This window comes from Onychomys torridus, chromosome 10, assembly GCF_903995425.1.
Source record: "Onychomys torridus chromosome 10, mOncTor1.1, whole genome shotgun sequence".
Lineage (NCBI taxonomy): Eukaryota > Metazoa > Chordata > Mammalia > Rodentia > Cricetidae > Onychomys > Onychomys torridus.
Window position 1 is genome coordinate 82776495 of NC_050452.1, and position 132354 is coordinate 82908848.

The window sequence follows — 132354 nt, forward strand, 5'->3', positions numbered from 1 at the left end:
CAAGTTCCAGACACCTCAGTTGCCTCCAACTCGAATCAGAGCTCTCCCTGCATTCTCCAGGTCTACATCAAGTTCTAGAAAAGGTTCCTAAGTAGACATTCCTGTGATTGATTGGAGATCCCATTTGTCTGGTTCCTTTTCCTGGGTACATTGCTGTACAATGTCTAACCACATTTCCATGTGTTTGTTGAGTGTTTTAGCTATCTGAGTGGGCATGTACGGCTCTCTATTATTCCCCCAAGTCTGGAAATGGAAGTCTACATGATGTGCTGTAAATAAAAGCCTCTGGTTTTAGATTTTAATATAGCTAAATTCTCTAAGTTTTGTCATTGCTTCTTTGGGTTTCATATTTTTAATGTTTATTTTGTAGTTTTCATTTCATGCTGTTTGCTGGTTACTTTGGTGACTCATCTAGATTTTATACTCCTTTAAAACCCACTATTGCCTTTTTCTGTCCTAAAATGCCTCGCTTATCTCGCTTCTATTCATCTTAAAATCCTCTGGGTAGAATTAGACCATTTTTAATACTACGGCATTGAATCACAATGATACTTTCGTGATCTCCTCTTAAGAAATTTCCCACAAGAGAGGTTGACTTTTGTTGATCTTAAGAGAATCCACCTAGAGTCATGAGAGGCCTTTCATAATATCTAGCACAATCTCCTAATTCTACTCATAAGGATATTGCGGGCCATGAAAGTTCAGTAATTTACCTCAAATTATCCAGCAGCTGCTTGGTAGGATTAGGAGCTACATTTTTCCACCTGAGTTTGTTTTTGTTTTTGGTTTTTTACCGGCTTATTTTGCTTCATGTTGACCCCCTCATCAGAAATAGCATTTTTAAAAATCATCTCTCCTTGTAGGCGTCTGCAGGGATGGAGAACACCAGGAGAGCATGGCCCACTGAATCAACAAAGCAGGGCTCACCGGGGCTCCCAGAGACTGAAGTGGCAAGCACAGAGTCTGCGTGGGTCTGCACCAGGTCCTCTGTGTGTATGTTGTGGCTGTCAGCCTGGTGGTTTTGTGGGACTCCTAACTGTGGAAACAGGTGTGTCTGACTCTTTGTCCGCTCTTGGGACTCCTTCCCTCCTAGTGAGTTGCCTTGTCCAGGTGTGAAGGCTTTTGCCTCGTCTTACTGTGTTTTCTTTTGTCCTGTTCAGTTGTTGGCTCTTGGAGGCCTGCTCTTTTCTATGGGGGACGGAGGGAAAGTGAATTGGGGGCAAGGGGAGGTGGAGGCGGGTGGGAAGAGTGGAGGGAGGGGACACTGTGGTCAGGATGTATTGTATGTATGTGTGTGTATATATACACACATATATAATCATCTTTCCAATTTATTTGCTTAATAAGATTAAGGACGACTGCAATCCAGCCATGGTGGCACACACCTGCAAGATCTATACCAAAGAGCTGAAGCTTGAGGATTGTGACCTGAAGGCCAGGGTAGAGCACACAAAGAGACTGAGCTTCAAACATAAATTGCCTTCTCTAATACTTTTCATCCTTTGCAAATTTTTTTATTGATGCTAAAACTTCTTTTTTTTCTGTTTCATAAATCAGTCAAAGCCTGATACCAGCTAAATTTTAGTACTCCCCCTGCTGGATAGAAAAATAAGTACAGGGAGTGGAAAAAAAAAATGGACCGGAAGAATTCTGCTGGATGCTTAGGCAGCAAAGAAGAAAGCGAAAGAGAAATTGGGGAGCCACGAGTGGCCACTCACAACTGTGTCCCAGTGTGTGGGAGCCTGAGGCTGAAAGATTGCCACAGTTTGAGGTCAGCCTGGAATACCCAGTGAGACTCTATTACAGAAAAGATAAAACTAAATAAAGAAAACTAAATAAAAGTGGGGTGACCAGGAAGAACACAGAATATATGTAGGTACACTATGGAAATCACCATTTATGTAAGACCAAAAACTTTGCTGTTCTTCTACATCAGGTATTGGACTCTGAGAAAATAATAAATACATACATACATACATACATACATACATACATACTTACGTACCTGGGTCTCAGGGAGCATCATGGTAGAAGGGGCAGAAGAATGTAAGATGGGGAGGGTTTATGACATTCTGCACAGCTACTGCACACGTGAGCTAATGGCAGCTATGGCTGCTTGAATAAACCTTTTAAAAGTTCCAGCACACCACATGAACTCAGAGACTGCGGTAGCACACAGAAGACCTGCACAGGATCCAGCCAGGTGTGTCCCAGCACTGAGACAGGGAAGAGGACACGGGGTCCCACCCCAACCCAGAAGCTCTCTGCAGTTGATAACTAGCAAAGGGAAAATCAGTCTTCTCCAACGGAGCGTCACTGAGTATCAACCAGGCTCCAGGGCAGGCCCCATGCCTAGGAGTAGTTAGCCAGCACAAAATTAACTCTGGTATTTTTATGGAGTTTTTGTAGGGTGTGTGTGTGTGTGTGTGTGTGTGTGTGTGTTTTGTTGGTCTTTTGCTTATTTCGATTTTTGTTTCTGTAGGGGGTTTTGTTACTGTTTTTCTTTTTGTTTCATGGCCTTTGGTTTGTTGGTTTGTTTTGTTTTGAAAGAGAGAGAAAGAACACTAAGTTGGGTGGGAGTTGGGAAGGACCTGGGATGAGTAGATAAGTAGAAAAATATGATCAAAATACATTGTTTGAAAAAAATTTCAAAAAACTTTCCAGCACAGACCTGGGAGGGGTTCAGAAGCTCACCCCGGCTGAGGAGCTATTGGCAGGGGAGGGCTGCTGCTGGGGTGGGAGGGGTGGGGGCTCACTTTTCTTGGAAGGGGTGTCCACTGACAGGTTACCCATGCCCCCCGGAAGCCCCTATGCTCTGGTACACATATGGGCAGCACTAACTGGACCCTGGGTTAGAGGAGGAGGAGGAGGAAGAGGAGGGGAAGGAGGAGGGAGAGGAGGGGGAGGAGGAGGAGGAAAAGGAGGATGAGGAGGAGGAAAAGGAGGGGGAGGAGGAGGGGGAGGAGGAGGAGGGGGGAAGGGGGGGGGGGGAGGAGGAAGAAAAGAAGGATGAGGAGGAGGAAAAGGAGGGGGAGGAGGAGGGGGAGGAGGAGGAGGGGAAGGAGGAAGAGGAGGAGGAAAAGGAGGGGGAGGAGGAGGGGGAGGAGGAGGAGGGGGGAAGGGGGGAGGGGGAGGAGGAAGAAAAGAAGGATGAGGAGGAGGAAAAGGAGGGGGAGGAGGAGGGGGGAGGGGGAGAAGGGGGAGGGGGAGGAGGAGGGGAAGGAGGAGGAGGGGGAGGGGAGGAGGAGGAGGAGGGGAGGGGGGGGGGAGGAGGAGGGGGAGGAGGAGTCACAAAGCTGAAAGAGAAATATATAAATAAACTGGGGAAAGAGACAGAAGCAACTGGAGGGGTGGGGAAGGGATAGGCATTATTAAGACACATTGTATAGATCTATGAGATCTATTTTCAAAGAATAAATAAAAATTCCTTGTGATAAGGTCAGTAGTGGAGCTCTTACCCAGCTGGGTTTGATCACAGCGCTGGTAGAAGGAAAAGAGGGAGGCAGGGAAAAGAGACGTTAGACCACGATCAGACATACTACACGCAGGGCCTTTCAGAAGCTGGAGCCTAGAATGTGGTTTAATGTTGCAGCATCCTGCAGACCAATTTACCAAGAAAGGGAGGTCCGAGCTGCCGAAGGCCACTCACAGAGTTAGTAACACCTTCACGAACAGAACAGCCCCTCAGACTCGGGACCTTGCCTGTCCTGATGCCTCCTACCTCGCATACTGGTTCACTTGGCTCCTGGGGGGGGGGGGGCGTTAGCATGGGTGAACGTGCTCGAAGGTGTGTGTTTTTCCTTAATCCTCAATGTAGACAGCTTTAGCCATTTTCAAATCACACTAAGAAAAGTTCCTCAAGAACTGAAAATGTACTGCCTTCGGTTTGGTAAATAATTTGTTTCAAAACATCAGCACCAGGCAGGGATACTAAAGGTGTCCCACATACAAATTCTTGAACACCTTGGAGGTAATGTCCCTGTTAACAAGATATAAAAGTGGCACTTACTAGTTTACAAGGTCATATGGAAAAGAATAAATACTTGATTAAGCTTCCCAGAATTACTTATCGACTGCCTTTTCCTCTTCTCCTTATAATTACATGGTATGGCAAATGAATCAAGTGCTACACATCCATTTATTGTCCTCTGTCCCCGATTTACTTAGCTCACCCTGAAAGCAAAGACACAGCCCCTGATTTTGTCTGGTTACTATCTACCTCGACTTTACGAGTTAGGGTGGAGAAAGAACGTTTTTAGAATTACAGATGCTATCACGTGACACTGAGCACAGCTTGCAGCCAGTCGCTGGGCTAAACACTTCTATTTCATCTTGGGCAATTGTCACACCAGTGCTATGAGCTTGGTACTATTATTATTATTATTATTATTATTATTATTATTATTATTATTATCATTATCATTATTATTACTCTATTTATGTAATGAGGAAACTGAGATGTGGGGAGGGAAATAATCTGCTCAGCCTTGCAACCTGCCTCACCCTTGCAGCACAGCACGATTTAAACCACGCCATTCTCAGATGTTTTCAGCCGCAACTGAAGTGCTGCTCTTCTGTAGAAAAACTCATGTCAGGGTCTTTAGACCGTAGGAAGTCTCTAGAGAGTTTTTCAAAGACCAAGATGGGTTCTTATCTACAAACAACAGGAAACAAATAATGTAGTCCAGTCGATAGCAGACAGCGTTTAATTTAGTTTAGTTAGTTGTGTTTTATTTTCTGAATATTGGTTACCATTTATACCTTCATATGTGAGTGGGTGGGTGTGAGTGTGTGTGTGTGTGTGTGGGTGTGTGGGTGTGTGTGGGTGTGTGTGTGTGTGTGTGTGTAGGCCAGAGATTGACCTCAGGTGGCCTTCTTGATTGCAGTCTATGTTATTTTTTGAGGCAGAGCCTGGAGTTTCCTGATTTGGCCAAGCCTGCTAGCCAATGAACTCCAGGGATCTGCCTGTCTCTGCCCTACAGCGCTGTGGTTACAGACCCATGCTGACTCACATGGTTTCTCTGTGGGTGCCGATGAGCCAAACTCAGATCCTTGTGTGGTGAACGCTTGGCAGAATGAGCCATCTCTCCAGTCCCTCACATGTTTTTCACAGGCAAAGAGCAGTGGTGGTGTTTAGAAGAACCACGGATTGTGGGAGAGATGGCCCACTGCTTGATGTGCATGAAGAGAAAGAAACCTGAGTTTGAATCCTCAATGCCTATGTGAAAAGCTGGGCATGGCTGTATGGGCCTGTGGCCCCAGAATTACAGTCCAGAACCAGGACGATCCTAGGAACTTTGTGGCCAGCCAGCCTAGCCTAAGTGGCAAGGTTTAGGTTCAATGAGAAACAGGTGGGAAGCAATGAGAACGACACCAGCTATCCTCCTCTGGCCTCCAAATGTATGTGCACATATGTGTGTTGTATCAGGCACACACATACACACATGTGACATACACTACACACTATCTATGTGGCAAAAAAAAAAGTACATGCATCTTAAAATTTGTAAAACTTTCTTTAGGTTATTTTTAAAAAGTAATTTTATTGGGAATTTTAATGCTTTTATTTATTTTACCTAAAATTACTTAGTACATGTACTAATTACAATATATGACAGTGTCTAACACTTACGAGAACTAGCTCATAGTGTTATTGAGTATCACTCCAGTAAGTACAGTATTTAGATGTCTGAAGGCATAGGTTCTAAGCCTTGACCCCCCATGAAGGAGTGGGGGCCTTGGATAAGCCACCGACCTATAACACGGATGGAGATGACAAAATGACGTGATGTTTAGAGAAGACAATCGACACAGAGGGCCTCGGAGCTCGAGGGCCAAGTTGTAAGGGTAAGGGGATGGTGGACGGTGGATCCTCTGTGGGGACTGTACATCAAGGCCCTTCTTGGGATTTTTCTTTTTACCACTGGTAACAGAATATTCAGTAGTGGACTGAAGAGATGGCTCCATGTTTCTCTGTGCTTGCTGCTCTCATGGAAGGTCCCCATTACCTAACACCCACCTGGAATTCACGGTCATTCTCTCTCTCTCTCCACACACACACACACACACACACACACACACACACACACACACACACACTAAAAAAATTAAAATCTTTAAATTCAGTAAATACTGAGAAAAAACCCCACAGGAAATTTGCTTTGGAGTTACATTAACAAGACACATGACCCTGTTCATCCATGTTGAAGCAAAGTCAGTGTAAAAACTAGGAAAGTACAATTGTCTTAGTATTGGGGGTTAGGAATCAAAGAAACCTCTATTAGACTTTGAATCTATCACCGAGACATTTGTAAATCTTGTCTGAGCTACTTCATCTGTTTCCTCGGGTATTAAGGTTGAAAAATGACACCTATTTTCAGAGTCAAAGGGAAGGGATACAAATGTAAGTAGAGTTCAAATAATGCCTTAACAGAGTAGGAACGAAGTAACTTCAGGGAGAAACTCTCAAATACGGAAGGCACGGTTCTTTGAGCAATTGATGACGCAAAACCCGGCTCACAATGACAGAGTCATCCCGGTGAACATTCACGGAGATGTTTTAGAAATTAACTGCAGATGGCAATGCCGGCATGCTGCCTCGCACCCACCTCCCCAGCTGGGAGGCAGAGGGAGGAGGATTAGCAGTTCAAGCTGTCTTTGGCTGCATAGCAGAGTCAAGGCCAGCCTGGCCTACATGGGACCTGGTCTCAAAACAAAACAAAAAACCAAAAACACTTTTATGGTAGGAACATTTCACTGATGAAGAAAATACAATGCAGCCAGACTCTGTGTTTTAACTGTGAACCTAGGACAGTATCTGTGACTTCCAGAATTATATCCCAAAGAGGCATTTTAATTCAGTCCACTTCTCCCCAACTGCTATCAAATGTGGACTGCAATGGCATTGTCTCTTTTTTCATCTGGGAACTCATCTTTGCTGGGACTTGGTCTTGTGTCTTTGTTCTTTTTTAGCAAAGTAAGACGGTCTGCCTCCAGGTTTAATATAACTGAATGGACTTGTGGCTATCAAGTAAGCACATTAAAAATATACCCACGGCCTTCTGGGAATATCCCACACTGGTCATTAAGTAGTCATCCTGCAGCTCACGGTGTCCAGAAATAGCACTTTGTATCTTATTACCTGAAGGGGTTGAAGCAGAGCTATAGATCAGAACACAGTTCTGAGTTGGAGGTGGGAGGTTCCTGTAGTTTTGAATAACTTAAAACTCCCTCCAACAAAGCTAACCAGGATCAAAGTTTCGACGCAGCGGCTTTGACTATCCAGTGAATTGCCCCAGTTGGGCCGGCTTGATTACTTTTCTGTGGCTTGATTGTTTCTCCCTATCACCTTGTGCCATTAACAGAGAAATTAATCTTTGAAGCCCCAATGGCTCAGCGTTTTCAATTATTCATCTCAGCTGAGGAATTTTTTTTTAAAGAAAAGCTCAGTGTTCTCAGTTACGATAAGCCTTGCCCGCAGACACCGATACCCACCGGAGCTGCCACCCCCAAGAAGCATCTTTTGCACAGAAAATTTTTCTGAGGATTAAAAAAAAAAAATCTCTTTTACTGCTTATTTCCTGTCTTAAGGTTCAAACTCCTAAGCAGGCTAGAGCATAAAAACTGCTTACTAAGCATCTTGGAATTCTTCCCCTCAAAGAGGTTTTCAGAAGGGCAAGGGGAGGAACAGGGGGGAAGCGTGAAAGGGTGATAGCACGGTCCTCATTCTGCTCATGCGAGACTGGTGCCGGCCAAGCTCCATCCTTCCTCAACTGCAAAGGTGCTCCGTCCTCGGGCACAGAGTGTCGCAGTGGGCTGTCTTCCCATAGACTTTCAGAATGTACCTTTGTTTTTAATTGGCGTTTGTTTATGAGGCCCAGTATAGCATTTCAACACATGAACGTATGTAATAATCAGATGAAGGTAATTGGGGTATTTGTTAGTCAGTTAACCATTTCTTTGTTCTGGAGAGAGTGTGATTTTGGAAAGTTCGTTATTGTCAGCCATAGTTATTCTACTATGCTACAGAACACTAGAAGTGATCCTCCTCTCCAGTCTGCCCCCACCCCGTGACCATCCTTCCTCAACACCCTTCCCATGTTGCATCTGTTCAATCACCTTTCCTTAAAGCAAATGCAATGCAAGAGGTTATTCTATTGTACCGTTTAGGGAGCAACAGTACGAAAATCTATGCCTGTTCAGTACAGACACAAACCTCTTTAAAAATATTTAACCTGTTGGTTGAATCTGTGTATGTGGAAGCCACGGATGCAGATGTGCTCTACTGCCTTGATAGTCCCACTAGCCCTGAGACCTCAGCTACTCTATTCCAACACTCAGCCCTAAATTTTTACCTGATTAGACCTTAGGAATACACTTAGATGTTCAAGCTGGAAAGCAAGACCCGAGAAAACGTTATCCCTGCTAATTCCTTCCCAGGACCAGTTTGAACCTTGTTTTATTGAATAATTCCTTCTGCTAATTATCATGTTACCTTGATGAGAAGACAAGGTCCTATTATCTCATTGGTTGTTATTAACATATCTTATCAAACGTATCAACGTGTAAGTAAAGCTTTGTTGTTGGCATTACTGATGTAACTCCAGGAGCATCAATCACTTTCTGTTGCTTTCGGTTGGGGAGCTGTATCTTTCTCCTTCACTACACTGTATTTGCAATTTTCAATTTTTTTAAAAATAAAGATTCATTTGTTTTTAAATTACATGCATGAATGTCTGTGTCCCACATGCACACATGGTACCCATGGAGGTCAGAAGAGAGCATCGGATCCCTGGAGTTGGAGACTGTTCCAGAGTATCTTTAGGTGTTCAGTTGTGAGTCCCTGTGTGAATGCTGGGAATTAAACCAGGGTTCTCTGCAAGATCAGCAAGTGTGCTAGCGGCTGAGCAATCTCTCTGGCCCCTGCAGTCCTCCTTTATGGACACGGAGATTAGAAATTCTCTTGTGTTGTTTATTAATTCAAGACAAATGTGGCTCTTAAATAGTGTGATGCTAAAATGAGACCCTTCAAAAACAACCAACAGTCTAGTTTTATTTTTTTAAAGATTTGTTTATTTATTATGTATACAGTGTTCTGTCAGCACATATGCCTGCAGGCCAGAAGAGGGCACCAGATCTCACTACAGAGAGTTGTGAGCCACCATGTGGTTGCTGGGAACTGAACTCAGGACCTCTGTAAGAGCAACCAATGCTCCTAACCTCTGAGCCATCTCTTCAGCCCCAGTCTAGTTTTTAAACACCTCTAATTTGGTGATGATTATAGATTGATGGCATAGAATCTTCAGAATATATTAAAGAAAAGGCTCTGCTAGCCAATATGCAAAACTTCTCATTAAAAAGTCCTATTTCTACAACCCTGTCCTGTTTCTCTCAGGCTGCAATAATGTGAACATAATCTTCTAGTTATAATTCATTTGAGTAGTGAGTACAGTGCAAAGAAATTCAATCTCCAGAGATCTGTGTCTCAATTCCAGGTCGAGGAAGACAGGAGGAGCCGGGAGTGCTTTCTCTACCCCATGGCACAGCTTGATGCTAGCATTCCTAATTTTTATAAGGCCGCTTCTCCTTCAGGGCCACAGGAAATGGCAGCGATCCACACAGGCGCTCCCTAACTCTCCTCTCTGGAGCATCCATGTCACATTGCTTCCTATTCTATCACCCCAGTTCTCTCATGCAGAGCATTCATCACGACAGGTAGGTATTTTAAGATGTTTATTGACTGTCGAAATCTATTAGAGTGCAAGCTCCTGAGAGCAAGTCAATTGACACCTTCTCCATTTCCATGTCTCCTGGGCCATTTCTACGAGGATTAAAGGAGTTCATATTTGCATGCTATTGGACTGAAGAAAAAAGAAAAAAGTGGAAATGCCCTGCTTCCTGCTCACTTCCTTTGATCTGCATCACTGTATAAATGCCATATTTTATTCCACAACTTTCTTCTTCCAAAATAAACCTGTTTCCTTCTTCCAAAAGCTTGTTTGCTTGCTGTTTGGGGCTTTTCGTTTTTATTTTTATTTCTGTGAGTGTGTGCACAGGTTTGTGTGTGGGTGTATGTGCATGTAGAAGTCAGACATGACATCAACATCAGGTGTCTTTCTCAGTTTCTCTTCATTCTGATTGTCTAGACAGGGTCTCTCACTGACCCTAGAGGTCGCAGATTTGATTTGGCTGCTCTCTGTTTCCCCAGGACCAGAATTCCACGTCCAAGCAGCTGCCACCCTCAGCTTCTCTCTTTCCTCCCACTACCTCCTCTCCATTTTAATGTCAGTTCTGGGGCTCCACCTCAGGCACTCATGTTTGTGTGACAGGCATATCACGAAGGGCACCATCTCCCCATCCATGTTTTAAGTATGTGGGTTGTTTCCCCTGAATTATTGACAATTAGTACCTGCTCATTTGGGGAAGAAAGCTAAGCTACACAAAAATAAAATTGGAGCCTGGTGCTATAGCCCAGTGGTAGAGCACTTGCCTACCATATATGATGCTCCAGGTTCAATCCCTACCATTTGCTCATGGACACACACCAACTTAGATGGGGTAGGGGTGAAGTGCTCTCCTTTCCTCACATGTTTGAGGCGCTAGGCTTGATTCTTATTATTGAAAAAAAAAATGAAAGGGAAAATTACGTGGTGTGGTTAGTCACTCTGGTTTGCACAACATGGAGGAGTATCCAGAAAATGGGATTTTGAGAGCCAAACCCAGAAAAGCCCAGGGTGAATTGTTTCCCCTACATTCCATCTTTCACACTATACTTACCATGAACAATTTATTCTCTTCCAGTATTTTATGTATCATACATAGGTGAGATTTTTTTTTATCACATAGACAATTTATTTTTAATTTTTGAAATTTGTATTTAAATTATTTTATTTTATGTTTGTGTGCCTGAGTAGATGTATGTGTACCACATATGTACCGGTGCCCACAGGGGCCAGAAGAGGGGACTGGATCCCCTGAAACTGGAGTTACAGATGGTTATGAACTGCCTGATGTGGGTCCTAGGAACCCAAACCCAGGTCCCCTACATGAGCAAGAAGTGCTCATAACCACTGGGCCACTCCATCCTCAGGAACTGGAGTTACTAATGATTGTAAACCTCTATGTGGGTGCTAGGAACCCAACCTGGGTCCTCTGGAAGCACCGACAGTGTTCTTAACTGCTGAGCCATCTCTCTAGCCCCAAATAGTCTCAATAAGTAGACAACTTAAAATTCAGTCCTTTCTGATTTTATTCCATGAGAATTTTCCAACATCACGAAAATATTGCTTCCCATCATTTTAAAAGTTGCTTTATATTCTATATTATACTTGAGAAATAATGAAATACAAGATTTAAGGCCCTATACCCCAGAGCAGCCTGCAGGTTCAAGTTCCACTTTACTACAGGGACTTTCTTTTCTGTGCCTTCGCTCCTTCTCTAGTATACAAATCAAGAAATAATGCTGTATATGTAAATAAATTTGTTTTAAAGACACGTATTACACAGAATTATTGTGACAATTAACTGAAACATACTTGATTATTAGCACTGTCCATTGATTTTTCTTGATAGATGACCAAGATGTATGATAGAATATCTATAATCTATCTAGATTCTTGACAGAAGGCGCTTCATCTATCTCTCCTTTATCTTCCAGGGACACTGCTACTAAATAAAACTTAGTATTCTCCCTACCTTTCAGGAAGACCCAACCAATACAAAGATTTTGCTGATTTGACAGGGCGGGGGGGGGGGTCATCTCAACATTTTAATTATAGTTCTTTGAGTACAGATGAGGTTAAACATTGATTTCATGTTTTCATTAGTGTCTGAAATAGCCTCCCTTAACTAATGTTCTTTGAACATTTTCCTACAGGGGTATTAGTGTTTTTCTTGTCCATTTGTATCAGCTCTTTATATAGAAAAGCTAACACCCATAGGGCTTAGCTGGTTTTCCATGTTCAGAAGGTCTACCCTGCTGCACAGGCAGATGATGATGAAACACAATTTCATCTCTACTCTGATGCCAAGGGGACCCACTCTCTTCCAGAGACCAGTCACTTACAGTCTTTGTTAAAAGTTTATACATAGTCCTTTGGAATAAATATTCACATATCATAAGCTGGAAATCTAAATTGATTTTTTTTCTCTTACCACATCTCTCCAGACCATTTAGCAGGCAATCTTAACCTCTCTGATTGATTTCTCATGTTTTCCAATATCATCCATTAACATTTTATAGGTGCTGGATTCTCTTCCTGTTCTATGAGTTTGTCTTTTTGCTGTACTTTGTACTTGCTAAATGACTGTAGTTTTATTATCTGTTTTAATCTCTGCTATGTTGAGTCTCAATCAATAAACTTTCTAGCCTTCTGCACTTTTTCCAAAATGCAGTTATGGCCCTTTAGATTGTGCCTACACGGGGTCACTTTAAATTTCTCTTACCGTCCAAAGACTGGAAATTCATTCTTGTTGAGGCGAGTGGAGATAATAATACAGAGAATCTCATAAAGTCTCTCATAAAGGGAAAAAGCTAATTTGTAAAGCAGAGCTGCTTGAAACACCATACAAATATAAATAGAATGGCCTCTGTAGCCTGCACAAGAGCCTGCCAGCTTCATCTTATTTTGTGGTGCAGAGCAACCTAAGGGTCTGTGATGAAGGATGTAACAGTAGCATTTCATAGCCTAGCAGTGGTGTATTCCTTATGGCAATATGAAGCAATATTTTGTGGTGAATTGTGTGGCCAGAGGCCCTATCTGTTCTCAGGGGGAGATGGTGGCCATATGGACAGAAAAGGGCATGGGAAAAGAATCATGAACAAGACTTGCCTGGTGACCTCTGCTGCCTCTGAGCCCATCTTTTCAATAACTCTGGCCAGAGTGAGTTCTGGAGGGTGGGGAGGGAAGGGTGGGAATGACAGAGTGAGTGATAGATAGCCAGTCAGCAGTGCTAGAATATTCCTACTTGGTCATCCCCAGAGTAAATCCTGCTAAGGGAGGAAAGAGGTTCAGGGGCTTGAAAGGACTTCAGACTCCTTCCTAACAACGCCCTCCACAGTGATCGGCAACTGTGCAGATGTGTGTTAGTTCCCCACAGTTTCACCCAGGGTGTAACTAAGGTTTTGTGCTGTTAATCAGTACCTGCTGCAGCTGGGGCTTTCTTCACAGCTGTCATAAGAGGGAATAAATCACCCCCCTTCTCTTTTTTTTTTTTTTTTTGTTACTGTTGGTTTTGTGTCTTTGAAACGAACTTAAAATAAGTATATATCTTCAACTCACTGAGATGGACAGCTAGGAAAAGGGGAAATGGTCAAACTCAACAAGAACGGGAATAAACACAGCTGAAGCTGGTATATATGAAATAGACTCTCCAGACTCTGTCTATTGGGGTTCTCCAGGAAAAACAGAACATTGCGGGCATATTAGATGAGATTTAACAGGACAACTGGCTCACACAAGTATGTAGCCAATAAACCATCCACGAGAAAGAATCAGGACAGCTGGTGTAGCACAGTCCATGTCTGAGGACCAGAGGAGAGAGCAGGGTAACTCCCTAAGTCCCAAGGCCAAATGGCCAGAACCCCACTGTCTGAGGCCAGGAAGATGAATATCCAGCTCAAAAAACAAGCTAGATGTGCTATCGTGTAACCAGCCCAGCTGAAATGAACGTCGTCTAGAGAGGCGTTTGTGCCTTTCCATCCGACTATTTGCCTGCCAACACGGCACACCTGCATGAGAATTTTCCTCTCAGAATCCCATGATGGGATAAGGAATGGCGCCGTCCAGAGGGGACCTTTTCTCCCCAAAGAGCTTTTACACAGTTCTCATGCCAAAGCACCTTACAGAGTGAGACTGAAGCCTAGATAATGCTGGGTTAGGGCAGGGGGACCACACCTTCACCTGAACCGCTAGATGTGCACATGCATCCCAGGTCCTTTACCATCTTACCGGCACTCCCGGGCCCCAAGACAAACTTAGGTGAGTCTCTGGATGTTGTTGTTGTTGTTGTTGCTCTTCTCTAAGTGGCTGCGTTGACTAAATCTCCATTTTCTCCTTTCCACTATTTGGGCTCTCCTAGTTAGAGTCAGTAACTGAACCTGGCTTTGGGGCTCACGCCAAACTCGGTAGCAATGACTCCAGCTTTGCATTCTGCTTAGGCCCTCGGCAGAGTGGCTGGTGCTCAGTCACGGGTGATCTTCTTTACTGTTTACCATTCCAAATGCCAGCTTCTTCCTGGGATCCCCAGAAATGATGTCTTAGGTGTAAGCTCTCCAGGCATCCCTTAGCTCAGTGAAGTCAGCATAGTAATGAGCCGCCACCACACTGTGGGCTTTCCTTTAGCCAGGAATTCTGTCCCAGCCACAGTTTGAAAAGACAACTGTGGAGACAATCCTTCTGGGATGACAAACGCTGCCCGGTTCTGGTTGGGGGGGCAGGGGGTGTCTTCTATCTCCATAGATGGTAAGTGTCAGCAGGCTGTCAGAGGCTGAGCTACAAAGCCAGTTTCCAGAACAGCCCATACAATGCAACAGCTAAACTCCAGACCATCAGATAAAGTATGTGAAGTCTTTTGTGGGGATGGTGTGGTCCTGCCTACTCTCACCCACCATTGTCTGGGCTTTTCTGTGAGGAGGTCTGACAAGTTGTTAGAACTCTGTGGAATCTTTTCCTGGGAGAAGAAGTCCTCTCTGGATGGTGCCCTTTCCTTCTCACAGAGTGACATTTTTAGGATATCAGAAGACTAGTGCAGGGAGGGGGTTGGGCATTTAGTTCAATGATAGAGTGCTTGTAGCAAGTGCAAGGCCCTAGGTTTGGTCCTCAGCTCCGACGGTAAAAACAGAAAAAAAGACAAAAACTCCATCTCTGGCAGGGCGATGGTGGCGCACGCCTTTAATCCCAGGACTTGGGAGGCAGAGGTAGGTGGATCTCTGTGAGTTCAAGGCCAGCCTGGGCTACAGAGTAAGGTCCAGGAAAGGCTCCAAAACTACACAGAGAAACCCTGTCTCAAAAAACAAAAACAAAAACCAAACAAACAAACAAAACAAAAACAAACAAACAAAAACCTAGTGCAGGGATAAGAGGACAGCCCATTTGGTGATGTGCTTTTTTGTAAGCGTGAGGACTAGAGTACAACTCCACAGAACCTTAGTTTTTAAAAACGCTGGGGTCAGTGCCATGTTGTCTCCCACAGATCATTGTGGTTTACCAGCCAGCTAGTCTAGTTCCAGGTCAGCAAGAGATTCTGTCTCAAAAGAACAAAGTAAATGATGACAGAGGAGGAGCGGTACCCAAGGCTGTCTTCTGTTCTCCATGTGCACACACATTGCTACACACACACACACACACACACCACACATACATACATACATACACAAAACCTGCTTCAATTCTTAGAAGTAATAAGACATCATCTCACATTCAGACTAGATAATAAAATCCAGGACCAAGATTATAAACATTGCTTGGAACAGGAAAGGCACAGAAGTCCCAGGTAAAAACTTTATTTTTGAGAAATTAAGTCATGACATTTCAGAAGACATAAATTAGCATATTAATTCAACACATGGATGCTGTCATCACACAGGCCTAGATCTGAATTTGCTTCCTTAAAGCTCTGAGATAAGGGATCTCTTCATCTGTAAAGGGGATGCTGGTATCCCTTACCTCACAAGCTTGTCACAGACATTACATGACATGGGCATGGTCCACTGTAAGTGTTCTGTAAATGGCAGCTCTTCTTCTTACTGTTGTTATTTCTTAATAACAACCAGGCATTAGAAGAAGCCAGTAAAGGCTCCCTTCTAATTGGGTCACACTTAAGGACTAGCAGAACACATGAATTCCTCTCCTGTGTTCACTGATACTTAGTAAAGGGGGGAGTGCGATCGCCCATAGCAAGTCTGCTTCACTCAGAAGTGTCCTCTAGATTTTCTGGAAACCTCTCATATTCAACTCAAATCGTTTCTTCTTGAGCACCTCATGTGAAGACAATGCCATGCCTTCCTTAGTGACCTTTTACAGGCATCACCCTTGACAAAGTTACAGCTGGGCTCTCTGCCCCCTTCTCATGCTCATACACCCAACCCAAGCCCAGGGCTAATTTTCTCTACTACCGTCAACTCTGCAAGAAATACATGTACTATTTAGATTACAGTTTACTGTAAGAAATCCAGCAATCCTAAATCCTAGAGAGAGACATTCAGATCTGTTTCACATACATCAAAGAACTGCTATGTACCAAGAACAACGGCAGAGCTGAGCATCTAACTCATGATAATGGATCACACATGGGCAAAAATCAGACACCGAAGGATGATGTGTTTGTGACAGTGTGGCCAGGACCTGAGCACAAGAAAGGTTTTGACAAAGAGCGTGATTTGTTTGAGAGGTCAGTGTCTAGACCGATCAGATTGCTCTGACAAAATATCTGAGAAGTAAGAAGTTCATCAGGCTATTCCTCATAGTTTGAGAGGCTAAGAAGTCCAGGATCTAGATGCCAGAGATGAGGTATCTGGTAAGAATACTCTCTCTCGCTTCCATGGTTGTGCCTTCTTGATGTCTATTGATGAAGGAAGAAGCCCCAGTCCAGAGTGATAAGAGAGTATGTACATGCCTGTAAGAACTGGAGACATGCAGGGAATACACCTAAGGAAACAAACGGTCTGGAAAGCGCAGGAGGGGCTGAGAGAGCAAAGGAAGTAACAGTGCACAGTGGCGCTGAGCTACAGTATTGCAGACAGAGGACAGAACTGTGAGTTCAGGTAAGCCCATGTCGCCAACTCTCTTGAAGAATTCTTTGTATGTATGTATGTATGTATGTATGTATGTATGTATGTATGTATGTGTGTGGTGTGTGTGGTATGTGTGTGTTGTGTGTGTGTGTGTATGGTGTGTGTGTGTGTGTGTGTGTGTGTGCGCGTGTGTGTGAATGTCCACTGTCTTCTTCATCACTTGCCTTTGAGACAAGTTTTCAAGGAAGCCCTCAGAATCTGCCTGTCTCCACCACCCTAGTGCTGGGATTATGGACATTAAAGCTGTTTGGATACTGGGGACTAGAAGTGAGGTTCTATGTTTGCACAGCAAGTGCCTTACTCACTGAGTCATCCCTCAGCCCTCTGTTCTGTTTTTATTTAACAGAAAGTAAATATACATGCTTGTGAAGTACGATGTGATAAATGGTCATACTGTATAGTGATTAAACCAGGATAATTAGCATGTCCATCACGTCATACATTCATCATTTCTTTGTATAAAAACATCTTCAAAGTCTTTTGGTTATTTTTTCTTAAAAATATTTGATTTATTCAATTTTCTTTGTTTTTAAGTATTTTGAAACATACACTATATTCCTGCTAACTATAGTCACTCTGCAGAGTAATAGAACATCAAAACTTATCTCTAGCATTTCGCTGTATTTGTACCTATTAGCCATTCTGAGTCTCCACCTGCCCCCACTTCTTCCCATGGTCTCTGGTAACCATTCTTACACTCACTAATTGTAGTAGTTTGAATGAGAAACGTAGCACACAATTTTAATCCTAGCAATCAGGAATCAGAGACAGGTAGACCTTTGTGAGTTCAAGACCAGCCTGGTCTACATAGTGAGATCCAGGCCAATCAGAACTAGATAGTGAGACCCTGTCTCAAAAAAGAAAAAGGAAAGAAAACCTTAAAGATTGCATTGTACCAACACACACATAGACACACACACACACACACGCACACACACACACACACATACACACACACACACCAAAATAAATGGGTTCATTAAGTTTATGTACAAAAATGACTAACATTTTCTTTTTTAATAATGAATTATATCCCCCTCCAAATCAAGAAAAAATTCTATTTACAATAACTACCTAGGAATAAGTTTAAGGAGGTGAAAGATCTCTACATCAATTGCTATAAAACATGGGTGAGAGAAAGTAAAGATATACAAATAAACAGAAATATCAGAGAGATGTCTCTGTACTTGTGTATTGGCCAAACTATTATTTTAATTTTTATGAAGTTAAAATAATAATGTGCTTATTGCTTTTCAAATGTTAAATACAATCTTTTTTTTTTTTTTCCCCCAAAACAGGGTTTCTCTGTGTAGCTTTGCACCTTTCCTGGAACTCGATTTGGAGACCAGGCTGGCCTTGAAGTCACAGCGATCCACCTGCCTCTGCCTCCCAAGTGGTGGGATTAAAGGTGTGTGCCTCCACCGCCCAGCATTAAATACAATCTTTAAACAATACATGAAAGCATGTCTTTTGGTTATAGAACAGACAATAAATGTTATCAATTTTGACAATGCAAATGTGAAACTGGAGGTATTAGAAGTTTGTAAATGGGAAGGAATGGAGATGGACTGAATAGAAAAATAAAGGCATTGAGATTCTCACCTTATAAGATGGGCAATCAAGGATGATGTCTCTGATTAATGAAACAAAAACTGAAGGTGTGATAATTGATTTTAAGTTTATTAGTAAAGTGGTAGACAGTGAGTCAGTATCTCACTTCTCACTTACTATAGGAGAAAGTCTAGGTCGTGTCTAAAAGTGACAAGTAAAATAATAATAGAAGGAGAAGAAAGGCCCAGACTGCATTAGGCATGGTTGATTTCAGAGAACCATGAGAAGAAGAGATGGGAAAGGAATATCACTCCTAGTCATGTGCCCATATTACTCGGATAACCAGTCTACACAGGTAAGTAGGATAATTGAGAGAAAATGGGCAGACTGGACTCCTTTTTAAAGAACAGTCAGACGATACACGTTCTAGAAGGGTAATGCATCAAGGTGATTGGAAAGAGAAGAAGTCATAGAAGGGATATTAAAGCTGCCAGACTTTGGGCCCTCCTGACAAATCATGGCTTTATTCCTACCTTAGTGTAAGACTTGACGTTGTTAGAGGATTTTGAAGAAGATATTATAATGAGTTCTCTCTTTCAGTTAGAAAATACCTACAACAGAATAAGAAAAGCAAGACAAGGTACTGCTTCCAAAAGTGTTTCATAAATTGTAACTGTGACTATTAACTGTAAAGTATAACACAAGACTCTATAAAAATCATTCTAATCAAAACTCATAAAAATACATGCACCAAAAACCTTATGAGACACTTCACACCTACCAAGATGGCTATGCTTTTAAAAACAAAAACAGACTTTGGCAAGGATGGAGAAACCGGAGCCCGCAGTTACTGGTGAGAATATAAAATGGCAGTCCACTTCAAAAAACAGACATCTCTTTCATTGCTCTCCCACTCTGTCCCTGTTCTGTTCCCTTATGTTCTCACCCCCCCCCCCCTACCCTCTCTCCCCACCCCCCAGTTTACTCAGGAAATCTCATCCATTTCCCCTTCCCAGAGTGATCCGTGCATCCCTCTCAAGCAAATTTCATTGTATTGTATGGAAAACTTCATAAATAGGAGATGAGGGAACATAGAAAGAAAAGAAAGCCAGAAGAGGCCTGTTTTTCCTTAAACTAGAAAGGCTATTATTAAAAGGGACCTGGAATGTAAAACATCCCAACTTGGCACATGGAACACTTTCTCCTCCCAAGTTCATTACACTTCTTTCTCTGTCTCCGAGCTAAGGGGCTCGAAGGCACAGCTCCTGGACATTTCCCAATTAGATCTGGATTTGTACCTATGAGAATTCCTCCATCTTCATCATCTTTGGGTTACATGCAGTTCTCGGAGCTGACTGCTTATCACTGGGACGATAAACAAGTTCCATTTATTCTAATATATCAAATATTTTAGAATAAATAATTCCTGTCTTAGGAAATTTTTTGGAAGGTAAGGTCATGTAGGTCGAAGTGATTATACGTTTGAATAAGCATCCATCTACATAGAACGGTTAAGCTTTTAGAGAATAGCCATAAATCTATCCAGCTTTGGAAGACTCTAATCGCTCTGTCCCTTTGTCCCATCTCTAGTTTCTTCAAAAATTGTGCTAGGAAAGGTTAAAGTCATAGGCAATGACAGGCCTAAATTTAAAATCAAACTTTTGTAATTCCAAGTTCAACATTTTTCTTAATATTTCCACAGTTACCTTACAGGATTTTGGATTCTTTCTTGGGATGAATAAATTCACCCCATGTAACATTTGCCTTTCAAAGGGAAGGAGGGAGGGAGGGAGAGGAGGGGAGGGCAGGGGAGGGGAAAGGGAGGGGAGGGGAGGAGAGGGGAGGGAAGGAGAGGGGAGGGGAGGGGAGGGAAGGGAAGGGGAGGGAAGGGGAGGGGAGGGAAGGGAAGGAGGGAAAGGTAGGGAAGGGGAGGGGAAGGGAAGGGGAGGGAGGGAAGGGGAGGGAGGAAGGGGAGGGAGGAAGGGGAGGGGAGGAGAGGGGAGGGAGGGAGGGAAGGAGAGGGGAGGGAAAGGTAGGGAAGGGTAGGGAAGGGGAGGGAAGGGGAGGGGAAGGAAAGGTAGGGAAGGGGAGGGGAGGGGAGGGGAGGGGAAAGGGAGGGGAGGGGAGGAAGGAAAAATGCTCTTCATTGGCAAAAAAGAGGAAGTCTGTTTCTTCCCAGCTGAGAAAGGAAACTCCTGTTAGCCAAGGAGGAAATGCAGCCCATGTTAGCACTACCAGGGAATAAGTGCTCTAACTGTGTAGCTAGGCTCCTGGACAGGGACTGATATGGGACTTTTTGTAAGCGATTTATTTTGGTCTTTTATTTAAAGCATCCTTTATTTTTAAACCATTTGATTAAAAGCCAAATTACAAGCTTAGCAAATTTTGCACTTGGCAATTTTAATATTCCAAAAATGTCCTTACATTCCCATCACTAACTTCAGAAATGAAATCAACCCCTCTTCAGGACACTGGACAAAGGCAGGTCATCCAGAAGCAAATTAAGACTTGCAAATATATCAAAACTGATCCCCACCATGTTCTGAAAAAGCAAACCTTCTCTTCACACTGGCTCTGCCAAGGTTCTCTTCCTGCTCTCCTTGGTCCACTTACTTTTTATTTTCAAAGATTTTGAGTTTCTGGTTTGGTTGTCTTCTAGAAAATCAAAATTAGTCAACCATAGAATATTCCCACGGAATATTTCTAATTCTTCTGTTCTGCCTAGCCATTGCTGGTTTACATGAATTATACTGTGAGGCCAGTGAAATGGAAGGAGGAGGAGAATGAGCAAGAAGAGAGAGCTGACAAGTTGGCAAACACGAGCTTTGACAGGAGTTGAGCTTACTAAAGGAATCTGTGAAGGGGTAGAAGGAAGGACGGAGACATCGCGTTAAAGGCGAACTTGGCAACTGAGTAAGAAACTCTATGTTCAAAAGCTGAGCACGTGGGGAGTGTGGCTTGACCACCCCCAGACTGTTGGCGTCTAGAAACAAGAATGAAAGATGGCCTCTATCATGAATCATGCCCTCCACAACTCTTTTCTGAGATAAGGATTATGACATCCTCGTGTAGTGGGTAGCTGTTCTAGCTATGGCCATGAAGGGCCACCCCTAGAGAGGCAGCAGGTGACTGCTATACCTGCCTATGACCTTGAAGTACATACCCCTGGGGCATGGCCGCTCAGGACCCTTAAGACCTGGGATGCACATACGTGGCTCTCTCTTCATTCCCTGGTGGTTTGGATGCCAGTACTGACCAGGCAGAGCTTGGACCAGGCAGAAGATCAGCTCGGCTTTCCTGGATCCTACAATAAATCTCCTGTGCTGAAGTGAGTTACCCCCTAACAAATTCCCTTGCTCATTAAATAGACTCTGTGGATTTCTCGCTTTATCTTCATATTTAGAATCACCTTTACCAGGCATGAATATGTCCTATTGAGCTGACTCTACCACTGAATGCAAGGGTTGAGGAAATTAGTTAGCTTACCTGTCCATTCCGCCCCTTGGTCACAATTGCTGGTTCAGGTTGACCAGCCCCGGTGATCCTGTGATCTGAACCTCCTTTGGTTGAACTCCTGGAGGAGGACACTGTAGCCGCCCATGGAACAGCTTATAGAGTCTTAGGATGGAGCCATCTTTTGGAGAGTAGCTGAGTACAGTGGGATTCTCAGGTCTGCCAGCAAAACCTACTCTAAATGAAATTTCTGCAGTTTTCTTTCATGACCAAGGAATTCCCCATCTCTGATTAAAAAAAACAAACAAACAAAGAATTTAGATTGTGTATTCCATCACTGACACCAGAAAGAGTCCAAACTGACACACATTTCATTTCGATGAATGCTTTTGTGTCAGCTATAAAATATGAATGTAGTCATACTCTCAGCCTCTTCTATTGAGAGAAAACTTGCAGGTTCTGTTGAACTAGACCTCACTGATAGATATCTAGGACAAATGGGAGCAATAATGTACTTTGTAGACTATGAGACTCTGCAACATCCCCGTCCTGCTTGAGAACATTATTGCAATCCGAAGCCCTTCATATGCACGTCACTGACCAGCAGTGGGGCCACAAGTGTTTCCACCAATCTGAGGTCAGCAGTGCCCACACTGCACACGTAGAGAGCCCTTTATTTATGTGAGCAATCAGAATTTAGTAATTAAACTGAGTCCTAGAGGGGTTTCACTTTATATGCAACGTGAATCAATTTAGAAGTGAGTTACCAGTCATTGGGGACTGATAATAAAATAATAAGGTGATTTAAAAAACACGGAATGGAAAAACAGAAAACTTGCTGTAGGCTGTGAGAAAAGCACAATATTCCATTGGCTTCATGTCCTGGCTTTGTGTTTTAACACCACCACCCTCCCCGTCCCCACTATGCAGGGAGTTGAATGATCCAGGACCTCACATGTGTCACTAACTTCGATCACTAATGCCCCAGATTAAGTCTTGATCACTTTAAAGACAACAGTGATGGAGGGGAAAGGAAGTGAGCATTTATTTCTCAGCATCTGTTAATGGAGCAGCCACAAGGCTTTCTGCAGCACCTACATGACTTAAACTGAGCTGGGCTCAGAGAATGAGGGCGTTTGTTAACTCACAGGACTACAAAGGCTAGAGGGAAAGCTTCAGGGTAAGTTGACTCAAAGGTTTGTAATATAGCCAGGGCCATTGCTTCTGTTCAATTACTATTATTGTTATTATTATTATTATTGTTATTAGTCTGGTTATTTTGCCTGCATGTATGTCTGTACACCACATGCATGCCCAGTGTCCACAGAAAACAGAAAAGGGCATCAGGTTCCCTGGAAATGGAGTTACAGACTGTTATGAGTTGCCATGTGGGTGCTGGGAATCGAACCCAAGTTCTCTTGAAGAACAGTCCATGCTCTCAACCTCTGAGCATTTCTCCAGCCCTCTGCTATTGTTGCATTTTTGTTATTGTCATTTTATTTTGCGTTTGTTTCATCCCCCAGTTTCTTCAGTGTTCGTCTCTTGTATTGGCTAACTCTTCTCCGAGTCAGTAGCGAAGTGGAAAGACTAAATGTATTCTCATTTACATCAGGGGCAAGATGGGTTTCTCTTCTTTTCAACTATAAAACCAAATTAAGTTCTGCACTGACTAGACTTACCCATTTCTTCAAAAATAAAAATTTAAACTTACCGTGGCCAAAAAGATCACATGCAATGCTAATTTCTGGCTGGAATAAACAGCCCACGCCTGATTCAACAGCATGGTGAGGTCTAGACTAACGAGAATTCACTTCCTGAGCTGGTGTGAAACACATGATCCTTCATCCCCAGAGCTCCTACCCAAAGTCAGGGCAAAATGGCTGGTGGGAGAGAAGCCGTCGACTTTTCATTACTGTGTGCTAGGCCGGAACTGAATTGCAAGCTGAGAAGGCTGTGCAGAGCGCCCTGGGGCCAAACTGTAGGAGTTTTCGGTGAAAATGGACTTTTTCCTCTAAGTACATTTGGAGAAAGTTATGCAGAGCCACCTCATGTGAGAGCCGTAATCCTGAAGCCTGGCATAACTCCACAGTAATTTTCCCACAGGAATAAATGGAAACCAGGGAGAGATGAATTCTCTTAGTATACAAATCTATTACCATTATTGCCTAATTTTATTTTAATGTTTGCTTTATAGTTTCTCGAGATTATTTCTTATTCCATAGCATGCTTCCTCCCGAATGACTAGCACAATGTTAAGGTATTTGACCTCATTTTAGCATGTGTAATTGCTATTCCAAACACACTGAATTTGGGCCTCTTTTCTTAGCACTATCCTTTGGACCGCCTTCAAATGCACGCTAACAGGATGACTATCGGATGGTAAGAATATTTCAAATCCTAACAGTGAATGTAAAAGCGAAAGAGTCACAATTACAGTCTCTATATAAGGCACTTTGGGAGCCCTGGTCACATCCCCCAAGTTCATTTCTAACCACTAGTGTTGATCACGGTCTCTGTCGCCGGCTCTCAGCCCACTCGTCAAACCTTTATGACTCCCTGAGACGCACAGACATTAGGGTATATTTTGGGGGGCTATTTGGTCTTTGACCGTGGCTCCTGACCAAAACAAAACAAAAGGCACACAAAAAAGCTCTTGATCTCTGGGAATGCCCTGAGTAACCAGAGTGGTTTTTGTTCCAGCAAGGTGATTTTTGGTGACCCCCTAAGTGGAGGCCATTCACCAGAAGGACCATGGCTAGAAGCTTGGAATTTTATCCTCACCTCTTATCCTTTGGAGAGGTGGGGGAGGAGCTGGATATTGAATTAATAATCCATCATGCCTATGTGATCGGTCCTCATAAAATGTGGATTAAGATTCACAGAGTCTGACAGCTCCAGGGGAGGTGGGCACAGCAGAGAGAATGTGAAAGATCCCTGCTTGCCTGCCTGGCCCCTCACCACACACAACTCCTCAACCTGGGATTCCTAAACTGTACTGTGCACAGTAGGCTGTTCACCAAGTGAACTGTTCGGAGTTCTGAGAGGCAGGCAAACAAATGACAGACCCTTGGTGTGTGTGTGTAGGGGGGCGTTGCAAAAGCTGAATTACAGGTGGCCAGCTGCTCAGAAGCACAATGACAACCTGGCCTTGTGATTGCATGGGATGGGAGTCTTCTGAGACTGTCCCATTACCAGAGGGAACTAGTCCCACCCAGGAAAGAACCGAACTGTGAGACACCTGGCTGGTGCCTGCAGAGAATCCAGCAAATCTTTGCAGTAGGAAGCTCCTGGATGTATGAAAACAGGAAGTGGTGGAAGTATGACAGCTGAGATAAAAGCACTGTGATTAGATATAGATATAGATATATACATATATGTCATTGAGTGCCATCTCAGCTCAAACAGCACTCTAATTTTTGTGTTTCTGTCTGGGTTTTCTTTGAAATATTATGCTCACCTGACAAGCAAAGCCAGGAAATGTAGTAGTTGCTCAACAAATACTTGGATGAATGAATGAATACTAGTGTATTATAGCTAAAGGTTTTCTGGTTCTGTTCAGCTCCTGCAGCCCTGTGGCCAGCTGCTTAGGCCCAAATAAACACACAGAGACTCATACTACTTACAAACAGTATGGCCATGGCAGGCTTCTTGCTATCTGTTCTTATATCTTAAATTAGCCCATTTCCATTAATCTATAAGTTGTCACATGGCCTGTGGCTTACCAGTACTTTACATCTCACGGCAGCAGGCTGGCAGTGTCTCTTGACTCAGCTCCCAGAGTTCTCCTCTCTCCTTGACCCGCCTACTCTATACTTCCTGCCTGGCTACTGGCCAATCAGCGTTTTATTTATCAATTAATCAGAGCAATGCATTCACAGCATCCCTAGTACTTCCCCTTTTCTTTTTTTTTTTTTTAAGGGAAGGTTAACTTTAACATTGTAAAATTCCACACAACAGAACAATTATCAAGCAAGAATTACAGTTATAATATCTAGTCTATTTGTATTTGGCAAAATTAAAGAATATATCCTATCTTTCCTATATTTGCGAGTCTAAGGTTTCATATCTAACTTATCTTTTATCATAACTAAGGAAATTATAACTATTTAGTCTTCAACTACATCAAAGACCTCAGAAGGATATAATATTACCTGAGAAATGAGAGAAGGATGAAAGCAACTTTCAGGAGTCTTGCAAGAGTAGACAGAGACAGCTGGTAGCCTGGACAGTCACCTAATGTTCCTTTGTAAAGTTTGGGCATTTGTCTTCAGCCCACAGGGCTAGAGTCTCTTGGTCACTTCTCTCAGTGTCCTGTAGAATGTCTGGCAGTTTCCTCTGTGAAGCAGGACCCTGAAGGACCATTTTGTCAAGCAAAGTTCAGTGGTCACCTTCCTATGGGTCCTGCATGTCCAGTCGATCAAGCAGTCCAGGCAAAAACAATTTCTTGCCCAAATGGCTATTTTTTCCATGAAGAAGATAAACTCCATATACAATGTCTTTAATGCCCATCCTCCTCTCTGAAGTAAATTGGTGCTGCCAGGAGCAGACATGTCTCACTGTCCAGAAAGTCTAAATTTTTTGAAACATTTTAAATGCCATATTCTGTAGGTCTTGGAAGTGTTTGAAGATTACCTAACTAATTGAATTATATCTATGTATACCTAGAAAACTTAACATGACTATAAATTTGACTATCATAGAAGACTAATTAATCTGTATTTCTTAATTATCTATTACAATCTAAATGAGTTACATAGGGTTGAGGATTTAGCTCAGTGGTAGAGCGCTTGCCTAGCAAGTGCAAGGCCCTGGGTTCGATCCTCAGCTCAAAAAATGAAAAAGAAAAAAGAAATTAAAAAAAGAGTTACATAAACATAATATCTCAAACAAGAGTAGAAATATATATACAGTATAACAAAATTAACTTTAAATGTATATCAATAAACTAAAATCTATACCAATATAAAACATTTTAAGCCGGGCAGTGGTGGTGCACACCTGTAATCCCAGCACTCAGGAGGCAGAGGCAGGCGGATCTCTGTGAGTTTGAGGCCAGCCTGGTCTACCAAGCGAGATCCAGGAAAGGCACAAAGCTACACAGAGAAACCCTGTCTCTAAAAACCAAAAAAAACAAAAAAAAAAAAAAAAAACAAAAAAAAAAACTAACCAAACAAACAAAAAATTTTAAACAAGTTGCTCTTTAAAAATAGGCTCCATAATCCACCCTTTTATCCTATCATATCTATATCCTATATTTCCATATCACATCCCCCTTTCTTCTTTAGAAAGTGATTGCATTTATAGTGTATCATTGTGGGAGTCCAGCTCCCAAGTTTTGAAGGGTTCTTAGGTGGAGGAGGGAGGGAGGAGGAAATATCAGATAGAAAGAGAGACCTAGATGATAAGAAGAAAGACAGGAGCACAGGACAGTTTCAGTAGGGCCTGAGTCAATACCCAACAGCCTTGTCCTTCACTGAAAAAGGCATTTGGAACATGCCAAGGGAGAGGCAAAAGACCTCCCCGTTGCAAGATCAAGGCACAATGTAGAGCCAAGTGCAGACCCTTCCAAACACCTGGTAACCATGCCCCTGGTCAAATCATCCCATTATGCAGCCCTGCTGGGTAAAGCAAGCCCAGATTCTCTGACCCTACGTTCTCACTAGGAAGCCTCTCAGGCTCTCCACATATCATTTCATTAAACTCCCCTGTCAGAACATGAACTCCCCAGGCCTTTGCTATGTAGTAAGTGGCAAAGTTGTTTGGAACTGCTGGGTGGGGGTTGATCAGCACAACCTGAATTTCTTGGGAACTGACAATACTGCCCAGGTGATGAAAAGACTCAACATAAATGTCCAATCTGAGAGCTACTGCCCACATATAGACATTGAACACTTGGAATGTAGCTGGTGTGAGCCACTAAACAGAAACTTATTTTAGCTAATTTGCAGTTACATATAAAGAAGCAGGTTTGTCCAGTAACTGCCATAGAGGACAGCAAACTGGCAGTTGCCTCCACAAAAGTCCTTATTCTTTGCCACATTCAGCAGAAGTAGCTATTTAGTAACAAATTGCAGATGTACAAAATTATGTCTGCCTGGGAAGGTGGGGCTTAGAACAGTGGTTCTCAACCTGTGGGTCACCACCTTTGTTGGGGTGTATCAGATAGCCTGTGTATCAGATAGATATTTACATTATGATTCATAACAATAACAGAATTGCAGTTATGAAATAGCAGCAAAAATAATTTTATAGTTGGGGGTCAGCACAACATGAGGGACTGTATTAAAGGAACACAGCATGAGGAAGGTTGAGAACCACTGGCTTAGGACAACACCACGTCAGGCACTGTACAAAGTCTTGGTTGCATTTGATTTGTTTTATTTATCATTTGATTTGTTTTATTTATCAGAGTTAAGACTGGGAACAACAGGCAGGTGAAACCAAAAAGTTATTCCTAGTGTGGTTTCCTTGGTGTGCGTTTTTGATGTGCTCTAAGCACATATTTTTACTGCTGGATTTCTTTGGGTTGGCTTAGGAGAGCAGGGGAGGCTGTGACTGAAAATGCTTGGGACAGTTTCTAATCCAGCCTTTTCGAGTTCATTTACATCTAAATAAGGCCCAACCTGCTGCTTTAGAAAACTGTTAGTGTCTAGGAAAGCATCTTTAAATCCTTTATTATTTGAAAATGTCCCTTCAGTAAGAAGGAAAAGGAACAGGCATTTCACGTGGCTGTCGATGTTTAGGTTGCAAAGATGGAGCCTCAGGTTTCACGTCACTAAAATTAAACACACTCTGCCTGCATACACCTTGCTCCGGATGGTTTAGCAAATAGGTCAAAGGCACACAGATGCCAGGGTTCTCAGCTCTCTCACCGACTCAGACTCCGACCTCAGGAAGGCTGAGATAGATTTCAACGCAGGCTCCTGAATGTGCAATCAGTATGAAGTGGGTGTTCCGGGCTCTGTGCCTCCTCTTGAGATTCTCACAGCATCCGTGGAACAAGTTGGAATTCAGCCACAAACCATGTTGACAAGTTCCCGGGGCTTCCCAGGGACCACTTTCTGATATCACCACCTGAGAATCACCCTTGTCTCCCCCACACTTCCTTCTCCTTGCTCTGCTCTTGCAGGGCCCTTGTTTCTCATAGACCTAACCAATTAATTGATAGCAAGCATGCCTCTAGTATTCCTTCAGGTCTTAAGAGGGTAAGTAAATGCAGGTGGGGAAGTCTCCCACACAGGATCATTACTTAAGTCTGAAAAAAGCAGCCAAGCACACTGATGATGTTCATCAATTGAAACAGATTTGATGTCACAAAACTGACATTAACCCAAGGACACATATATACCTTACCTGCCAGACCCGAGTACTCATTTTAGTGCATTCCACATACCTTAGAGTGAGACCCGGCCAGATCTGTTTATCAAGTTCACCTCTGGATGAAGTCTGCTGTCTGTTCCAAGATTCCAGGCTTGTTGTCAGAGCTCTTGGGAGTCCTAGGGAGCCAGTGTGGCCAATAGCATCAGGGAAAGTGTCATCTTTGTAGAATCCAAGAATCTTATGGAAGCCAAGAACAAAATGGTACCTATGACCAGTTTTTCACAGGCACATCTTTAAGAGTTAAATTTCATGACTACAGCTTTTTTTTTTTTTTTTTTTTAGCTGAGGATCGAACCCAGAACCCAGGGCCTTGAGCTTGCTAGGCAAGTGCTCTACCACTGAGCTAAATCCCCAATCATGACTACAGCTTTTATGCTATGGGAAATGAGTTGCTGCAGGAGGGTTCCAAGCAGACGAACAAAGTGGACTTAGTGTGGGAGTCTGCCAGAGTCCAGCTCCAACCTGCTCCCTCCTATTGAAGGGTTCTTGGAGGGTGGAGAGAGGAATGAGAAAATGAAAGATAAAATGAGACAATAAGATGGAGACACAGGATAGCTTCAGGGGGGGCCTGGGTCAACACCCGGTCACCCAGAGCTTTATTCAAAAGCTTGGCTTTTTATAATATGCCAAGGGGAGAGGCAAAAGACCTCCCCCTTGCTAGATCAAAGCACACCATACAGCCAAGCATAGACCCTTCCAAACACCTGGTAACCACGCCCCTGGCCAAATCATCCTATTATGCAGCTCTGCTGGGTAAAGCAAGCTCAGATTCTCTGACCCTGAGTAAGGTCTCACTAAGCCTCAGTGGGCCACCACAACTTAGTTTTAAAGTTTCTCTGGGGGCTGGAGAGATGGCTTAGTTGGTAAAATACAGACAGTACAAGCATGAGGACCTGCATCACATCTCCAGTACCCATACGGAAAAGCTAGGCAAGCAGCGAGTGTCGGCAATGCCAGCGCCAGGGGAGCACAGGAAGCAGGGTCTCTGAGGTTTGCTGGCTAGCCATGATCACCAAATCAGCAAGCCCCAGGCCAACGAGAGACCTGACCTCAAAAAACCAAAGGCTTCTGAGATGGGACACCCCACATTGTTCTTCTCTCTTCACTCCCACACATGCACATATACATACACAAACACACACAAAATAAATAAATAAATAGGACCTGGTTTCTGGGCTTGAGTCTCTGAGTATTACTCACCGCTGTATTTCCATCATTGTGTGTGTGCCTGAAAGTAAACTTTATTCTTCGCTGCCTCCATAGCTGTGCCTCCATCCCAGCTTCCACACCCTCCCTCCATCAGCTGGCTCCACCTGCTGACCGAGCATCTCTCTTCTTGACTCCTCTGCTCCAAGGGTCAGAGCCAAGCACTACTGACTCCTTACGACGTTCAAGATAATTCATCTTTATCTTGTCGTCTGATGACGTTAGCTTGTCGTCATTCCTCAGTCCTGAGCTCTGGATTTGTTCAACGTGACATGAAATTGCCACTGCTTTCTGAGGGCCGAGGTGGCTCAAATCCACTCCTTTCCCCCCCTGGTGGCTTGACATCTATCACTCCTCCTTCTCACACGGACATTCACTTTCTCCTAAGGATGTTCCCACAGTTTTCTGCATGTGAATCTCTCTGTCTTTTGGCTGTCTGTTATAAAAAGTCGTTGAGCTAGTTTATTGTTATTTAACTCTTCATATGATGACAGACAACCTGGAAGATACAGATAAGTTGAAATAGGATAAGTATTTGCAAGCATCTATGACCCACTAACCAAACAAACACATTTTCTAAAAGTATGCATATAAACATATAGTTTTATAAAATTTAAAAATGCATAAACATTTTTATTCTGCTTTTTAACCTTATATTACATAATGTGTATTTCCTAATCTTATTAAGTAAATGTGATTGCAGAAGATTCCACTGTAGTTGTGTCATTATTTAATCAGCCTCTTATGTAAGAATATTGGCTGCTCCCAGGTTTATGGTATTACAATCACATTATAATAAGTGATTCATACTCAGATAACTGACTATATTTCTGGCAATTTCATTCTGTTAAATTCTTGGAAGTGGACTTGCTGAATCAAAGGATAAAAATATATTAAAGGTGGGATAAGACTCTAAATGAAAAATTTAAATCCCAGGAGTAGAGAGACGCAATAGGATTGTCAGGACCCTCATGATCCCCTAACCAAGGGCATAAATCAAGTTGAGGAAGGGCCTAGAAACCTAGAAAACAGTAAGGCCTTCAATCGGTTCAACTAATTTCTAAAGAGGCCTGCCCCTGCCAGAGCATGTTAATCAGCATTGATGGAGTAGCTTCAGCTACTGGGGCAGCAGATGGAGAAACGCACCTGGCCTCCCACGGTTACTGGCTCTCTCCTTTAAAATGAGCAACAGACGTCGCAAAAATGTAATCATGTTCAACCTGCCTCCGTCCAAGCAGTGAGGCAGCCATGGACCTTTGTTCTGATTCCTAATTAAAATTTAAGGTTTTACTAACTCTGAAGAGCAGCCATTGAATAGGCATGAGAAATTTGTAAAACATTAGTGCTATATAGATCCTAGAGTGGGGGTGGCAGCAGATAGCTCAGGCACACGCACCGTCAGCAAAACTGGGATTTTATGCAGACACATCACAGAGAGAACCAGAGGGAGATTTTTTTCTTTGAATTTTCTATAATAATCACCTCTGTGTGATTACTCTCCTACCATTGCACATTTATCCTGGGCATATACCTATGATGTAAGTCAAAATACCTGTTATTTTTCAGAGATGGCAAAGTGGACAGACGATTTCCTTTGTCTTAAGGACAATTCATCTGTGCACAATTCATTTCCTTTAACTTTATTTGAACGCTTCCTATGAACTAAACATCATGCTTTAGTGATTTGCAAAGGGAATAAAGACAGGACCACTGACCTCAAGGGAAGGCAGTCTATACAAGGAAGGCTACGCTAATGTGTCGAAGCACACTTAGAGCATAATAAAGTCAGCAGTAATTCTGAGAGGAAGTGAGCTCCACAAAGCCTTGGAGTCAACGATTGTGAAGCAAGCAGTACAAATGACGACGTAATCTCTTATCTGGGAAAAGTCCGTGAATGGAGATCTAATTCAAAGATTCCTTCTCTCTGTTGAACCCAGCAATCAGACACATCCACCCCCAAACCAAAGCTTGTAAAGATGAGGAAGCCCTCTTCAGATCCCTTTCCAGTGAAATAATTACTCTTTGTAAAAACTCACAGTAAGCATCAATTTCCATGTAATTAACATCAGTGTCTCTGTTTGCATAATAGGCGAATGCTATATCACACAGGACACCGATCCAAGAAAGACAGATTTAAATGAGCAGATCTGTCTGCGACTGTAGCTGCCTTAGGGAAACAATAACACTCTGCAGTCGGTGATAGACTAGAGGGCTTGGGAGTTATTTAGACAATTTTCCTCCCTCTTTTTTTCCTGGTGTTGCTGGACACATGCCCACTTGCTGTTTACTAACACGTGGGCCTGTAAAGCAGCAGAAACACGGGAAGGGCACACACCCAACTCAAATTCTGTAATAGTTCTGACGAAAGGGTCTGTTAGGAGACAGCGCTGAAGTACAGAATGGTATGATGCTTAGAAATGTTCCTTGCCATGCTACTTTCATCTGAAGAATGCTAATTAGATATTGTTCACGTTAAATATTCATAAGCTTCCAAAAATGTAAATGTCTAATCACTACTCATCTGTAAGCAGCTTGTCTTATATTTTCATAGGGGGTCCAGACAGTCTGGGGCCCATTGCAGCTTTAGGGACATGAATGGATGTCCCTGTCACCAAACATGCTCATGTTATAACTTTCACCCAGCTGCTACGTAACTGCTGAAGCAAATCTATGGATGAGAAATAAATGCGGAAGCCAGAGACACTGGCCCTTTACGGCACTCGATCATTCTGACTTTGATTCTATTTATCAGGAAGTGAGTGTTAAGGAATGAATCATGTCCATTAAATAGATGCTAGCAGGATCAATAGCCGCTCTGCATCGTACTCTTCTTGACCGCTGCCAAGGCTGGCATCTAAGGCAGACGCGCAACCGGCAGCACTCCCACCACTGAGCAGCAGTTCCGGCTGCATCATCTACTTGAAATTGTAGATCAGTTTTTACTCATCCTCCTTTCTGATGCCACCTCTGGTTGAAGAAATGAGGCTCGGCAACGTGGGATCGCCTAGACATCTGAGGCAGCTGCCACTGCTGGTGTGAGATGTTCATTTTTAAGCAGACACTTGATTCCTTCAAGGAAATGGTTCTTACGGTGCTTAATCAAAGAGTGAGTTACTGTGGTTTACTCACTGATTGCCAGGAGGTAATGCCTGGTGATTCAAGGGCTCATCTCCAACTCTTGGAGCTGTTCACTGCACGCTGATGATGAGAGGTCCATCCAAGAAGACAAAACTCTCACCTCAGCATTATCTTGTAAAGTCAAATCCGAGCATGTGCCTCCAGCTCCCACTTCATTGGCTCTGCAATCTTGGAAGAAGGAAAGGGGATGTACATCTCTTTCTCTGACATTGCTGAACTCTGATTTTATAATAAATCTATGTTGTCATATCGTTTAGAATGCAGGAAAACACACAAAGATAAAACACTCCCCAAATCAGGAGGGAGGGCATGGAGAAAAATCTCAAAATAACTGCTTAGGGAAACTTTAGCTTTCCCTGATTGAACGAACAGCTGTTCCCATTTCTGGGCTGCCTTGGTGGCTTCTACCCACCTAAGACTTTTTTTGGTCTCCCTTAGAGCTGAGTAGGGCGTTCCTAACTGCTACCTTGCTCCCTTTAATGCCTTGCTACTGAATCAGACAAGTAAGTGAATCTGCATTAAAGTTTTATAACTAATCCCAACCAACAGTAATTCTAGTAGGAGACTGAGGGATAGCACTGTGATGGAGCTGGCGCTGGCCTGGCACGTGTGAGGCCATGGGTGTCATCCCTCCATGCACAGAAGGTAACGTGTACAGCCCGAGCCAGTCCCAGGCTGCTCTCGACTTGCCTGTGCAGTGACTCTTGCCTTCTCTCTCCCCTATTCCTCCCACTCGGTGGGGTGTATTGTAGCCTCAGATCTTTGGACTGTGTAGTTCTCAAACAGATGTCAATCTCTTCCTTTTGCACATCTGCCATTCCCTTTATCAGGAAGGAAGAAGTCCTTCTGATTAGGCTTAACCTTCTATGAAGCTAGCCCAGTATCTATATTATCCACCCATGACTATTTCCATAAAAAAAAATCAATTTCTCTGGAGGCAAAGACAGGGTTTGCCTTCCTCACTTGATGCTTAGGAGTATCTGACTTAATAGGTCCCTACTATTTGTTCAACCAGAACAACTGAGTTAGAGACCTGTGGGTCCCTGGGACTCGATGGCCAGCTGACCTAGCCTATTTTGCTAAGCTCCAACCCAGTGAAAGACTCTGTTTCAGAAAACAAAGTGAATGGCTCCTCAGTAATGGCACCAAAGGTTGTTCTTTGGCCTCCATGCACACATGCACTGCACATATGTGGTCATCCACACACAGAACAATTAAGCACTTGAGTGGACACACTCTGAAAAATGTTTGTCATCTGTATTTGCCAGCCTTTCATTGCTGTGATGGCTAATGGTAGTGGTCAGTTTGACAAGCTCTAGACTCCCATACAAGCCAAGACACCAAGCACACCTGTGAGGAATTGTCTTGATTAACTTGTTAACTAAGGTGAGAAGACTCACCCTAAGCATGGGGGGCACCATTCCCTGGACCAGGATTCTGAACCGCCTAGAAAGGAGAACACAAGCTGAGGATCAGCCTTCCTTGCTCTCTCTAACTATAAACAAAATGTGGCCAGCGACTTCAATGTCCTTATACCTTGACTTCTCCGCCATGATGGGGCTGTACCCTCAAACTGTGAGCCAAAATCCATCTTCTTCCCTTAAGTCGCTTTCATTGTTGTTTTTTACATGTATGTTGTCGTTGGCAGGGGTGGGGAGGGTGGGGTGGATTTGAAGGAATGCCATGGAGTAGGTGTGGTCATCCAAGGACAGCTCCCAGGAGTCAGTTCTCTTTCCACCCTGTGAGTCCTAGGAGATCAAGCTGAGGTCACCAGAGTCAGCGGCAAGAGTCTTCACTCACGGGGCCATCTTGCTAGCCTTTGCTAGGTATTTTGTTTTAACTTTTTTTTTTTTTTAGATTTATTTCATTTTCATGTGTTTAAGTGTTTCACTTGCATGTATGACTGTGTGCCATGTGTATACCTGGTGTCTACAGAGGTCAGAAAAAGGCATTGAATCCCCTGGTGCTGGAGTTATAAACAGTGAGTAAGCCACCACGTGGGTGCTGGGAATTGAACCTAAGTCCTTTTCAAGAACAATAGGTGCTCTTAATGGCTGAGTCATCTCTCCAGCCCACTGCTGGGCATTTCTTTATGGGAGCAATAGGAGAGTATGGCAGAGTTCCTGAAATAAACCATTTAAAAGGAAAAGACTCTGGGTTCATGAGTTGAGAGGTTTCAGTCCATGGTCACTTGGGCCTTTGGTCCCATGAAGAGTGCTGGAATAGAACCACCCAGCTTATCACCTCCAGGAAGCAGACACAAGACATAGGAAGAGTCAGGGAACAGGATACAATGACCAACAGTACAACCCTAGTGATCTATGTCCTTCAACTACACAACTACATGCCATCTCTTTGCCCTACTGCTGTTGTGGAATACTATTTGAAGTTGTTTATGCTGTGGAACATTTGTTAAATGATGCAAAGATGTGTTGCATTCTTTATGTTGCATTTGTTTAACTCTGAAGCCTGTCTAAAACACCTGCTTGGTCTAATAAAGAGCTGAATGGCCAATAGCCAAGCAGGAGAAATGATAGGTGGGGCTGGCAGGCAGAGAGAATAAATAGGAGGAGAAATCTGGGAAGAGAAGATCAAGGAGCAAGAATGAGAGGACATCAGGGGCCAGCCACCCAGCTACACAGCAAGCAAGCCATGGAGTAAGAAGCAAAGAAAGGTATACAGAAACAAAAAATAAAATCCCAGAGGCAAAAGTAGAAGGGATAATTTAAGAAAAACTGGCAAGAAACAAGCCAAGCTAAGGCCAGGTATCCATAAGAAAGAATAAGATTCCGTGTGATTTATTTGGGAGCTGTGTGGCAGGCCCCACAAAGAGTAAAAAGAGAAAGAGAGAAAAAAACCCAACAACAACCACCAACTACATAGCCATCCCAACCATGCTTTCAAAGTATGCACTTGTGGGCAGACTCCTCCACTGATGAAGGCATAGCCCTCTGGATCCAATCACTTCTCCAAACCCTCACTTCTGAACATCGCTGCATTGGGAACCAAGCCTTCAATGCCTGAGCCTTCAGCAGAAACTTCACATTCAAACCATAATACAATCCTGTAGTGGAACAAAAGGTCCAGTAGATTTCTATCGAATGCCTGGCTGGTATGGCTGATTTATCAAGAAATTACTTTGTCATTTCTGCCAAGTAGATGTATTTCCACACCTGGCTTATTCTATGCAAGCTTAAGCATATTTTTGGTCACTTTAATTCTTTCTAGAAGCTGGCACACTTAGACTAATATAAATACCTGATCCCCCCCCCCTCCCCGAAGTGACTTACTATCAGCAATGAAGAAGAGCTCTAAGTTCCTGACAAAGACAAAATCTACATTTGAATGTTAGGTAACTTGAGTTAATAAAAGATTATCTCACAGAAACAAAGTTCAAAGGAAAAATCATCTTCTAAGGCATCCATTAAAATTGAGAACTGGCACAAAGGAGGTTTTTCCCTTATAACATGCTTATTCAGTTGAAAAATGTGCAAAGCACCATAATTGACTTATGGCTCCTTTGGTGTGTTGACTTAGAAAATGAGCTGGGTGATAACACACCTTAGAAGAGGTGGCAGATGGCATAAGAATTTTCCTTACTTAGCAACTAATATGTTATCCAGGGTAGGGACTGTCTGGAGTTCCATGCTAATATACCGTGTTTGAACATTTAACGACAGGAAGCCAGGCACCGACAGGCTTGCCTGTAAGCCAGGTTTTAAAAAAATGGCAAGCCCGATCTAAACGAAGCAGTTCTAACTTACATGCTCTTTTTCCTCTTTTAAGGTATCTTGAAGTGGTATGATTTTAAAATCAGAAACATGCCAGCAATTTGCATTTATGCTATTTATTTTATAGATGTTAAATTAAGTAGGCCTTACATTTCTTTGACAACTTCTGACCTAATGGAGAGGAACATGTGGAAGCAGGAAAGGCCACTGGGAACACCACGCATCTGGTTCTGTGACTCGCTGGCCGGTTTAGCGCTAACAGATGCCTAACAGCACACAGGTTCTATTAGTAAGTAAACACAAATTTGCTTAGCTCACCAACACAAAACATGAATCACACACTATCATCTCCTTGGAAGCAGGGGCTCTTTTAAAGTTGTGAATCATCCTTCAGTCATTTTTATTTAAACTGAAATCCTGGGAATTCAAAATGAACAGTTTTGCATGTGATCTTCCTCGAGACACCACGAGAAGTTCTGGTCTTGTGTGTTCCACCATGCTTTGCTGGACTTTGTCCAAACAGCTTCCAGAGTTGCTGCCCACCACGATCAGCCAATGTTCCTGTCCACGGTCTCTCTCAGGACAGAGTCCCCACAGTGCCACTCTTGGGTAGCTTTCCGAGGTTTTGGGGAGTTGGGTTAGGCAGAGCTCTCCTCTGAACAATACATACTTCCCATTGGACTGCTTCTCTAGTTCTTCACAAGCAAGACTCAGAATTGTTTGTGAAGATTTCAGGTGAAGAACAACAGAAGCATGAGAACTTTTCCAGTTTCCATTTTGACAGCAGCCCTGTGATGTTCGGCTCCCACGGATGAGCTCCAGGGAGGTGCTGGCCTTGAGCTGCTTCTGTTAATCTTGACACTTGCTGAAGCCAAAGCCAGGTGCTTGGTGCTTACACACAGGCTTACCCCACAAAAGAGCCAACTATTCTGGTGGCCAAAGGATAAAGATTGGAAGCAGTAGCTTTTACCTTTGGGGTTCACAGATACATCTTTAATACCCAGAGGATTAGCTGGGACATAGAAATCATTCAGTGAGTCTTGTGAAAGCACTTTGACTACTATAAGGACTCGATGTATTATAAGCAAGATGTCACTGTTACCTCACCCAAGGCAGCCAACTAAGACAGAATGTAAGTGATTTGCGTTAAAACCAGATTTAGAGGCAAATCTCTTGACATTATTTGATCATATGAGGGCACATACTATATGCCAGAGATGACACTGGATGAAAGACATAAAGTGCTGAAAATATACATGGATATTCGATCACAGTCCAAGAACGGAGCCGTGAGAGAAAACCCCAAAACAAGGCAAGAGTCTTGTGACCTCAGTTTCTTCAAAAACACAGAATTGTTCTTGGAATGTGTTTGTACGCTCCTCCCAGGTGTAGCCGTTAAGAGTGAGCTAACTTCAGATGATTCACCTGTTCGTATGCCTCTATGGAAAGACATGTTTTTGCCGTGTGATTGAATACTTTTCTCAGGTGACTCTTCTTAACCCCCACAGTATAAATTGTCTGATGCTCTGGCTATTGCATGAGGCTTTACTCCACCTCAGTTCTAGGCCCCACTCTCCCAGGCTCATACCACCAACTAGAGCAGTAAACGTGGCAGCTGAACATGAGATATACATGTTAGACAAATGAACACGTGAATAAATAAAAAGAGTAATAAAATGGACAAAATTAGAAGAGCATCAGATGAGAAAAACATGAAACAAAACAGGAGTGACAGCCCTAGATGAGACCATCTCTGTCACACTCTCTCCTCCCAAGAACCAGCGGTCATAGGGAAGTGAGGGCAGAAAGATGGTAAAGACCCAAGTGGTGGGTAACTGCAAGGAAACCGTGTCTTCTGGACACAGCAGGGCAGCTGCACACGTGAATTCACAATAGTCGTGGCAGCATATACAAGGCCTGCACACACTAAGGCCAGACAATGTTCCAGAGGACGGTGGGCATGGGTCCCACCCCTAACAAGAGCTCCTGGAGGCTTCTGGGAAAGGGAGAGTTGTGGAGGCCCACAGAGGTTTCCTAGTGAGACCTTACTCAGGGTCAGAGAATCTGAGCTTGCTTTACCCAGGAGGGCTGCATAATGGGATGATTTGGCCATGGGCGTGGTTACCAGGTGTTTGGAAAGGGTCTGCACTTGGCTGTATGGTGTGCTTTGATCTAGCAAGGGGGAGGTCTTTTGCCTCTTCCCTTGGCATGTTATAAAAGCCCTTTTGCATAAAGCTCTGGGCGGGGCTGGGTATTGACCCAGGGCCCTCCCAAAGCTATTCTTGCCTCTATCTTTCTTATCATCTCCTTCTACCTAATATTTCCTCATTCCTCTCTCATACACCCAAGAACACTTCGAAAGGTGGGACCAGGTTGGAGCTGGACTCTGGCAGACTCCCACAGAGAGTCAGTAACCATCCCTTCAGTGAAGGCTATATGTACAAGAGTATACAGGTGGCAAAACTGTACTTGATGGTTAAAAAAAAAAAAAAGGACACAAACTTGAGAGGAAATTGAGATGGATCTGGAAGGAATGGGGGAGAGATTAATATGACCAAAATAAATTATATGAAATTCTCAAAAAAACTAATAAAAACAGAAGAAATAATATATATGAACATGCATCCCAAGAGCTGAGAGTTCCCTAGTTATATCTAATGTGCAAACCAATTTTTATTTTTAAAAAAATCCACTCACATGACATATGTTTTTAGAGAATATTCTCTTATTGTTATATGTCACTATTCCCAACTGTCATTAAATTATGAGAAACTTAACAAAAATCATCATTTGAATCAAGCATCCAAAACACATCTGTTCTAAGTAAAATTGGGTAAACAATAAACAGCATTGACTACTATCTTTATCAGTATAGTCTCACAACCAGGAACCCAGTATTTATAACCTCAGTACTAAAACTGAGACATAAGTCTCAGAACCTGCCTTCAAACAACACATGGTGGTACTAGGCATGCTGGTACACAAGTGTAACCCAGTCTGAGGTTAGCCTGAGCTATGTAGAGAAAGCCTGTCTCCAACAGTTAGATATGGTACACACACACACACACACACACACACAAATGTACTGTGTGTGTGTGGCATATATATGTAACTAGCTTTACACAATGCCTTACTTTTAGTGTGTACTCAGTGGATTTTTGGTGTGGTGAATTTTTTTTTTTCTTTCTGGAGCTAAAGACCAAACCCAGGGCCTTGCGCTTGCTAGGCAAGCGCTCTACCACTGAGCTAAATCCTCAACCTTGGTGTGGTGAATTTTATTTTTTTAGAATATTGAAGGTTATGACTATGATATATGTAAACATTGTTTTCCCAAAGCAACACACATTTGTTAAATGATTAGTTTTCTCATTTAAAATAGATTATTTTTTGAAGCTATAGAAACATAATAAAAGCTATGATTTATCATTTTTTAAATTCTGAATTAATTCATAAGACAACAAGTTTACCTCTTTTAATAGTTGATTAATGGTTTTAAGTCTATGCAGAATTGCTTTCTACCTTGCAGACAATATTGGGGAAAAAATAAGAGTTAAAAACAAATATTCTCTTTTCCAATCAGCCGGAAGAAAGAGAATATTGCATTTTAGATTTTAAAACAGTGTTGGTGAATGTGCTCTTTGAGTGTGATGTGGCAGACAGCTAGGATTTCTAAGGTCAGATATTTCGAATCAATAGTTCTTTAAAACTTAAAAATAAAAAAAAAAAGCTAAAGGTAGAAGAAATGAGGACTTGGAAGATGGTTCCATGGATAACTCAACTGTCACACTAGCATGAGGACCAGAGTTCAGATTTCCAGCACTCATATAAAAAGCCATGTGGACATGATGGCCTACCCACTATCCCAGTGCTCAGGAGGTGGAGCTGGGATCCACCAGGCAAGATGACTAGCTGGACTAATGGAATCAGCGAGCTCCAGGTTCAGTGAGTCCCTGCCTCAGTGAATAAAGTGGAGAATGGAAGAAGAAGACACTTGCCATCAACCTCTGGCCACCACACACACATTCAATCATGTGCGCACGTGCACGCACGTGCGCGCGCGCACACAGACACACACTCACACACACACACATAGACCCATATACATGCATGTACACACACATACACACAGAATTAAGGAGAAAAAAACTATATTCACACAACAAGAGGAAGAGAGGTAGAAACATGATTTAAACATGTTGGAAAAGTATGTGATGGTGTTTTAAGGGGTTAGGCTTCACACAGTTTAATTCATTATCTAATTTACTGTCTAACTTCATTTCTCCTAGAATCCTTTTCAATTTTATGTTTTTAAACATCTCTCTCTGTCTCTCTGTCTCTGTCTCTCTCTCTCTCTCCCCCCCCCCCGTGTGTGTGTGTGTGTGTGTGTGTGTGTGTGTGTGTGTGTGTGTAGGTCAGAGGGGGCTGGTTCTCTCCTTCTGCCATACAGGTTCTGTAGCAGGCGTTTTCTTTTGAGCCACCAACCAGCTCCCAAATCATGCCATCGAGTTCTTATTGGTTATGCATGCTCAGCTTTTATCTGAGCTCTTATTTTAATCTGTTTCTCTTCGTCTACATTTTGCCTTGGGGCTTTTTGCTATTATTTTTTTCTGTATGTTTTACTTTCCTACTGTCTCCATGCCTGGCTGGTGGCTGCCTGGCTCCTTCCCCCTTCTTCTCTTCTCTTTCTTCTCTCCTGAGCCTAGATTTCTCCTCCTATTTATTCCCTCTGCCCGCCAGCCCTGCCTGTCCCTCTCTTGCCTGGCCATTGACTGTTCAGCTCTTTTTTAAACCAATCAGGTGCCTTAGGGAAGAAAGGTGAAACAGCAACACATCTACACATAATTAAGCAAATACAGCAGAAACAAATGTAACATTATCTTTACATTGTTAACAAAGGCAGAAGAAACAAATGTAACACTTCTTTACATCACTAACAAAGGCAGAAGAAACATATGTAACAGACCTTCACATAGTTAAAGTAACATTCCACAGCATAGGCAAATGTATCACATCTTTATATAGTTAAGTATTCCACAACAAGTTTCCGTGGATTGAATTTAAGTCATCAGGGTTGGTGGGAAGTACCCTTTCTGCTGAATCATCTTGGCAGTCCCAAAATCATTAATTTTATAAGAAAAAAAGTTTATGGGACTACATTTGTACCTCAGTCTACAGTTTAGTGTATATGAATTCCTGGGTTTTATCCCCAAAGGGGGAAAAATGTGTCCACTTGAAGAATACAAGAATTTATACAACCTTTATATGTATTCCTAAAAGTCACAGCACTGTGTAAATCCTCTCAATAAAAAATGAAAGAGAACTATGGGGTAAGTGTGTGTGTGTGGAGGGGAGTAGTACTAATTTCATTGATACATTAAAAATGTATTTCCTTATATTACCGGATGAAAGGGTGACATATTTAGACAGTTAGAACAGGCCTCTAACACTCTGGCCAGTAACAGCAGAACACACATGCTACATGGAACATTATTTAGGACAATTCACGTGGTTGCCAAACCTCAAGCAAATAAATTGAAAGAACTAAAATCATACAAAGTATATTCTCCAGCTGCCACAGGTAAGTGGATTATAAGCCATTAGCTTAAATTTCAAATTTTAACACAAATTAAATGATGGGCCATTAAATAAATAATGAACCAAAGAAATCAAAAGGGAAATTGGGAAACACTTTGAGATGAGCGAAAATGACAAGTTAGTGAGCTCTCCCCTTAGACACAGGCTGCCAAAGCTCACCCAATAATCAAAAACCAACCAGGAAAAAAAAAAGCTTAGGCCCAAATGGGTTTTATACAAAATGTAACCAAAAACTTAGAAAAAATTAATTATAATTCTTGGTCAGCGCTTCTAAAATCAGACTCAGTTCCCTAACTCAGCCTATGAGGTCACTAGTGGCCAAACACCAAAATTTCACAAAAATATATTAAGAATAAAAATTATATCCACAACAAAATATTAACAGACTGAATTAACCCACGTGTAAAAAAAAAAAAATAGGTTATGCAATGTAACTATGTGGAATTTATCCTAGAAATACAAGGTTGGTTTAACATTTAAAAATTAATGAGTGAGTTTCATAGTCTATATCATCACAAGAGGTTCAGAATGAACAATTCTTAAAAAATCAAAACCACTTCACAATAAACATGGAAATACACATACTTAACCAACCAAGTTGTGTGTTCCACTCTTGCATGCTTGAGGCTGTCACACCATGCTGGCTGTCGCTGTGGTTCAAAGGCTCATAGTTACGCAGGGTTATTGGTTACTTCCCATCTTTGGAAGCTTGTATGCACCTTCTGGTACCTGAAAGCTAGTCCTCAGAGAGGAGGTGTTCAGGCGAGTATGCATGTAACAACAAATAATGAAAAAAGAGACCACGAGTTTGAAAGAGATCAAGGTTTATGGGAGGGTCTGAAGGAAGGAAAGGGAAAATGATGTAACTATATTATAATCTCAAAAATACATTTAAAAATAATTTTAAAACAAATAAAAAAGACATACAGATTACAAATGGAGAAGTAAAATGGCCTATTAGAGTCAACTTGATCTTGTATATGGAAAATCCTGAGGAACACCCACACCTCTACACACTCCCACACACTCAACTATTAAAGATATATAATAAAGTTTAACCAACTACAGTTCTATACACTATTAATGAATGAAAGCAAATACTCAGATTGACAAACAATCCCATTTCAACTATCAACAAAGCATTCCCAGGGAACTAAGCAAATCCCACCATGTCCCTTCTTCACCCCGTCCCCTTTTCTCACCTCCATCACCCAAGGCAGTATCTCCCTGAAAATGCAAGGTAACTAATCTTTACTCTCTCCCACCCTCCAATTCCAATCCCATTCTTACCCCTGGCTTTGTAGCCAACCACCTGCTTCACTCCTTCCTTCCCCTCTGTCCCCACTCCCAGGGACGAAGCAGATCCTCTCCTGCAGCCTTCCTTCCTCACCCCATAACGTCATCCTACCCCCAACACTGGAGACACTCTCCTGCTGGAAACCTGCTGGTCACGCCCACCGGAGATCACATCCCCTTGGAAAACCCATCTTCCCTCCTTGCTGTGGACCCTCGCAGCCCTCTGCCTATCTACTTCATCCCCATTCCAGTGGGCCAGCTCTCAATACCTAGAAACAAATTCTCCCTAGGACCCTCAGTGGTCACACCTAGCAGGGACTTAAAGTAACCCCTAAAGGCAACCCATAGCCACCACATGCTCCTAAAATCCAGAGAGGGAAGTAGAAACCAAGGAATGGAAGACCCACCCAACAAAGACCTGATCAGATATTAACACTGAGAATTATAGTCATCCAAACCCAAATGCCTAGACACAGAAAGAAAAACACAATCAAGAACAGCCAGGACAATATGTCTTCACTAGAGTTCAGCAACTCTACAACAACAGGCTCTGAGAAATGCAATGTACCTGAAGCAAAAGACACGGACTTTAAAACAGATATTATGAATATGATTAAGGACTTTATAAATTAAATAATAAATTAATAGATAAATAAATCCATTAATGCAATCTGTGAAAACACAAATAGGAACATGAAGAAAACTGTTTAAAAACATAACAATAGAAATAGAATCAATTAAAAAAACACCAAACTGGGGGAAAACTGGACATGAAAATTTAAGGAACTTTAACAAGAACCTCACCAAGAGAATACAAGAGAATACAATCTCAGGTATTGAAATCAAGGTAGAAGAAATGATACACTGGACAAAGAAAATGTTAAATCTAAAAAAAAAAAACCAAAACAAACAAACAAACAAAAAACCAGACACAAAACATCCAGGAAATCTGGTACCACAAAAAGACCAAATCTATGAATAGTAGGGACTAGAGGACAGAGAAGAAAGACAGGTTAAAGGCATAGAAAATATTTTGAACAAAATCATAGAAGAAAATTTCCCTGACCTAAAGAAGGATGTGCCTATCAAGGTACAAGAACTATTACACAGAACACCAAACAGGGTAGACCAGAAAAGAAATACCCCATGACACAATAATCAAAACACTAAATATACAGAACAAAAAAAGACTATTAAAAACTTGAAGGGAAATAGACCAAGTAAAAAAGGCAGGTCTATTATAATAAATCTGATGCTCAATAGATACTTAAAAACCAAAATGATCTTAATGATATCTAACTCTAACAGACCACAGATGCCAGCCAACCCAGACTGCTATACCTAACAAAACTTTGAATCATAGTAGATAAAGAAAGCCATTCCACGCTAAAAACAAAACAAAACAAAACAAAACAAAACAAACAAACAAAAACTTCAAGCAGTATCTGTCTACAAGTCCAGCTCTACAGAAGGTGCTAGAAGGAAAACTTGAACTTGAAGAGGCCAACCACACCCAAGAAAACACAAAGAATAAATAATACCAGATCAGAAAATCAAAAAAGGTAGAGGAACCCACAGAAAATCAAAATAACATCAGCAAGCACTGCTCACTCTCAACATCACTCTCAACATCAATTGTCTCAGTCCCTCAATAAAAAGACAAACTAACAGAATGGATACAAAGAATAGAATCCATCCTCCTGCCGCATCCAAGAAACACACCTTAACTCCAAGGATGGACATCATCTGAGGGTAAAGGGATAGAAAAAAGTATTCCAAGCAAATGGACCCAAGAAACAAGCCAGTGTATCCATTTTAATATCTGACAAAATAGACTTCAAGCCAAAACTAATCTGAAGAGATAGAGAAGGGCACTACAAACTCACCAAAGGAGAAATCCACCCAGAGGACATTGTAATTGCAAACATTTATGCACCAAACACAAGGACACCCAAGTTCATAAAAGCAACACGACTACAGCTAAAATCACATGATGACCCCACACTGCGGTAGTGGGTGACTTCAATACTCCACTCTCCAATAGACAAATCATCCAGACAAAAATAAACAGAGAAATGCTGGGGCTAGCTGATGTCATAAACCAAATGAACCTAACAGACATTTATAGAACTTTTCACCCAAACATAAAAGGATATACCTTCTTCTCAGCAGCTCATGGAACTTTCTCCGAAATTGTCCACATACTTGTACACAAAGCAAGTCTCAACAGATACACGAAAACAGAAATAACACCCTGCATCTTATCTGACCACCATGGATTAAAGCTGTGAATCATTTTAAATGTGATATTATTTTGACTGTTTTAAATTTTAGAGTCACATTTTATTCTGATCAGAATTTTTATCAAGATGTTGAAGTTTTGTTGTTTTGAAACTAGTTTGTCATAACATATTGTGCATAATCACAGTATTTATTTTGTAGGGCTTGTGAATGTGTAGACTTATGTTTACTGCTAAGGGAACAATTATTTATAAAATAATATTAAATCCAGTATTAGCTGCCTATTTCAGACACTTAACACCTGCAGAGATCTGTGTTACATTTACCACACTGAAGTTTTTTTTTAAAGAGTTACCGTCATTGTTGAAAGTCAATGTACTCTTAGGTGGGAATATTAGTGTCCAATAAGGATGTTATTATATTAAGGTGGTGGTAGCGGGAAGATAATCTTGATTCCATTGGGAATCTTAGGTTTTCATAAATTTATTGGGAAAATAGTTTTTCCTGTACTCCTGACGTTCCTTTTTGGTAAACAGTATCTTTCTAAAAGAAAAAGCATGAAGGAGAATTGAGGTGTGTATCCATTTCCTCAGATGACCAGCATTGTATTCGTGAATACTGTGTATCTGGAATGAACAGTATGGAAGCTGTTCAGTTTTCAATCTGAAGTAAAATACTTTCAAGAAAAAAAAAAAAAAAAAGCTGTGAATCATCCACAACAGAAGCTACAGAAAGTTTACAAATTCATGGAAACTGAACAACTTACTACTAAATGAAAACGTGTCAAGAAAGTAAAAACTTCCTACAGCTGAATGAAATGAAAACACAACGTACCCAAACTTGTAAGACATACCAACTGTGGTTTGAAGAGGCAAGTTCATAGCACCTAAGTGCCATAGCACTAGTGCCTACATAAAAAATTGATGAGATCTCGTATTAGTAATTTAACAGCACACCTGAAAGCTCTAGAACAAAAAGAAGAAATAATGCCCAAAAGAGTAGACAGAAAGAAAAGAAAAACCAAACCCAGGACTGAAATCAATAAAATGGGAACAGACAAACAAGCAAAAACAATACAAAGAATCAATGAAACAAAGAGGTGGTTCTTTGAATGAATCAATAAGTTCCTTAGCCAAATCAAAACTAAAAAGTGAAGGGAGAAGACCAAATCAAAGAACCATGGAGAGAATGCCGGGATTTTTTGTGACTTGCTCTGTTGGTTTCCATTCATCAAGACAGCACAATGCGTGCTTTTCAGTATCATAAAAGAGCTGTGGGATGGACTTTGTCAGTTTCCTAACCATTTAACAGACAGAGGCCAAGTCTAGTGCAAGTTAATGCATTATGGGCAAAAGTAACCACTATAATTTTTTTCAATCTAGTTTGAGTTTTTATACACCAAGGTTCACAATTACCTAGTGTTTATAAAATTTATAAAATTCTTTTGTTTTTACATTACCCTATATCTTCACAATAAGTTGAAAAAGAAGATATTATATCACTGTTATGATAGTGCATGCCTGTCATCCTGGCACTCAGCCTCCCTGGGATCAGAAGTTTGAGGTCAGCCTGGGCTTTATGTTGAGACCTTGTTCTAAAAGAAAAGTAAGAATAACATACAATAAATAACAAAATAAGCAATGTACTCTACCACAATAAGCACGGGATTCTTATGGACTCTCCCCGCCTAAAAGAACTAAAGTCTACAAAGGCAAGTGGAGGCTCGTGGTAGCTTACCTAGGAAGGGTGAAGCTGGGACTCAGTCCTCCCTCCATCTTTTCCTCCCTTCCTTTATCCCTCTGGTGGTTTGTCTAGTAATGGCCCCCATAGACTCACATGTTTGAATGCTTGGCCTATAGGGAGTGGCACCCTTAGGTGTGGCCTTGTTGAAGGAAGTGTGTCACTGTGGGGGTGGGCTTTGAGGTCTCATATGCTCAAGTTAAGCCCAGTGTGTCAGACTCCTTCTGCTGCTTATGAATCAAGATGTAGAACTCTCAGCTCCTTTTCCAGCACCATGTCTGCCTGTACACTGCCATGCTTCCCACCATGACAATAATGGACTAAACCCCTGAAACTGTAAGCCAGCCCCAATTAAATGTTTTCCTTTATAAGAATAGCCATTATCCATCCCAATACCTGACTTCAAGCTCTACTTGAAGTAATAAAAACAGCTTGGTACTGGCATAAAAACCGACATGTGGACCAATGGAATCGAATTGAAGACCCTGATATTAATCTGCACATCTATGAACACCTAATTTTTGACAAAGAAGCCAAAACTGTACAATGGAAAAGAAGAAAGCATCTTCAACAAATGGTGCTGGAATAACTGAATGTCAACATGTAGAAGAATGCAAATAGATCCATATCTGTCACTGTGCACAAAACTTAAGTCCAAGTGGATCAAAGACCTCAACATAAATCCAGTTACTCTGAACCTGGTAGAAGAGAAAGTAGGAAGTAGTCTTGAGCACATTGGCACTAGACATCACTTCCTAAATATAACACCAGTAGCACAGACACTGAGAGAAACAATTATTAAATAGGACCTCTTGAAACTGAGAAGCTTTTGTAGGGCAAAGGACATGGTCAACAAGACAAAGCGACAGCCTACAGAATGAGAAAAGATCTTCACCAACCCCACATCTGACAGAGGGCTAATATCCAGAATATATAAAGAACTCAAGAAATTAGACACCAAAATACCTAACAGTCCAATCAAAAAATAGGCTACAGAGCTAAACAGAGAATTCTCAACAGAAGAATCTCAAATGGCCGAAAGACATTTAAGGAATTGCTCAACATCCTTACTCATCAAGGAAATACAAATCAAAATGACTCTGAGATATCATCTTACACCTGTCAGAATGGCTAAGATCAAAAACACTGAAGACAGTTTATGCTGGAGAGGATGCAGAGCAAGGAGAACACTCCTACACTGTTGGGAATGCAAACTTGTACAGCCACTCTGGAAATCAGTATGGAGATTTCTCAGAAATTTGGGAATCAATCTTCCTCAAGACCCAGCTACACCACTCTTGGGCATTTACCCAAGGAATGCTCAATCATACCACAAGGACACATGCTCAACTATGTTCATAGTATCATTATTTGTAATAGCCAGAACCTGGAAACAACCTAGATGCCCTTCAACTGAAGAATGGATAAAGAAAATGTGGTACATATACACAATGGAGTACTACTCAGCAGAGAAAAACAATGACATCATGAGGTTTGCAGGAAAATGGATGGAACTAGAAAATATCATCTTCACTGTGCTTCCTTCCCTATGTTTTGGAATGGTAATGCATATCCTGTGCTATTATGTGTTGGGAGTATGTGATCTGCTCTTTTATTTTAATTTTAATTTTACAAGAGATTACTGCAGTAGGTATTTGCTCTACCCATGACCTTGGGCTAGTTGGCCTGATAGACGCGATGCTTTTTGCCTACCTATGTGATGTCTTAAAAGGGAGGAGGAAGGGGGTCCTGCTGTCTTGAGTGGTGAAGACCAGATCAGGCAATGTGAAGCAACATGTGATCAGTCCCCAGCTTTCTAAGGACTCTGCAACTGGATTTACCTTATCCTGTGTCAATGAGTCTACTTTCCCCATAGAACTCCTTAATAATTATTTTTAGTTTTTATTTTATTTTTTTTGTTTATAGATTTTTCCTTTTTTTTAAATTATATTTGTGTTTTAATTTTACACATCAGCCATGGGTTCCCCTGTCCTCCCCGCTCCCGCCCCAACCCTCACCTTCCCCCCATCCCCTCCCCTCCATTCCCATCTCCTCCAGGGCCAAGACTCCCCTGGGGATTCATTTAAACTTGGTGGATTCAGTACAGGCAGGTCCAGTCGTTCCAGGCTGAGCAAAGTGTTCCTGTGTAAGCCCAAGGTTCCAAACAGCCGGCTCATGCACTAAGGACAGGTACCGGTCCCACTGCCTGGATGCCTCCCAAACAGTCCAAGCCACTCAACTGTCTCACTTATCCAGAAGGCCTGATCCAGCTGGGGGCTCCACAGCCTTTGGTTCACAATTCATGTGCTTCCATTCATCTGGCCTTCCGTCCCCGTGCTTTTTCCAATCCTGGGCTCAACAATTCACGCTCCCACAGTCCCTCCTCCTTCTCAACAACTGGACACACAGAGCTCCACCTGGGGCCTGGCTGAGGATCTCTCCATCCACTTCCATCAGTCACTGGATGAGAGTTCCAGCCCGACCGTCAGGGTGTTTGGCCATCTGATCACCAGACTAGGTCAGATCAGGCTTTCTCTCGACCACTGCCAGCACTCTACAGAGGATGCATCACTGTGGACCTCAGGGGACCTCTCCAGCACTCTGCCCACTCCTGTTCTCATGTGGTCCTCATCCATCATGGTCTACCATTCCTTGTTCTCCCTTTCTGTTCCTGATCCAGCTGGGATCTCCTGCTCCCCCAAGCCTCCCTTCCCACAAACATTGCCCTTCATTTCTCCCACTCTTGTCCAGGTTAGAACTCCTTAATATATATATATTATATATATATATATATATATAATATATATATATTATAGAGAGACCATTGAGGCTCTCATTACAGATTACAGTTAGGAGATTGCATGAATCTCAGAAAATACTTTGAATTTTAGAGACTGTTATCAACTATGGAGACTTTTAAAGTTGGACTCAATGCATTTGTGCATTATGTTATGGTTACAAGCCTATGGGGGACAGGGAGTAGAATGTGGTGGTTTAAATAGGAATGGCCCCCAAAGGGAATGGCACTATTAGGAGGTGTGAGTTTGTTGAAGTAGGTGTGGCCTTGTTGGAGAAAGTGTGTCACTGTGGGGGCGGGCTTTGCTCAAGCTTCACTCACTATAACACTCAGACCACTTCCTGTTGCCTGCAAGATGTACAGCTCTCATCTCCTTCTCTGTGATTGACATATGTGCACCCCAATAAACTTACCTGGAGGTCAGAGAACAGAACAGTCACTATATTAAACATAGGTTTAGGCAGTGGTAGCACACGCTTTTAATCCTAGCATTTCAAGGTCACATTGGAAACAGCCAGGCATAGTGACACACACCTTTAATTCCAGGAAGTGATGGCAGGAAGCAGAAAGTATATAAGGCATGAGGACCAGGAACTAGAGTCCGGTTAAGCTTTGAGTTTTAGCAGCAGTTCCACTGAGACCCATTCAGATGAGGACTCAGAGGCTTCCAATTTGAGGAAACAAGATCAGCTGAGGAATTGACAAGGTGAGGTTAGCTGTGGCTTGTTCTGTCTCTGATCTTTCAGCGTTCATCCCAATATCTGGCTCTAGGTTTATTACTTATAAGACCCTTTAAGATTCGTGTTACACTTCTCCAACACCATGTCTGCCTATACGCCACCATGTCCCTCCGTGATGACAATGGACGGAACCTCTGAAACTGTAAGTGAACCAGCCCAATCAAATATTTTCCTTGATAACAGTTGCCATGGTCATGGCGTCTCTTCACAGCAATAGAAACCCTAGAACAATCACTCTTAGATTTTTATTACCTTTTAGGAACCAATCATCAGCTTTGTTATTTTAGCATGGGGCCCATTTTTTTTTGAAAAAAGTTATTGTTCATTTTTCATTTTGAAAAATGCCATTTTTCAATTACTCATACATTCTGTTAGTTTGAACTTCAACTCACAAGCTATTGTCCATGAAGCATATCATAAGCAATACCCTTCAGAATACCACAGCCCTTTAAAGCCCCCCCTAGCTAGCCCAGAACCCACCAGCATCAGGCTTGTCCTAGAATCTGTACCTTCTCTCCTCCATCAACTTGCTTCCTCTAAATTACTTTGACTCATGAAACTGATGCAAACTTCTGAGAATTTTGCCTAATGTAAAATTTTAAAAATAATTATTAACTAAAAATATGGAAAAGTTAAAAGCAAATTACAGCAGAACTGAAAGTCAGCCAGCTCCTTGGTGTGACTAAGTAATACATTTAAATTATAGCTTCCTAAGAAGGAGTCACCTTTTGGTCAGTCTAATTTGGAGACAACCAACAACAGCCACACTTGAAAAAATTATGAGACTCAGCAAATTACCCTGTACTTTGAAGTACAAGATGAGAAAGTCTTTTAATCTTCTATTACCCTTCTAATCAACAGTACAACTGAGTGGAGCTCTCAGCAAAATGACCCTGTAAATTAACGATCACATGCTAAACTGTCACGCTGTGCTCTATGAATTTGTGAGAAGATGAGTCATTTAAAAAGTAGCATGAAAGATCACTTGACCTCATCGAAATCTGTGGGAAGATGACTAGTTTCTGTGTTGTTGGGTGACGGAGCACCTGGTAACAAGCATAGGTTTGAAGATGCACGCCATCATGGCAGGGGATGCATGGTGGCAAGAGAAGCTTATCTAGCTGTGGTGGGAACATGAGGCAGCTGGTCAAACTGAGTCTGCAGTCAGGAAGCAAAGTCAGAGGAATATTGGTACTCAGATTGGTCTCTACTTGTTGACTTTTTGTTTAGTCCAGGACCCCAGCCTATGCTGTAAGCTTACCCATCCTCAGGGTACATTGTCCCTCGTCAGTTAAGCCTCTCTGGGAACATCCTAGAAGATATACAGAGGAGGGCCTCCTGGATGACTCGAACCCCAGTCAGGCTGACAATGGAGAGTAAAGCCTTGCAGATGCCTGGACCATGCACAGCATGTCAAATGCCTTGCTGCAAATGGGGGAATGACAGCGTGTTAGCCATGAGCTTGCAGTTCCCATTCTAGATTAAAAGCAATAATCTCTGAAATTGCAGCATGTACTGGAAACAAATTTTAAAAGATTATGGATCTAATTTTGTCAAATATTGGAATTTAAATGCAAAGATCCCAGAGTCTTATTTCCCCAAGCAACTTGACAAAGGGTCTTTCAGTCTATAGAATAACCAAAACGAATCTTCCCTCCAGGGAGACAGTGATAGGCTGGAGTGAGAAAGTTTGATGCGTCCCATCTCTCGGTGCTTTCAGTTCCTTAAAGGAACTTTATTCTATGACTCCTATTAAACTCTAGACTATCATTCTACAATTTTAATCAGTGAGGATGATATCCTAAATGCTATTTCTCTCACTAACAGGATTTTAAAGTTCTCTAAAACTTTCTAAACAATGTTACATTCAGCGAAATTGTTAAAATAAAATAAAAAAGAACATTTTAGTGGCAAGTTACCAAGCACTCTCTCCACATAGGGAGCATCTCTTGGAACAACGACTTTGAAATATTGCTGAGCATTATGTTTGGGAAGACTGGCTAATTTATGATTCAACAAATCTACTCTTGGGTATATATTAAAACAGTAATGCATATGTAGTCACCAAAAGAGCTGGAGAATAATGTTAATAAATGTTGGGGCTTGGTTCACCAGTCTGCATGTCCACAGACAGTAGCATGGGTATTTGTGACACAATCCCATGGGACTCTTTATAAAACAAACCATAACTGCATACAACATGGATAAACTTCATAAATATTCAATGAATGAACCCAGTCAATTTCCCAGTCCTATTTTCAGCAAGGTTCAAAACCAGGCAAAATAGAAATCACAAAGTATTAATTTGGGGATAGACTGCACAAAATGAACAAGAGAACTTCTGGGGTGCTGACCTTAGCCTCTTTCTGGATCTGTATGGTAGGCATGTGTCCTTTTTGGGAAAATTCATCAAGCTGTCTACTTACTATTTGATCATATTTTCAAATTTATATTATATATCAATAAGACACTTCATTCCTGGGTAACAGTAACAATGAACAGCCACAGAGTTGGGCTCCAAAGTGTTCTTCACCACCACCATATGCTCATGCTCTTTCTTGTAATTTACTCTAGAACAGTGGCTATATATACTATCAAAGAGACATGACAACTACATTCAGCAAAACAATGTTGGAAAAACCACGTTTGTCCAAGGATTAGTGTCACATGTATGAGGATACACGGCTAGTATTTTGAGTTGAACATAGGTACTGATTTCACTGACTTACAGGAGATATTTAATTGAAAGCACAGGTGGGTTCAAGTTTTGCATTTTTTGCTGATTTTTTAGGAAGTCACTAATATTTGTTTGGGGGAATTTCTTCGGATGTACATTTCTGGTGAGATTATCAATTCTGCTTTCTTCTAGCCAGCAGGTAGGCATGTAAAGTAAATCAGACCAAATGGACACTTTCCTCTTAAATCTTGAGTAGAGACAAGGTCACAACACAGAGCTGATCCACCTTGCCAGCTGCTGTCTGATACTCCACTAGTTTCTGCATCTTAGATCTTGTGAGAGTGTTTGGTTTCTTGGACTTTCCCAGTACCAATCTGACTTTACTTTCTGTGACTCAAGCATCACACCCTTATGACACACCCTCTCTCTGGTGAAGGCAGTCAATGTCTGTTGACCGTAGCTAAAGAGCAACCACAATACAGCATCCCTAGATTCCAAATGAGTTCTGCCAAGCTCTGCTCCCAAAGCCTCACAGAATAAGCTTATTCTCTTTTCCCACTGATACACTTGAAAACTTTTTCAGTAAATAACTCATTTTCTCAAAGCATATCACTACTACATGCCCACTAGAAGGGCTCAAAAAATGGCACATTGAATGATGTGAAGAAAGTATAAGAGTCACATATGTGGCAAGAATGTAAATGATACAACCACACTGGAAGTTTGACAGTTCCCATAATTTATATAACAATACGTTAACTTTTAAAAATGAGCATAATTACCTACTATAATGCCAACTGTAGGTGATAATTATAGCCATTCAATTGTCTTTATGTTCTAGTTATATTTTCCTGCAAGACATTAGAGTTGTACTTATTTCTTTACTTATTTTGTAGTGATGGAGATCAAAATAGGACTTCCACCATGCCAGGCAAGCATTCTACCATTGTGTTATACTCCAGGTCCCTTAATTACTAACATAAAATATGAATCATTTACCATTTTTCATACCACCATAGATTACTCTTTGGCAATATACAAAATACTGTAATTTTCATTTAACACATGGATTCTTCTTGTTTATCAATTTAAAGTGACTGAAGCACTGGGCATGTGGGAAACTTCAGAGCCAAGATGTCTCCTTTAGTCCTCTATACCCAATAATATAATAGTATTGTAACTGGTATTGTAATTAGTAGTGGTAGTGGTGTTTGGGAGGCCAGCTCCCACCTTTTATAGGGTTCCTATGAGGAGGAGAGAGGGATAAGAAACTTTCAGAAAGAAAGATAGCAAAAAGGAGAAATACAGAAACATAGGATAGCTTCAGGAGGACCTGGATCAAAATTCAACAGTCCTTCCTGCCTCTTCAAAAGAGCTTTTTATAACAATGCCATGGGGTGGGGCAAAAGACACCCCCCCCTTGCTAGATCAAAGCACACTGCATAGCCAAGTGTAGACCCTCCCAAACACCTGGTAACCATGCCTTTGGTCAAGTCATCACCTTATGCAGCCCTGCTGGGTAAAGCAAGCTCAGATTCTCTCACTCTGAATAATGTGGGCCTCCAAAAATTCCCCCTTCTTAATAATATAAATTGCAAGTAGGAGTACAGAGCTTAACTCCATGCAGCTCTGAATCAGCTTTTCCACTAAGAGCTTGCAAGTAGCTGGAACAATCACAGCAATCCCTATGGCTGCCACACCCCCCAGTAAAGAAGTAGAGGATGACCAAGATAGAATTTCCATTTTGAATGGGTCTAAGATGTCTATAACAGCCTTAGTTGTGCCAAGCCCCTTTTTAAATCAATAAACTCTTGATGCAACTGCATCAAATAAATCAATAAATTGCTGATGAAACTGCATCAAACTTAAAGACTCACTTAGCCTCACCAAAACATGGTTCATCAATATCAACAGGTTAACATAATTCTAGCATGAACATTACTATATATATTTACAATTTTTACAAACTTACATCCAAAAGCAAATGCTCTATAGAACTATTTACATTTTACAAACTTTAGCAAACATCTAAGAGAGATCTCTTAACAGAACTATTTGCATTTTCTTCCAACAAAACAGAGGGTACATAAATTGTGAGTCACCACAGTTAATAAAGCATATATGCATACACAAAACACAAAGTAAGAGTCTATATGTGTAAGTAAAGTAAAAATTGCAATTGAATCACTCCTGTCCATCCCATTTCTCAAGTCTGAAAAGTTCCAAAAGACAGTTCTAATACCAGTCTGAAAGTTCCAAATACAAAGAAGCTCATAACCAAAATTTTTAGAAGGTCCCCTGAATGCAACAGTTCAGTTCAAACAGCCTCTGAAACTTTGCTTTCAGTTACAGCAGCATTTTATGGCAGTCTTACCCTAGCAAACTCTGCCTCAGGGAGAAGGTTGCATCACTCCGTGACCATAGCTGAGATGCTGCAGAGTCCTCTCAAAAAAGCTCTCTGCACAGTCAGCAAACAGAAGCTGCATGACTTTGGCTGCTGGCTCCATTCAGTGTTTTTTGTTTTTTGTTTTCCTTACAGTCCCAGGCTGTCTGGCCTCCCATCTCTGGGCCTGCCTGCTTAGAGACCCTGGCATCCCGAAACCAAGGGCTCTCTCATGCCTCATGCTGCACAGCAGAATGCTGCCCCACTGCTATGAGCTACGGTTCTCAAGCAGCCCTTCTGGGCCCAGGAGGACACCCAGCCATGGCCAGTTGCAGCTCTGACACCCCCAGCTCTGTTTACATGCACTCACACAGTATTACCCTCCATGTCCAGCTGTTCAATTACAGGGAACATTTGAAATCCTTGCATTTCCTCCTCTCTGCTAACTGCTTCCCTAATACTAGCTTGAAGGGGAGATGCAGGACTAGCAAAAAGGATTTGCCATGTTTCAGGAGGCTTTTGTGCCAGGTGACTTTGCTATTCTGACAGACGACCCCCCAGGTGAGTCTAATTCTGCTTCTACAGAAGGAAGATGAGTACGATTCTGAGGAGAGACCTGAAGAGCCTCCAGTTTTTGAGAAAGAGAAATTCCTAAGTCTCTCAAGCCCTTCAGTTCCTCCCTTGTCTCATACCAAAACTTTTGTTCCTTAAACTCGGCTTCATGGCCAGGAGGGAACTGACCCTGATTGATTATATAAAAATGCCCCCAACTAGCAACAGGTCCGGTGGAGTGGAGGGTTTTGTCTTGCCTATGTCCGACTCGGAAAATTCCCCCTGCTGCTCAGGGCTCAGATCTCAACTGTCCCAAATTAATGCCCATAGGCCAAAAGCTTCCACTGGAATCTTTTCCAGCCCATGTTCTTCATAATATTGTTGCATTTTGACTCCAATTCTCCCCCAGGAGTCTGTGTCCCGAGTCCCATGGTCAGAAAACCAAGGACACAGCTCCTCCACAAACTCCAAGACCTCTGCACTTGCTGCTGATCTACCTTAACTCCGCTAGTTTTCAAACTTTCACAAGCGAATATACAAACATCTGCCTACTATTTCCCTGCCCCATATCAACTTTTCTTTCTCAGAATGCTAAATCTGCAGTGGCTGCTTGTTCCCAGATACTGTTTTCTGTGCCAGATCCGGCACTAGGGAAATTCTCCTCTTACCCTAAATTCCTTCCTATCAAGCCTACGCAATATCCATATACCTAACCCTATATTTTTACCTAATTAAATAGATAGAAATTGAGAGAAAGAAACATAGACAGAGAGAGATACTTGCTATAGCCTAACTTTTATTACTTGCTTCAGCTTAACTTTTAGCCACACTGCTTTATCTATATTCAGTTTTTGCTCCCGAAGAATAAAATACCACCACCTAACATTTTCATAATTCATAACTGGACATGTCCAACCATGTTCCATGGTGCTCCCTACTCTTCCTTATCTCCTCTGCACCCAAGTCCCTAGTTCTGGCATCATCTGTGGGAGGCCAGCTCCCACCTTTGAAAAGTGTTTCTATGAGGAGGAGAGAGGGATAAGAAACTTTCAGAAAGAAAGATAGCAAAAAGGAGAAATACAGAAACATAGGATAGCTTCAGGAGGACCTGGATCAAAATTCAACAGTCCTTCCTGCCTCTTCAAAAGAGCTTTTTATAACAATGCCATGGGGTGGGGCAAAAGACCCCCCCCCCCTTGCTAGATCAAAGCACACTGCATAGCCAAGTGTAGACCCTCCCAAACACCTGGTAACCATGCCTTTGGTCAAGTCATCACCTTATGCAGCCCTGCTGGATAAAGCAAGCTCAGATTCTTGACTCCTGAGTAACATGGGCCTCCGCAGTGGTAGGGCAGATGTCCACATATGGAGTGAGGGGGTCCCTACAGGTGTCACAATAGGCAGGAAAATGAACTGCAAAGATGATAGAGAATGAAAACTCGGTTCACATTGACTTCATCAACCTGAATCAAAACTTCTAGAGTCTGATGCCAGGCAGTTTACTGTAGGCATACTTAAACATAATAAAATTTGGAAAAAAAAGGTATCCAGACAACAGCCATTCCAATACCAGGTACAAAATAAAGCTTATGGTGTGACTACATAGAAGCTCCTTTACAAAGTACAAGTGACCATGAGAGTGGGTTCTGTAGCTTAAGGGCCTAGAATTTATGTGGTTTCTGACTGAGATAACATAGACGTCAATATGCTATAAAGTACATGTGATATCTCTCCTAAGTATTAGTTCTATTAACTGGGAGCTAAAGATAAAGATCTAGGAAGAGAGTCTGGGATAGACATTCTGGGGGATTTGCATGAGGTCTGCCTCTACAGGTAGCAAAAGGTCACAGGTCCTTAACAATATCCACTCCAAGCCTTCTGGGAGGAAAAGAAGTTATTTCCTCCTCTGAGGAAACACTCCTGCATGATTGACATCCCTGGTTTCCCCAGTGATCTGTGGGTGCAAGGACCTTTGTGCCCTCAACAAAGGAATAGGAAAAAAGGAAATATAACAAATTTAAATTGCCTTGGGATTTACAGGACACTAACATCTTTCTTCAAACTTTTCCTTGTTTCTTTATCTATGTGACATTTCAAGTGTTTCTATTTGTAAAATTAGATTGTTCATTTGTCGACCCCCTCTTCTCTGTGTGTGTGTGTGTGTGTGTGTGTGTGTGTCACTGCTGTGTTAGAGGTCAAGTTGGTGGAGTTCTTCTACCTTTGGGGGTTCTGAGGATTGAACAATGGATGCAAGGCTATGTGCACCAAGCGCCTCTGAGCATTTTGTTGGCCCCAAAAGAATTATTTTCTCTAACTTTGAATTGTTTAGATATAGGTAATATTCAAACCCTTTCTATCCTTTATGGGAATAAATTACAACTTTATATCTAAGAAAAATTAAGTGAAATACAATTCTTTTTTTTTTAAACATTGCCATTTACATATCCCCTTTTGTGGCCAATTATGTTTCTATGCCCGGAGTTCTCCAAGTACTAGACTATTCTGTCCACTATTATGTGAAAAAATATATTTATTAAAGAAATATGAATGATCCACAGTGGTTAGATTGAAATACAAAAACAATGGATTTTGAAAAATAAAAACTTATAGTTTGGCTGCTTTTTAAACTTCTTAGGTTAAGTTGTACGATAAATGGGATTTGCCATTAAATATGGAGGTGAGCATGTAAAAATACCTGCAAACCAGGATGCTGAGTTGCCAAATCTGGTTGATGTGCAAGTGGGTGTTCACAGTTTTCTTATTTTGTTTCCTTCACATCTGAAATTTTCTATAATAACAGACTTTCAAACTCAAGGTTACAAAATAGAGGCTGGACAGACTGCCCGTGGTTAAGAAGGCTTCTTGTTCTTTCAAAGAACCCAAGTTTGGTTCCAAGCGCCATGTCAGACAGCTCACAACTACCTGTAACTTCAACTTCAAGGGATCCATTGCTGTCTTCTGGCTCTGTGGGACCCTGTCTGTGCAGTGCACCTGTCCATGCATATCCAGACGCACACTTAGACACTAAGAAAAACTTCTAAGTATCCAGTAGACATCCAAAGAAACCTCTGTAACATGACCCAAACAGAATACAAACAAACCATTTACTCTAAACAAAGCTCCAACTGGTCTACACAGGATTATCTTTACTATTTTATTTGTGGTCAGGTGAGAAATCAATTCAATCTACAACCATCCAGAAGCAATATGAAAGGATATTGTCGCCACCTACTGGAGAGTGAGGTCAACTGCTTGATAGAAAAATTTAAAGTGTCTGGTTTTGTTAACAAGTTACCAAATTTGTCTCTCGTGTATTACATTAGTATGCTAAATAATGTCTTATGACATCACCTTCGACTACATGCCACTTGCTGAGAGGTGTATTGTAAGAGGGTGTTTGTGATCAAGTGATTATCTCTCATGCGTCTGTTTGTCTTATATGACAACTTGCTTGTCCACGGGGTTCCACAGAATTTTAATTATCAGTAGACAGGAATAGACCAGAAAGTTAGAAATGTCTCCCAACTCTAGGTTCAGGGCATGTGTGTTTTTGTTAACTAAATCTTTAAAAATCTTGGGGCTGGAGAGATGGCTGTGGGATCAAGAGCACTCAGTGTGATGGTTCACAACTATTCATAACTCCAGTTCTGGGGGCTTTGACAACCTCTTCTGGCAGGCACATACATGGTGTGCAGACGGAACACCCATAACACATAAAATCAAATAAAGACTAATTTAAAACCTTGATTTATACTACAAATTTTGAGATCATAAATTGGCTAATACAACAGTAACTTTCCACCTGGTACTTTAGTTAGGATCACTTGTATAATTTTAGAACAAACAGATGTTGGTCTGAAAATCAGAATTTCTTTTTATTACAATTAGGGTTGGTAGCATGGTATCCCCTAGTATTCCCAGAGCTGCACCACCTGATGAGAAATGCTAAATTCTGAGGTCAATCTCCTACTGCCAGGTGAAGACCAGTTACCGGGCTTTGCAAGCCTTCTGAGTAATCCGTATGTAAGCCAAAGTCTGGAATTCACCAGTATTTACTGTGAAACTTTCAAATCTTACTTTTTAAAAACCAGTGGTTTGGGGACCTAGAAACCATTTTAATGCCCAGCAGTTGAGGGGATGCTGCAATGAAGAGATTTGAATAAAAGAAATGATTCTTTTCAAACGGCAGATACGCAGGGCTAGAGAGAAGGCTCGGCAGCTAAGAGAGCATTCGCTGAGAGGACCTGGGTTCAGTTCCCAGCACCCACAGGGTGGCTCACAACCATCTGTAACTCCACCTCTGACCAGTGCCTGAGAATCAAGACACTTAAGTACTTTGATTCAATACTTTAAAATTTGAAACTGCAGTAGTGAGTCTGGTCTACATTAGCACATGAAAAGGCAGTGATTTAGCTGGATGGTTGAAACAGTGGCTAAGGAAGGTGCCCTAGAGTCTGGGCACCCGGATCCTGAGTCAGAAAGATCTCCAGTTCAGCACAGGGCTCTTGTTGACTGCTTGTTGATCTCACTCAAGTTTAACTCCTTGTCCATGGAGACTGGGCGTCCCGTTTCCCTGCTATGCCTCTGAGGGGAGCTGGGGGGAGAACACACCCAGTAAAACAGTCACTGTTAGTGTTTTGTCCTGTTGCTGCTGTGTTTGGTAAATGGTCCTAAACTTTAATTTCCCGATGAGGAAAATAGCTTTACAGGGTGTGGTAGTTTTTCCTGGTTATTTGCGCTCCCCAGGCTGCTAAAATACTGGGGACTTGGAAGGTGGGGCAGGTGGATTCCTGGAGCTCACTGGTCAGCCAGTCTAGACAAACTGGGGAACTCCACATTTAGTGTCTAAGAGTCAATGTGCAGAGCTACTGAGGCTTGGATTTCTGGACTCCACACCCACACTGCCGCCACCACCATGCACACAAAGGCTAACAGTTTGTGATACAGCCTGTGGGGAAAGAGGATGCAGCTATTACTGTCCCCGAAGGAATGTTATAAAACTAGAAATTGCTTCTAGACCCAGATTCTACCAAAATACAGAACACTGATGCTAAGGAAGAAAATGTGACAGGACCCAAAACCAGAAAAATATAAACAACAATAAAACTTAAACTAAGGAAATGTGAAAGGATTTTTAAAAACTGACATTTACGTTTGAAATGGTTAAAAAAAAAAGTGTTAAAATTTACTTCTAAATGTACTGATCAAGAAAACACAAGGAACCAAACTAGAAACAACACAGTTTTATAGATTTCTCTGTTGTTTTTCAATCCCCACCCCCCTATAATTTCACAACACAACTCTTAGGTAGCTTCTTTGGTTTCAACTTCTTTGGGCAACAGTGGGTCAGTCTTGAGCAGCAAACCCTCACTGGTTGAACTACGAAGGAAGGCACGTACCACAAACGGACCTAGAACAAAGCAAGATAAGAACCAGCTGTGACTTTCCAACTGCGACCCCATGGATCCCATGCACACATGCTTAGGAAAGCCTGTGGGACTCGAACTCTCCCCTAGAAAGCTCTGCACTGCTATGCTGGACAAACTCACTGCACTAGAGTCGTCCTTGTAAGGACACACTCACTAGTAATTCACTCCTTTTCCTCCAGAAGATGTTTACCCAGTATTTACTTATTGCAACATCAACAGCAAAGGAAGCAGGGTGATGTTTACATCTGATGGAAACACTCTAAACACTTATCTAAAACAGCCAGCACAGATGGTAACTTTGAGTACCAAACAGTTGATAAAATTCTCAAAATTAAAAGACTTTTTCTAAGAACCAAGTTAAGAGGCTTCATCTAAAATGACAAAAAGAGAAAAATAATTTTTAGAGAATGTACTGTCCATTATTCTCTAGCTAGCTCAGAAGATCAAAGTTCCCTATGGAATATAAGAATCTGTATACACATGGTGTCTTTGGCCATATTTTGGTGAAAGAATTAATAAATGGGATATTCAGTCACCAATGTGCTTAATTCTCAAGGTGGCCGAAGTAGCGCAGATGTGTTTTAATTGTCTTGGATACAGAACTAAACGCGTAAACTCCCTGCACGGGAACTGCACGGGCGCAGTCACTGGAGCATGCCGAGCTGTCTTCAGGCACCCACAGTGTGGGCTGTGTTTGGAGGGACACAGCCAATGCCAAAGACCCCAGGAGTAGCTTGTGTTCTGCTGCTACAGCGCCCGAGTTAGTGACCTTCCCCAGGATGTGAGAGTCACCCGTTCACGAGGACTCTCCTGCCACGACAGAAATCCCTACTTGCTGTTAGAAAACAAAGATTAAGAAGGCCAATTGGTTTCAAACTATTTTATAAATGACTTTCTTTCCTATGTAACACCACTGTCATTTTAAAGGAATTCGTTTTCTTTAAACCTTAATACATTTACCAGCAGAAATAATATGCAAATTTACAAAGGTCTGGGGGTATATATTCTTTATTACTGATAAAGAAGTCCCTCTCTAAAACCTTATGATTCATGAATAAAGTAATTAAGAATCCTTTGGAAAAATAAATTTTATTTTATTTATTTAATCCCTGAAGTACTATGGCTATAGTACTTGTATGTTGACTCTTTGAATAGTTTATATTTATACTATATTAATAGTTATAGTAAAGTACCACTCACTGGGGTATAAGGAAGTCTACCCTCACCCAGCTACTCACCCAGATTTAGTGGTCTGTGCCTACAGACTTCATTTATAACTGCTTGAAGATTGGCAGTTAATTGGTCACTTGGCATATCCAACTGAAAGAAACAGATAGATAGATATAACATGCATATAACAACGGGAACGTGAGGAGACACAAGTTTGGGGACTGCATCAGGATGACTCTAGATGGTGTCTTTATGGATTTATCTAATGCAATGGCCTACTGAGACACTCTACTGTAAAGACAAACAGAAAGAGCCCCGTAACTCTTTATACGTCAAGAGTGACTTTACAGAATATATCCTAATGGGCTATTTTTAAGTTTTCCCATTTGAGGTTGGACAATTTCCAAGTAAGTTCTCCAAAGTACACCCCAAATATACCTACTATTCATCCATCCTCAAGGATATTTTTTATTTATGTGGATATGCGGAGATGGGGGGGGTGGCTGCATCTGTGCACATGTGTGGGTAGAAGTCAGGGTCAGTGCTGAGTGTCCTCCTCTACTGCACTTCACCTTACTTTTTGAGACAGGCCTGAAGCTCATTGTTTGACTAGGCTGGCTGGCCACTGAGCTCCAGGGACTGCCTGTCTCTGTCTCCCCAGTGCCGGAGTCATAAACATGTCACACCATGCTTGAGAAGTCTATGTTACATTTCATATCAGCAAAATATACCCATGAACATGTCTGAAAAACCTTGCTCAAGGTCATGAAAATTTGCTCAAGAAAAAAAGCGCGCGCGCGCGCACACACACACACACACACACACACCCTGCTTTCAGGATCTTCAGGGATTTCTGAGAAAGGTGGAGAGAGAAGAAAAACTCCTGAAGAAACAGGACCCCTGGGCCACTGTAAGAGCCATTCATACTGGCTTGAGTTTGTCTATTTTGGAGGACTATGGATTACAGTAGCAAAAAATATCTCTACTTTTTGCAGAGAATGAAAATTAAAAAGCAAAACACAAATAAATGAATTTTAAATAATGCACACTCCTTCTGAAGTGGCCAGTCTCTGTGTTCTAAGTGTGATGTGAGCAACTAGAGACAGACTGTTTATTCAGAGATGTGACATTTACACTACTGTACAGGAATCACTCTCCGAGAGGGCTTGTCTGTTTATAGTTTTTGAGGTGAATCACTAGAAAATAGAAACTTTGACACCCCATTTTGCTAGCTCAATCTATTTTAATTCCAGTCTATAAAGCAAAGTCTCAGAGCTAAAAATTACCACTGACAAAGAACTAAATATTTCACTGTCACAAGACACACATTGCCAATAAACAGTATGTACCTTTATAAGAACAAAAACATACGCAGTTTTCCAGAATAACACTTTCACAAAAAAAACCCTTTTAAGTCAATAAAGAGCCTACAGTATCATACCTGATAAAATGATCTATGTGCACCATTGAGTTTAAAATAATTTTATCTCTATGAAACCTTAGAGGTCAGCTTATTTTTTAATGATTAGAGATTAAATGAGTAGCTATAGGATAAGCGTATTAGGAGACCTAAGTCCTGTAAAGACTGAAATGGTAACATGTCCATCTGAAAAGCTCTCTGATGTACCCTCATGCTTCTCTGATGAACAGATGCTGAGTAGTGTTTCTGTTGTCTAGAGTTATCATTTCATGACATAACCATTATATTATAGTGAGGTGGAAGAAAACTGTACATTCTACAGGAAAAGTTAGAATGACGTAAGTAATCCTTGAAGTACTTTAACATCCCATTGAAAGTATTAAAACCAGTTACTTATTGTCTGATTATTTCATACAATGTTATATTCACTTCTCCACGCCTCCTCTCTCTCCATATATATTATAAATCTGGGTTAGTGAGATGGCTCAGCAGGTAGACACTTATTTGCCAATCTGATGACCTAAGTTCAAATTCAAGACCCACATGGTGGAATAAGAGAACGGACTCCTACAGATAGTGTGCTATGGTGTGTTTGTGCCTACACACACACACACACACACACACACACACACACACACACACACTGCATAAATTAATGTAATAAAGTTTACAGATATTATTGCACCTTAAATAAAAGGAATTATTAAGTGTGATTACATTTTGACTTAAAAGTAGCTCAGCAGTTAAAGCACCAGCTGCTCTTCCAGAGGACCCAGCTTCAATTTCCAGCACACATATGGTGGCATACATCCATCCAGTTCCAGAGGATATGACGCCCTCTTCTGGCCTCCATAAGCACTGCATGCATGTTATACACAGACATACACGGAGGCAAAAAACAGAAACAACAACCAAATACCACATAAATGGAGTAGAAATAAATATTTTTTTAAGTGGTCAGCTTCTGTGACTGTAATGTTCTGATAGAGTTCTGATAACGTTCTATAATCTCCAGATGACTGATCACCTGTAACTGGGAACTGCAGAGGACTGATGCCTTGGATAAGCACTTTTCAACCATCTGACCCCCACACTTCCTCCAAATGCAAGATTCTAAAATGAAATCAAGTGTGGCTTAACAGAGCTTTACTTCCCATGAGCCACAGCAGTATAGACTGGGGAAAGGAAGGATAACTGCATGTCTCTACAGAACATTAAGAAAGCTCTAAGAACAATAATCGATTACATAACTCCATTTAAAGGGAACTTATTTTGGGTTAAGCTCTTAAGCTTCTCCATAGACAGACTCATTCATTTCTCCTAAGAACTCTGAAGCAGATGTTATTATATTACTCATTTACAATTAAAAACTGAGGGGTTGGGGATTTAGCTCAGTGGTAGAGCGCTTGCCTAGCAAGCACAAGACCCTGGGTTCGATTCTCAGCTCAAAAAAACTAAAAATAAAAACTGAGACCCAAAAAACATATCATCTATCCAAGAGCAAGCGTAAGTCAGGTGTGGAGGCACACTACATAGTGCCAGCCCTGGGGAGGCTGAGGCAACAGGATCAGTAACTTGAGGCCAGCCTGCTCCATATAGCAAATTCTACGTCATCCTGGGCTACATAGTGTGATCATGTTCCAAAAACAAAGTAAAACCAAACACCAAAAATGCACACATGTGAGAAGTGGCCCCAAAGTCACACATCTAAGCCTTATGGAATGCAGGTGAGTATGGAGGAAACCCCCTTCATTCCATCACTTGTGATCCTGACAGTTACACTGGGCCAGTGGTTTGAGAAGCAGATGAGTTTGGTGTCAGCCAAGAGGAGGGAAGAGGGAACTATGGGAGGCACCCAAAGGAAAAGAACATGCATTTAAGAGGGAAATTATTAATATTTGTCTCATCAATCCTTTACTGTTTTCCAGTTGTTTTGCTATTATCTCCACACAATTTAGAAAATGTCCATAACCTCCACTCCTTGTCAAGCAGCATGCTGGGAAGAAAGACCAAGAAGATGACTGGGAGACAGTATAGTCACTACGTGCCTCTCTAACAGATGAACAGCACCACAAGCACCAGAGGGGAAGATGTGACTGACGGCTCTTCCCAGCAGAGCTGAGTCTTAAAGGATGAAGAGTTCTGAAGAACAGGTGACAGGTCTGGAGACCAGACGACTGGAGAGGAAAGGGTGTAATGCTGATGGCATGCCCCTGAGCACAGGTGTGCAAATGGGGAGGACTATCACTCAAAAGGAGTTCACTAACACTTAGGGACAGTACCATTCCAAGTCCTCCTTTGTCACCAAGGAGTGACCTGGGTTTCCATGTGTATTTTCTACCTCGAGAATGCCAACTTCAACAAAACTGAACCAAATTACTACGTAGGCTCAACAAAGTAAATCCAGGGGCCAAACTTTTAAAACTGGTCTTCAGGTTATACCTATACTATATATAGGAAATAGAGAATTTGATATTAATAGAGCGGTTTGGGATTAGCTGCAAATAGATTTGCAGACTTCAGGGTTGATCTTACCAACAGTAAGATGTGACTTAATGTTTCGAAGCAGATGAATCACATATCTTATCTGCTTTAGAAAGAATTCTGGTGGAAGTACATAAAAACAGGACTTGGCACTTTCCCTGTAAGCTGTATGGACTCTGCTACAACTGCTTAAGGCTGCTGGGGCAAAACAGAAGTTAAACAATACATAACTGGTGCAGCTGTGTTCCAACAAAATTTTCTTTACAAGGACAGGTGGGGAGCTGGGTTTCACCCAGAGTCAGGCTTGCTGGACCGTGGCACCAGCTGAGAGACATTTAAGAAGTGACTGAGCAAAAGTAACCATTACTTCCTTCCAAAGCAAGAAAGGGTTTTGTTCATGCCATTTTACTTAAAAGAACACAACACTTTTTATCCAATAGACTTTTAGCTTATGATTATTATGTGTCTACTATGCAGATGAGGCAAAATGTTTTGTTTGGCTAAGAATTGCATTGCAATTTAAAAATAACAGGAGGGAAAATTCCTAGGAACAATTTCAACAGCTGTTGTAAATTTTATGCATGCATTTGAAACAAGTTCTTTATGGTTGATGACAGGGCCCAAATCTGGAAACAAAAATAGAAAATGAAGTCTTATATCCTACATAAAAGAAAGATACCAATAGTTAAGGCCACCTACTGTCTTCTCTATCGATTCAAAATAGACAGAAGCCGGGAGTGCAGCAGGAATCTTAAAGGTACTTGTGAATAAAATCAAACCTAAGCCGGGTATTGGGGTGAACACTGGAAGATCAGATAAGCAGAACAAGCCACAGCTACCTCACCTCATCAGTTCCTCCGATGATCCTGTTTCCTCAGACTGGAAGCCTCTCAGTTCTCATCCCAATGGTTCTCAGCTGAACCACTGCTCCAAAGCCTAAAAGCTTAACCAGTCAAATGCTTCTAGTTTCTGGCCATCACGCCTTATATATCTTTCTGCCTTCTACCATCACTCCCTGGGATTAAAGGCATGAGTCACCACATTTGGCTGTATCCTTGAACAGATGGATTTCTGCCTCTGGAATGCTAGGATTAAAGGTGTGTGCTACCACTGCCTATCCTCTATGTTTAATATTGTGGCTGTTCTGTCTCTGACCCCAGATAAGTTTATTAGGGTGCACAATATTTTGGGGAACACAATACACCACACAGAGATGGTAGGCTCCAGACACCTCACATGTGGAGACCAGGGACCCCTGTAAGAAGAAGCTGCTGGCAGACCCTGTGCTATGTGGAGTTCCAACCATTAAGAGATGGCCAGCAGGCACCAACAATCCAGTGATTGTAAACACTCCCAGGTAAGCACAAGCACCCAGCTTCCCCCCTTTACATTCTCTGCCAGAACTGTCTATACCCAGAATACAGAAGAATTAGGCCCCCAAATGGTGCTGGAAGCAAAGATAGCTTCGGCCCATGCACTCCTGGGTCTAGAGCAAGAGAAGGCTGAGAACCAAGTAACCCTCTCTACTTCGGACCACTAACGTCACAAACTGTAACTTGGACAAAAAAAAGTCTTTCTGGCTATGAAACTGGGATCAGAAACTGGGTTAACTGCCCTTTCAACCACGAACAGCCATTGGACCCATGGTATCTGCCTAACATGCTTGTATCCAACAGAGGGGAAGTTGTACTAAGCACAGCTGGAAGCAGTGACTGGGAAAAAAATAGTTCATGTTTTAACTTCAATAAATGTGGCCTTTTTTTAAATAAACAACTATGAATTTATACAGACACAGAATATATTCTGGGTGTATGAGAAATGTAAATTTATGTTCTTAGAAGCAATTTCATAGCAATGAGACATTAGCAGCAATCTAAATGCCCAACAAAAGGAATAAGGTTGAATAAATTATGATACATCTACACAAGAGACTATAAAACGGCTATTAAAATTCTTTGCAAGAATTTTTATGACACAGGAGAGGGCTTAAGACACTGTGTTAAGGATGCCAAACTCAGTATGTAACAAGAATACAGAAACTAAACTCGCACATGCATGGAGCATGGCGGCAGTGCAAAGTGCTCAGGTGTCATCAGCGAAGGCAGGGATTTTGAGATTTCTCTATACAGTCTTAGCGAGGCCAGTCAGGATTTTCCAAACACCTTTTTAGGTACATATATTCCTCCAATAAACAACCTGCTTTTGTTCAGCATTTAAGATTACAAACCCCAGACTGCAGAGGTGGCTCAGCAGTTAAAAGCACCTATCTTTCAGAGCACCCACATGGTGGCTTCCATCCTCTTCTGGCCTCCATACATATCATGTATGGATGCACTGTGCTACACACATGGAGGAACAACATTCATACACATAAAATAAAAATATATAAATATTTTTTTAAATTCCAAGATCAGGTCTGAGGGTGCAGCTCAATGGTAGAGCACTTGCCTAGCAAGTGTGAGGCCCAGATTCAATCCCAGCTCCTCAAAAAGTAGAAAATGAGCCGGGCAGCAGTGGCCACACCTTTAATCCCAGCACTCAGGAGGCAGAGCCAGGAGGATCTCTGTGAGTTCAAGGCCAGCCTGATCTACAGAGTGAGATCCAGGACAGGCACCAAAACTACAGAGAGAAACTCTGTCTCAAACAAACAAACAAACAAACAAAATAATAATAAAAAATAAAAGGTAATAAAATCAGCCCCTTTAAGATTCTGCATAAATTATAAGGTATACTTTACTTATTCATAAAGAAACAAAGTAAAGTAAAAATTATCCTTAATGTTGGTACTAATGGACAAACTCAAATGCCTACCTACCAAACATCAAAACTTGTAACAAGCTATGCTGCTACATTTTCATACTTTCAAAATTATGTATATTTTTGAAGTGAGAGGGAGCAGAGCTGGCCTTCTGGAGAGTACAGCTTTGTGAATTTTAGTAACAACCATACTAATACAGAATATAGAGGTCAAAGTGGAGAAAACCCTTCTTGTAATCCTTAAGAATACCTACCATACACCCCTAACTCCTGACAGCCACTACACTGTCAATACAGGTCTGCATTTTCAAAACTGCCGAACCAATAAAACAGTTTGTAAGTCATCACACAGGGACAAAACGAAACAGTTTGTAAGTCATCGCACAGGGACAAAATAAAACAGTTTGTAAGTCATCACACAGGGACAAAAAAAAAACAGTTTGTAAGTCAGCACACAGGGACAAAATAAAACAGTTTGTAAGTCAGCACACAGGAACTCCCCACGTCTCCTCCCAGCCCTGCAAACCCATGCTGCCGCCTCTGAATCGTTCTCTTCTGGCAGTTCACAAAGGTGGCATGAGACAATGTTTGTCTTTTGGCTACCTTATCTCACCTAGTGTGTCTTCAAGATTCAGATACGAGCATATGCCAGACCCTCCTTTGTTCAGATACTCGGATGCTCTGTTCTCTGCTCTCCGCTGATGGACCCTGGAGTCCTTTGCACCTTTAGGCTACTGTATCAGCATAGGTACACTTATAGTTTGAGTCTGTCTTTCTGTTGTTCTTACCACATATCTAGAGACAGCTGCAGCATACGGTAACTCTGCTTAGCCTTTCAAGGAACTGGTATATCATTGATGGAAACTGAAGCATTTCATATGCCCACTAGCAGTGTGTAAGAGCTCCAGTCTCTCCATTTTCACCAATACTTATTTTACACACACACACACACACACACACACACACACACACACACACACACACACAGAGAGAGAGAGAAAATAGCCATCCTAAATGGTGTGAACTGGTGTCTCCCTGTGATTTTAGCCTGTACTTTCCTGATGGCTTGCTGCTTTGTATGTCTTCATTGTTTTGGGCCATTTAAGTGTCTCCTTTGGAGAGAGATTTTTTTTTTTTTTTGGAGGGGGGACTTTATTATTATTTTTTTTTTTTAATTTTTTTTCACTTTTCTCTATTAAGAAATTTTCTACTCACTCCGTATGCTATCCACAGATTCCCCACTCCTCCCACCTCCCAGCGCTCTTTCCCAAGCCACCCCATATCCCCACATCCCCCAAATCGAGGTCTCCCATGAGGAGTCAGCACACTGAGCCTAGGCTGGTCCAAGCCCCTTCCCACTGCACCAAGGCTGTGCAAGGTGTCACACCACAGGCACCGGGTTCCAGAAGCCTGCCCATAGACCAGGGACAGATCCCGATCCCCCTGCCTGGGTGCTCCCCAAACAGTTCAAGCCAAACAACGGTCTTCCGTATCCAAAAGGCCTAGTCCAGTCCCATGGGGGCTCCGCAGCCACAGTCCACAGTTCATGGGCTTCCACTAGTGTGGCTGGCCAGAGAGATGTATTTGAAGGTTGGTTCACTTTAAAACTGAGTCACTTATGTTTTTATTATTTAGTGGCAAAATTCTCTCTCTGTATATATGACACTGCACACATGGAGGTCGCACTGAGCCGACAGTGTCAAGCTGGAATCTTTATAAAATCCACTTTGTCTTTCTTCCTCTGTTGCCTTCATTTTTGATGACTGTAAGTAACCTTCTGAGATTCATCTGAACATTTATTCCTAGCAACAGTTTATAACTTTGTATTGTTGAATAGGGTCCCATTGTATCAAAGTACCAGAGATGGTTTTAGTCCATCCAAACAGGACATGAGTTTACATTTATAGGCTGAGCATCCCTAGTCACAAAATCTAAAACATGGAGCTCAGGCCATGAATGCAATCAGAAGCACCACCTAAACCAGGCATGGTGATACATTCCTGGAGTCCCAGTACTCCAGAGATGGAGTCAGGAGAAGCAGGAGTCCAAAGCCAATCTCAGATGAAAAGGTGCTTTGAGGCCACTTTGGGCTACACACAAAAGACCCTGCCTCAAAAACAGTAAAATAAAATAAAAATTCTGAAATGCTCCCAAATCTTTTTCCATTTGAGAAAGATGGACACTCATGAGCTGGCATGGACTCATCCTGTGGCCTAGGCTGGTCTTAAGCTCTCAGAGATTCTTTTATTGTACCCTGCCTTCCGAGTGCTGGGATTACAGGTCATACACCATCACACCCAGCTAAAAAATCTGAAATAGAGCACCAAAATGATGCTTTAAATTTTGCAGTTTGGAATGTTCTAGATTTTCAGGTTATGGAAACTCACCTAGTAAAGTCTCCAAATATCCCAAACTTGCTAAAACAAAACAAGTAATGAAGCCACAGAAATAATGCTGGTTGTTAAGTATTTCCGGCAAGGGACACTTGGTCAGCATGTGAGTTTGAGTTAGAGTCTCTTGTCAAATGTTTTATTTCTGTGGGGTTAACCCCAGGCAGAAGAGCTGGGCTGTAGTACTGGTGCATGATTAGCTCTGTAAACCAACTGCACTACGCTGTTTTCCAGAGTGGGGGTCCTCTGCTATGAGCCTAGACTCGAAGTTCTAACCTCTCCACAAGCAGGTGCTGAGTTAATTTTCTGCAGGATGCTTCTTCCTTCCCTTCTGGGGCTCCAATGATAGGAAGCTGCCATCTTTTGTCACTGTCCCATAAGCTCTCCTTTTACTTATTTATTGTTCTTGTGAGGGGCGGTGCCTGCTTTCCAAACTGACTAATTTCTATGACCTATCTTCAAGTTCTCTGACTGTCATCTGCCATCTCCATGTTTGTCTTCAGGAGTTCATGTACAGCCTGTGGGTGCACTCATGTCCCCTGCCTTAAGTCAGGCTCTGCTGAGACCTGGCCTGATCCAAGGGAAGGAGACATGTAAGACACACTGTCAGCTTGGTACTTCTCCTTCAGGGCTCCTCCAAACTGCTACTGTGTCCTCTTCATAGCCCTCAGCCAGGCACACCACACATTGTCCGGCTTTTCTCATAGCTGCATTCAGTGGGAAAGGCAGAATGTATACTACAATTGCACCATCCTAGACTTCTGTGTATGCATCTAGTACTGTAGAGTTGACAAACATTTTCAGTAAAGGGCTGGATCACATTTCACTATTCAGGCTTTCGGTTTTAAAGGTCATATATGAGTATTAGTTTTGAATTTGTTAAAATTTTTAAATTTATTTTATTTTATAAATTATGTGTAAATTGTGTGTTTGTGTGGCTATGTGCATGTGAGTATGGGTGCCCCTGGAGACCAGAGGCATCAGATCTTGGGAGTTGGAGTTACTGGCAGTTTTGAGTACCTAAAGTAGGTGCTGGGATCTTGGGTGAATATAGTGTCTCCTCTGTCTTAGCACCACACCCTTGGAGATCTCTGATCTACTACTGACACATTCCACCTCCTATTGACACGCTCCACCTCCTGTATTTTACATTCTCCAGAACATCATCTTCTATTTATAATCCCCTCATTTATGACACACTGTACTACACAAAAAAAACCATACAAGCAAAAGTTAATTGGCTGGACAGAATGAGGGAAAGAAGAGGATGTGGCCATGAGCCACAAGCCTCTCCTTCACTGAGACATCTGCCAGTATCTAACAAATACTAGTCTTTGTCATCCACTATGTTAATCCATGGACGCAGGCGGTGTAAAGTAAACCTTGTCTAACTGCCCTGCAACTCACTTTCGCTGTTCTACGCCATCACTGTCCTGAGAACTCTCATTCAACACAATATCTAACTACGTTCATGCCCTCCCTCACACTAGTTTATTTTTGTTATATTACACTTCAGCTTTTATCAAATGCCAGGCTGAGAACATTTTTGCCTCAAGACAGCCTACTATTGTATAAACAAGTAGAGTGATACCCATGAATGGACCATGTCTACAACTTCAAACATGTCTTCAACTTTAAAAAGAACACAAAAAATAGCACATCAAAGGTACTACCTCTATACTACACAGTTCAAAGCTCCAAATATATCTGAAATCCAGACAAGACATACTAGTTAAACCAGGGTTGGACACGCTCTGTGTAAACAGATTTCAGTTGTGGGCCCCCTTTCTTCTTTCACAGAAAGCAAGCTTAGGTTTGATTGCCCATAACATTATTGTTTATAATGCTTCAAAATTAGGTATTTATGTGACTGTAAAGGGTTAATGAAGTTGTTTTGCTTCAGTGTTATAATTTAATGTCAGAACTAAACTATTATATAAATAAATGCATTAAAGCATATTCTTCATAATTTAAACCATTTCTAGTAGTTTTTGTAATTTATTCTCAAAATACTCTGAATTTTGTGTTCGAATCATACATCAATAAGTTAATTAAATGTAACTTTTAGCATATAAATACAATGGCATTCATATTTTGGAATAGGTACTTTCTTTTTGTTTTTTGAGGCCAAGTCTCATTCTGTAGCCCTGGCTGTGCAGAAGCTTGTGATTCTCGTCTATTAACCCCTCAAGTGTTCGGACTGCAGGCATGCACCAGCATGGCCAGCTCAGGCAATTCCTTAATAATACTGTTTTCTATTATAGACTTGATTTCATATGCATGTGTATGTATATGCAGGAGCATGTGTACATAGGGGCCCATGTGTGGAGGCCAGAGGTCAGTGTTGGGCGTCTCTTTTAATCATGTTCCACCTTATTTTTGAAACAGTCTCTTACTGAACCTGGAGCTCAACAATTTGGCAAGAGTAGGAAGCCAGAGCCTTAGGATCCCCCAGTCTCCAGCTCCCCAGTGCTAGGATTACAGGCACTATCATCGTACCACTATGTCAGGCTTTTCCATGGGTACTGGGGATCTGAACCCAGGTCATCATGCTTACACAACAAACATTTACCACCTGAGTCATCTCCTAGACCCCTGACTTAGCTTGATCTCACAGAACACTAGCAGGAGTCTGTCTAGTGATCTAAGAACCATGGGAAAAGTACAATAGCTACAGGAATAAACACACATGGTATTATTGTAATCAAAGCTGGTTAAACAGCATGGTACCAAGAGGCAAGATAACTATGAAGTAATACAAACTTTATATTACTTCATATGCACTTCCCCACAAATTTAATTCTTTTTGGTCCTCCTGGCATGCTGTTAGACAATCAAAACACAGGGAACAGTATAGAAAAAAAAAAAAAAAAGTAGGCCGGGAGGTGGTGGCACACGCCTTTAATCCCAGCACTCGGGAGGCAGAGCCAGGCGAGGATCTCTGTGAGTTCGAGACCAGCCTGGGCTACCAAGTGAGTTCCAGGAAAGGAGCAAAGCTACAAAGGGAAACCTTGTCTCGAAAAACAACCACAACAACAACAAAAAAAAAAAAAAAAAAAAAAAAAGGAGAAAGATAATAAGAAAACAAAAATTCAAAAGGTTATTAAAAGTGGAAAAAACTGATCCAGAGGGCCTGGTCCAGTTCCATGGGGGCTCCTCGGCTATTGGGTCATAGTTCATGTGTTTCAACTAGTATGGTTATTTGTCCCTGTGCTTTTTCCAGTCATGGTCTCAACATCTCTCGCTCATACAATCCCTCCCCTCTCACGCTGACTGGACTCCTGGAGCTCTGCCTGGCCTTGGATCCCTGCATCCACTTCCATCAGTCATTGGATGAGAGTTCCAGCACGACAGTCAGGGTGTTTGGCCATCTGATCACCAGACTAGGTCAGCTCGGGCTTTCTCTCAACCATTACCAGTAGTCTACAGTGGATGTATCATTGTGGATTTCTGGGGACCTCTCTAGCACTGTTTGGGAGGCCCCCAGGCAGTGGGACCAGGACCTGTCCTTAGTGCATGAGCTGGCTTTTTGGAGCCTGGGGCCTATGCAGGGACACTTTGCTCAGCCTGGGTGAAGGGAGGAGGGGACTGGACCTGCCTCAACTGAATCTACCAGGCTGAGCTGAATCCCCAGGGGAGTTCTTGACCTGGAGGAGGTGGGAATGGGGGGTGGATTGGGGGGGGGGGGGCAAGAGGAGGGAGGACAGGGGAATCTGTGGCTGATATGTCAAATAATTCTCAGAGTATTAGAGATGAGTAACTATCTCTTTTCTGGAGATGAAAACAGAGTAAAGTTACTATAAATGTTCAAAATACAAAGGCAGCCAGTGTAAAAGTAGTCGGATGCCTTACTATATATACTATTAACATTAAACCAAACTTCTTTTGGTCTCCTCTGAGCCAGAGGATGAGGCCTTACTATCCATCCTGGGAACCAAGACAAGGAACAGGGGTAGAGGGGTAAGGAAGAGGGACCTCTCAGCATTCCATACATATGAGAGATGCACATGAGGGCTATGGTCAGGGTTCATACATTCCATATATATGGGATATGCACATGAGGGCTATGGTCAGGGTTCATACATTCCATATATATGGGATAAGCACATGAGGGCTATGGTCAGGGTTCATACATTCCATACATATGGGATACACACATGAGGGCTATACACATTCCATACATATGGGATACACACATGAGGGCTATGGTCAAGGTTCACACATTCCATATATATGGGATAAGCACATGAGGGCTATGGTCAAGGTTCACACATTCCATACATATGAGAGATGCACATGAGGGCTATGGTCAGGGTTCACACATTCCATACATATGAGAGATGCACATGAGGGCTATGGTCAGGGTTCATACATTCCATACATATGGGATACGCACATGAGGGCTATGGTCAGGGTTCACACATTCCATATATATGGGATAAGCATGTGAGAATTACAATCAGGGTTCATACATACCATCAAGACAGTTTTGTGGTTTTGTTTTGTTTTGTTTTTACCTATTTTACTGATGGATTTACCTCTACTATGTATACACCTGATATACAGTAGTCATGCAATATTCAGCAAATTGATGAATGAGCCATGAATCTCTGAGTCATGACTAACACAACCACTTAGTCAAGAGGAATATACAAATATATATTCAAATGCTCTGCATGCCATCGGAAGTCCACTGTTTTCCCCAAAATGTTTACTAAGGTCAAAAGCCACAATGGATGGGCCCTCCCCCATCAATCACTAATTAAGAAAATGTCCTACAGCAGGATCTCATGGAGGCATTTTCTGAATTGAGGTTCCCTCCTTTCAGATAACTGTAGCTTGTGTCAAGGTGACATAAAACTATCCAGCATAGGACTGGAGAGATGGGCAAGCAACTGGGAGGATTTACTGTCCTCGCAGAGGACTTGAGTTTGGTTCCCACATACTGGGTCATAATTGCCTATAATTCCACTGGAGATCTTCTGGCCCTACAGGTGCTTCCATTCACATGGTGCACATACATGTGCTCAGGCACATGCATAGACACATACAACACTGTTTTTAAAGATTTATTTTATTTTTTTATGTGTATGGATGGATGTGGATGGATGTGCAGGGGCCTAAGAAGGCCAGAAAGGGGCAATCCAGGGAGGTGGAGGCAGGTGCGTGTCACCCTATATGGATGCTGAGAACCAAACTTAAATCCTCTGGAAGAACAGCGTGTCTCTAACCACTGAGCCATTCTCTTCAAGAATGTGACACACATTCTTAAAGTATACAGTTTAGTTTTGATATACATTTACATTCATGGAACCACCACTAGTCAAGATAATTAATTGCTTCCAAAATTCATTATGTGGCTTTGTAATTCCCACTTCCTGCTCCTCCTCACCCATCTGTCCCCAAGACAACCACTAGTCATTTTTTCTACCAAATAAGTTAGCTAACATTTGCTAGAATTTTATATAAATAGAATCATACAATATGAACTCCCCCGTTCCTGCTTCTTTCACTCAGCATACATTAGCATATATGGAGTTTATTTATTGCTTTTGTTTATATGTGTCCTGTCATGGACATTAAAATGTTTCCAATTTAGAGATACTGTAAACACATCTGTTTCAAAATCTCTGTTTAAACATGTTTCCATTTCTCCTGAATACTGGCTGAAGTGGAACAGCAGAGTGAAGTGGTAGGAGCAAGTTCAGCGTTGTCACAAGTCGCCAAATTGCTTGCCAATGAGGCTGCATCACTTAAAAAACGGAATTTCCCCACAAACAGTGTGTAAGTGGTCGGTCCATTATGTCATCACCAACACCTGCTGTGGGTATGGGGGGAGCTTTATCCATCCAGTAGATGTGTAGTGCTTGCTCCTTGTGTTTTAATTCACATTGTTCTGTGACTAAAGATGACGACCATCGGGCTGGAGAGATGGCTCAGAGGTTAAGAGCACTGACTGCTCTTCCAGAGGTCCTGAGTTCAATTCCCAGCAACCACATGGTGGCTCACAACCATCTGTAATGAGATCTGGTGCCCTCTTCTGGCCTGCAGTCATACATGCTGTATACATAATACATAAATAAATCTTTATAAAAAAAATGACGACCATCCTGCCATGTTCATCATCTGCCCTATCTCTTTTAAGTGTTCAAATATTGTTGTTCGAATCTTAGATGGTCTTGTAACAAAAAACCCACAGCCAGATATCAGGGTGAAAGCTGAAAGATCAGAGAAGCAGAACAGCCAGCCACTAGTTCTTACTTCTATGAAATCTTCAGCCTAAAGAAAGTGAGTTCCTATTTCCTCACACCATATATGCCTTTCTCTGCCCAGCCATCACGTCCTGGGATTAAAGGCATGTGCCACCACTGCCTGGCTCTGGTTCCAGTGTGGCCTTAAACTCACGGAGATCTGTCTGAGTGATAGGATTAAGGGTGCGTGCCACCACTGCCTGACCTTTATGTCTAATCTAGTGGCTGGCTCTGTCCTTTGATCCTCAGGCAAGTTTATTAGGGTACACAATATATCACGACAAAATATTCTTCCAATGTAAAGATACTGGGTAGTTTAAAGAGCTTAGGAAGGCTTTTATGTATTCAGGATTTACCAGACATGACTTCAAATATTTTTTACAATCCATAATCAAAAAACATATAAGAGAAGTATGTGAACAACTGATTTTCAATCAATTTAAAACACTTGAAAAAAATACTTTTTCCAAGAAAAGTCACCAAAAACAGTTGGATATTTGTCTGCAATAAATCAACATCCATCCTCATTTCAAAGCACATGCAATATCTATGAAATGATGGGTTTCAGTTCATTAATATACTGAACTAGACTAACTATTAAATGTTAAGCCAATCTTGAATTCCTAAAATAGCTGTTTGGTCACTCCCATAGTTTAAACAGGGTTAGTCCCCTCCAAAACTCATGTAGAAATTTGATTGCCCCTGTGTCAGTGCTGGGCAGTGGGTCCTGTGAAGGTAGGTTAAGAGAGGTAATTGTCTTACAGGGTAAGGGTAGATTCATTCTCCAGACAACATGTTGTTATAAGGCAAGGCACCTTCTCCTGTCTTGCCTCCAGCACAGCTTGTATAGCCTTCCATTCTTCTGCTATGACATGATGTAGCATGAAGTTCTCCCCACATACCAAGACCATACTCTTGGACTTTGCCACCTCCAGAACCATACACTGACAAAAACCTCTACATTTTTTATATCACCTGGTTTTAGGCATTCTGCTACAGTAATAGAAAATGGACATAGGCGGTCAAAATATTTGTTAAATGTGGGTTAAATTTTATGTCTATAATCATAAATGATATTACATTATAGTATTCTTTGTCTAGTTTTGATTTCCAGATACTTCTCCCTGTTTTAGGTAGAAAGGTAAATCATGTCTCTGTTATTCCACCTTAGCCAGAAGTATTCTGCTACCTAGCTATTGTTATTATCACATTTACTACTTCCTAGCCAAAGTAGAACTTAACCATAACTATCATTTTGTATACAGAGAACAGGAAATAAGGAAAAAACAAAGGCCCAGAATGCAACAAAATACAGGTGCTACTGTTACATCAAAAGCATGAAATGAGATTTGAAGCACAACAATATGAGTCTAAAATCACTCCACTAATCTTCCACTGTATCAAAGCATTTCAGCAGTATTTAGCAGATTTTCTTTAAACACATCTATTTTTTTTCTAAGCGTGACAAAAAGCTTCCAAAAGAATCTCACAGTCTAATTCAGGGCCCATATTTTAATCACTATGTTATCTCAAGAAAGAAAAGAAAAGAATGAGACACTATAGTTTCTTACACTTTAGAACTATTAAACTGTTAACTACAGAATATACTGAAAATACATCCTAAGAAGAAAGCAGATTTAATCCAGCTAGGAAGAGGTTTTAAGGCTATTTTATTATCCTCAAAGACAAACAATAACAACAGTGGTAATGGATGCTACCATTTTAAAATTGTACGTTAATAGACATTATTATACTATACAGACAAGGACATTGAAACACAACATTGAGAAACTTGCCTAAGTCTGCCTTACACCCTTACACAGCATGCCAAGTATCAGACACGTCACTGCAGCCCAGAGTCTCTGGAGTTTTGCATCTGGGCTCCTGTTTGTTTGTGTTTGGATTACAACACTATCAACCTTAAGAAACAGGAAGCACTGCCAAGGGCCTTTGGGAACCATGAAATTTCAACATCAGAGTCTAGCAGAGCTCAGGCCACGCAATGAGAGCTGAGCCTTGAAGATAATGTGACAATCGGGACTTACCAATGGCTGCACAGATCTGCTCTGCTTCCTTTCTAAGGCAAGTGTTCCCACTGTAAACAGGTAGAGTGCCTTGTCTAGATAATCTACAGCGGCCGTGGTTCACTTAGCTTGGACTACCAACTATTGGCTAGGATGTGAAATTCCTCCTTAGAGTAAACAAGAGGAGAAAAAGAAAACCTAACAGCTATTCAAATTATGCTAACCCTGTGAGCAAAGTACAGAGTACAGAGCTCACAAGCTAATGTTCAAATAACTATTTATTTCCCTCATTTTAGCTATGAGACCTTGAAAAGGTTTTCAACCTTGTGGCCTTCTGAACTTTCATCTATAAAATGGAGGTGATAGTTTTACCTCTTCTGTGCTTGAGTTCTATCTGACACATGGACAACACAATCCCTGAACCTGAGGCTCAGGAATCATTGCAGAATATGGGGTGAAGGATCGTAAGAGCCAGAGGCACAGGAAGTTTGCTGTGAGACTGTGTCTCCTAGAAATGTCAGAGGAGCTATATACCTGTGAAGTCTCACCAACATGGCTGCCTAAACATGACCTGAAAAAGGATGACATCAATAGACATGCTAGCGTGGAATGGGAAAAGCTCATGAAGCCTTCATACTATACAAAGAACTACAGGCAATTAATGCTAAGGGTGGGAGAAACAGTCTTCCCCAGAGAAGAGCACACCAACTGATTACTCAATAACCAAATAGTCAGCCCTGGAAACATATACATATAAGTAACATCATATGGACTGAGCAGGTTGTACTTATATATTTAGGAATATACATGCACTCATGCATTTGTATGCACTAGTGCATACACATGCATGTACACACACACACACACACACACACACACACACACACACACACACACAGGCCATGAATTTGGAAGAGAGTAGAGAGTTGAAAGTAGTACATGTGCAGGCTTCAGGGAGGAAAAGGAAAGGGAAAATTATGAAATTATATTATAATCTCAAAAAATTGAAAAATTATTAGAAATAAAACTCAATAAGAGGAGGGCAGCGGTGGAGCATGCCTTTAATCCCAGCACTCGGGAGGCAGACCCAGCCTGGTCTACAGAGCAAGATCCAGGACAGGCACCAAAACTACACAGAGAAACCCTGTCTCTAAAGGAAAAAAAAATGAAAACAAACAAACAAACAAACAAACAAACAAAACCTCAACAAGAAGATTTAACAAGCAAAATCATTTAGAATAGCACCAGACACTTGGAAGGCATTAAATTTTGTTATCAATAAAATACTACTATTCCTTTACAGATTCTTCAGTACAAAGAACAGTTGCAAATAACATAATAATAACTCTAATGTTCCAAATGCTTATTTATTTAAAAACACAGCTCTATAACTCTAACACACCTATATTAATGCCCTAAAAATGGTATTTGAGACTGACATCCAGAATGTTCCGTAATTGTGTAAAATACCAGACACAATTAGTTGAAATAAGGCAAATTAATCCATTATGTGGTGTATATATATATATATATTATGTTAAATATATATATGCTCAGCAATATATAAGGATATATAACATTCAAGCCTTATAACTCTGAAAAAACTTAAATGTTAAATGACAAAAAAACTTGTATGTTAGAACAGACAAATTAGGCAAAAAGCAAGTAAATGCCAGTGAGCAGCACATAACACAGGAAGAAGTTCTCTTAAGTTTTTACATTTTGTGTGTGTGTGTGTGTGTGTGTGTGTGTGTGTGTGTGTGTTTGTGTGTATAAACAAACACATGTGAGCATGCATGCATCTGTGCTACAGCGGGCTCTGGAGGAAGACACCCACCCTCAAGTATCATTAAAGACGGTAAGCTCAACTTACAGAATACGGTTCTTTACATGCGTATTTGATGACAGCTCAAAGGCAAGTTGAAATGTCAGGAGTGCTATTTATGGGGCATCTGAACAAAGAGACGCAACTATAACTCACTGTTGCTATTTTGGTGCTGAGAAAATTCGGCCTTTCTTCATCTACCATAATTTCATGTCCAGTTTTAAATAGTTCAAGCATTTTGGGGATGTCACGACCAATGGAATCTGGTTAGAAAAATCAGAAAAATCCAAAATGATTACAGCATCTAAACAATTATTAAAATTAATGACTGAAATAAACATGAGTCCCATGTGAAAAACCAGCAACTAAGCTGTGGCACACAGACACCAGGGTGTTGCTCTGGTCCCCTTTTCTTGGGTGATCTCTTCCCACTGGATGCGGATGAGGCCTGCAACCTTCTTTCAACCAAGAGACAGAATGATGTGCACAAAACCGCATCAGAGAACACTACAATGCCTCTTCTGAAGGAAATTCTCTTTCTTATTGGCTTTGAAGAAGCTACAATGGATGTGCTAACACATGGAGAGGACGCAGAGCAAGGAACTCCAAAATCAGCAAGAATAATGGCGCTGTCAGCCCAGCAGCAGCCTGCAAACAACAGACTTCTGTGCCAACAACCATGGGGTCTGGAGGTCAAGTCTCAGTCCAGCTGGGAAGAACCAACTCCCCAGAACTGACCCTGACCTCTGCACATGCACACAAGCCTGCCCTCTATCATGCACACACAAACACACAAACACAGTTTTAAAAAGTTTTAGTATGAAATGTTAAAGTATACCATATTTTTAAAAAAAAATTTATTGAAAAGTGAGGTAATTTTCACACAATATATTCTGATCAAGGTTTCTTCTTTCTCATCTCTTCCCAGATCCCTCCCACCTCCCCATTCTTCAAACTCCTCCCACCAAAAAAAAAAACAACCAAACAGGCAAATAAAAACAGACGAACAAGGATAAAAACAAATGAACAAACTAACAAACAGACGAAAAAAGAAACTAAGAAATAGCAGAAGAAACACATGCGCGTGCACACACACACACACACACACAAAATTGGAAACCATAACAGACAATCAAAAAAATCAGTAAGTTTAAAAAAGGAAAAAGAGCAGTACGATGGGAAGAAAAATACCTTTGAGTTCATTTTACTGCTGGGCATGGGGCCTGCCCTGAAGTGTGGTTTGTATACCCAGGGAGACTCCCTTGGACAAACTCTTACTTCCTCTGTTAATTGGGGATAGCTTCTTGGCTGGAACTAGAAAGGGATGTGCTTTCCACTATCTCCTCATCTTTGTTCCTTTGTTCCTCTTATACACCTGTTCTTTGTTTTCAACAAGCAAAAATCACGTCTCTTTTATTCCATATTTAGATTTAAGCTATACAATACACCTTTTACACATGCTCTGGAGATTACAATGATCACCTTTTTTAAAATCATAAACTACTTCATGTTAATACACAATACTTATCAGCTAATCTCTTTTCCTCTGCCATCTTATGTTGTGATAACTGTCACGTCTCATTTACTTCCTATGTATCTGTCTTTAAAACAATATTCACTCTACTTCAAATGACCCAAATTAGAGAATCATTCCAGATGCCTTTACACTTCCTATTGAATCGGAAGTTGTTGATTCCACCTCTTCGGACATCCCTCAAGAACCTGTTTCTGTCTTCACTGCTGTTGCCCAAGTGACCTTCCTCTGTTATCTGAACTACTCCAACAGCCTCTGCAGTATTCTGTTTAAGCTTCTATACCTTCACATCCACCCTACGACTTAGATGCCCACAGAGTATTCATTCTAATAAGAAAACCATATCTCGTGATTCTGAATTAGGTTTTCAATGGTTCTCAGCTACAAAGAGGATAAAATCTAATCTCTGTGGAATGGCACAAAAAGACCCCATTGATTGGCCCACTGCCTATCACTGTCTAACCCCATTAACTACCACTATCTGATAACACTCCACATCCACATGACAGAAAGTGGCTTAAAACTTCCTGAATACACTCACTCTTGCTTGCCTTTTTCTTCTATATTAATGAAACCATTTCTTCTGCTTAGAAAATAGTCCACACGTTAGGCATTCACAGTTCATGTCTCAACTGCTATCTTCTTTAATTTGATTCTAGGAAGCAGTTACTTATTCTCATAAGCATGCTCTGTATTTGCCGATACGCACAGCACTGTAACACTTAGCTTTATTCTTCTCTGTCTCTTCTGTCAATAGTGAACCATCAGCTGGACGGCGGTGCCACACCTTGAATCTCAGCATTGTTGAGGCAGAGGCAGGTGGGTCTCTGTGAGTTCAAGGCCAACTTAGTTTACAGAAGCGAGATCTAGGAAAGTCAGCACTACACAAAGAAATGCTGCCTCGAAACCAAACAAACAAACAAATGTAAACTGCCTTTTAGTCTTTCAATTTTCAGAACATGGTTGGCACTCAGTAATTACCCACTTGTATCACAAAGGGATCATAATGGTAGAATTGGCATATGGAAGCATAGTAAGTTCTCCTAAAGCAATTGTGTAAATGACTAGCCACTTTTAGGATTCTTAGGAAGTTGGTCTACGCTCACTATGAACTTTTTTAGATCCAGTTTGTGCTAAGCACTGCTTATATATCAAAAGAAATGACTGGGCATTTGTTGGCATGAAACCCATTTTGTCAATAAGAATCAATGGTCCTCAGTAGCCTGTCGCCTGCACTTCCTTGTTACAGAGTTCGATTAAGGCCCTGACCTCCACTTTCTTTCTGTGCTTTACACTCTTCTATTTTCCTCCTTGCCTTTCTCTCCCTCTAACACTCTCTACTGCTGCCATAATAAGCCCACTTCAGCCTGTCAGTCTAGTGTGTCTGTTTGTCTGTCTGTTTGTTTCGAGACAGGGTTTCTCTGTGTAGTTTTGTGCCTTTCCTGGATCTTGCTCTATAGACCAGGCTGGCCTTGAACTCACAGAAATCCGCCTGGCTCTCCCTCCCAAGTGCTGGGATTAAAGGCGTGCGCCACCACTGCCCGGCTAGTATATCTTTTTTATCCTTTACCAGGAAAACAAAAAAGCAAGGAAGGAAGAGAGGGAGGGAGGGAGGGAGGGAGGGAGGGAGGAAGGAAGGAAGGAAGGAAGGAAGGAAGGAAGGAAGGAAGGAAGGGAGGAAGGAAGGAAGGAAGGAAGCTAGTTACAACTGAACGTGCTCGAGTGTTAGGAGACTGTGCAGATGCAGACTGGCGTTGAGTCTGGGGAGGCGACGCTCTGTGGCTGGAACCGTGAGCACCATCGTGGATAACTGTGAGAGGAGGCTGGAAGGAGACTGGTACTTGGTTAGGAAGTGGAGGCAACCAAGCACTGCAGAACTAATTGGCCAACAGGGCGGCTCAACCAAAGCAAGGCTTGAATGGCAGGGAAGTGCTCTCTATTAGACTAGACAAATCTGGGTGTGGTGAAGTGCTGATGTTCAGCTGGTTTTTCTAATTGCCGAAAGTAAAGCGCCTGGTTCCAAGACATCAAAGACTTTCCCTCCTTGTTAAAAGCCATCACACATCCAGTGGGCACAACCAGGTGCTCAATTAGTATAAACACAATTATATTTAAATGTATAAATTATACTTAACCCATGGTTCAGTGGAGTTATTAACTCTGTAGCTTCTTTCAACTGAATCCTGCATTAAATGGTCATTAGTTGCACAAACATTTGTAGAGTGACTATCCTGAGCCAGATACCATGCTAGGTCACAAGACAATAGAAACAGATAAGATGAAGGTATCTTTCTTCTAATAGCAGAAATTGAACACATACTAAAGAAAAAAAGGAAAAGAAGCTGCTGCTGCTGCTGCTGCTGCTGCTGCTGCTGCTGCTGCTGCTGCTATGTGTGGTAAGTCCTATAAAGAATACAGAGACTCGATAACAAAAACTATAGATAATGGAAAGTTGAGAGGAATGCTTTCCACTGGATGGTCATGGTTGGCCTGTTCAAATGGTATCTGAATAAGAAAGGGGGGCAATAAAGAACCTTGGAGACAGACACAAAAAATAAATCAATCCAAGACCCAAGAAAGTAAAGAAAGAACTCAGTATGTACTTATGTGAGAAACAGCACAGCAGATCCTATGGCTGACATAAAGGAAACAAAGTTAACATCAGGATTATCCATAAGACACTCATGATTAATCTATTATTATAATAGTACTTAATCAGTAATGGATTTTTTTCATATACCAATAGCATTTAAACTAGAATGGGGGGATTGAAAATTGTTTTTGCATTTTTCCTCATATAACCTAAGAGTTCAATTTCAGTAACAGAAGCAATACTTGGAAGCAGAAAATGCTATTTCAAGACCTGAACAGTACTTTAAATTTTCATTAATTTTAGCATTTATGAGTCTTACGTCTGATTCAACCACCTCTGGTGGTTTGGGAAAAAAAAATGGATCCCAAAGGAAATGGCACTATTAGGAGGTGTGGCATTGTTGGAGTAGGTGTGGTCTTGAAAGAGGAAGTATGTCATTGTGAGTCTCATATACACTAAAGCCACACCTAGTGTCTTAGACCACTTCCTATTGCCTGTGAGTCAAGATAAAAGAACTCTCAACTCCTTTTCTAGATCCATGTCTGCCTGCATGCTGCCTTGTTTCCCACCATGATAATGGACTAAACCTCTGAAACTGTAAGCCACCCCCAATTAAATGGGAGCAGCTGTGGTCACCGTGTCTCTTCACAGCAATGAAAACCCTAACTAACACAGAAATTGGTGGGAGGGACTGGGTATTGCTGTGATAGGCCAGTCCATGTTTTTGTTTGGAGAAATTGGGACTTTGGTACTCTGGGCTAGGAAAGCAGTGGAATGCTTTACGCACTGCTTAATGTGCCATAATAACAGGAGCATGGAAGACTGTGGTGCTGATAATGATTTGAACTGTGGGAGGCTGGCTCAAGAGGTTTCAGAGGAAAAGAATTTTTGTATGTTGCCTAGAGATCTTTCTTGTAATATTTTGGGGAAGAAAGTGGCTGCTTTTGCCCTTGTCTAAAGAGTCTGCCTGAGGCTAAAGTGAAGAGATTTGGATTAATTCTATTGATGGAAATCTCAAAACAGCCTAGTACAGGCTCTGCTGTATGGTTATAAGTATTAACTCCAATGAAGATTTGTAATGAAAAGGACCAAGCTGAGCAGGGTAAATATTACAAAATGTAAAATTTGAGGAGAAAAAGCACCAGGAAGTAGAATGAAGCTAAGTCCTGTGTTCAAAGAGATAAACAGATTAAGAAACAGAATAAAGGGAGTGGTGACCTCAGGGCAAGATCCCAAGCCAGCTAAGCTTCCAATTTGTGAAAAGGAATTAAAGAAAAGCTTGGAGCCAGGTATGATGATACACACCTTTAATCCCAGCACTCCAAAGATAGAGGCTGGTAGATTTCTGAGTTTGAGGCCAGCCTGGTCTACAGAGCAAGATCTAGGACAGTCACGCTTAGGCAGTGAAGGAAACCATGGAAAACAGAAAACTAGTCAAGATGTAATTGAATGAGGGGGCCATGTTCCAGCCCCAGCAAGGAGCAGAACTTGGCAGCTTCAGGCACTTGCTTCTGGCTTTAGAGTTAAGGATAGAAGAAAGGGGCTATGGAATAAAGCCACTGAGGCCAGCCATGTGTCAGGCGTGTCCCTGAATGGAGGCCTAGAGAGGCCACTGCACAAAGCTATGAAGTTGAAGCCTGGATTGCCTTGGAGACCCCAAGATGTAGGAGATGTCAGAGCTGTGGGATATCTGCCAAGGAAAGCTGCTAACAGGGAGTGGAACCAGCACAGAGAAAGAAATATGTTGTAGTCAACAAAGGTGAAAGGAATTGAAGATCTGAGAGCACTTAGAGTCAGACATACAGATGCAGAGTTTAGCGTTTTCCTAGCTGGTTTTTAGCCTTGCTTTGGTCCAGTATTTTCTCACTATGCTCCTTTCTCTACATTTTGGAATGGTAATGTATATCCTGTGCCATTACATGTTGGATCTGTTTTTTTTATTTTGATTTTATAGGGGATTACAGTTAAGAAATTGCATGAATATCAGAAGAGACTTTGAACCTTGGACTTTTAAACATGGTTGAGACTGTGATAGACTAAGAGGACTTTTGAAGTTGGACTAAATACATTTTTGCATTATGATATAGCTACAAGCCTTTGGGGGCCAAGTAGTGGAATGTGGTAGTTTGAAATAAAATGGCCCCCAAAGGTAGTGGCACTCTTAGGAGGTGTGGCTTTGTTAAAGGAAGTGTGTCACTGTGGAGGCGGGCTTTGAGATCTCATATATGTTCAAGCCACATGCAGTGTCTCAGACCACTTCTTGTTGCCTGTGAGTCAAGGTGAAAAAACTCACAGCTCCTTCTCCAGCACCACATCTGCCTATATGCTGCCTTGCTTCCTGCTACAATGATAAAAGATTGAACCTCTGAACTGTAAGTGAGCCACCACATTAAATGGTTTCCTTTATAAGACTTGCCATGGTCGTGGTGTCTCTTCACAGCAATAGAAAACCTAAGACAACCTCTTTAAAGGAAGAAGACGGGAGGATCCCTGGAGCTCACTGCCCAGCCAGCCTAACCAGGCTCAGTGAGAGACGGTAGAGAGAGACTGAGGAAAACACCCAACATCAACCTCAGGCTTCCTCATGAATGCATGTGCACCTGAATAGACATAAACACACACACACTAAAGAAAACACGTCTACATTGATAGAGAACTCTTGAAGAGGTGAAGGAGCAATAATTAGCAAAATGAAGCCAAATTTCTTTCAAGCAAATTTTAAATATATTTCATGAAACAAAAAAGAAGTACTTGGAAAACAAGCCAAATGGGAACTTGAAAAAGTAAAACTGCTGAGAGCTATGTGAGAAGTTAAGACAAAGCACGCTGTGAAGTGTGCACATTGGATCTAGCCGAGATGGTCATTCTCAGTCCTGCAAGTGACCGGAGACAATGGGAGCCGTGAGCTCAGTGGCGGCGGCTGGTTCTACTCCAGCTTCAGGACTTCTCATCCACCTCAGCGAGTTCTGTTGGATCTAAAGGGAATCAAGAATTCTGAAACAAGGGTCTGAACAAGCTCTAAAAATGCGTAATACAAGCTTGTCTGTTCTCATGTACATCTGGTGTGTTCTGTTTGAACATTCTGATAGGCTAATCGTTTGTTTTCATGCTTACAGAACACAAATGTTTTACTAGTTCTATTGGGCAGACCCTGCAGGGGTGCAAAGACAATGTTAAGAAAAGGGAACACTATCATTCTTCCAGGTGCCTTGGTAAGCACACAGTTTAGGACACAGACACAGACACACACACACACACAGACACACACGGTCAGTGGAAGGTATGGCTCATTATGAAAGTAGAAATAAAGTAAATCCCACTGAAAAAAATAAAAATCCTAACAGGAACGTTGCTATTTGGAATAAAGAAGTTATTGAAAACCTCTGGAATTAAAAAAGAAAACAAAGCAGCAATGATAATGGAAGAACTTTCTAGACTAAACAACAGCAGCAGTCATGCTCATGACAAGAATCCCGGAAATGGAGCCGTCTAGGGGGTTGTAGGAACAGAGTGGTGGAGTCGGCAGGTGGTGCCTGAGAACCAGCTGAGTGGGACAGCGGCGGCCCAGAGGGCATGGGTGCCGTGACTCTCCCCTTCACCGCCTCCATCAGGGCCGCTGTCTGCAACTAGAGCTAATTAGAAATAAATACTAATTCGGCATTTTTTTAGAGTTTGACTGCAATCTGCTTTTTCCCTCAATAATATTCAGTTTCAGGCCTGACAGGAAAATGTGAGTCTGATTCCATAACAACAAAGACAGCTGCAATGGAAGCTCTGTGAAAAACGCCAAGTCCCTGCCCACCTTAATAAGGTGTGACTTAATGAAGTCTAGGAAAGTAACAAAGCCACATTATACTCAAAGAACTGGAGTCCATTTGAATCATTTTTAGTCAGAGCATGACTAGATATCTTAGTGGCTAATATGTATAAAGAATTTTAGTTAAGATTTTTAAGCTTTACTTGAGTTGAAATTTGAAAAAAGCAATTTACCAAAACAAACTTTAAGATCTTGCTCTATTTACAATACCTTATAGAAAACAATTCTTATCTAAACAAGACATTCAGGACCACCTACAACAAAGGAAATCTGTTCTTGGTGTGCTCATAAATGTGCCCAGTTCATTAATGACACCACATGTCAGGGAAATGCCTCATGTGAAGACCTCAGCACAGCAGACTCTTCCTTTCTCCCCACCAACCACTCCCTTCCTGTCTAGTCACAAAATCCATCTGTAACACTGTACCCTTCACTCTGTTCTCACCGTGCAGAACTTAAACATTACCCGCATTAGCCTCTTGCAATTGCAACCCAACTGTTCCCTCCCTCGAGTTTCAACGCAAACCAGTACCTCTTATGCTACTCTGGAAAAAAGGTCATGTCACATCACACCTTATAACATCTAAATGATTCGTGATGGTAAGAAAATAAGCCCATGCTCGCTAACTCCTAATTCAAAGACTTAGCATCAATCGACCCCCCAACCCCAACATCATTTCCCCATGTCCACTTCCATATCAACGCAGAGGTCCCATCTCTACAGCTGAAAGGCCCTGACAGACACTTCCTGGGGCCAGGCTACACCGTGTAGCCTACTTTAGTTCTGTGGTTATGTATTCTTTCTACTTGAAATATTATTTCTCAACCAATTCATCCAATTCTACTAGTAACAGCTGAAAAGTCACCTCTTCTGTTGGAGGGAGGGAGGAAGGAGAGAGCAGAGGTTTTTGTTGGTTTCCTTGCTTGCTTTGGTTTGATTTTCCTTTTTTAATTGTCTTTTGTGGAGCAAAGCTGTAGGGGTGAGGGGAAGAGGTGGGGGCACTGGAAGGTGGGCGGAATTGGGGTGATGATGTGAAATCCCAAAGAATCAATCAAGAAGTTTAAATAAATAAATAAATAAATAAATAAATAAATAAAGTCACTTCATTCATGATATGTTGCTTTTTACCCCACCTATATTTAAATAACCCCCCCCTGAATAGCCATAGTACCTTAGGAATTCATCAATTCATATCTCTCATTTTATAACACTTATCATATGTCTTAAGAAGGAAGTATTCATAAAGAAAAATTCTACTAAGAGGAATATAAGCCAAACATTCATATATGTGCACTTATGTACATGCTGAATGCTCCAGTGAGTATACTGACAAAGAAGTATAAAAGTCAACAAAATGGTATGATGACAATGTTCTTAGTAGGTATTATGTTCCATTAATGTACAGCTAGGCTATACTCTCAAACAAACAAACAATATTATCAGTAAGTAGGTACTCACGTTATACTGTAACAACAATATTAATGCAAAAGAGGAAAAAATAAAATCTACATACACCAATCTCACATACTAAGCATAATATTTGGTCTACAAACATAATAGCATCTTTGCTTTCTTACAAACAAAATTATAAAGCAAGATGCTGATAACATATTGAAATAACAAAAGTTCTCCCTTACTTCTAGTAGCCTTTGGAAATCTTTTTTTCAGTTTCTTCCTTAATGGGTTAAGTTCAGTCATTATTTCCGGAACAGCTACATAAAAGTCCACAACAACCTCATCATCCAAGATCTGAAAACCAGAGGAAAACAGAAACAGCTCTTTATTACACACAAAAACACTACCTTTTTGGATCTAAGTGATTTCAGCATGATTTGAAAAAGAACTATTATGAATACTTTTCTTCAAAAACAGAACTATATAATAAATACAGTCACCAGTTATGAAAAACATCAGAAACAAAACACCTTGTTATATTTTCAAAATAGCTGCATGTATTTTTAAACACAATTAATGGTTTTAATTCTATGATAAGATTATGCTAAACAAAATGGAGTTATAAGCTAGAACATAACATTGATATGTATATCCAACTCACACAAATCTCCCACAGCAGAATTCTTGTCTACTAAAACTGGAGAGGTAAACATTTTCAGTAGATCACATACAAAAGTAATAACTCCTAGGTGTCAAACTCATTAGCAACCACTAACTCTCTAAATTTAGTGCACCTAAAGAACTAAATCTATCATTTTTTTGCACAAAGAACTGAGTTAGCACCCCCTCATTACCCATAACTAACAACAAAGGGCAAGAGGACAGGGGTAAGTTCATCACAGTTATCAGACTTACCCTATTTTCCACTCTCAGAACAAAAGGATTAGTAGTCAGAGTTTAAAGGATTAGTTGATTAATTCAGGCAGGCACCCAAAATAATTATTGTACCACTATATTATACTCCACTTAAAAATTTAATTGACAATAAAGTTGAACAAAATATTGCCTCTTTAAAAGAAAATATTGCAAGGGTATAAGTATTTCTCCAGCAAAATTTATTTTCACATGAAATCTTACCCATCCAAAGCCTTGGTTATGGTTGACGAATTCAGAAAAATTGAACTCTGATAAAATTAGGCAATATTGTAGGATTTTTATCTTCCTGTTACTAGTATTTTATTTTAAAAATTCTTCAATCTTTAAATAACATTCTATGCTCCTCTTAAAAATGACATATTAAGTGAGAATTTCTCATGTGTCATGAATTCCGCACATATTTCACACATTTAATTCATCCAGTGATCACAGCAATCCTACAAGTCAAACACTAAAACTGACTAAACATTTCAGATGAGGAACCTGGAGCCTCAGTGAGGAGTCAGTGCGTGTCTCCTACGAGAGGCGCCAGCATCCAAACATAGGCAGTGTGGTTCTAGAACCACCATTTCCATCCCCAAGAACAGGAAAACAAAGGCAACTTTGAGATGCTAAGGAATTGTGATGTAGCCGGGCAGTGGTGGTGCACACCTTTAATCCCAGCACTCAGGAGGCAGAGGCAGGCGGATCTCTGTGAGTTTGAGGCCAGCCTGGGCTATAGAGTGAGTTCCAGGAGAGGCTCCAAAGCTACACAGAGAAACCCTGTCTTGGAAAAAAAAAAAAAAAAATGTTGGTAAGGCTTTCATTAACAGGTTCCCTAAAACTACTTCTACAACATGTTCCTTTATTATCTGTGAATGCTATGCTACAATAAACCTTAGGAACACATCTTAGAATAACACAAATCTGTAGATAGAAACTATGCTTTTGCAAATAAGAAAAACCATTACTTTCAAATCTCTCAGCCAAATATATAGTGACATTTCAAAATGAAATGAATTTAATAAATAAATCAAGATCTTAGAAATTATTCAAAGTTCAGTAATTATAGGCTAACTTACAGTTTCTTTTTAAAAAGATTTTATCTTTATTTTTATGAGTATGAATGTTTTGCTTGCACGTATGTCTGTGCACCACGTGCATGCCTGGTGCCCATGGAGACCAGAAAAGGGCATAGGATCCTCTGAAACTGGAGTTCCAGAAGGTTCTGAAGCACATGTAGGAGCTGGGAACTGAACTGGGTCCTCTGCAAGAGCAGCCAGTGCTCCTAACTGCTGAGCCAGCTCTCCAGATAAAAGCTAAGAAAAACAGTGTACTAATTTAGGAATATAGGAATGGGCGCTTAGAGTATTATTACTCAGTCTTAGAACACTTGCCAAGCCTGTTTAAGGTCCTGGGTTCAATTTCCAGTATTGCAATAAGTAAGTAAATAAATGTACAGAAATGTGCTTAGAATCTACAACCATGATATTACTTGAAAAAACTTCTTAACTTACTTCATAACCTGAATGAAGACCTTAAAAATACCATGGGAAGCTTTCAAACATTTGATAGGAAGAAAATTCTAGGTTAAGATAATTTGCCCAAGTAGCACCGTCTCTCTAAAGATACATCCACCTCTAGAGCTCCTACAGGAGAATTATGTATCTATAACATTTATATACCAGAAATCACATTTAGATGTTCGTATTTGGTTCTGTTCCAATGTTTCCTTTACAGCAATAGGGCTGGGCAACACATTCTCCTGCATTGCTTCTTCCTTCAGAAGTGAGAACTTCTGACCACCTGAGAACTGAACTGAAAGAGTGACTATGTCAGGCTGTGACACTCAGGTCAGGCAAGAAGCAGATGAAAGGTGGCACACATGTTTGGATGTCAGTTTTCTGGCTCCAGAGACCAAGTCCTATTCTCAAACTCCCAAGCACCTGCAGCAGTGTATTGACATTTTATCACGTTAGTACTTTTTAAATAATTAAAATGAAATGCCAGACAGGATGAGGTACACACCTGGACTGGGCTTAGAACCTGTGTTAAAGCAAGGTTCATCCCTACTTCCCAGTGAGCTCACTCTGGACATTTCATTGCAGATTTACAAAGGCTCTGGGCCTATCCTCCTGCTGGACTGGCTCAGCAAGTCCAAGCCAGGTCAGGAAGTGTTTACACACAAGCCTAAAGCCAGAGAGGAAGACTCTTCAAAGCAGTCCTGGGGAGAAGCTTCAGCTTCCTGAGGCCCCTTGTGTTCAGTGGAGTTTCTCTCAGTGTCCTTGTGTGTGTGTCCTCACCCTGACAAAAGCCTGCCTTCAGCTGCTGATTCTGTCTGCTCCTGTTTGCTGCACTCAAGGTGTCTCTGCGGCTACCCGGTGCCCTTGAAATGGTTTCCTGCCTTTTAAATCTCTAACTGGCAAAGCAAAAGAACCCAATCAAGACCCCTAGATGGTAACAAAACCACTTCCGTGTGGGAACATAAAGTCAGGGGTAACCTAGCTCTTGTGTTTCCTGGGCCTTGGTCACTCAAATTAGCTCCAGGATAAATCATCTCCAGGGCCCTTTAAAAAAAAGTTAAAACCACCATCAGATTTAGAACAGGAATGGGATGGTATGTGCTCTAAAGAACAAGCCCAGTCAGTCAAGCAAAACATTGGGTTATTTAACATAGGACACCTTTTCAAATCAGTTTTCCTGTCTCTCTACGGTCCACCCCCATCCATAATGCAATTTAATTAACTTATTTAGAAGAAGGACTCCCAGAAAATGTTAAGGAAAACCTTTTGTGATTTTTAGAAATAGCTATATGCTTCTTCCTACCTTTAAAAAATGCTATTCTCTTCAAAAAGGCTCCCCGGGCTATTATTTCTTGAAGGTGGGCTACTTACTCACTCCTTAGCTACCATGCTAAGCCAGCCTTGCCACTTCCCGTGGACTGGGGAGGAGAGGTTCAGAGGAAACACCATACTGTGGAGGTTAAATACCAAGTAAATGACACTGTCGTTCCCAGACAGAACAACACACTTGGTTTTTAAAACACGAATGAGATATTTGTGTGTACTAATAATTGGATTTCATTTTAAATTTCACATTCAAAATCAGAGTAACATTGGCCTGTATATTTTATTCACAAAACTTTCATGCCAACAGTAAAGAATAAACAAATAGATAAATGAGTGAAGTAATCAATGATTAAAAGTTTTGGTGGCTTTTTCTTAGATTTGAAACTAAAGAAAGTACAAAACAAATTTCCTCTTTTTACAAAGCCTACTATTTTGGAGATGATATAATCCTAATGATTATGTGCAAATATAATAAACTAATGGGTAGAGGCTGAGAGATAGCTCAGCACTTAAGAGCACTGGTTGCTGTTCCAGGAGACCTGGGTTCAATTCCCAGCAACCACATGGCAGTTCTTAACTATTTGTACGTATCTCTGGCCCCCAGGGATCCCAGCAAGCACATGATGCACAGAGACGTGCAGACATAAATCCCATACACACAAAACAAATGAATTTCAGGAGACAGACCTATCAGAACAATGTTTACAATCAATGAACATAAACACAATACCTTCTTAACCAGATCCACTCCTCCTGCAAACGCAGCTCCACTCTCTTCCGCTATTTTAATCTCTGAGGCATTCTACCAAAGCACAACAGGTTGAACATCACTTTAAAACAAATTCATTATATTGCCAATAACTATCGGAAATACCAATTCAAATCAAAATTGTTTTTAATTTCTAATTGAAAATGCCATCAATTTTCAATTATTGCATCAGATACACTACATTCTGAAAAACCTTCAGTTTGTATGTCACTGGGGTATTTGACATCATATAAAGAACCTAGCAAGTGTCTGGAGTGGTGGCCCACACCTTTAATCCCAGTACCCAGGAGGCGGAGGCAGGCGGATCTCTGAGTTCGAGGCCAGCCTGGTACAGCCAGGACTGCGTAGAGACCCTGACTCAACAAACAAACAAAAAGAACGTAGCAAGTGGCAGGCCTCTGGTTCTATTAATATATACACCCTTCAGAAGCAAAAACTTAAAATATGGCTAGTTTTACTAACTTACATTTTATAAAACTGATATGAGGAGAAAAAAATTTTTTTTAAAAATTTAAAAAACTAAAATTTAGCCATGAGATTTCAAAAGAAAACTTCCAAGAAAAACAGTGTTTGTGACTTTTCTTCTGTATGTCCCACTTCTCTCTCTGTTTTCTGGGAACATTTCACTGCCTTGGTCACGGCAGCACTGTGACACTCGACAACTCTAGTCCCCACCTACTGGGAAGGCCGCAGATTCCTCCCTCCAAGGAAAATGTAAAGTCTCCATTATGGAAGAACAACTAGGCAAACACATCCGTACACTGTAAACAAATGTCGACAGCCCAGAAGCCGGCCGAGCTGCACTCCACACCTGTCCTGTGCTTGCCTGCCGGCTCTGTGACCACGCTCAGTGGTCACTGCTGTGTGAAACAACCGCGGTGTCCCGGGGCCTTGAGAAGAAGCTGGAGACCATGACACAGCCCACATCTCTCTTTAGGTTCTTTGGAACGCCCCTGCTGTGGTGGGCCCCATTGGCGGCAGGAATTCCATATCCATCTCCTTCTCAAACTAGTGGCACATCCTCAATAAGTCATGCTTGAGCTTCAACGGAATGGTGTGACTACTGAATTTCTCTCTAAGTATAATCCATTACTCCCTTCATTGATAGTAATACTTTCTTAACAATTAAATTATAAGATTATTGACAAAGTTACTTACCCCTGTAAATACAGCAACTCTGTTGATTTCTGAAGCAAAAGGGTAGGGTAAGCTGATAACACTAGCAAAAGGTTCCACCTTTTTCTAAACACACAAAGGGGAAAAATAATTACACAAAGTTCATCTTTCCTATCATCTTCCGGATGCCATAAACAACAAAACTGCTGTGTTTTTCCTTTTCAAAGTGTTTTGGTTGGTTGGTTCACTGGCAGGACAGAGAGGGTCTTTCTGCGGCCTCAGCTTCCCCAGTGCTGGGGACACAGGCATGCACTAACACACTCAACTCCTGTATCAGATCTTCCCCAGTGCTGGGAACACAGGCATGTACTAACACACTCAATTCCTGTATCAGATCTTCCCCAGTGCTGGGAACACAGGCATGCACTAACACACTCAACTCCTGTGTCAGTTCTTCCCCAGTGCTGGGGACACAGGCATGCACCAGCACACTCAACTCCTGTATCAGATCTTCCCCAGTGCTGGGGACACAGGCATGCATTAACACACTCAATTCCTGTGTCAGTTCTTCCCGAGTGCTGGGGACACAGGCATGCACTAACACACTCAACTCCTGTGTCAGTTCTTCCCCAGTGCTGGGGACACAGGCATGCACCAGCACACTCAACTCCTGTGTCAGATTTTCCCCAGTGCTGGGGACACAGGCATGCATTAACACACTCAACTCCTGTGTCAGTTCTTCCCGAGTGCTGGGGACACAGGCATGCACTAACACACTCAACTCCTGTGTCAGTTCTTCCCGAGTGCTGGGGACACAGGCATGCACCAGCACACTCAACTCCTGTGTCAGATCTTCCCCAGTGCTGGGGACACAGGCATGCACCAGCACACTCAACTCCTGTGTCATCAGTTCTTCCCCAGTGCTGGGGACACAGGTATGCACCAGCACACTCAACTCCTGTGTCATCAGATCTTCCCCAGTGCTGGGAACACAGGCATGCACTAACACACTCAACTCCTGTGTCAGATCTTCCCCAGTGCTGGGGACACAGGCATGCATTAACACACTCAACTCCTGTGTCAGATTTTCCCCAGTGCTGGGGACACAGGCATGCATTAACACACTCAACTCCTGTGTCAGTTCTTCCCGAGTGCTGGGGACACAGGCATGCACTAACACACTCACTCCTGTGTCAGATCTTCCCCAGTGCTGGGGACACAGGCATGCACCAGCACACTCAACTCCTGTGTCAGATTTTCCCCAGTGCTGGGGACACAGGCATGCATTAACACACTCAACTCCTGTGTCAGTTCTTCCCGAGTGCTGGGGACACAGGCATGCACTAACACACTCAACTCCTGTGTCAGTTCTTCCCCAGTGCTGGGGACACAGGCATGCACCAGCACACTCAACTCCTGTGTCAGATCTTCCCCAGTGCTGGGGACACAGGCATGCACCAGCACACTCAACTCCTGTGTCATCAGTTCTTCCCCAGTGCTGGGGACACAGGTATGCACCAGCACACTCAACTCCTGTGTCATCAGTTCTTCCCTAGTGCTGGGGACACAGGTATGCACCAGCACACTCAACTCCTGTGTCATCAGTTCTTCCCCAGTGCTGGGGACACAGGTATGCACCAGCACACTCAACTCCTGTGTCATCAGTTCTTCCCCAGTGCTGGGGACACAGGCATGCACCAGCACACTCAACTCCTGTGTCATCAGTTCTTCCCTAGTGCTGGGGACACAGGCATGCACCAGCACACTCAACTCCTGTGTCATCAGTTCTTCCCCAGTGCTGGGGACACAGGCATGCACCAGCACACTCAACTCCTGTGTCATCAGTTCTTCCCCAGTGCTGGGGACACAGGTATGCACCAGCACACTCAACTCCTGTGTCATCAGTTCTTCCCCAGTGCTGGGGACACAGGTATGCACCAGCACACTCAACTCCTGTGTCATCAGTTCTTCCAATCTGCTGGAACTCCTCTCATGCAGCCCAAACTATTCTCTGATTAGAATTTAAAGCTCAAGACATTATCGGGTTTTATTTTAAAAACTAAGAAGAATCTAAATCTCTCTTGCTAGCTCCAGACCTCAGTACATGTGGTTTCTATCTAAATCATTTATCAGTTTCTCAAATATTGGGATATGTATTCTTATCTGTTCCTCTCTAGATATCAAAAAAATCATGGAATAAATGGAAGCCTGGTTTCCATTTCCTGAATGTCAACAGATGTTTGCTACCCTGAATTAAATTTTTAGATGTATTTCTGACTCAAGGAGGATGATGAAAATAGCCCGACATCCTAAACAGAGATAATATCCAACTGACGTGCTCAGTAGTTGACCCTCAATGTACAGCATGGCTGTAGGCAACTGTAAATATAAACCCCACATCTACAACAGAAAGCCGCAGCGGCACGGCTCTTCTCAGTGGCCCTATGTTACCGTCACCTACATCACCATCACTTTCAGATATATTTCGGAAGCGAACTGAAAAGTCCGAAATACACAATGGCATCATTTGAGACACCATACAAGTAGAAATCCCTTAATGAATCTCTTCAGTCATTTTGATGAAGGACCTATCTAGATCTGAGGATCAGATCTCCGAGGGAGATTTCATATGAAACGGGTTCCAGGCCCAACATAGGCTTGGCAGAAGAGAAAAGGGACTGTTCCTCTGATAAAATCGACGAAAAGATTCTATTTTTAGAAAAAAAAATTTTTCAGGTAGCAACAGCCTCCTGGGGAATTTTCAGACCAGAAGGCGTAAAGTTAAATATACTTTATATCAGCCATCCAACCTACTTGTATTGACTGGCACCCCTTTTCTATTAACCTGTGACATGTGACTTCAGTAGTCCCCAGTGCTACACAGATGCCTGACGAGCAGCGTTAACATCAAGGGCAGCAGACTGCTCCCACAATGACAACACTCAAGGCCGGCTCAGGTCCTGGCACTGAGGCAGCCATAAGCCGAAGGCCACATCGCTATTTTCGTCAGTCTGTATGTGGATTCCATACTCAAAGTGATACCTGACGTCCTCCAAGACACTGCTAGGAACCACACTAATAACTAGTTGAGGAAAGGTAATATAAAAACTTTTCAAATGAAGAATTAACACTAAGTAATATACAAAATAAAAATTTTTAACATGGTTGATTTCAAATAAACAACATCTAAGAAATGACCCAAGCCTTGGTTCAGTTCTTTCTTAACTCTTTTTTCTCTATGCCTTTCAGCCAAATAGTCCATATCTGTACCCCAACTTCCTGACAGGACTACAAAATTAAAGTCGCTGGCTGGCCTGCAGGAAGTTTCCGGTGATGCTGACTAAGCTTTTATACCTATCATCATATTTAATCTCGAATGGCGCTATATGAACTGAACATGTTATGCATTTATAATAAAAGTAAGCATGCTGAAATATAAAAAGACAAAACAAGGAATCCATGGAAGGAAGTCCAACTTCCCAGCACAATTTCAACGTATTTTATACCGGGCAAGTAATATATCTTTCATGCTAAAATATAAAGGCCATCAGACTTTCTACAATTATTGTTAAGAAGGAATTTTGAACTTGACTTATAAATTAGCTTACATGAAGTAGCCAGTTTAGTTATGGGCTTTTGGATACATCCTCGGTTGTTCTTTCCACCAACGCTCCCCCTTCACTACCTCCATCTTTGTGTAAACCTTTGCACCCCCAGGACCCCCACTTCAACTTTCAAATCATATGTCCTCTACCCCTACCCAGAATTTTAAAATTTAAAAACATCAATTCATGTATCTACTTTAATAAATGCAAGTCTACGTACCTTTTTCCCCAATGCCATATCTAATGTTAAATCAAGATAAACGCCTTGCTTTGGATTGGTAAAGTCCAGAACCTGAAACTTCTTAAGTAAGTCAACAGCTTTCTCCACCTCATAGATCCGCCTCGGGTACAAGCGTTTTAAATAGACATCATCTTCAGGATCACTTTCCATGTAGGTGTATGACTTTATCTTTTCTATATCATCTGCTTTTTCATCTGACATCTTTTCCTTGTCTTTTCCTTCTTTCTTAATTTTCCTCGTTGGCCTTAAAACAAGATACATGAAGGTCAGTTATATCAGAATGTATTCAAGGAGACCTTTTCTAAAAGGTCGACTTATATGAGACAGAAAGCTACAGAAGACAGTTTAACTCAAGGTACTGACTGCTTCACAGATTCTCTAACTTAACAAATACCAATGAACTTGAACTGTTTAGAATCAGTACATGGTGAAGGAAGCAGTGTTGCTGTTTTCCAAAGGAGCACAGGAATCATACGTGTAAAGAGATACTTTCAACATACTGTGTTAAATATTACAAGGCTCTTGGCAGGGTCTTATGAAGACCCTTAGCCCAACCTAGGAAGTTAGGGAAGAGTTGCAAAAGACATGACCCCACAATCAGTTATGGAGGGATAAAAAAAATAGTCCTCATATACACCCAAAAGAACTTTCCATACATGAACTGGTACACAAATATTCCTAATGGTATTATTCATATCAGCCTCATCTGCTGAATGAGAACATGAAATGTGACATTACACCATGAGGGAAGGCTCCTATTCCTTCTTCAAGTTAGCATACAAAGTGATGAGCTTCGATGTCGTCTCACACAGATATGTCACTCTATTTTCTAGTTAGCCATCACCTTCCTATGCTGCTCTGTCACCCCTCCTTCCCCTCTGCTGGTCCCATCCCTCCTGCTCTTGTGTCACATGCCTTCCATTACCCTCTCTTTAACACACTGATCACATTTTAATTTAACAAAACGAACACATTTTCCTGCAGCTGTCACAACACCTTTTTTATGGCTGAAATCAGTTCCATGGTGGATATGTACCACATTTTGTTTTACCCATTCATCTGTTGATAGACAAGTTGGCTGATGTCACATCTTAGCCATGGTGAGTTAGTGCACCAACAAACACAGACAGGTGTGCATGAGTCTCTACTGTGTTGATTTAAGATCCCTTTGGGTAAATACTGAGGAGCAGTACAGTTGATCCTATGATAGTTTAATTTTCAGTGTTTTGAGGAATCTGCACACTAACTTCCGTAGTGTCTACATCTGTCTCCTTTCCTAGAGCCCTCCAGCATTGGTGACATTTGCTTTCTGACTGGAGTGAGATAGACTCTCAAAGAAGTTTTATATTTTTTATTATATGGTTTGTTTGTTTGTTTGTTTGTTGTTGTTGTTGTTGTAGTATGTGTGTTGGTGTGCATGACACATATATGGAGGTCAGACAACTTCTGGTAGTCGGTTCTTTCTGCCATGTGGACTCCAGGAATTCTGATTTGTCAGACCTCATGACAGGTACCTTTACCCACTGAGCCATCTTGCCAGTCCTCAAAGCAGTTTTAATTTGAACTTCTCAGATGGTTAAGAATGCTGAAAATTTTGTCAAGTATTGGTCATAAATATTTCTTCTGAAAACTGTCTGCTCAATTCATTAGCCCATTTATTGACTGTATAATTTTTGTGTTTTATTTGTTTGAGTTCTTTATAGATTCTAAATATTGATTCCCCTGTCTGATACATAGCTGACAAAGACTTTTGTCCTGTTCTATGGGCTGTCTTTTCATTCTGGTGATTTTTCCCTTTGCAATGTATACAGAAGCTTTTGAATTTCGTGCAAGCCCACTTGTCAGCTCTTGGATTGACTGCCTATGCTGCTGGAGTCCTTTTCAGAAAGTCCTTGTCTACATGCTGAAGAGACTATAATAGAATATTAATCAAGAACAAAAAGAACCAAGGACTTGACTCATGCTACAACATGTATTAACCTGAAAAACATCATACAGACACATTAATAGTGTAGTTTCTTTATTATATAGTGAGAGAAAACAGTCACAAAACAACACAAATTATTCCATTTATACAAAATATCATGAATGGGAGAAGGGGGGTGAGGGAGGTGGACATTAAAGAGAATATCTGGAAGAGTAATGAAAATATTCCAAGTAAAATATTGTGGTAATGCTCACACAACTCTAGGTATATAACAAAAACCTACTGAGCTACATATTTTAAATACCTGAATTGTGCTGTATATGAAATATATCTTAATGAAGCCAAAGGGGGAAAACAGCTTGGCAAAGAACAGAATAAAAAGTATTAAGCCACAAAATAAAGTGGTATGTGACGGGGCCACTGTAAATTCTATGTGGTGACAGTAAAAGTTGACAAATTTTTGTCTGTGAAGGATCAGAAAGTAAATGCTTTAGCTTTATGAGTCATGTAGTCTCCACTGCCATGATTCAACACTGCTACTGCAAAAGCAGCTGTAGAAAATCCATAAATGGATAAGCACAGCTAAGTTCCAATAAAACTTTATTTATAGACACTGGATTTGAATTGCTAATTCTTATGTGTCACAAATACTGAAATACATAAAAATTAGAATGGAGAGAAAATTAGTAAAGTGCCTTTCACATAAACATGGGGACCTGAGCTTAGTCCCCAAAAACACACATTAAAAAACCAGATGTGGTGCATGCAATTCTAATCCCAGTGCTGAGGAGGCAGAGACTAGAATATGCCTGGAGCTCACTGGCTAGCCAGCTTAGCCTAATCAGTTCACTCCGATGAGGGCCCAGTGAGACATTCTGTTTCAAAAAACAAGATGGACGGCTCCTGAGGCATGACACCTGATGATCATCTCTGACCTACACATATGCAAACATGAGCACACACAAATTAAAATAAGTAAAATAAAAATCCCTTTTAGCTTCATCAACTATACAAAAATAGATAGTAAACCAGATCTAGACACAGTTTGCAACTCCAGAACTCAAGGAGTAATACAGAAACCAAAGAGGTAGGTTGGAAACTCCGGATCACAATTTGCCTGTTTTAGAGGCAAAGAGAAGCCAGTGAGGAAGAATGACATGTGAATTTCAAACTGTAGAGCATCCCAGCTGCAACAGAAGAGATGGACCTGAAGGGATGGAGTGCGAAGCAAAAGGGTATGTCCTCTCTTTCTTCTCAAGGATGGCCAAGGCTGAATAAATACTAATAAGGCTGAAAAGACGATAGAATAGAAAAATGTTTGCAAGGTAAATACAGAAGACGAGGAACAGAAAGAACAGTTTGAAACACCTCTTGTGGGTTAGGCTTGAGGAACCAGGTGTGGAAGGAATAGTGTATCATTACCTAAGAGCCGGAGAAAAACCACGAGGCAGTTCTCTGGAGAAGCAGGTAGTCACAGGGATGTGCTCAGTGCCCAACAGTTTAAGTGCCCTTTACTTCTTCTCTTTCTAGCCAACGCCCCAAGGAACAGAATGCATTTCCCAGTCTGCTGATTTAGCAATGTGACTAATTGTGGCTGACAGAATAAAGAAGTGACAGTTTCCCTGCTCTAAGTTTAAGCCAGAAGAGGCTTCCTATGTTTCCACATTAATGTTTTTATTTCTGTCGTTTTTCATAAACACAAGTCCAAGATAGGAGCATGAGAGACACATGGACCAGAGCTGGCCCCACAAAACCCCAGGCTAGATTAGACAGTGTGCTCAGCTGACCTGCAAACATGGCAGCATAGCAAGTCTAGAAGGTCATCAGACTACCCAGCCTGGGTCACTCACCCAGATGTGTGTGCAGTGATGAGTAATTCTGGGGAGGTTTGCTGCATGGCAAAGCTACTGAGTGCTTACAAAATACCTAGGAAATATGTCAAAGAGGAAATGAAGATAAGAGTTTAGAGCTAAGAAAACAAAACTAGAGGTGATATGATTTTCAACATTTATCCAAAGTTTTAAATTAGTAAACCATTATTTTAGAAAGATACCTGTGTTCTATGTAGACAGAATAGTGACCACTGATGTGGCTCATATTTCAAATGCCCCCTGCAGGCTCATGTGTTTGAATAGTGGGTCCCTATCTAGGGGACCCTTTAGGAGGTGGAACCCAGCTGGATTGAGTGGGTCTCCATGGGAGAGGTCTTGATGTGGCTAGCTCAGCCCTGTTTCTTGCTCATCCACCCAGATGTGAACAACCACCTCCCACTCCTCCCACCACACTCAGAGGATGCCCCTACCACCACGCCTCCCTACCAGGCTGCACTGTACCCTCAAACCAGGAGCCAAAGTAAACCTCCCCGCTTAGGTTGCCTTCTGTAACTGAAATGAGAGAAAGAACAAATACACCCCCAGGAGACATCCATGTCATGATACACGTGACAAAGGAGGTTTCGCATGGGACTAGGTTGAAGACCTTAAAAAGGAGAGATTGTCCAAATTATCAACACGAGTCCAATCACATAAACCCTTAAAGTGAGAACTCTCCCAGTTAGATCAGACGGAGCTGGAGCTGACAGAGAAATTCAAGCAGGACTGCATGAAGCCTGCCATGCTTTAGGGTGGAGGGAAAGCATGCAGGGCACGGAATGGGAGGAGTGCCCTGCAGACGGGGGTGATCTGCTTACAGCTCCAGAAAGCACCGCCAACACCTCAGTTAGTCCGCATGCTCCATGTCGGACTCCGAACTAGTGAAGTACAAAACAGAAATCATGGTGTTTCCAGCCCCAAAGTTTGTGGTAATCTGTTATGGTAGTAACAGAAAATAAATAAGTCCTCTTCCACATAAAATATATGTGAAAGAAATAATAAAAATGTTTTAATCTCAAAACCAATCTAACATGAAATTCCATTCTTATTCTTACTTAGCACTCAACAAATCCTATTATCACCACTAATAACAGTATCCTCCCCACTAATAAGCAACTGAACACACTGGCAAACTATGATAATCTTTGTTTGAATGGTGCAGGCATCCTTTCAGACTGCTGACAGCAAGTTTAAGCAAGTACCCAAGTGGAAGGATGTGCCGTGACTCAGTAGCTCTGCTGGTACCTACTAAATTCTGATGCCTCCCCAGTGGGAGAAACTACATTTTAATCTTCTATTTACTAATGAAGTAACAAAGCCAACAACAGACCAGAGAGCCTGTTTAGGAAGAAAGTATTCTATTTAAAATAAACAAAGGTTCTAAACAAAGCCTTCAAATTTACATTAAATAAAATCTTGATTTCACAGCTAAATTTCCAATTATTTAATATGCAAATCATATGAAATCTCCAGAGGATGAAGTGACTTCTTTTTTTGTAATTATAAATATTTGTGAAGCCCCAAAAAGTCTGATAAATGAGATTATGATGGTTAAATACTCATAAAATATTTGAGCTGTTCATTGTAAACATTTTTAGGTTTCAAGTGGGACAGTGCTCTAGGAAAACTAAAGCCTAGTAAGACATCATTACAGTCTAGAACAAACGAGAGTCTTGGGAAACTGGCACTGTAGCATAAGCTTACAATCCCAGCACTTGGGAGGGAGACCTTGAGTTCAAAGCCAACCTAAGCTATACAGCCAGGTGCAGTCCAGCCTAAGCCATACAATATGACCCTTTCTCATTTGTTCTGGGAACAAAGTATTTGGTCACCCAAGGTCCTGATTTCCATCTCTACCACCACGAAAGGGAAGTGGAAGGAAAATGCATTAATAAAAAAAGCAAAACGCAATTAAACAAAATCCTTCAGTAATAGGGTACAAACTAACCTCACAGACCACTGCTTTGTTTCCACAGCCCCCCAAAGCCATCTGTCTCTACTCAAAAGAATCACAGTAAGAAGAACTTCGTTGTGCATGCAGTTAGGTAAGACTATCGAAGCGCTTAAGAGCAGTGACTTTCAGATCCATATAAATCAGGCTGGAAGGGAGGGGAAGGGCAGGGCACCTGGCAGTCTGCATCAAGAGAACAGAATTATCTACAGTTCCCTGGGCAACTAAACCACACAGATTAAAGGAGTAACCAGAGACTGGACTCAGCTAATAACTTTCACCCTGCACATCTGTCCTCCAACAGAAACATGGAAAGAAAAGTAATCAATGGTCAGACCCAATCACACAAGACAAGAAAAAACAGTGCTATTATAAAGTTCACTTCGGGACTTGAAAATCTGTGACCCCAAGAGAGCAATCCAAGTATTTCAAAAGCAAAGAATCTTTTATATTGAAGTGGGTTTTTTTGTTTGTTTGTTTTGTAAAACTAACTTGAACTAAATAATGCTTGAGGCTAATATGAGATAAATGCACCAACATCTCTAATAGTGATTTATTCATCCTTTTCAACTAAATGCAGTTCTGCTCCACTTCAACTGGGAAAGCTGGAAAGAGCACTGGCTTGGAGAACAGAGGCGAGGAAAATTCCCAACTTTTCCTGACCCCACCACAGAGCTGAGGACACAGCCGACCATGCAGGCAGCCCAGCAGCCTCAACTCCAAGGAGAATCAGTCCCTCCACACTCTTACCATGTCTCTCCAGAGAAAGGAAAGCAGGTAAGAAGACAAACCTGAGAGGCTAGTGTGGCCATGTAACTCCTCAGGAACAAAGGAATTCATACTTTCATGGCCTTTTCCACACACCTCCATGGATGCTCCCAGGGAAGAGTGCAGCAGGCTGGAGACCAGAGAGCCTCCCGAGGGGGTGCAGGCTGGGGGAAGAGGCCTGGGCAAACACCCACTGCCTCTGGTAGCAGGGAAGAAAACTCACAAAACTTCCTCCTAGAGTTCTAGAGCCAAGGCAGGAAACAATACAGGGCTCAGTCTACTGTCTACCCAGACGGGCTGGAACTTCCCCCACAGCCTGCTGCAGGTACGGACACAGGGGGAAAGGAGGGTGTGCTCAAAGGCCTCTCTCCAAAGCGCGGCCTCAGTGGGCCTCCCGAATCCTAAATCGGAAGGAATCAGCCGGCAGAGACTGCCATTTCCACCCTTTCCAGCCAGGCCAGCACTGACTGACAGGCCACAGCCACTGCTGGGGAGGACAGGCCCTGTGAGCTGCAGCTGCACAGTGGGAAACAGAACCAAGAACACCACCAAGAACAACCCAGCAACCACCCCCACGCCGAGCACGAAGTAACGGTACAGAGATTTTGGCTGGTGGTAACCATGGAGACCACAAAACCAAAGCCTAGCTCAGCCCTTGACCACACTGGCTCAACACAACACATTCAAAGACACGCATGCTTGTGTGTACAGTCCATTTGCTTCAGCCTTGACTCTTCTACGCAGGACAGTCAGCGCTGGCCTCAGACGGAGCAGAGCAGGGACAAGGAAGAGAAGCAGCAGCACCGTGCCTCAGGTCGCGCCTCTGAAGTCAATCACTAAAAACAAAGATCCCAACTACCATCTCGAACACAATCAAGTCACTCATCAACCTTAGGACAGGTTTTCCTATCTTTCTAAAGTGGGCATATTTCTTATGTTATGCTTTTTAGGGCAATGAAAAGCATCAAACTGTACTAGAGTAAAAATTGGGGATGACATAAATATGAATTTTCTAGAGGATAAACAAAAGTGTTTTAAATGTTCTTAAAGTGATAAGCTAATAAATACCTGCACATAGCAGAAATAAAAAGACAAACAGCCCACTAGAAGAATAGACAAATGATGTACATGAGAAATTCCCTAAAGATTCGCAAAAACTGATACCTCCTAAAGTGGGAAAGTGGACACTCTCCATTCACCGCTGGGTAGGACATAAACTGGTACAACCTGAACTCCTCCAGCTTCTCACAACAAAATCAGAATCCAGGCACACTCACACCCAAAGGACGGTGCAGGGACACAGCTCAGTGACAGAGACGGTGCCTAGCTTGTGTAAGGCCCTAGATTTCATGCCTAGCACCAAAAGGAAGGGCTGTTGCTGTTGCTCCTTGCCTGTACACCCCAAAAGCCTCCTTCCTAACTAATTTCTGCCAGCTCTGCAGGCATCCATATTAAGCCCTTACTATCAGACTGCATTTACGTTCACGTCATTTACCTCCATGCCCTGGCACCACGGACACACCTTTTTCCTAATGCTCCTGCAAAACTAACCTCCAGGACTCAGCTCAAATACTTGTCGCCCTACCCTCCCTCAGGCAGAACTTCACTTCCAGCAGCAATCCTAGCATACCTGCGCCATTCCTACAGTATGATAGCCATAATTAAAGGGAAGTTATAGCACAGATCTATGCTAATTTACGATATAGTAGAGTCCAACTCATTGATAACAAAACCTGAGAACAAAAATTTACTCAGTAAAATCAAAAAGAAGAAATGGCTCTGAATCATGTTAAAAACCACAATTCTATTGATTACCTATGAAACTAGAGAAGATAGAGAGTTGGCTACGCTAAATATAAAGAAATACGTTCTAATAATACTTGCTAGCAAGGTTACAAATGGACAGCTGTTTCTTTCTTTTTTTCCTTTTTCCTTTTGGCAGTGGAGAAGGAATCCAGGGCCTTCTACATGCTCCGCAAGTACTCTATCACTGAACCAATACAAACAAGGTAATTTTGGATTATCCATCAAAATTGAAAATATATCCATCTTCTAACCAAAGAATTTTACTTCTCAGAGCTTACACTTCAAATACCTCCATTATACATAAGATACATGAATTTTACATAGTTATTCAGTATAGGGTCACTTATATTAATGAAATATTAGAAAGTTAAATTACATAAATTATAGTAGATTTATACATCTAAATATTATATAGTTAAAATAACTAGGTAGCATCATATTAATCTATTCCCACAACGTAAGATGCTCGCTCCATGCACCACCACTTATACAAACAACAAGAAGTACATAGTTAAAAATGCATATACCAAGCCGGGCAGTGGTGGCACACGCCTGTAATCCTAGCACTCGAGAGGCAGAGGCAGGTGGATCTCTGTGAGTTCGAGGCCATTCTGGTCTACAGAGCGAGTTCCAGGACAGCCTCCAAAGCTACAGAGAAACCCTGTCTCGAGAAAAAAAAAAAAAAAAAAAAATGCATATACCGTTATCACTCAATGGCTAAACACAAGGGCAGAAAAGCTACCTACTTTTCACTATCTAAACCTTATGCATCTTTAATTGCTTATCAGGAACTAACTCATTTAAAGTAACTCCTTTAAAGACAAAAGGCCATGTTTTATGTTACTGTCGGTTTATTTTAAACCACTCCAGGGCAGAACAACAAGACAGGTGCCTGCTCATAGTCACATCAACATCTTGTGTAGTGCCCTAGCATAGACACTACTTTGGCTAAGTTTATAAAAGTAAGATTATGTTAAACAACTGGAAATTTACAAATTTCTCTAAAATTTCCTACACTTCAGTTTTCATTTTGGAAATCACATAATCTAAGGTTTGTACCCTACCAAATTCATTGAAAAGGAAGATTCTGTAGCTTGAACTGTATTTGACAGACCCTACTACCCTCCAAAGCCACTGGTTCGACTTTGAGGCTGGTCATGACAGAAACAGTTCTGAAGTTAGACAGTAAGTCCCCCTCCAACACACCCACGCTGCCAAGCTCTGGGCTGGGCTGCTCTAAACTAGTTCTGGGTTATGTTGCTCATGAGTACTGAAATTCAGATTCCTAGCATCCACATAAAATTCAATCTTTGGGCTTCCATTCTTCCATCTGAGAAACGCTCATCATAGAACCTGTACTTCATAACTGGTAAGAAGATTAAATGAACAAGTATATGAAATGTGTTCAATTATGACAATAATTATTAGTAATATGCTATTAATAATTGCATAAGAATTCTGTAAGTTTTAACTGGTAATCTCCTACAGCTCTTTAGCATTTAATTAGTATTCCCTCGGCCATTTCTTTCAACTACAGAAACAGTGGCATTAGGGAAAAAGACATTCAGAAAAAGATGGTACTGAGTTACACTTCATTAACATCAATATCCTTGGGAGAAAACCAATTAGCGTTATGCCCAACAACCAGATGGCATGAGCCTTAAGTCCAAGAGCTCTGCCAACATTTGCCTTTCAGTCCCCTCCTTCATTCAGTTCAATGAAGAAAAATGCTGAGCTCTAACTCCATACAAAGCCAGCTTTTTACTCTCGGTAATCAGAAGCTGTGAGAATAAATTTCATCCCTTTATACTTCCATATGTTGAAAGTCTACACAAAAAAATTATAAATACATATGTATATGTATGCATGTGCATTTCTACATAACACAACAAACATTAAAAATCTGAAATTCCAACATGTAATTCCAGTACTGGTAATCCTATAACGCCTAATTATAAAAAGCAACATGGAAGCCAGGTGTTGGTGGCGCACGCCTTTAATCCTAGCACTCGGGAGGCAGAGGCAGGTGGATCTTTGTGAGTTCAAAGCCAGCCTGGTCTCCAAAGCGAGTGCCAGGAAAGGCGCAAAGCTACACAGAGAAACCCTGTCTCAAAAAAACTAAAAAAAAAAAAACTAAAAAAAAAAACAAAAAAAAAAAAAAAAGCAACATGGAGAAAATATCATTTAAAGAGTAGAAAAAAAAGTTTCAGAACTAATTTCCTTCAGTTCCAATCCTTATTCTGACATGTGCTGGTCCTCTGCTCTGGACTGGCTCTATGATCTCATTGTGATGGTTAGTTTAACTGTCAACTGGAAATCATCTAAAGTCACTTGGGAAGAGTCTAGAGGAATCTGCAGTAATGCTGAGTGAGTGACCTGGGGTAGGCAGACTCACCCTGGCCCTGGGCTGGGCCAACTGAATGAAAATGAGGAGCACAGAAGCAAAGAGAACCCACACTCACTCTCTGCTACAGACCGCGGGTGCCAGCTGCTGCTTCAGGTTCTCGACGCCTCGATTACCCCGCAATGATGGGCTGGGACTCGGAACTGTCCGTCCAATAAACCCTCCCCTCCTCAGCTGCTTCTGTCATGGAATTTTACAGTAATGAGGAACAAAACCGAGACACTGTCAGTGCCTTGATTTCCTTCTCTTCAAATGAACATAACACAATAGCTTAAAAGGACAGTGGTGAGTGATTAGCTTGAGATGCTCATAAATGCTGCTATTATTAAGTCTTATCCTTCCTTCAGAACATTAAGGACAAAGGAGAATAGACAATGAACCTCTGCAACTATCAATCTTTATAGAACTACGTTTTTTAATCAGAATTTTAACAGTAAAGGAAGCAACTAAAAAAAAAATACTTACTTTGTAGCAGCAGCAGCAAAATGTCTGTGAGTCCAGAGAACATTCTCAGAGCAAGGGTAAGGAGGAGCCTGGTAAGCTGTCTTGGAAAGACAATGCCTTTGATGTTGTCTCAAGACTTAGAAGGAAAAAAAATATATAACATTAATCATCAGATTCATACATTTTTACATTCTAAAAATCAGTATTTATTTTCAAAACAAAAGCAACTGATATTTTGTGATTCTTAACCACTTTTTAAAAGTATAAGAATAGGGGCTGGGATTTTTTTTAACATGTAATAATAGGGGCTGCCTCAAAAGCAAGAGAACCTGAGTTTGGATCTCTCTAGAAAAGCTGGGTGTGGTGGCATATGCCTACAACCCCAGGAACAGTGAGATGCCATGAAGCAGGTCCCTGGAAGCTTGTGGGCTAGCCTGACCTGTGGTGAAGTTCCAGGCCACTAAGAGACCATATCTCAAACTGTATCACGAATCTTAAAATGTCTTATTAATAAAACAAACCTGAAGCCTGGTATGGGGGTGAATGCTGGAAGATCAGAGAAGCAGAACAAGCCACAGCCACCTCACCTCGCCAGTTCCTCAGCTGATCCTGTTTCCTCAGACTGACTGGCTCTGAGTCCTTATCCAAATAGATCTCAGCTGAACTATTGCTCAAAAGCCTAAAAGCCTAACCAGATTCTAGTTCCTGGTTTTCATGCCTTATATACCTTTCTGCTTCCTGCCATCACTTCCTGGAATTAAAGGCATGAGTCACCATGCCTGGCTGTTTCCAGTGTGGCCCAGATGGATCTCTGCCTCTGGAATGCAAGGATTAAAGGCGTGTGCTACCACTGCCTAACCTCTATGTTTAATATTATGGCTGTTCTGTTCTCTGACCCCAGATAAGTTTATTGGGGTACACAATATATCAACCACACTCAAACAAAAGGTGGTAGGTGTCTAAGGAACTACCCAAGGTTGTCCTCTGACCTCTACACTGTTAATGCACATATGCATCCATCCTCCACATGAATGCAAACACAAAAACACATATACACAGACATAAAATATCCAGTAATAGAGATAGGGTGTAGCTTAGTGGTAGTTCCTGGCCTAGCATGTGCAAGGCCCTGCATTCCATAAGCGGTACCAATAAAAGGAAAGATAAAATACAGAAATCACACTCAGAGAAACTAAAAGCAAGCAGAGGTGTCTGATATCTAGTAACTTCTAATCACTTATTTGGTTTTGTTTTTGAGACACGAGCTCACAGTTGATTAGCCTGACCTAGAACTCATTAAGTATGGCCCAGGCTGGATGGAACTATAGGCAACATGTGCTTACAGGCATGAGCCTTACACCCTCTCCACCTATTTTTACCTTAATCTAATTTAAGCTCAATAGATTTACTTTTATTAACAGAGAGTATGTACATATGTACCCCTAAATTTTTTAAATAGATTCTACTTTATTTATTCATTTTTAAAGGTGATACATTCACAGAGTTGTCTGAATTCTTCTAAAATCAGAACAAAGTGGGAATTTTGCCCTACCAGATAACGACATGTTATACGAAGGGCAGGGAGGAGAGAGGGTAGTGTAGGAAATGAAAAGAAAGAGCCAAGTATAATTGTGTATGTATGGAAATATAAACGAAAACCATTTCTTTGTAAGCTAAGTTAAAAAATGATTTAAGAGATGTTATAAAGTTATGATGAAGCCAGGCGGTGGTGTCACACGCCTTTAATCCCAGCATTTGGGAGGCAGGCTCTCTGTGAGTTCGAGAACAGCCTGGTCTACAGAGTGAGATCCAGGACAGGGTCCAAAACTACACAGAAAAATACTGTCTTGAAAAAAAAAGAAAAGTTATGATGGTTCTACATATTGGTAGTGGCACAAATACAGAAAGACAGATTAGGAAGACAAAAAAATGGCTTGACAATAAACTCATCCAAGTCCCCAGTACAAAGGAAAACAACAGCAGCAGCAGCAGCCCACTCACAGGTGAACAGTAATACTTAAAAGCCTTTCAGACTAGAGGGAAATGTCTTTATAACTGTTAAGGGAAGAATGGTTTCAGAAACAAGACCAAGGGCGCTAAATAAAAAGTGGTTGTATTGTTTAAAAGGTTGAAGTGTTTATCAAATACACTTTTTAAAAATTAAAAACTGAGGCTGTGGAGATGCCTCACTATTGGCAAAGTGCTCTCCATGCAAGCATGAGAACCTGTGTTCAGCCCCCAACACACACATGTAAAACACTGTGATTCCTAAAAAGAGGAGGCTGATTCCTGTGACTCACTGGCCAGCCAGTCTAGACTGATTAACACACTCCAGGTCCTAGTGAGAGACCCCATTTCAAAAAAAGATGGGTAACTCAAGAGAAATAATACACTACATGTGTGCACACATAGGTGCACACATACACACTCCTACACACACATAAAGTGAAAAGATAGACCCCAAATGGGTAGACTATATTTGCAACATGTTCAGTTGACAAAGGAGTCACCTGACTCCTTGACTACAAAAGACAACACAATTGAAAAATGTGCAAAAGGGATTAAAAGGCCTCAAACTGAAAAGGACATACAATAGTGTAAAAGATGTCCACTGAGTATTACTTCATTAGTAATCAGGTAAATACAAATTTAAAACTCCATACAACATCTGCCAACAGCACTACTTAAAGAGTGGTCAGCAGACCTATTACAGTCTGCAACCACATAAAGATTACAGTAGCATGTCAAACAAACAAATCACTAAGTTCAATGCAACTCACAATACTTTTAATAACGGACATGCTGGAGACCCCTATTATCCCAACACGTGGGAGTTTGACCTTGTCTCAATTATTGTTTTTTTTTCCCCCACAAAATTTAATCAAGAAAGTAGTATTTGATTTTATTGTGGACATACAATTTATAAATTAGATAATCTAAGTATCATTGTTCTACATACACCAGATTAAGAAACCTCAAGGAAATTAAGTCACTTACCATATCAAATACAGGAAGATTTTATGCACTGCAGATAAGAGTGTGAACTAGAACACCGTTCTGGGAAGCAATGTGGAATTACCCAATGGAGCCTAGCAAGCACATCACAGTGGTGCAACAGTCCACCTCCAGACAAGTACGCTGTTCATGTGCTTTAAGAGACATGTACAAAAACAACCAGAAGACTGTTTCGAGGTACAGAACTACAGAGATGAACTCAAGCATTTCTCTATCACAGACTGGGTAGACACTGTCCTGTAACAGAAAGCCCTACAACTATAAAAATAAACAAACTGCTATACACTGAGATTCACAAACACATGGAACCAAAAAAGCCAGTGACAGAACCACTACTTAGAATCCCCTATAGTAAAAACCAGAAATTTAAAATTTCAACAGTAATCAAACTGCTACAGACTAAGCAAAGCCAAATTACAATCGTATCACTACATTAGATGCCCTGCTAGACCTCTATCTCTGTTTCCAAACCCTTAGTCAACAATGTGTCATCTGTCTTAGCCCACTCATTCACTTCACATAGATCACCTCATTTGCCACCAGACAAAACAGTCCACAGAGTTTCCTCAACTACTCAACATACCTGACAATACATTCATTCTTTAAAATCTCCTCCACTCCCATCCTTTCGCAAGGAGATAGACTATTCCATCTCTTTAGTAGATACTGAAAGGTTAGCAGTCCCAAGAGATCTGTCCTAGACTGTTTCCTCACCCTCCTCTCTAAACTTCACCTTCTCTCAGAGCATCTCATCAAAGTCTTTGCACCCTCAAATAAACACTGTAGACAGGCCCCCACTATCTACCTCATGAATTACTATAATAGTCTCCAACTTGTCCTATCATCTACTTTTGACAAGGATCATTCTTAAATGCACATCACACCATGGCCTTAAATAACCATAGCTCAGCGAACAAGCAAATTCTTACCAAGAACTGAACGAGCTGTTCTAACCCTATCTAGTGAGCTTCATCTAACACCACTCTCCCACACGCTCACCATATTTCAGATACTCTTAGCTTCTTTCCGTTACCCGAGCACACTGTGTTCTTTGCTACCTTAGGAATTTCATACAAAAAAGTCTTGCTATGTGAACCACACGGTGAAATGGTATATACAACGCAAACCCACTCTCACTGGAGAAGGCTTTTAAAAATAATCTACCATTAGTCATTCAGCAATGAATGTATCAATGAAATGTGTGCTGGCCATGCTTTTGTTCACATTAGTGAACACAACACAAAAATCCCTCTTCTCATGGAGCTTACGTTTCTGGTTAGGGGGAGACAAGACCAATAAATATAGGGAGGAGGACAGCAGGATAAAAGAAGATAAAAATGCAGTTTGCATTTTTAAAGTAAAGGTGGGCCTGGAGAGACAGCTTGTAGACAAAGTTCTTGCCATGTAAACATGAGTACTAAGATTCAGATTTCTGCACCCACATGAAAGCTGGATAAGCTTAGTGCAACACCCCTCCACCTCTTGTCCCATAGTCCCAACACTCCAGTGAGGAGCTTCTCAGGACAAGGTGGGAATCCACAAGCTCCAGGTCCAGTGACAAACCCTGCCTCAATAAATACACTGGACAGTGATTGGTAGAAAACAGCTGACATCAACATCTGGCCTCCATGTGCACACATACATATGAAAAAAAAAAAAAAAACTTACAGTGTATACGACACCCTGAATTCATATTAGCCATATCTGAAGTACTCAGTAGTGAATAAACTTGTTGGACAGTGCAGTTATAGGCCATTGTAGGGACATGGGGGAAGCTTTTCAGAGCTCTGAGCATACGAGTAATATGGTTAAGTTCCCTTTATAAATATTAATTAAGAGCCCAGAAAAAGAGTCTCAGACTACAGTCCTGCATGGCCTAGAACTCACTATGTAGTCCAGGTTGGCCACAAACTTGCACTAATCCTGCTAAATTTGCCTCCCAAATGTTGGGCATAGCAGCATGTACCACTGCAATCAGCTTAAGTTTTTTTCTTTGATTTTATTTATTAAATTTTTATCTTATGTGTATGGATATTTTGCCCTAAGAGGTCAGAAGAGGGGGTAGGATCAACTAGAACTGGAACATAGTTACAGGCCACCATGTGGATATTAGGAATCAAGCCCAGGTCCTCTAGAAGAACAGCAAATACTCTTAATTGCGGAGCCACTTCTATATACACACACACACACACACACACACACACACACACACACCAGCTTAAGATTTTAAAGGACCAATTTACTACTTAAGAGTAGGACACAGAGAAATCCAGGTGAGAAATGGTGGTGACTTAGAAGAAGACAGAGTGTTACCATGAGAAGTCAAGAGTCTAGGTTAACAGCATATAGGAGGCTGAGGCAAAAGGACTTTCTCAAGTTCAAAGCCAGTTAGTTGGGCCAGTTAGTGAGTACAAAACAAAGCCAGTCAGGACCACAAAGCAAGACCTTGTCTCCAAAAATGCCCCCCCAACACACACACCACCACCACCACCACCACCACCACCACCACCACCACCAAACAGGCTGGATCAATTTGAGAACAAAGCAAACAGGATTTGTCAACTACTGTAGCACGAATCTTAAAAGGTCTTATTAATAAAATCAAACCTGGAGCAAGGTATTGGGGTGAATGCTGGAAGATCAGAGAAGCAGAACAAGCCACAGCTTCCTCACCTCAGCAATTCCTCAGCTGATCCTGTTTCCTCAGATTGGAAGCCTCTGTGTCTTCATCCAAATAGATCCCAGCTAAACTGCTTCTGGAAAGCCTGAAAGCTTAACCAGCCAAAAGTTTCTAGTTTCTGATCTTCAAGCCTTACATACCTTTCTGCTTTCTGCCCTCACTTCCTGGGATTAAAGGCTCTTGTTACCAGTGTGGCCTTGAACTCACAGAGATCCAGGTGGATCTCTGCCTCTGGCATGCTAGGATTAAAGGTGTGAGTGCCACCATTTTCTGGCCTCTGTGTCTGGCTAGTGGCTGTTCTGTTCTCTGACCCAGATAAATTTATTAAGGTGCATGACATATTGGGGAACACACAAACTACTTAACATGAAGTGTGAGGAAGAGACAAGTCAAAGATATTAAGAGGTCGTGGTCGGGACAACTGAAGGCATACGGCTTTCATCAGAGGGGATAGAGAAAGCTGCAGGCTATGACTGTAAGTTTGATTCTAAACATGCATGTATCCTTAAGTTATACACAAATAGCTCTAGGATTTTCAAATAAATATAAGACTGAACGTCAGGAAAGAGGTCCCAACTGCAGATAAATATTTGATAGCCATTAAAACATAGAGATAAACCTAAAACAGCTGCATGAGGCCACTAAAGGTGTGAATCCAAACTAAAAGAATGATACTGGGCCAGGCAGTGGTGGTGCACGCCTTTAATCCCAGCACTTGGGAGGCAGAGCCAGGTGGATCTCTGTGAGTTCAAGGCCAGCCTGGTCTACCAAGTGAGTGCCAGGAAAGGCACAAAGCTACACAGAGAAACCCTGTCTTGAAAAACCAAAAAAGAAAAAAGAATGATACTGGATACAGAAGAGATGGGAGTGAAGAATGGAATCCTGGATCTTGGGAAACTACAAGGAAACATACTAGAGAGAAGAACCAACCAATTAATATCAGAAGGAATGTCAAGTAGAATAGTAATAAAATTGGTAAGTATCCTGGAAGTTAAGAGAAGAAAAAGTAACAAAAAAAATAAATCTTCAGTTCTTTCCTTGGCTTCTGCAATTCTTTTTTTTTTTTTTTTTTTTTTTCTTTTGAGCTGAGGATTGAACCCAGGGCCTTGTGCTTGCTAAGCAAACGCTCTACCACTGAGCTAAATCCCCAACCCGGCTTCTGCAATTCTGTCTAATGTGATTTCTATCACACATGAGGGTAATGCCCTCAATCTCTATTCAGTAATAACATATTCTGGTTTATTTAGTACTCACCAGGGTGTGTTGTGATCTTGTCACCCCTAACTTGAAAAACTATCCTAAATAAGGAAGCTGGTCTTGACACTGAACTTACCTGAGAGAAGTTCAAAGAAAAAAATCGATACAGCATTTGTAAGGAATATTAGAGAGATCCCAGGGTGTGTGGCTCACTGGTAGATTTACCTAGCATGTCTGGGTATGTATGTCCTAGATTCTGTACCCATGGCCACAAAACAAATCACAAGCTGCAGTTCTTCCTCTGAGAATTTAGCCACGTGCCCAATGGGATTGGCTTCTTTTCTTCCCCTTAAAACGGAGTGATGAAGGCTGTTTCATCCACTTAAAGACCTAATTTAATTGGATAGCGATATTAATAATCATTGTCCTTAAAAAAGAAAGAAAGAAAAGAAAGACAGGTACTAAAGGGCCTGTCATTCCAACCAACGGGACTTCAGTTGTCACTGAACAAGAAACACTGCAGAATTAGTCTCCAAATGATAAACATGACCTAAATTAGATAACTTCTGTAAATTTAAGAACTGGAATCACCTGTATTCACAAAGCGGCAACAAACACTCCTAGGTTCGGATGTTTACAGATGTAAATCCCTTTATATACCACTTTCCCATTTTCAGGACTCACTTATCAAACTGAACGCACCCGCTAGCCCCGACACAGGACAGAAGCCTGCCTTGTACTCCTCACCGCTGACTGAAAGGACTGTCATTGTATTTCTCCTCCCATTTCACCCTCAGAGGGTCCAGCTCCAAGAGAGAAACCGTGCGTTGAGTTGAGGGTCGCTTGTAAGCAGTAATGACCCTCTGGTCTATGGAGCCCAGAACGAGCATGGAGGCATTTCGAGTACCTAGAGCTGACCCGTGCCCGCCAGATTCTGGCGTGTACCCTGCTGCAACAGGAGACGCAGTTCTAAACCCGTTGTCCACGCAGGAACACTGGCTGTCTTACCTCTACTGAGGCATCTTATGGCGGCCGCCATGTTGACAATTCCGGATAGTGTTGACGAAATTGGTCCCGCGGTTCAACTGCACCGCCGGGTGAAAAAGGTTCCGCTCGGAAGCCGGCAAAGGGGGACGGTGTTGGTAGGAGCAGAGGAACAGGGCGGAGAGTGACCTGGCTTAAGTGCCTTCGTGGCGGCGTTCCTGTCGGTTCCCCAGGCGGGGACTCCGTTTTGTAGTTAAGGCACAAAAGCTTTACAGCCTTCAGGGAAAAAAATGGCTTTGTTGGAAATTCTGTAATTATTCATTCCTTCTTATTTTTTCTTTTTCTTTTGCTGATGTATTCAGAACCATCATTTAAACAGGGGGAACTTAGTTCTCTGCCTAGTCTTGAAAAACCTGGCGTATCCCAAGCTTCCTCCGCTAAATTTTCAGCCTTGCTGAGTTTTTTTTTTCTCTTTCTTTCTTTCTTTCTTTCTTTCTTTCTTTCTTTCTTTCTTTCTTTCTTTCTTCTTTCTTAATGCACGTTGCTAGGCGATAGTGCGCGGAGCTAGCTAGTGCGAGGCTGTGAGTTCGATCCTCTTGACAGCAAAGAGAAAACAATCCGCCAAACTTCTCCACCCAAGGCCAGCCAGGAGGTCCCACTTACTAACCCACTTTCAACACACCGCCAGACCAACGTTAATCTTTCAACAATCTGTTTCACTGCTCCCGGCTGCTGGCAAGCTGTGCCGCTAGGACCAAGCGAGCAGCGTAGTGTTTACCGTTTAGGAAACAAGTCTAGGGTTTTGTTTTGGTTCTTGTTTTTTGCTTGTTTGTTTACATCTAGTATTCAAAAGATCAGAGAAGATCAGAGACTCATGCACAGGTTATTCTTAACCCTACCCGCCCCCTTCCCCAAAAAAAGAGACATCCATTATGTCACAGCTGCCCACGTGGTTTCCTAAAACAAGTCTGATCACTAATTAAATCAATTCCATTAAAATAAAACTCTCCAGTGATTGGCCATTTCCAAAGGCTCACTAATGACCTCTGCCTACCTCCTCAACCAACACCCCTTCTAAGGCGCATGCGCAAGGAGGGAGGGAGGGAGGGAGGGAGGGAAGGAGGGAGGGAAGGAGGGATAGGAAAGGAGGAAGGGAGAGGACGGAGGAGAGAAACCACACATTTCTCACCTCTGTGACTTTGTTCCCCTGCAGCTGCTGCCTGAAATATCACTGTGCCACAGTAAATTTTTTTTCCTTAAAATTTCAGTTCAGCCTTCACTCAATGTTGGCAGTCCCCTCCACACCTCCAGGGCTGCCCAATTCTTCCTGGTTTTGTATAATAAACAGGAGTTTATTTGTTTATTTGAAACAATTCTGAGGCCTGTTTTATATACAGTACAATTTACCAGCCTAATGTACAATTGGATGGGTTTTAGAAGATTCAGAGTTCTGCCTTTCCCATCAGTCTGAGCTCTTTGTGGACAGAAATCTTGTCATTCATTTTTGTAACTCAGCACATACTACACACAGCACCAGGCAGGAACAGAGGTCTTCAGTAAATGTTTGTTGGATAAATGATAAGTGAATGATAAATAAATAAGTCATTAATAAATGAATTAGTGACTTGATAAGAATGGCAAGTCTGCAGAACTTTACTTGGTTTCATGAAGCTACCCACAGGAGATGGATTGGATCAAAGCTGGAATTTCCCAGAAACCTTATTGTATATTTACATGCAGTGGCCATCTAAAGGAAGAAAAAGATTCTTACTTAGTGCCCATTCTTGTTAGCACCTAAGCAGTAACTTCAAAAGCTCCACAATCAGCTGTCACTGAAGGAAAGAAAAAAGAAAAGAAACAGGAAAACCTGGAAGAATCTGAATCTACTTTTATAACTTTCTTCCCACTTGCCCTCTTTTCCTTCTGATATAGATCAGGGAGAGGGGAGACTTGCAGTCATCTCCTGATACTCAGAAAGGTAATTCAGTCTAAGGATATATATATATAAGTTCGCCTACTGCTGGCTCTTCAATTCATCTCTTCCAATATCCACAGCTGGAGTCAGTTGGCCCTCAGCTGAAAATGCCTACCATGAGAACATAACCATTCCATCAGGGCTCACAATAATATGGACTATGCTCACAGCAGCACTGTTATTATTAAAACAATGTCCTTTATAAGTTCAATGTGCCTGATTGCCTTCTTTGGTCACCAGAATTTGATGACATTAATCAAGTAGTATCCAGAGTCCATGTATTTGCAAATAGGTAATAGATAATGATAGATAGATACATGATATTCATTAGCGTAAGACTATAAAAAAAACTATAAAATAACTTAATTAAAAGTCATACTCTGAAATAGGTACTCCATTATAATGATAATGACTTCATCATCATCTTGACTGGATTTAGAATTACCCAAGAGATTGAGGCATACCTCGGGGTATTTCTGTGAGGCTATTTCTAGAGAGAATTAATTTATAGGGAAAATACATCCTGAATGTGGGTAGCACCATTGCATGGGCTGTGGGCTTTGGCAGCACAAGGGGGAGACGAGAGTAAGGCAGTGGAGCGCTGGCTGCTTCTTTCTACTTCCTTTGATCCTTGCATGGGCTGCTCTGCTGGCTTCCCCGCTATAGCCGGCTGAATCCAGAAAAAAAGGATGAGTCAAACTAAGTCCTTCTTGTTCTAAGACATTTCTGCCAAGTATTTTGCTCACAGTGAGGAAAAGCTAACATACACCAAACCTCTGGATATTTGATACAATATTTGATAAGGAGCCTCCTTACTGAAGAAAGGTGTTTTAATTGAGTGGGGATATTCTGGAGTCAAACTTCCTACCTTTGAACCCCAGTATCACCATCGGAGTAAGCACAATGTGGAGCAAATAGCTATAACCCCTCTGGGCCCCACTTCCTTATTTTGACATGGGGCTAATAACGAGATAATTTTCAGAGCCCCTTACTATAGTATCTGTCAGAGTCAACCCTCAATGAACACTAAATGTCACTATTAAAGAACCAGATGGAGTTTTTACTCAGAAAGGCAAAATGAAGCATCTGTTTATTAACACCATGCACAGCATTCTTGTCCCCACACATGCTAGGGCAGTGCTTTTATTAATATTTATAAAGTCACTTGTCTATGTAGTTCATCTTAAAATGCAAGCTTTGCCAGTTGGTTTCTAGGAAGGTTTAGCCACTCCAGGAGTCCTGGCAAAATGCCAGCAGCCTCCCTGCTTGGCTAGCTTCCCTGGGAGAAAAATGTTTTAGTATGTGCTCAGGCCTGAAGGTGTTTTGACCTGTGTTCTCAGACTTCTTCAAGCATTTCCCAGTTGATCTGGAAATTTGCACTTCAAGAAAAGTCACTTTCTGTTTGAGCTTAGAGTTGGAAAAAAGAATCTTTCATCATACAAAAATAAGGAAATCTAAGCTGTTCCTATTTCACTAATGTGTCATAATTACTAAGAAGGCCTTCTCAAACTCTGATTGGTAGCTTTCCATGCCAGATCCTCTGTCCCATTATGTCTGGAGCAGGAACCTGGGACTTTACATTTCCAATAGGCTCTGGGGTGACACTGGTACGTGACCTAGGGACCACACATAGAAAAACTCCCTGAACAACTAGGAAGCATTTGCACACATACTGAACATTAACTTGGAGATGGATAGTGGGTCTGTATAAAAAGATAAACTCCTCCCTGGTACAATGGCATCTAAGACCAGGATCTAACCATCTAACCACTTTTATAATCTCCAACTACACAGAAACGTCCATGTTTCAGCATCAAAAAATCTGTTGCCAATAGGCACAGTTTCCAATATTTGCCCACCTAGCTTGACTTTAAGTATTACCAATGCTTATGATATTACCAAGGCTCTGTTCCCTTCCTACCTTGTGGTCATTTCAGAGTCAGGTTATGGTTAAAATTTTTACTACCCAAAATAGTAGCATCTCAATATGAAGATTGAAAGTTCTGTGAATGACAGATTAAAACTCATATTGTCTTGTTCCTCATATGCAGGGGCTTCTCAGTCCCCTTAGGAGATCAGTTTAATTACAGATTGAGTTAGGAGATTCAGAACTGTGAAGTGGTATATTACAGAATATTATTTTAAGATGTGTAACATTCGTTTATGCTGTGGAACATTTGTTTCATGATGCAAAGATGTGTGTCATCTGTCTAAAACACCTGATTGGTCTAATGAAGAGCTGAATAGCCAATAGCAAGGCAAGAGAAAGGATAGGTGGGGCTGGCAGGCAGAGAGAATAAATAGGAGGAGAAATATGGGAGGAGAGGAGACTGGAGAAATGAGAAAGGAAGAAGGAGAGAGCCACCCAGCCACCCAGCTACAGAGCAAGCCACAGAGTAAGAAGGAAAGAAAGGTGTATCCAAATAGAGAAAAGTAAAAGCCCAGAGGCAAAAGGTAGATGGGATCAGTTAAGAAAAGCTGGCCAGAAACAAGCCAAGCTAAGGCTGAGCATTCATAAAAAAGAGAAGGCCTCTATGTGAATTTATTTGGGAGCTGGGTATCAATCCCCCAAGAGCAAAGAGCCAAAAAGTAAAAAAACAACCAACCACAGTAATATGCTAAGAAAACCTTAACAACTGGTTCTATAGTTCAAAAGAAATGAATGTGTAACACTTGCACACTCCCATGCTGCAAATTCTTTCACAATAATTAGTTTCAAGCTGTTAATCTTAGAGTCAGTCAGCTCACCAAACTCTTGATAATTTATAACTTGGTTTTCATATGGCTGTAATACACTGCTGGAAATTTCCTAGTAAAAAGCCTTTAAAAGCTCTCTAAACCAAGCCAATTCTTTCTTGACCCACACGTCTCAAAACTTATGAATACAAATCACTGGGAAATCTAATTAAAGTGTAGGTTACCATTTGATAAATCGTGAACAGGACTGGAGATGCTGATTTCGAGGAAGCAGCAATGTGGCTGGTCCATGGATTGTACTTTAAATACAAAGGTCCCAGAACACACCAAATGGGTTTATTTGCTTGTCTGTCTGCCTGTATTTGTTTATTTGTTTGTTTGTTTGTTTTGAAAAGGGTTTCATACAGTAGTTCAGACTGACCTGGAACTCACTACATAGCACAGGCTGACCTCCATCTTGAAGAAATGCCCCTGCCTCTGCCTCCCAAGTGCTGGGACAAAATTATCATTAGTTCTAAACTGTATCGTTTCGCATAGACTCTCCTAATCAGAAACAAGCATAAGTGGATTCCTGCATTTCTGAGTTTGGATACTATGTTTTTGTTTGTTTGTTTGTTTTTGTTTTTGTTTTTGTTTTTCCAGAGCTGAGGGCCGAACCCAGGGCCTTGTGCTTGCTAGGCAAGCGCTCTACCACTGAGCTAAATCCCCAACCCCATGGACACTATGATTTTCATCTTCAGTGGAGATAGCAGACATATCAACCACTTCCAGTCCCACCCACATCTGCTCCTGGTCTGAACTTCCCCTATAACTTAGATATAACTTTTCAGGCCCAGTTATTTGAAACTTGGGTTTGCTCCCCCAAAACTCATGTTGAGGCTTAATTTTTCAATGTCACAATGTTGGGAGGTAGGAACTAGTGTTTGGACATGCAACAGCTAGAGAGCCCTTGTGAGTGGGTTAAAGTTTTCCCTCTGGGGTGGGTTAAACACGTCAGGGGGTTAGCCCTTCTCTCTCACACGTCTTCTCTCTCTCTCTCTCTCTCTCTCTCTCTCTCTCTCTCTCTCTCTTGCTTTTTTGAGACAGGGTTTCTCTGTGTAGCTTTGTGCCTTTCCTGGCAGTCGCTCTGTAGCCCAGGCTGGCCTCGTCCTTCTCCTTCTCTTAAGGGTCCCACTTGGTTTATTGCTGTGAGGCCCACATCAGAAGACAAGCAGACGTCATCTTCATGTTCTTGAACTCCCTAGGCTTCTCCAGAACCAACACCTTACACTCCTATAAGTCACACAGCCTTGGATATTCTTCTACAGGAACAGAAAACAAATTAATTGCCATTTGACACAAGGAATGTCTATCCATGCTTGATCTTAATTTGGCTTGAAAAAAAACACCAACAAGGACCAAACCCCTGAGCCTCTGATGAACCTGGGGCTGAGAAAATGGAGGGCCGGACTTTGTAGGTGGGAGGATTTGAGCTGGCAAAGTCACAAAGTGGACTCAGAGTAAGGGAAATCTTGAAAGACTGAAACCATCAGGGAATAGGAACGATGAGTGAGGTGATCTCCAGGAATCACTCAGTTGCGAGAATAGAAATGGTGTGAAGATGGCGGAAAAAGCCGAGATAAGGGAAGGAGGGAAGGGATCTGGAGCCTCGCGGAGAAAGGTAACCGCTGCTGCCTCAGTTCCATCGCGGTGTCTGTCAGCCACTGCAACAGTGTTCTTGTGAATCGAGAGCTCTGCTCCAGAATTAGTAACAGCCCCTTTACCATGCGATCTCAGAACTAGAAAAGCCTTTGGATATCTTCCAGGTACCTCATTCACTGTAATTCCCAGATTAATGCTGGTGAGAAAGTCTTGAACTATTCTGTAAGGTAGTTTGCTACATTTGTAGTTGATTCTAATGGTTAGAAGGTTCTTGCCTATATTAAATCTGAAAGCTCTCTGTAACTTATACCTTTTGGAAATTTTTGGTCAGTTCCCTTTTCCCATGGGGAACTTCCTGGAATGTGAGGACATGCATGTGGCTAAATATGCTTTGTCTTAGAGTTTCTATTGTTGTGAAGAGACAACACGACCATGGCAATTCATATAAAGGAAAACATTTAATTTGGAGGTAGCTTATAGTTTCAGAGGTTCAGTCCATTTTCCTCATGGTGGGGAGCATGGCAGTGTGCAGGCAGACATGGTGCTGGAGAAGGAGCTGAGAGTTCTACATCTTGATTCTCAGACAGCAGAAGCAGTCGGTAACACTGGGCATAGTTTGAGCATATTAGACCTCAAAGCCCACCCCCATAGTGACACACTTCCTCCTGCAAGGCCACACCTACTCTAGCGAAGCCATACCTCCTAATAGTGCACTCTCTATGGGGGCCATTTTCTTTCAAACCACCACCTGTTCCTAACCCTAATTATCCAGTTTCTCCTTCCTGTAGAGGGGCGGCAAGAAACTCACTTTCCTATGCCCTTCCTTACCAAGGACTCTGGTTTGTCTGTGGTTCCTTAAAGTATAGTAACAAACTGAACAAGACACCCCAAGGCAGTAACATCGATCAGGAAACATTGCTGCAATCTAAGATTGCATTAACTTATTCTGCACTTCTAATGGCCTCACTTACCACTTTGTAATTAACTTGTTTAAAAAAAAAGCTACCACAGATATGTTGAATTTTAAATTAAATTGAATGGGAAATTTTTAACAAACTTTTTACTTTACTACTTCTATATGCTAAAATAGCACTGTCAACACAAATGCATGTCACATATGTTTTTAATTTTCTAGTAATTACATTTAAAGAGTGAAGAGAAACAAGTGAACCGGCTGGACGGCTGAGTGAGTGAACGTACCTGCTGCAAAGCCTGTCAACCTGCCTGCAATCCCTGGCACCCAGATCCTGGAAGGAGAGAACTGACTTCTGGAAGTTGTTCCCTGACCTCCCCTTGTACACCAGGGCAGCATGCATCACAGCATGCCCACACCGTGGCATGCATGCACTCGTAGTGCACACCCGTATAAACACATGTAAAACAGAAAATTGACTTTAATAACTTATTTAAATAAATTTGTCCATAAATTCAACATGCGTTCAACCAAAAATTGAGATATTTTGCATTCTTTTTAGATTAAGTCATGGAAATTCAGTATGTGATTTTTCACTTCAAGCACAAGGCTGCATTTCAAATACTCATCCATGCCTACCTTATGGAACAGAACAATTTTCAAGTCATAATAACCATTGTGATGGCTAGATCTTATTGAATACTTACTATATTGCAGCCACTTTTCCACGAAGTCTACGTAATTTAACTCCTTAGATTCTCACAGCACCCTGGGACGGGCATTGTAATTATTCTCATTTTACAGATGAAGGGTAAGAGTCACTGAGAAGTTAAGTAACTGGTCTAGCTAGTTAAGTTAGGATTTGAATCTACGATGACTGGCTCCAGACTCATCCTTAAGCACTATCATGTATATGTCATACACAAATGTCACACGGGGTCACTGTGCTAAGTGCTATACATATAGTTTTATGGGTAGTCCCCTTTTACAAAGGAAGAAACTAGGGCACTTTAGTACACTGTGAAGATGTGTCTCTGCCAAGGTACCTCCTAATTGGTTTAAAAAAAAGAGCTGAATGGTCAATAGCTAGGCAAGAGAAGACAGGCGGGACTTCCAGGGAGAGATTAAAAACTCTGGGAATGAATCTGAGATGCAGAGGAAGGCAGATGTACAGTATGGAGGAGAGGTAACGAGCCATGTGGCAGAATGTAGATTAATATAAATGGGTTAATTTAAGTTATAAGAGCTCGTTGGCAACAAGTCTAAGCTATGGCCAAGCTCTCATACTTAATAAGTCTCCATGTCATTATTTGGAAGCTGGAGGTCCAAAGAAAGTCCGGCTACATAAGCTGGTAGCAGACTCTGACATGAGAACCAGTGTATCTGACCTTTAAACCTTCCTCCTCAACTTCACTGCTAGCCCCAAAACTCTGGTGTTTATACATATTTGGACCCATGAGTCAATATTTTTTGTTGCTGATATTGTAAATAAGAGAATGACCAGATAACATCAGAGTGTGTGGGAGAAAGCAAGCAAAGGTAGGAGCACACTGGCACTATGCTTGATCTTCAAAGCTAAGTGTGTTGTCACAAGCACCAACAAAACACTAATTAGAGCTAACTACTTATCTCTAACACGTGAGGGGGTAAAAAAAATGTTTGAAATAGTTATCTAAAATATAGACGGACCCATGCATTTTTAAAAAGCTTTAAGCACAAGAAAACTAACACCACCAACAGAGTAATTCTCGGAAGGCCTTTTTGTTTTTACCACATTGTAGGGAACTCAGGAGGAGGCAGTTAGCAGGGCGGGAAGGATGTGACACCCTCCTCCCTTTTGTTCTCCGTGGCTTTTTTCTTTTGTAAACTTAACATCTTGTTGTCACACTCCTTCTAGACCTGGTGTTTCCTTTAGATTAGTAGGTTAACTCTAGGCTGAGATCCTCAGCATTAGGGGCTAATGAGATCTTTCCCCTATCTCTAGATGTCTCCTTCTTTACTGTTTTAGAAATTAGTCCGAGGTATTTTAGGGAAATCTGGGAAATGTTTCTGTGCCATCTTTAATGACAGAGTCTTGCTATGTTGCTCAGGCTGACTTTGAACTTTTCACCTTCCTGCCCCAGGCTCCCAAATTCTAGGATCACAGGCATGCAATACCATGCCTGCCCACAGTGGGCAAGTGGTCCTGGGTTGTATAAAATGCAGGCTGAGCAAACCTCAGGAAACAAGCCAGTAATGGTAGCTACTCATCCCTTTCTCCAGCTTCCTGCCCTGACTTCTCTCAGTTAGGAACCTGGAAGTGAAATTGAAATAAACCTTTTCTTCCCCAAGGTTTTGGTCAGTGTTGTATCACAGCACCCGAAAGCAAACAAAGACCCTGCCTTTTATGAATTTTCATCTCAGAACATTGAGTTCAAATACTTTAGCCTCACCTGTGCACAGTGGTATCACATCCTTGTCAGAATTGTTTTATTCATTCCTCTGAGTTTTCTGTTGCTGCTACTGTGTTAGTATTTTTCTCCCCATGGAATAGCTTAGGTATGAAGTATTCCCCCAAAAGGCTTATGTGTGGAAGGCTTGGCTTCCTACTTGTGAGTTGAATAATTGGGTGATGACTGGACCATAAGGACTGTGACCTAATTAATAGGTTAATCCATTGAAATATTTAAAATTTGATGGCATAATTGAAAAGTAGTGGGAGATAGGACATGGTTCAAGGAAATAGGTCCCCTGGGTGAGTCTTTAAAGTCTTTATTTTGTCCTAGCCCCTGCCTGTCTCCCTCTTTTGTTCCCTGGATGCCATGAGATACACATCTCTGTTTCACCACACCCTTCTCCATGGGATTCTGTCTCACTGTGGATCCAGAAATGTGAGGCCAATCCTCACGTGAACTTTAGCTTCTGAGACTGTGAGCCAGAGCAAACCTTTCTTCCCTGAAGCTATTTTCTTAGGTATTTGTCACAGTGACAAAAAAAAAAATCTGGCAAACATGCATGGTTATTAAGTGATAAAGACTGAGAGATGGGGAATGCGGAGGGAGAAGGAGAGTCAACTGGCTAATTTTCTCATGGCGATGACCAAACACCTGAGCAGAAGCAACTCAAGGGAGGGAGAGTTCCTTTTGTCTCACAGTTCAAAGGGACACAGTTCACCATCACAGAAGAAATGCCAGGGCAGCCATTTGGTCTGTGGTGCCAATCAGGAAGCAGAAAGGTGGGGAATGCTAGTGCTCAGCGGATTTTCCCCTTTTCAAACTTTTTTATTTCATCTGCAACCCCAGTCATGGAATTGTGACATACACAATCAAGGCAGATCATTTTTCCTTAGATCCTCTGGAAATTCCTTAAAGGAATGCTCAGAGGTGTGTCTCCTAGGTGATTCTAAGTCTCATCAAGTTGAACGATGAAAATTAACAATTACAAGCAGAAAACACTCTAAGAAGGGAGTGAGTTCGATAATCAAGGAGACAGAGGGTCAAGTTAAACTTTCCTAGGATGATCAACTAGAAATGTATGCCCCTATCTGGTGCCTCAGTTTCTCCATCAGAAAACAGAGACGGCAATATTTTTGTAACACATAATTTTCCACAGTTTCTCAAATTTAGTGACTATTCTGAATGACTGTCTATACTTGTTAAAAGTTTATTGTTAATGTATAAATGAAAGACCCTTTTCTAGGAGATGGAGAGATGGCTCAATGGTTAAGAGCATTAACTGTTCTCCCAAAGGATGCAGATTTAATTTCCATCACACACACGGCAGCTAATGACTGTCTGTAACTCTGATTCCATGGAATCCAAGCCCCTCTTTTGGCCTCTGCATCTGCTGCATGCACAGGGAGTACAGACATAAACGCAGGCAAAACGCCCATACACACACAATCTTTTTGAAGAAAAAAAAAATTTTTTTGGCTTCTCTGGAAGAGATGACCAACTCCTGTCCTCTAGCAAAGAAAGAACCAAGAGGATACACAAATGTCCGAGAACAGGAAATGTTCAGCATCCTAAGTCATCTGAAAACTATTTTAGGAAAAAATAATATCCAAAGGCCAAAAGAAAATAATCACGGCCAGGATGGAGATATAAGTAGAATAATTAGAATTTTTGTAAAGAACTCAGTAACTGCCTAAGCCATACATTATGTAACTTCTTAGTTTGTGCCAATCTAGGTTTGTAGCACGAGATTCTTTAAGAAAACAGCCAAACACATTGCTTCCCTGAAGAT

At 41.6% G+C, this 132354-nt stretch overlaps 1 protein-coding gene across 1 annotated transcript; it reads right to left on the reverse strand.

Annotated features, from left to right (window-relative positions):
• Positions 1–62500: 62500 nt before the first annotated feature.
• On the reverse strand, positions 62501–121008 carry Mrpl1 (mitochondrial ribosomal protein L1). Its single transcript, XM_036201077.1, has 9 exons — positions 120929–121008; positions 113050–113164; positions 101837–102101; positions 98054–98137; positions 96857–96928; positions 92605–92716; positions 83179–83285; positions 63940–64021; positions 62501–62682 (listed from the first exon to the last, which is right to left on the reverse strand). Exons 1-9 carry the CDS (start codon positions 120957–120959, stop codon positions 62576–62578), a joined length of 975 nt encoding a protein of 324 aa, XP_036056970.1. The 5' UTR covers positions 120960–121008; the 3' UTR covers positions 62501–62575.
• Positions 121009–132354: the final 11346 nt, after the last annotated feature.

What these genes read in the sequence shown, in the direction of transcription:
- Mrpl1 (XM_036201077.1), bottom strand. Translation starts at nt 120,959, where the DNA reads ATGGCGGCCGCCATAAGATGCCTCAGTAGAG. An exon ending in TTTGCTGCTGCTGCTACAAA is followed by an intron (nt 102,102 to 113,049) that starts GTAAGTATTTTT and finishes TCTTGTTTTAAG; the next exon opens with GCCAACGAGGAAAATTAAGA. An exon ending in GAGTTGCTGTATTTACAGGG is followed by an intron (nt 96,929 to 98,053) that starts GTAAGTAACTTT and finishes GTGCTTTGGTAG; the next exon opens with AATGCCTCAGAGATTAAAAT.